The following is a 127,969-nucleotide window of genomic DNA, read 5'->3' as shown; positions in this document are numbered from 1 at the left end:
CCTGGTTTAGGGGAGCAGCCTTGGAATTCCTGGGAATCCGTGGATCCAGATCCTGGATTTTCATCCCCTGGGGTTCTTCAGCCTTAGGATGAGCCGCCCAGGCAGGACCCGCGGCGGCCGAGGCGGGACCTCCAGCTGTAAGAGGAGCCCCCCACTCCCGGGGAGCCCCCGCAGCCAAAGGCACCCCCAGACCCAAAAGACCCCTTCGCCCCATACCCACAGGCCCCACGGGAATTCTGCACCCCACAACCAAAGGAACCCCCAAAGGTCCCCCCAAAGGGACCTCCCATCCCTGAGGAGCCCCCGTAGCCGAAGGAGCCCCCGGATCCAAAGGAGCCCCCTGCCCTCGCCACGCCCCCGGGCCCAAAGGAGCCCCCCACCCCGAAGGACTCATCGAGGATGGGAGCACCGAGCACCACGGGCTGGGCCGCTCCCACCACGCTCTCCTGGGAGCAGGTGCTGAGGGTGGGGCCCGGGAAGGTGAGGACGACGGGAGGAGGGAACACCACGGCTCTGGAGTCGCCACAGGAGGCCACGCAGGGCTCCAGGCTCCGGCTGTAGGCGCAGGGCTGGGTGCAGGTCACCTCGCAGCCCTGCAGGCACTCGGGGCCGACGCTGGACATCATCCCTGGGGGTTTGGGATCGAGCTGGGGAGGGAAATGTGAGGTCAAGGAAGAGGCACAGGCAGGCCAAAGGTCTCCAGTGTGAGCCAGTTGGGTTTTGTCCTTGTCCAGCTGCTCCCAGTTCAAGCCTGCCTCAGAGATTCCCAGTTTTCCTGTTGTTTCCTTCCTCCCTGACCTGTTTGAGGCTTCTCTGTGCTTCTTTTCCTATCACCACAACCCTTTTTCTTTTGAATCTCTCAAAAAAAAAAAATCTTCCCCTTTTCTCCAGAGCAGAACCACCCGATCCTTAAACAATTCCTTGCCCGGAAAAATCCCCTTAATTCCCTTTTCAAGTAGATCCTAGAGGAAGATTTGCCTTCAGAAAATCCCCAAGGAAAATCTTCCTTGCTCTGTTCTTCCCTCTCCCCCAGCTTTCCTAAATCCACTCAGCTTTTCTAAAACTGTTGGAATTTTGCAAGATAAAAAAGGAGAAATTAATTTAAAGTATCGAGGAGTGCAATGAAGTCAGACTTACCTCGTCGTGTTGGAGGGAACAAATCAGTGGAGCTGCGAGAATGGAAATTATCTCAGGTGTCTCCCCTTTTTATCCCATTTTTAGACAATAAGGAGGATGTGATGTCACCCATCATTTCCCAATTCCTTATCACTTACAAAGAAAAAGATCCTCTTAAGCCTCGCCATTGTTTTCATTTCAGCTCGTAATTGCTGATGGTTTCCAGCCCTGCTTTGAGTGACACAAACCCAACACCCAAAATTCTCCTTTTGTCTCAAACTTCACGGAGGAAAATCCTCTCGGCATCGTTCTGACTCCAAAGGAAACAGGAGTTGATCTCTGGTGTTTGTTTTCCCCCTGTGACTGGCAGGAAGGTGGCTCCCCACCTGTCACTCACACAATTGGGGTGTAATCCTCCGGATTTGGGTCCAATCCCTCCCAAACGGAATCATCCGACCTCGGATGGGGGTCAGGGCTCTTTGTAATGCTCGGCTTGAGGGGATGAGGCAGCAAAACGCATTTCAGAGGGGTTGAAGTGACACGTGAGGTCCTCCAAACCCCGAAACCTCTGAGTAATTCTAATCAAAACTCATTTTGGGGCATGCTGAGCTCAGCGTTGTCACCGGGATGTCACCAGTGCCACCAGTGCCCAAGGCTCTGAGGTGGATCCCAAACTTGGAATTTTGGCTGGAAAAGCCCTCCAAGGTCACCAAGTCCAACGTTTGACCCATCCCCGCCTGGTCACCCAGACCAATGTCCAGTCCTTCCCCGGACACCTCTGGGGACAGCCACTCCAAACCCCCCTGGACAGCCCCTTCCAAGGAAATTCCTCCTGAAATTCTTCACAAATGGCTTTGACCTCCAAAAATTATCTCACCATCAACCCAAGCCGTCCTCCAGCACAGGCTTGCAGGGCTGATCTGTCCAGACCTCACTTAAATCATTAATAAATCATTAATAAATCATTAATAAAAAATAACAGGCAGGGGTCAGGCTCCATTGTAAATCCAGTCACCCCCGGGATATTGCACAGGAACGGGGCTGTAAAATTCCCACACAATGAAAAAGCCAAATTTACGATACCCGAGTCAGATTGTATATGTCGAGGGTTGATTTGCTAATTGGGAACAATGAAAATAATTGCAGGCGTTAGAGGAGTCACACAGAGGGGAAAAAAATGAGAATTTGGTAAGGTGAGAGGTTTTATGGGATGCTTCATACCCCAGGAGCTGCCTCCAAAGAGGTATAAAAGCAGGAACATCTCCGGAGTCTCCTCAAACCTTCTCCTGACTTCTCCTGCCACTTCAGGTGAGTTGGATCTGATCTTTGCTCTGTCTCGTTCTCTGTAGTGACAGTTTTAAACAAGGGATTGTTCTGTGATTTTGGGGGGATTTTAGAAGGAATTTTCACTTCAAAGTACCAGGAAGAAATCAATTTGATATTTAAAGACAGAATTTCGGGAGTTAATTGGATTTTTCTGGTGGCTTTTCAAAGATTGAGGGGCAAATAGCTTAAATTTACTGAAAAATGAAGTCCTGGGTGTTTTCTACAGGGGAGGGAGAAATGGTGGCCCAGGATGGGAGGGTTTGAGGAGGGGGTGAAGCCACACCTGGATCCTGTGTCCAGTTCTGGGCCCCCCAATTCAGGAAGGGCATTGGGGAGCAGCAGGAGAAGGGTCTGGAAAACTCCTGAGGGAGCTGGGGGGGCTCAGCCTGGAGAAAAGGAGGATCCAGGGGGAATTTTGGGTTCTTCCAGGGGGGATTTGGGATCTGATCCCAGGGAACGGGGCTGGGACAAGAGGGAACGGCCTTGAGCTGTGCCAGGAGAGGCTCAGGGTGGGAAATTTGGGAAAATCCCTCCTGGAAAAGGGAAAAAGCCTCAGGAGGGGCTTGGGGATGGTTGAATCCCCATCCCTGGAGGTGTCCAAGGAATTTTTGGAGATTCCTCTGGATGACCAAGTGGGAACAGCCTTGAGCTGTGCCAGGGGAGGCTCAGGGTGGGAAATTTGGGGAAATTCCTCCTGGAAAAGGCAGCCAGGCCTCAGAAGGGGCTCGGGGAGAGTTGGATCCCCATCCCTGGAGGTGTCCCAGGAATTCCTGGAGGTGTCTAAGGAACCCCTGTAATTCTGGGTGAGCAGGCGGGGATCAGGCACAGCTGGGACTCCTTTCTCTCAGAGCTCTTCCCCAACCTCAGAGACCCCATAAATCCAAGGAGAAGCCCCTCACTTCCCTCCTTTGCTGTCCCACACATGCGACGAGCGGGCTGTGACCTTCCCTGACCTCATCCTCTCTTCCTCCCAGCTCCTCCTCCTCCTCCACCAAGAACCATGAGCTGCATCAGTTCCCGGTGCCTGCCCGGCTGCGAGGTGGCTTGTCCTGAGCCCTGCGCCTACAGCAGAGGCCTGGGCCCCTGCGTGGCCTCCTGTGGCGACTCCACGGCCGTGGTCTACGCCCCACCAGTGGTGGTCACCTTCCCCGGCCCCATCCTGAGCTCCTGCCCCTCGCACAGCATCGTGTCCTCCTCCCTGCCCCAGCCCTCCGGAGGTTCCTCCTACGGCTCGGGGATGGGAAGCTCCTATGGGGGAGGCATGTCAAGATTTGGGGGGTCCTATGGGTCTGGGGGCTCCTATGGGGGCTCCTATGGGTCTGGGGGCTCCTATGGGTCTGGGGGCTCCTGCGGGGGTTCCTCGGGGATGGTGAGCTCCTCTGGATGTGGGGGTTCCTCCTCGGGGGGCTGCTACCTCCGCAAGTTCTACGCCGGCAGCAGCCGCGGGTCCCGCCTGGGAAACTGAGGCAGAGGAAGATCTGCGAGCCCGGGAGATAAAAAAAAACCCCACGGTTCTGGATCCTCAGCCTGGAGCAGCTCTTGGAGACGGCAAAAGCATCGAAGGAGCCACCCCGGCTGGGCCCGCACCTCTCCCGTGCATTCCCCGCTTTGTCCTTAATTAACAGCCTCTGTTAATCACCGTTCAGCGCCAGCTCCTTCTTTCCATTGTGCCAAGAGAAGAAGAAGAAGAAGAAAGAAAACAAAAACAAAAACTGAAACAGCTTGAAAGGAGTTTGTCAGTGCAGCCCTGACAGGAGAAGAACAATGGGTGGAAGGTGGATTTCTCTTGGACGGTGAAGCTGAAGGAAGGAGTGTCTGTTTGGTGTCATTTCCCATTAAAATCCTTCTGCATCATCACATTTTGTCGGGATTTCCTTTCTCTGTGGGACCCATCCTTCCCTCTGCCTCCTCGGGCTGGTTCCCTGAGCAGCAATTATGGGGTTTTACGTTAATTGGGAGGTTAATTGTTTAATTATTTAGGGTTGTCAAACGGAGTTCTGGATGGAGCACCCAGAATTTAGGCACGGAGGAGTCTGGCTGTTCTCCGGGGGGCTCTGGGAGCTGCAGGATGGGCACATGAGGGGTGGGATGGGCTCAGCCTGAGCTGGGTTTTTTGTTTTATACCCTGGCTCAGCTCAGCTCCTCCTTCCCGAGGGATTTTGTTCATTCCTGGAATCGTAAAAATCCAATCCTTGAGGCTGGAAAAGATCTCATCGAGCCCAAGCTTTGGTCAGTCTCCACTTCCCACCATGTCCAGTCCTTCCTCGGACACCTCCAGGACCACTCCAAACCTCCCTTCTGAGGCCTTTTCCCTTTTCCAGGAAGAATTTCCCCAAATTTCCCCCCCTCGAGGCCCTTCCCTCTCCTCCTGTCCCTGTTCCCTGGGAGCAGAGCCCGGCTCCGTCCACTCTGTCACCATTTTTAGAACCAATTTTTAGGAATTATCACAACCCCCTGAAGAATTCTGAGTTTTGGGAAAGCTGGGCACATTTTCAGGGGTAACAAAGCATTCAAAATGAGGTGGAAATTCAAGGATTGGGGCTGGGAACTGAAAGAAATCCACCACAGAACCTCTCCTTGATTTCTGAGCCGTCACTTTGAGCTTGCCAAAGATGTGGAGAAATTTCTCCTGGCTGTGGCATCATCAGAGGGATCTTTTATGTGACAGCAAAAATGTCAGAGGGCTGTGCAAGAGAGGATTTCCCAAGGGAGGAGTGACACAAGAGCACAAATCCTGCCTGGTGTGGTTGTTTTTCCATCTTTATTGCCGGGATGGGAACACAGAGAGAGAACCACGGGTGAGCTCCAGGCTTTACTCCCTTGGAAAACACAGGAGGAAGAGCAGAAAAAAAAAAAAAAAAAAAAAAAAAAGTTTAAAAAATGTTTTTAACTTTATTTTGAGCTATAGAATTGTTAATATTAGTTAACTCAAGGAGGGTGAACAAAAATATGGGAAATATCAGGAAAAAGAGGATTTCCCCGTGAAAAATTCCTGCTTGGAAAATTGAATTTTTCGCTCTCTGTTTAATCTGAAAATGGGTTTAAAATTTTTTAATTGGCAGCCCTAGATATAAATAGAAAATTAGATGACACTTGACTAAAGTAGCTTAAATTCCACGTGTGCCTAAAGAGGTTTAGGAGTTTTAATCTGCGATTAATTTAATGATGGCACACAATAAATTCATCAGCTCTGAGCAAAACCTTAATGGGGCTGAAGGAACAGGCTCAATTGGAAAATAATTGGATAATTTGTTTGCAATCGTGGCGAAGCTCTGGAGAGACGATCCCACAGAATTCCAGTGCAGCAAATCCAGGAATGCGTCACGGGGTGAAAGCAGAGCCCCAAATTCCTGTTAAAGTGGCCTGGAAGTCACTCCAGGATTTAAGGCAGGAGGATTTCAGCTGGCTCAGGGCAAAGTGGTCACAAACCGAAGGATTTGTGGGTGAAAAGGTGGAAAAGAAAATGTGAGGGAAATAAAAGATATAAAATGGGAAATATTGATGGTGGAAAATTTGTTCTCCTCCCCAGAAATCCAGCGCTGAGTGGAATAAAAGGACCTGGTTCTCATCCATGAGCCCCCAATCCTCCCAAATTCCTGGAGCCTCCAACCCTCCCAAATTCCCAGATCAGGCAAAAAGATGAGCTGGAAAAAGGAGTTACAAGGAAAGGGAAAAAAAAAAAATTCAACGATGGTAATTTGAATGCAACAGAACTTTAATGGCAGGGAAGGGCTCGGGGCAGGGTCACACGCAGGGAGCAGCGAGGACGATTCCCGGGGCTTTGGGAAGCGATTCAGGGCCACAAAGGCCGGGGAAGGCGATTCCTCGGCTGTCCCCGGCTCGCAGCTTCCCCAGGAGCCGAGCCCGGCCCGGGGCCGCTGGCCGGAGAGGCGGCGCCGCCTCAGAAATAAAAGGAGCCGCAGTTTCCTCCTCCGAACCTCCTGGAGATGGAGCTGCCCCCTCCATAGGAGCCCCCCGCGCAGGAGCCGCCCCCGAAGGAGCTGCCCCCGCCGCAGGAGCCCCCGAAGCCCCCGCTCGAGGAGCCGAAGTGTCTCCTGCTCCCAAAGGATCGGCCCCCTCCAAAGGAGCCCCCGGAGCCGAAGGATCTGCTCCCTCCGTAGGATCCACCCATGGAGCTGCCCCCATAGGATCCACCCATGGAGCCGCCCCCATAGGATCCACCCATGGAGCTGCCCCCATAGGATCCACCCATGGAGCCGCCCCCATAGGATCCACCCATGGAGCCGCCCCCATAGGATCCACCCATGGAGCTGCCCCCATAGGATCCACCCATGGAGCTGCCCCCATAGGATCCACCCATGGAACCACCTCCATAGGAACCCCCAATTCCCCCCATGGAACCCCCAATTCCCCCCATGGAACCCCCAATTCCCCCCATGGAGCTGCCGCCCCCGTAGGAGCCCCCACTGCCCCCCATGGAGCCCCCGCCGATGGCGCCCGCGGTTCCCGAGGATCCCATGGCCCCCGACGGGAAGGTGGTGCCCACGAAGCTCTCCTGGGGACAGGAGCTGAGGATGGGCCCCGGGAAGGTGATGACCACGGGCGGAGGGTAGACCACGGCCCGCGAGTCCGCGCACGAGGTGACGCAGGGCTGGCTCCAGGCGTCGGCGTAGGGCTGGGGACAGGAGACCTCGCACGGGGACGAGCAGCCGCTGCTCATCATCGCTCCTGACGACATCTCGGCAAACGGGATCCTGCTCTGGGGCCTTCCGCCAGCGGGGAAAAACGGGGGGAAGGAGAGTTTGGGGAGAGTCAGGTTTGTGCCTTGGCTGCGTTTTTCTGCGCTCGGCTCTGCTGCTGCCCAAAGGGTTTCCTGCTGCCCTGGGAATCCCCGGGATTTCTTTTTCTCTCGGGATTTTCCTTTCCTGCCGTTGGGAATCCTGAGCAGCAGAGCCAAATTCCAGCGGCCTTTGGGAGCAGCTCATGCCCAGGAGTTTGTTGGGCTGTAAGATCGAGCTGTGCTCACCAGGGACCTTGAATCGATCCCAGTGCCTGGGAAATCCCAGCCCTGTCACTGATCCCGTGCCCACAACCACAGGCGTGGATGGGACTTTGGATTTTAAAACCCGGGAAAGGCTTCAAATGGAATTGCTGGGCACCACGGGTTCTGCAGGAGAGCGAGTCCCCCGTGGAAAACTGTCCTGGAGAAACTTTTTTTGGATTTTCCCCACCTGAAGCAGGGGAAAAATCCTAACTACAATGCCCCAAAATTCCCGAGGAGAAAGAAATCCTGCTCTGGTGCCTTCCACGAGCAGGGAAAAGAGGAAGAGTTTGGAAAGATTCCTGGAAAAATCTTTCGGGAAAGGGAGAAAAGACAGAAAATATTTTCCCCTATTCTCGCCGAGGACAAGGAAAATCCAACTCACCGGTTCTGGAGAAGTGGAGACGAGGATCAGTCGTGGATGGCACTGCAGAACTCCAGGAGCTCTTTTATACTTTTCCCGACCCTCAGTGGGATGGGAGCCGCGCTTTGTGCAAGAGCTTCCCACGTGTTACCAAACCGTGTTTTGCTGGCTCGATTATTTCATTAATTGTCCTAATTGTTCCCCTAAGTGACGTGATAAATCCATTATTAATCCCAAGTCACGTTCCAAGCCCTGCACCCCTCGGGTTTGGTTCCATTTTCTCCACATTCCGACCCCCAGGAAGTCACCTCGGAGCTGCTGCTGTCCCTGGGATCAAAGCCGGAATGAGTTTAGACCCATTCGAGGGGTTCATTGATTAATAAATAAATTTTGTACACAATATTTCACTTTCCTCTCCAAAATCTGGAGTTTGGGGGAGTGGATGGAAGCGCTGCCCCTTCCCAGAGCAGAACCAGCAGCAGAACCCAGAATTTTCCATATAAATCGATATTTCCCCACCCAACTGGAGGAACCCCGAAAGTTTCACATTAATTGAGGAGTCAAGGAGGAATTGCTGACTGGCAGAGCTGTCAAACCCGGGGATGTCACCGGGGCCTGACAGGGCTTGTTCGGGTTCTGTTGCAAGATCTTAACCCCGATATCGGCTCCTCGTGCTCTGTTTTCCAATCGGGTCTGGAAACACCAGAAACGTGGGGGTAGGGGTTGTGTAAACACCAAGAGGAAACTTTATCGTGACAGAAACGTGAAACACGGGATGGTCACGGAATTTTGGGGTTGTTGAGGTTGGAAAAGAGGTCCAGGAGCATCGAGTCCGAGCTGTGCCCGATCCTCACCTGGTCACCAGAGCGATGTCCAGGTTTTCCTTGGACACCTCCAGGGAGCCCCTTCCAAGGCCTGACCACCCTCCCCAGGAAGAACAGGAAAAAATTCCAGCTCTAAACTGGAGTTGCCTCACTCCCTCAAATCTCGAATCTCAAATCAATATTGAATCTCAAATCTCAAATCTCGAATTTCAAATCTCAAATCTCAAATCTCAAATCTCGAATCTCGAATCTCAAATCTTGAATCTCAAATCTCGAATCTCAAATCTCAAATCTCAAATCTTGAACCTCAAATTTGAAATCTCAGATCTTGAATTTCAAATCTCAAATCTCAAATCTTAAATCTCAAATCTCTAACTTCAAATTTGAAATCTCAAATTTCAAACCTCAAATCTGAAATCTGAAATCTCAAATCTCAAATTTGAAATCTCAGATCTTGAATCTCAAACTCCAAATCTTGAATCTCGAATTTCAAATCTCAAATTTGGAATCTCATATCTCAAATTTCAGATCCTGAATCTTGAATCTCAAACCTGAAATCTCAAACCTCAGATCTGAAATCTCAAATCTCAAATTTCAAACCTCAAATTTCAGATCCCTTCAGTTGACTTTGATTTAGAACCAAACCCCTCCCAGTTTCAGGTTTGATGACACCAATGTTTATTGAGATATTTGTCTGTGACAACCACCCCGAAACATCCATCGCATCTGAAAATCTCCTGATGTTTCTGGTAAAAATTCCCAAATTGATAAAGGGAATTTGGCTTAGAGATCTCTCCTCCTATTTATGCATTCCTGCCTTTCACCAGGTTTAAACCTGGTTTTAACCTGTTTTTTTTTTAACCTGAGGTTTAAACCCAGGAATTCTGCTGTGTCTTCCCTGAAAAAAAAAATAATCCTGGCCAGGCTTGAGATGCTTTTGCTGTGTTTTAGATGAAATCAGCTTCATGAACTCAAAAATATTCAGTTTTTTTCCCCAGTGATGCCTCCTGGACACGTGTTCCTCTTGGAATATTGCAGCTGTCCCAACAGGGGACAAAAAGAATTAGGACAATTAAGGTGACAAAAGGAGAATTATGAAAATTAAGGTGACAAAAGGAGAATTATGATAATTAAGTGCTCTCACACAGACCTCCCTTGGATGACCATGAACACCCAAGGAATTAATTTAAGTCCTTTTTAATGAGTTTCTTGGGTTAAACAGGTATAAAAATTTACTCTTCCCATCTGAGGATTTATAAAGACAAAATCTTTGTTTTTTTCCAGTCCTGGATTTCCAGGGAATTTTCTGCAGGACAGAAAACATTTCCCCTGACAGACCCAAACTGATTTTTGCCTTTCCTGAGGGAATTCCTGATCCTTCACCCTTCCAATCCATTTCCCAAGTCAAACCAGGTCAGGAAGTGGCAACAGCCACAAAATAATCAAAAAATTATTTAAGGATTAAAGGAAGACAAAGGGCGTGTGCATGTATTGGCTGATGAGGAGTTGATTTACGAATCATTAGCACTTATCGAAGCAATTATTACAATTAAAAGGCGCTTAGACAGCAAAAAGTCTCGCTGGGGATGTCCCAAAGTTGTGTTGCACGTCCTGGGAGCTGTCGGGAAGGGTATAAAAACCGGGATATTCCTCCAGCCTCTCCAGCATCTTCTCCTCACTCCTGTTTTCCCTGTGAACCCGGTGAGTTCTCTGCTTTTAATTCCATTTTTATTAACTGGGACGCGGCTGTCGGTGCTGAATTGGGAAATGATTCCATGCCAGAGCTCTGAAACCATCGGGAATATGGACCTGGGGCTCTTTTCTAAGCCAAATTATTCCATTTTATCAATCCTGTCTCCTTGGCAGGGAAAATTTTTGTGGCTGGACCTGCTGAGAGGCGCAGATCTCAAAATGCGAGGTCGCAAAGGGAAAGTGCCAATTAAACCCTGATTATTTGATGGGGAGGTCACAACTTAATTACCCCGAGCTTGGCTTTTACTCAGGACGGAGGGAAATGAGAGGAGATTTTGTATTTACAGGGCAATAATTCCTTCAATCAGGAAATTACAGGTTTTATCATCCTGGCGATTGTGTAAGGGCACAGATCTTCCTGAACGTTTTAATTTTACTCCTTGTAGTGCTGCACTTCTCCCTCTGTCACAAAAGAGGTTTGCAGAAATCTTTCTAAAATCTTCTTTTTAATCTCTCCTCTTTTCCCTGCTCGTGGAAGGCACCAGAGCAGGATTTCTTTTTCCTCGGGAATTTTGGGGCATTGTAGTTAGGATTTTTTCCCGGCTTCAGGTGGGGAAAAATCCAAAAAAAGTTTCTCCAGGACAGTTTTCCACGGGGGGCTCACTCTCCTGCAGAACCCGTGGTGCCCAGCAATTCCATTTAAAGCCTTTCCTGGGTTTTAAAATCCAAAGTCCCATCCACGCCTGTGGTTGTGGGCACAGGATCAGTGACAGGGCTGGGATTTCCCAGGCACTGGGATCGATTCAAGGTTCCTGGTGAGCACAACTCGATCTTACAGCCCAACAAACTCCTGGGCATGATCTGCTCCCAAAGGCCACTGGAGTTTGGCTCTGCTCCCCAGGATTCCCAACAGCAGGAAAGGAAAATCCCGAGAGAAAAAGAAATGCCGGGGATTCCCAGGGCAGCAGGAAACCCTTTGGGCAGCAGCAGAGCCGAGCGCAGAAAAACGCAGCCAAGGCACAAACCTGACTCTCCCCAAACTCTCCTTCCCCCCGTTTTTCCCCGCTGGCGGAAGGCCCCAGAGCAGGATCCCATTTGCCGAGATGTCGTCAGGAGCGATGATGAGCAGCGGCTGCTCGTCCCCGTGCGAGGTGTCCTGTCCCCAGCCCTACGCCGACGCCTGGAGCCAGCCCTGCGTCACCTCGTGCGCGGACTCGCGGGCCGTGGTCTACCCTCCGCCCGTGGTCATCACCTTCCCGGGGCCCATCCTCAACTCCTGCCCCCAGGAGAGCTTCGTGGGCACCACCTTCCCGTCGGGGGCCATGGGATCCTCGGGAACCGCGGGCGCCATCGGCGGGGGCTCCATGGGGGGCAGTGGGGGCTCCTACGGGGGCGGCAGCTCCATGGGGGGAATTGGGGGTTCCATGGGGGGAATTGGGGGTTCCTATGGAGGTGGTTCCATGGGTGGATCCTATGGGGGCAGCTCCATGGGTGGATCCTATGGGGGCAGCTCCATGGGTGGATCCTATGGGGGCAGCTCCATGGGTGGATCCTATGGGGGCAGCTCCATGGGTGGATCCTACGGAGGGAGCAGATCCTTCGGCTCCGGGGGCTCCTTTGGAGGGGGCCGATCCTTTGGGAGCAGGAGACACTTCGGCTCCTCGAGCGGGGGCTTCGGGGGCTCCTGCGGCGGGGGCAGCTCCTTCGGGGGCGGCTCCTGCGCGGGGGGCTCCTATGGAGGGGGCAGCTCCATCTCCAGGAGGTTCGGAGGAGGAAACTGCGGCTCCTTTTATTTCTGAGGCGGCGCCGCCTCTCCGGCCAGCGGCCCCGGGCCGGGCTCGGCTCCTGGGGAAGCTGCGAGCCGGGGACAGCCGAGGAATCGCCTTCCCCGGCCTTTGTGGCTCTGAATCGCTTCCCAAAGCCCCGGGAATCGTCCTCGCTGCTCCCTGCGTGTGACCCTGCCCCGAGCCCTTCCCTGCCATTAAAGTTCTGTTGCATTCAAATTACCGTCGTTGAATTTATTTTTTTCCTTTCCTTGTAACTCCTTTTTCCAGCTCATCTTTTTGTCTAATGTGGGAATTTGGGAGGGTTGGAGGCTCCAGGAATTTTGGAGGGTTGGAGCCCCCCCACAGCTCCCTCTGGACCTCTCCAGACCCTTCCCCACCCCAAAGTTCTAGAATAATTAATATTTATTTCTATTTCCTGCTCACAACACCTTTTGTTACTTCACCAGTTTGAAGCTTGAAATCTTTTTTCCAGCTGGGATTATTCCACTGCCTCATCCCTGATTTTACCCAGGTAAATAAATAAAAACACGCAGGGGAAGGAGTTCGTTCCTGCCTGTGGAAGTCGTGCTGGTCCAAAAGCTCCCTCTGGAGCTGCTCTGGGGAAGGGAATCGGTGCCAGGAAGGGCAGAGCGGCTCCTCCCGGTGCCCTGCTCCTACCCAGGGAATTCCTTAGGGAATTCTGGAACCTGGCGAGGGACCAGGACCTGGGAATGCCCCCGAGAGAGCCAAAACCGGGAGGAAATCTGCAGGAGAGAGGAGGAGGAGGAGGAATCCTCCTGGCAGTGCTGGCACTGCTGAAAGGAGCTGGAAAGGAATTCCTGCATCTCCAAACTTTCCTGAAGCTGCCAGAGGTTGCTGGGTTGGGTTGCTCCAGTAAAATCAGCCCCTGATGGGTCCTACTGATCCTGGTCCTGGTCCTGATCCTGGTCCTGGTCCTGGTCCTGATCCTGATCCTGATCCTGATCCTGATCCTGATCCTGGTCCTGATCCTGATCCTGGTCCTGGTCCTGGTCCTGGTCCTGGTCCTGGTCCTGATCCTGATCCTGATCCTGATCCTGATCCTGATCCTGATCCTGGTCCTGGTCCTGATCCTGATCCTGGTCCTGGTCCTGGTCCTGGTCCTGATCCTGATCCTGGTCCTGGTCCTGATCCTGATCCTGGTCCTGGTCCTGATCCTGATCCTGATCCTGATCCTGATCCTGATCCTGATCCTGATCCTGATCCTGGTCCTGGTCCTGATCCTGGTCCTGGTCCTGATCCTGATCCTAACTAATCCTGATCCTGGATCCCAGCTCAGGGAGCGCCTGGAGCTGCTGCAGAGAGCCCAGAGGAGGCTCCAGGATCGTCCCAGGGATGGAGCAGCTCTGCTGGGAGGAAAGGCTGGGAGAGCTGGGATTGTTCAGCCTGGAGAAGCTCCGGGGTGAGCTCAGAGTGGCCTTGCAGGAGCTGAAGGGGCCACGAGGAACTCGGGGAGAGACAATTCCCAAGGGATGGAGGGACAGGACGAGGGGGAGCGGGTTCAGACTGACAGGGAGGGGGTTTAGGTGGGATTTTGGGGATAAATTCCTCCCTGGCAGGGGATATTCCATGGCTGCTCCATCCCTGGAAGTGTCCAAGGCCAGGCTGGAGCAGGCTGGGATGGTGGGAATATCCCTGCCCATGGCACAGTGTGGGATGAGGGGATTTTTAAGGTCCCACCGAAACCATTCCATGATTTCTGTGATTCCCTTAAAATCCCCTCTCAGGGGCCCATCCCAGCTCCCCAGCTCTGGAATTTTGTGTCAAACTCAGCTGAGGAGCCCTGGATCAGGGACCTGCCACCCCAAACCAGCAGCATTTCAGCACCCCCAACACTTCCTGGGCTCATTTCCCTCCTTTGTGCTCACACACAACACTTTTATTCATTTTGTTTTGTTTATTTTTGCTCCCTCCTGGAAGCAGAGTGATTCCAGAGGCTCCCCTGGGCAAAAAGCCCTGGTTGGGAATGCCGTGAGGAAACGCTCGGGGATGGTTTTGCAAACACCCACTCATGTTTTACCCATGCAAAGCGCCGGGGCTCTCTGAAGTTAATGACAGGCTGGGGATATGAAATATTAAACCAGGGTTGAATCATAGCGTCCCTTCCAGAGAGATGCGTCAGGGCCACCCACGTGATTTCCCTGACTCAGAAACACCTTGGGAATTCGGATCCCTCTGGTCCTTGGGGATCAAAAAGCCGGGCCGCTGTGTTTGTTATCCTAATGATACCATTTCAATCCACTCGGCCCAACACTCACCTCCCCGAATCAGGGCGTGTTTGGGGATTTAAATGGGGTTCTCTCACCTCGGGGGCTGAGCTCCTGGCGTGCCACAAATTTCTGCTTCACCCCAGCACAAACCTGGAGCTGGAACTCTTTGTCCTCTGCATCCAAACTTGTCCTGGGTGACCTTAAATAAATCCATTTTTCCTGGTTTTCCCTGTGATGATTTTCTTTGGTGACTTCTCCCCTCACCCCGAGCTTCCCACACTCCAAACGTTTTTCTGGTGACCAAAACCACCAGGAAAGGAACTGGGGACAGAGTGATTTATCCCATACCAGCATCCCTCTGACCATCCCACTTTTCCCAAAAGGGACTTTCCCCTTTCCGATTCCTTCCTGGGCACAGATTTTTGGGCAAAGGAGGGCACGGATTTTGGGGCAAAGGAGGAGTTTTGTGCTAAACCAGGGCTCCCCCGGCCACATCAACCCCTGGGGCTGTTTTATATCCCAGAATCCCGGGATTGTTGGGGTTGGAGGTGACCTCTGGGGGTGTCCCAGGGCAGGTGACACAGGGACACATCCCGGTGGGTTTGGGATGACTCCGAAGAGGGAAAATCCCAACTCTGCCCTGCCTGGGCAGCAATTCCGCGGGAAGAAGAAATCCTCCCTCGTTCCGAAGTGGAACTCCTGGAGGTTTGGGATTTGGGGTGAGTGGGATCCTGGACACCAAAGGAGGAAGGCAGGGACCCACGGGCTCGGCCGGGAGTGGCCACTCCAGTCCGGCCGTTCCCATAAACGCGTCCCGACAAGTCTGGAGGCAGCCGGGAGCGCTCACGGCTAATTCTGGGTTAGGCTCTGCTGCATTCTTGGAGTCCAGGAAAACAAATCCTGGCATTAAGGACGAGCCTTGCAAAGCTCGGGAGCTCCCACAAAGCCGAGCTCAGCCCGGTGGAGCTGCAGGAACAAACCTGAGCCTCAAAACTCTGAAACGAGAAGAATCCGGGGGCCAAACAACGGCGGTCACGTGCTGGTGAGAAAAGGGTAATGAACACAAACAGTGAGCAAAGCGAAGCAATTACTGTAATTAGCCCTCAAATTTGGTTTGGGGAGTAATGGGACCTAATGCTCAAATATGACGTTCTTTTCTTGCATCAGCCTGGTGGTCCAGCCGGGGATATAAAAACCATTCCTGACTCAGGGAGCTTCCAGCAGGTCCTGTTGGCTTCTCCTCGGTGAACTGAGTAAGTTGGATTCTGATATAACTTCTTCCTAAAACAAAAGGAGTCTAATTTTAAAAAATGTTTGCATCTAGCTCAGGGCTGAATTTTTGGATTCGTATTCTGCCGTTCTGGAAAACAATTTCTTTTATTTTCATGGAATAATCAGGATAATTTTGATTATTCATCCAGAAGCGCTGCTGGATCAAAGTTTAAAAACGTATTTGCAATCTAGATAATATTAAAAAAATTTAATTCCATTCCTTGATGGAAGTTTAATGAATACAACCTTTAGGTAACCTTAAAATACCTCAACCAGCAGCTTCCACCTGGAGGGGCTGTTCCGACCTTGTGGCTCCAAATTTTTATCTGATTTTGGGCAGAGCTGGTGCGGAAATTTAAACCCAAGTTTTAGAAATATTGAGATGGGCAGAGCCGCAGTCGTCTGTAAATGAGGACAAAACATCCCTGTGGATGTGGCCGGACAAAATTCCTGATTTTCCAGCGCAGGAGATACGGGAATGACCCAAAAAATGTCAGCTTGGGAAGCTGCTTTGGGTGGTTTTGTTCTATTTATGCAAAGCTTTGGTTTTATGCAAAGTGAGAATATTTGAATTTGCTCGGGTTGTTTTGTGCTCTGTGTTTAAATCTGGTTTTAAGCTGTTCCTTTGCTCTGGTTTGGTCTCTGGTCAGGGTCAAGTCAAGGGCAGGGAATTCAGTGATTTAAAGGGTGGGAATTAGGGTTAGGGTTTAAAGTTTGGGTGAATAATGCACATTTCGGAGTCATCCTGTTTAGAACGAGGAAAGAAAACAAAAATGGCCTGAGTCAAACTCAGCCCCACCCAGGCTTCCCCAATATGCAGCTAAAAAAACACAAATAATCACCCGGGCTGAACCCCAAATATTCAGTTTAATCTGCAACAACAGATTAAGCGGCTCCTTCACTTGGTGCTTTGAGGTGGAATTTGGGCAAGGTTGAAATGACAACTTGAATTGGACTTTGGTGCTGTTTTCCAAATCCCCACCCTTAAATTTATTCCAAAACCAGAAAGAAGGTGGAGAATTCAGCCTGGGTTTGCAAAGGGTTTTAATCCCTCTGAAATGTAAATTTGGGACAGCTGCTTTCAGGTTTTTTGTTGTGCTTCAGTTTTTCCTCATGACCTTGCAAAAGGTTTTTATTGAATTTTCCGAGTGTGTTTTGTGCTCAAATATCTGTGGCAAAGGCACCTGTTCTGAACTGACTGCACCAAATCCATAATTATTGGTATCTTTATGGATCAATTCCATCTTGGGGATGATATTCCTTGGATTTTTATCTTCTTAGCCCAGACTTTGTCCAAATTTAGTCCAGTGAAACCTCTCGTGTTGTCCTTTTCTACGGTGGTTTATGTGTTACCCTCATTTTACTGAGCTCCACCTCTGGAGCCCAAATTGCACAGGAGAAAACAGATCTGAATTAAACAACAGCCCCAAGGGGGCCATTTGGTGTCCCTAAAGGGGTCATTTGGTGTCCCCAGAAGAGGTGTCCTGATGTCCCCAAAGAGGTGGTTTGGTGTCCCCAAAGAGGTGGTTTGGTGTCCCCAAAAGGGGTGGTTTGGTGCCCTCAAAAAGGTTATTTGATGTCCTCAAAAGAGGTGGTTTGATGTCCCCAAAAGAGGTGGTTTGGTGTCCCCAGAAGAGGTGTCCTGATGTCCCCAAAGAGGTGGTTTGGTGTCCCCAAAAGGGGTGGTTCAGTGTCCCCAAACGGGTGATTTGATGTCCCCAAAAGAGGTGGTTCAGTGTCCCCAGAAGAGGTGTCCTGATCTCCTCAAAGGGGTGATTTGATGTCCCCAAATGAGGTCGTTTGGTGTCCCCAAAGGTCATTTGATGTCCCCAGGGAGGTGTTTTGGTGTTCCCAAAAGAGGTGGTTTGGTGTCCCCAAAAGAGGTGTCCTGATGTCCTCAAACGGGTGATTCGATGTCCCCAAAGGGGGGATTTGATGTCCCCAAATGAGGTAGTTTGGTGTCCCCAAAAGGTTATTTGATGTCCCCAAAAGAGGTGGTTTGGTGTCCCCAAAGGAGGTGGTTTGGTGTCCCCAAAAGAGGTCGTTTGGTGTCCCCAAAAGGTCATTTGAGGTCCCCAGGGAGGTGTTTTGGTGTCCCCAGGAAGGTGTTTCAGTGTCCCCAAAAGGTCATTTGATGTCCCCAGGGAAGTGTTTTGGTGTCTCCAGGGATTCATTTGGGTCCCCGGGGCTGCGGAACCTCACCGAGAAGATCCCAACAAAGCAGAGCAGCCCGGTTATCCACCCACCCCTCACCCCGTGCCTTTTCCATGGCTCGATCCCACCCCGCCACCTCCTTGGCACTGACATTTATCCATCTGTCCCCTCCCGGCAGGTCCAGCCCAGCCGCGAGATGTCCTGCGAGAAAACCGCGTGCGCCGAGCCCTGCCCGGACCCGCGCGCCGCCGCCTGCAACGAGCCCTGCGTGGTGGCCTGCCCCGACTCTCGGGTCATCATCTTCCCCCCGCCCGTGGTTGTCACCTTCCCGGGGCCCATCCTCACCACGTACCCGCAGGAGACCGTGGTGGGCTCCACCGAATCGGCCGAGCTGGCCGGGGCGCTGGAGGCGGGCGTGCCCATCGGGACGGGCCAGAATGGCCTGGAGTGCCTGGAGTTTGTCACCAAGTGTGACCCGCCATGTGTCACCCCGTGTGCCGCACCCTGCGTGGCTCCGTGCGCGGCCCCTTGCGTGGCCCCGTGTGCCACCCAATGTGCCCCACCCTGTCCCCCGCCCTGTGCCCCACCCTGTCCCCCATCTTGTCCCCCGCCTTGTCCCCCGCCCTGTCCTCAGCCGTGTGCCACCAAGTGCGCCCCGCCGTGCCCCGCGCCTTGTGCCACCCCTTGTGTCACCAAGTGCGCCCCGCCGTGCCCCGCGCCCTGTGCCACCCCTTGTGTCACCAAGTGCGCCCCGCCGTGCCCCGCGCCTTGTGCCACCCCTTGTGTCACCAAGTGCGCCCCACCATGCGCCGCGCCCTGTGCCACCCCTTGTGCCGCCCCTTGTGCCACCAAGTGCGTGACCAAGTGCGTCCCCACCTGCGCCACGCCCTGCGCCACGCCCTGTGCCACGCCCTGTGCCACGCCCTGCCCCACCAAGTGCGTCCCCGAGCGCTCCTACACCTTCTCCACCCGCTGGAAGCACCCGTGCCAGAGGGGCCTCTGCAAGAAGATCTGAGCGGATTTTTTGGGAGGGAACAACTGCGGAAAGGAACGATTGAAGAAGCGAAGGAATACGGAATGTGATCCGAAGGCCGTCCGGAGAGGGAAGCGCCGCTGGAAACCAGGACCTCTGCGTTTTAAGTCTAACATGGAGCTTTAGTTTAGTTCAGGCTTTTCTTTCTTCTTGGGGCTTTGCATCTTCTGTCTTTGCTTTGGGCTTCCTCTGCCCAGTTCCACACCCGGCGTGGATCGGAACCGAAGGATTTGGGGAATGGTAGGGATTGGAAGGTCTCGGCAAGTGTAAGGGGAGGGGGTGTCGGGCTGGAAGGGGTCAGGCTGGAGCGGGTGATGGCGATTTTGGGTGATTTTGGGTGATTTTGGGGCTTTTCTCGGAGTCGGCTCCTCTTTGTCTGCATTATGCTCTCTGCAAATGTTCGACTCCACTTTGCATTCCCATTAAAACGCTGCTGCATCAAACCCGTTCCGAATTCCCTTTTTCCTCTGCTCCTTGGGCTCTCTTGGGGACGCTCAGCCTTGGATAGAGGGACAGGAGAACTCCAGGCTCTTCCTGGACCGCTCCAAACTTGACTGAAGTTAAAATTTAGGGTTAAATTTCTGGGATAAGAGATTTTATCCCTAAAAAAACTCGGCTCTGCACTTTATGGGATAAAATATTTTATTCCTTAAAAAAACCCTGGCTCTGCATTTTCTGGGATAAAATATTTTATTCCTTAAAAAACCCTGGCTCTTCATTTTCTGGGATAAAATATTTTATTCCTAAAAAAAAATCTAGCTCTGCATTTTCCAGGATAAAATATTTTATTCCTTAAAAAAAAACTGGCTCTGCATTTTCCAGGATAAAACCTTCAGATTGTAGCAAAAAGGGAATTTTTGGTGTCTTGCTCACACCCAGCCCTGTTTGGGGATTATTTTTTCCCCCTCTAAACAAAGCCAAATCCAAGCTTTTCTCCATTTTTCCATTTTCTACCTCCAAACTTTCCTGAGCTGCTTTTCCCTCCTCCTCCTCTCTGCAGTGTCAGGGAGGGACCCGGAGCTCCCAGGCAAAGCCCCAAATTCCAGGAGCGGATCCCTGCGGGCGGTTTGGGATTCCAGGCGTGCCCTGCTCATCCCATCCCGAGCCATTCCAGGCGCTCTTTTTATCCTAAAGATCACGTTCGGTTCATTCTTCCCTAATGGCCACGTTGGGGCTGGAATTCCGGGTCATTCCCGCAATTAGCCCCGAAATATCCCAGAACAAAGGGAGGCACGAGGCGTCCCAAACACTCCTGGGCTGGATTACGCCTGGACCTGGAATGTTAATTTAATGTTAATTAGCTCTTATTTGGGTTAGATGCCCTAAGACTGGAATAATCAATCTGGGGAAAGAAAAAAAAAATCATAATTTTCATCATTTCATCATTTCATCATTCCACACCTTTTTATTTCTTTGTTTACTCCGATTTTTTTTTTCTTTAGTAAACCCATGATTTTCAGCCTGAAGTTGCTCTTCTTTTGTTTTACGGTGCCATTAATCAAGATTTGGGGGCGTTTCCCCCTCAAGTTTAAAGAGGGGCTCCCAAAATCCATCGGAGTCCCTCAGCCAGGTCGTTCCAGAATTTCACTCTCTTCATATTTTGAAACAAATTGGGGGATTTTTAACACTGGGTGGGAAAAAAAAAATTAAAAAGAGCTAAATAAAATTAAATACAATTTCATTCAGAACCAAACCCCAAGTTACCAGGCTGGAAAAAATTCAATTTCCAGGAATTTTACCCCCTTAATTCCCCACTAAATTCCTTGAGAAAAGGGGAATTAATTTGGATTTTGAGGCAGGGATGCTCAGAAGTCACAAAGTTTCAGAAGAGTTCATAAATACGAAATATTTGGAAAATCTGGGATTTTTTTTTTTTAACCGACTTGGGGCTCCACAAATTCCACGGGCTTATAAATATTAAATATTATATAATTATAAATATAAAAATTATAATTTCCAATAATAATTTGGAAACTGGGATTTTCTGATGGACTTGGGGCTCCACAGCTGGGTTTGTACAACAAATCCCTCTCCTGCTCTTTTCTCCTGATTTTTGCCCTAAAGGAGGAAAAGCCCTCAGGGAAGGCAATTCCCGCCGGGATCGTGCAGGATTTGTCCCTTTAGGGTGTCCCATGGAATATCCCAACAATTATCGGGATTTTTGCGAGATCAGGGCCCTTCCCATAACCCCAAAATTCCCCGGGTTTGTGGCGCCAGGGGTGGAGGAGGAGCCCCAGCAATTATCGGGCAATTTTTATTTGTTGGAACGGCATCACCGCCAGGGAGGGAGGGAGGGAGGGAATCCTCCCTCTCCAAACGGGATTCGCCCTTTGTTTGGTGTTACTCATCCCAGGAATTCACTTCCTTCTTCCACTTTCCTCCCACCTCCCACTTCAAAGCAGAAACCCCCCAAATTTCACATTTTTAACAACTCTTTCCTGTGAAAATTTGCCTGAATTCCTCTCGAATTCCCTCTGAATTCCCTCAAAATTCCCCTGCAATTCTCTCTGAATTGTCCCAAAATTTCTTCTGAATTCCTCTCAAATTCCCTCTGAATTCCCCTGAAATTCCCTCTGAATTCTCCTGAAATTCCTTCTGAATTCCTCTGGAATTCCCTTTGAACTCCCCTGTCATTCCCTCTTAATTCCCCTGGAATTCCTCTGGAATTCCCTCTGAATTCCCCGGCAATTCCCTCTGAATTCTCCTGGAATTCCCTCTGAACAGGATGGATCCCATCTGCCAGCCCCAATAAAATCCTTTCAGTTTGGAGTTTTCTGTTTGGGTGGGATTGAGCTCTTGGAGCAATTGCAGAGCGGAAATTTCATTTTTCATGGGAATTTTTTTCCAAGGACTGGGCAGCTCCGTCCCACCTGGAAGGTGAAACGGGAATTTTCCGACGGATGAATCCATAAAAACGTTTCCTGGAAGGGCCAAACCCTCTTCCCATGGGATAAGGGGATGGTTTAATTCCATAGGTTTTATTGAAACAAGAGCAGAAATCCAAGAGATTTGGATGCAAAAACAGGAGTTTATTGATATAAAAGCAGAAAAAACACAAGGTGCCTTTGATCGAAATTAATAATCCAAACAATTAATTAAAACAAATAATTTTCATCACATTTTTCCAGCTTGGGCCACGTTTCAAAGGGCCTGGGCAGATCCCAGGCGAGGCTGCTCCTGTTGGACACAGAGGTGTCCAAGGAAAATCCTGCAATGGGCAAAAATTCCCGATCCCAAAGAATTAAACCCATCCAAGGACAAATTCCCGGAATTCTGTGAGGAGTGGGTGGGGCGTAAGTGAAGAATTTGGGGTTTGAGGAGAGAAAAGGCAAATCTGGAGAAAACTGAGAGGAGGGGGAGAGGAACGGCAGCTCCCAGGGGTCCTGAGGAGATCCCAGGAATGCTGAGGAGATTCCATGGATGCTGGAGGGGTTCCCACAGACTCTGAACATTTTCCATGGATTCTGAGCATTTCCCATGGATTCTGAGCAGTTCTCAAGGATTCTGAACATTTTTGATGGATTCTGAGCAGTTCCCGTGGGTTCTGCTCATTTTCCACAGGAAAACGGAATTTGCATGAAAAGGAATTTGCACAAAAATGAATTTGCGTGAAAAGCGCGGGGCTGAGGATGCTCCAGGAATTGTTGGGATTTATGGAGGCGGGGCTGAGGATGCTCCAGGATCTCTGGAGGCTCCGTGGCGGCTCTTTGCTCCTTCCCGCTCATCTCTCGGATCTTTAACAGGGCCTGCAGCTCCCAGACCCAAATCCAGAGGATCCGTAGGACGAGTAGGACCTCCCATAACCGTAGGAGCCGTAGGAAGCGCCGGATGCCAGGAAGTTTCCGGATCCCAGGAAGCTTCCGGATCCCAGGAAATTTCCAGATCCCTGGAAGTTTCCGGATCCCAGGCAGGGCACCGAGGATCCCACCAGGCTCTCCTGCGGGCAGGAGCTGAGGATGGGCCCCGGGAAGGTGATGACCACGGGCGGGGGGTGGATGACAGCCCGCGAGTCCCCGCACGAGGTGACGCAGGGCTGGCTCCAGGCGTCCACGCAGGGCTGGGGACAGGAGACGCCGCAGGGCGCCAGGCAGCGCGAGCTGGAGCTCTGCCTGGAGGAAAACATCTTCTGCCAACGGGGATGGGGCTGCGACGAGGCCGGAGACCGACGGGATGGAGAATGGGCTGGGGAGGGAAAGGAGGGAAGGGAAAAGGTCACACAGAGGCTCCAAATTCGGCTTTTCCCACCTTCTCGTGTGCTCGTCTCCTGTTTCTCCCAGCTCTGAATTATGGAGTCAGTTTGACATGAAAATCCCCCCCAAATGAAGAATAAACCCCAAATTAGCAGGAACCCCCCAAATTAGCAGGAAACCCCCAAATAAGCAGTAAACCCCCAAATAAGCAGTAAATCCCTAAATGAACAGTAATCCCTAAAATTAACAGTAAACCCCAAAATGAACAGTAAACTGCAAAATTAACAGTAAATCCCGAAATGAACAGTAACCCCCAAATTAACAGTTAACCCCGAAATGAACAATAAAGTGCAAAATTAACAGTAAACCCCCAAATGAACAGTAACCCCCAAATTAACATTAAACCCCAAAATGAACAGTAACTCCTAAAATTAACAGTAAACCCCAAAATGAACTATAAAGCCCTAAAATTAACAGGGCTTGAGGCAGGACAGGGAGCAGAGGGAGCTGCGCTGGCTGGAGAAGGAGATCCAGGGAGGAGAGAGCTGGAACTGCCTGGGAATGGCAGGGAGGGGAGGGGAAGAGAGAGGGTTGGAAATCGGGTGATATTATTCAGATATTTGTTTGTTTTTCTGATTATTTGCTGATTTTTTTTCTCTTTCTCCCTTCTCCCTCTCTTCCCTCATTCCCTCATTCTCTCCTTCCTTCCCTCCCTCCAAAAACTCAAAAAAACCTCAGAAGATTTTTGCCTTTCTTCTTCCTGTCCCTCCTCCCCTCCCTTCCGGGCACCTTCTCTCCAAAAACTCCGATTTTTCCTTTTTTCCCCCTTCTCCTTGTCCCTCTCCTTTTCTCTGTCCCTCCTTCCTTCCCTCCCTTCCAGGTATCCCCTCTCCAATTTTCCCGATTTTCCCGATTTTTCCTCTTTCCCCTTCTCCCTGTCCCTCTCTCCTCCCTCCCTCCCAAGCACCTGCTGTGGAAAAACTCCGATTTTTCTCCCTCTTTCCCTTCTCCTCTCCTCCCTCCTTCCCAAACAGCTCCTGTACAGAAACTCCTCTTTTTCGCTCTTTTTTCCTTTCTCCCCCCCCCTCCACTCCTCCTTCCTCCCCTCCCCGGGCTCTCCCGGTCCCCCAAGCCCCCAAAGCATCCCCCAGACTCACTCAGACCCCGAGGAGGAGAATCCCGAGGAATTGAAACCTCAGGAATTCGGAGCTGGGATGGGAGGAATTGGGAGCCGGGAGCTTTTTATCCCATCCCGGGATCGCCCGAGGGAGGAGGGTTGAGACATCCCCGGCGTTTCCCAACCCTGCCCGGGCTTCGATTGTTTTATCCGCCGCGGGACAATTAATTATCAGTTTCTCTGGTTTCTTCCTTGAGTTTGTTTTGGAGGAAGTTTCGCTTCCTGCAGCTTTTTGATGATTTTGCCAAGTTGGTAAAAAAAAAATGTCCGGGAATGAATTTATTTGTGGGATTGCTCCACAGGCAGGGGCAGCGCCCGTGGACCAGGTGGACGCTTCCAGAGGTGGGGAATCCAAGGAATTCCCTGGGCCAGGCCCTCCCAGGGAACAATCCGGCCCCAAAAATCCCACCCAAATTCCCCCTCTGTCCCCCTGATCCCGTTCCCTGTGCCCTGTCCCTGCAGTTCCTGAAGAAAAATCCCAAAATTCCCTCTCCAGCTTCCCTGGAGCCCCTGCAGATCCTGGGGAGGGGGGTTTTGGGGTCTTCACAGCCTCAACATTCCCAAAATTCCCAGTCTGGATGCACAGGGGATGAGCTCCAGCCCCCTGAGCAACTTCGTGGCTCAGGGACACGGAATTCCCTGTGGGATCTCTCCAGAGCAGAGCAGAGGGGGAGAATCAAACACCAGGACCCAAAATGAAGAATTTTCCGGTTTATTTGGGTTGATCCCTCTGGGTTTCTCCTCTGAGGAGGATGGGAAGGTCGGGAAGGGGCGATTCCCGCCGAGTTCTGTGATTCACCTGCCAGGACCTGGCGCTTCTGGCACCGTTTGGTGAAACCAGGTGTGGCCGGGGCAGGAGCAGCTCCCGGGGGGTTGTGGCCCCACAAATTCTCCTTCCCCGTTTTGTTTCCTAATCCTGGTTTTGGTTTGAATCCCATTAAATTCCAAGGGTTGGGAAAACTCAAGGAAACCACAGGAAAGGCTCCCAAAGAGTTACCAATGGAAAAACCGTAATGAAAGGGACATTTTGGGACAGAATCCTCAGGACTGCTCAAAACCCCACCGTTCACTTTGTAATTCCATCAAGGGGAGGGATTTTGGAGCAGAAAAATTCCTCCTTTCTTGAGGAAATTTGGGAATAACGTTGGGTGTGGGAAATGTGGAACAACAGGAAGTTTAATGGCTGGAGAGGGAGGAATCTGGGCAAAAAATCTGCTGAAGTTGCAGCCAAACCTCTGCCTCGTCTGGAGCTGCACCTGGACATTCCCAGGTTTTCCAGGGGTGATGCACAGATCCCCTCCCTGACCTGCCTCACCCCTGACTCCTCCTCATTGAACAGGAGTTGAGTGAATCCCATGGATTCCCTAAAAAAGTGGACCTGGATTTCTGCTGGAAAACTCCCAGGCAGCTCCAGCCTCATGAAATCCTCTTTTTCCCACCTTCTCGTGTGCTCGTCTCCCGTTTCTCCCAGCTCTGAATTATGGAGTCAATTTGACATAAAAATGCCCCCCAAATGAACAATAAACCCCAAATTAGCGGTAAACCCCAAAATGAACAGTAAACTGCAAAATGAAAAGTAAACCCTGAAATGAAAATCAAACCCCAAAATGAAAAGTAAACCCCAAAACTAAGTCACCCCCAAATGAACAGTAAACCCCCAAATTTACAATAAACCCCAAAACTAACCCCAAAATGAACAGTAAACCCCAAAATGAACAGTAAACCTCAAAATTAGCAGTAAACCCCAAAATGAACAGGAACCCCTGGAACCAAACTCATGCAAAGGGTGGGGAAGGGAACGAGCTCTTCCCAATCCCCAAATTCCGTAGGAAGGCGCCCGTGGATGAACGTGCCCGGCACCAGAGAGGTCATCAATAGGAGAAATTGCACAATTCCCTTTTCCTCAGATAAAGCGGGGTGGGATCTGAGCTGTGTCAGCGCCTCGTGCTGACGGATCAAGCTCTGAGCCATCCCCGCTCCGTGAGGCAATCCCAGAAGTAGGAAAAAAGCAATAATGAGAATTACAAAAAGAAAAATAAATCATTAGAGCGCCTGAGTAACGCCGTGGATGTAACAACAACAGCAATAATTGCTGAGCGGAATAATGACTTTATCTGGGGCAGCGAGAGGTGGAGGGAATTTTTGTCGGATCATTCATCGGCCAAAGATGTTTCAGCTCCAGCTGATTGCAAAAGAAAAGGTATAAAAACCCTCTCGGCTCTGGGGCTGCTCCAGCCGATCCTCCCCACTCGCTCCGAGCTCCACAGGGGTAAGTCCGAGCCTGGAATTGTCCCTGGAACTGTGGGGATCTGAGCTGGGCTTGGGTCCAGAGCTGTGGGGCCAGCAGGGCCAGGGCAGGAATTGGGGGTTAGTTTTGGGGGTTATTGTTAGTTTTGGGGTTTTCTGTAAATTTTGGGGTTTACTGTTAGTTTTGGAGTTTACTGTTCATTTTGAGGTGGTTTAATTTTGGGGTTTACTGTTAATTTTGGGGTTTACTGTGCACTTTGGGGTTACTGTTCATTTTGGGGTTACTGTAAATTTTGGGGTTTACTGTGCACTTTGGGGTTACTGTTAATTTTGGGGTTTTCTGTTCCTTTTGGGGTTACTCTTCCTTTTGGGGTGACTGTAAATTTTGGGGTTTACTGTTCATTTTGGGAGTTTACTGTTAGTTTTTCTGATGGGTGAATCCATAAAAATGTTCCGCGGAAGAGCCAAATCCTCCTCCCAAGATGTCTGGGATAAGGGGATGGTTTGGTGCCGTGGGTTCACATGGGTTTGGTTCCATGGGTTACTGTTAATTTTGGGGGTTACTTTTCATTTTGGGGTTTACTGTTCATTTTGGGGTTTACTGCTAATTTGGGGGTTTACTGTTCGTTTGGGGGTTTACTACTAATTTTGGGGTTTATTGTTCATTGGGGGTTTACTTTTCATTTTGCAGTTTACTGTTCATTTTGGGGTTTACTGCTAATTTGGGAGTTTTCTGCTAATTTGGGGGGTTCCTGCTAATTTTGGGGTTTATTCTTCATTTGGGGGGGGGATTTTCATGTCAAACTGCCTCCATAATTCAGAGCTGGGAGAAACGGGAGACGAGCACACAAGAAGGTGAAAAAAGCTGAATTTGGAGCCTCTGTGTGACCTTTTCCCTTCCCTCCTTTCCCTCCCCAGCCCATTCTCCATCCCGTCGGTCTCCGGCCTCGTCGCAGCCCCGTCCCCGTTGGCAGAAGATGTTTTCCTCCAGGCAGAGCTCCAGCTGGCGCTGCCTGGCGCCCTGCGGCGTCTCCTGTCCCCAGCCCTGCGTGGACGCCTGGAGCCAGCCCTGCGTCACCTCGTGCGGGGACTCGCGGGCTGTCATCCACCCCCCGCCCGTGGTCATCACCTTCCCGGGGCCCATCCTCAGCTCCTGCCCGCAGGAGAGCCTGGTGGGATCCTCGGTGCCCTGCCTGGGATCCGGAAACTTCCAGGGATCCGGAAACTTCCTGGCATCCGGCGCTTCCTACGGCTCCTACGGTTATGGGAGGTCCTACTCGTCCTACGGATCCTCTGGATTTGGGTCTGGGAGCTGCAGGCCCTGTTAAAGATCCGAGGGATGAGCGGGAAGGAGCCGCCACGGAGCGTCCAGAGATCCTGGAGCATCCTCAGCCCCGCCTCCATAAATCCCAACAATTCCTGGAGCATCCTCAGCCCTGCGCTTTTCACACAAATTCCTTTTTCTGGCTCTTTTTTTTTTTTTCCCGCCCTTCCCTGCAGGTCCTGAAAAAATCGACCTTGGAATCGTCCTGGCCGTGGCTGGGAGCAGGATGAGGTCGCGTCACCTTCCCACGCCCACGGAATTCCAGGAGTCAACCCTGTGGAATTCCCAGCCCTGCAGCGATCCTTTCCCTCATTCCCCCTGCCCCTGTGGCATTTTCCATCCCCACCGGGATATTTTTGCTTCCTCCTTTCTCATTAAACCATCGTGCATCAAAATCCAGAGTTTTTCTGTGGTTTTTAATCCTAATTTTGGGGGGTTTTCTGCCATTCTGGGTGAGCTTTTTTTTTTTTTTTCCGGTGCCTTTCCACATCTGGAAGGTGGCACAAAGTCATTCCGTGAGGGATAAAGGTGTCTTGGAACCCTCCCAATTCCAAATTGGAATTCTTGGGATTTCTTGGAACCCTCCCAATTCCAAACTGGAATTCTTGGGACTTCTTGGAACCCTCCCCAATTCCAAATTGGAATTCTTGGGATTTCTTGGAACCCTCCCAATTCCAAATTGGAATTCTTGGGATTTCTTGGAACCCTCCCAATTCCAAATTGGAATTCTTGGGACTTCTTGGAACCCTCCCCAATTCCAAATTGGAATTCTTGGGACTTCTTGGAACCCTCCCCAATTCCAAATTGGAATTCTTGGGATTTCTTGGAACCCTCCCAATTCCAAATTGGAATTCTTGGGACTTCTTGGAACCCTCCCAGTTCCATTGGGATCCTCCCTCGGGGCAGGCGCGGCCGTTCCCTGCTCCCAAGGAAAGTCAAACTCGGATTATTTGTGTCTCAACGCCTGCCCCGGGCTGTGATTTAATTCCAATCCCCACATGCCAATTTTACCGTTTTTTTCATGGTTAAAATATAGCTTGAGGGGGAAAAAACCTTCCTTGGAAAAATTCCCTTAGAATTTCTCACCGGAGTTTTTAACCAAAAAGCAAATTTTTGGTGGAATTCTGTGAGTTCCTTGAACTTTCCTGTGACTAAATTAAATTAATTAAAAGAAGAATTGTTAAAAGTGTTCCCTGCAGAACAATCCACTCCCCCCTGGGAGGTTGGGGAGGCCCTGGCACAGCTTTTCCAGGGAATTTTTGGCTGCTCCATCCCTGGAATTGTCCAAGGCCAGATTGGAGAAACCTGGCAGAGGGGAAGGATTCCCTGCCCAAAAATCAAAGATCTTGAATGTCCCTTCTAATCCAGACCATTTTCTGGTTCTACAAAACCCCAAAGGACAATTCTTTAACCTTTAATTCTTTATTTCTCCCTGGGCTTGGAAGGAAAAGAAGGAAACATAGGAAAAGGGTCTGAAAATTTATATTTATATATAAAGGGTCAGAATTTAGGGGTTTTTCTCCTCCTTTTCCCGTCTCTGCTCTGGAGCAGCCTCTGTTCCTTCGACTCCTGATTATGGAGCCGATTTGATTAAAAAAAAATCATAATTTTTTTTTAATCAGCCAGGATGTGCCTGACTGTGACATTTCCCGAAGCTCTCGGGCAGAATTTGAAGAAGAACAGGACAGGAAAATTCCGGCGACAGCAACTCAAGAGTCCCGATCAATCCAAGCAGGGAATTCCCGGGAGCGGGATGAGAAAAACTCCTCCCGAACCGCAGAGGTCACTGCACCCTCGTTTTACCCCGTGCTCAGCCCTGGCACAAGGCAAGAGCTGTTAATTAAGATGCAATCAGCGGCTGACTCATTAAAGGCGTCCCAAACACAGCCCTGAGCCGAATCCCAGCTCGGGGCAGATCCCGATGCCAATTTAACCCCCGGTGTTCGATTTCCGTACTTTTTTTAATGGGTAAAATGTTTATTTGATGAGTTTTTAGGTTCTCCAGGCTGATAAAATCTTAATTTAATATTTTTGAGGTGCTCCAGACTGGCAAAATCTTTATTTAATGGGTTTTTAGGTGCTCCAGACTGGCAAAATCTTTATTTAATGGGTTTTTAGGTGCTCCAGACTAGCAAAATCTTTATTTAATGGGTTTTTAGGTGTTCCAGACTAGCAAAATCTTAATTTAATGGGGTCTTAGGTGCTCCAGGCTGGCAAATTCCCTGCAGGCACAAAGGCACAATTCTGCCTGATAAATTCCCCGTGTCCTGTGGCCTTTTCCAACCTTAATGACTCTGGGATTCCGTTATTTTAAATTTTTGTTTTGTTTTAACCTTGGATGGAAAGTTCCTCCTGAGGAGTTTTATTATAGGAATAAATATTTGGGAAACCAAATAAACTCAGGCTGTGCCCAGCCTCAGGATGCAGCTCAGACCTGTCTGTGGGCAGATCAGTGGGCGAAGGGAAAAAGGGGGAAAAAGGGGAGAAAAGGGGGAGAAAAGGGAAAAAAAAGGGGCAAAAAGGGGAGAAAAGGGAAACCAGGAGGCTGCTGTGTGATGCAACAAAGTTTTATTGAGTGAGAAACTCCCCTTTGCAAAGCCAGAGATCACAGAAGGCAGAAAATCCATTCCCGGAGAATTTTGGGGAAAATCCATTCCTGGAGAATTTTGGGGAAAATCCATTCCTGGAGAATTTTGGGGAAAATCCATTCCTGGAGATTTTGGGGAAAATCCATTCCTGGTGAATTTTGTGGAAAGTCCAACCAAATTCCTGCTCTGAGATGTCCTCAGCCGGCTTCTCCTGGTTGATGTCCGAGGATAATTGGTCATTGTGGATGAAATCCGTAGGGAATGGGTGGTCCCACGTAGGATCAATAAATCAGGAATTCTGGAATAGGGAATGGGTGGTCCCACGTAGGATCAATAAATCAGGAATTCTGGAATAGGGAATGGGCTGTCCCATGTTGGATCAATAAATTGGGAATGCCAGAATAAGGAATGGGATGTCCCACACCGATCCAATAAATCAGGAATGCCGGAATAGGGAATGAGCTGTCCCACGTTGGATCAATAAATCAGGAATGCTAGAATAGGGAATGGGCTGTCCCATGTTGGATCAATAAATCGGGAATGCCGGGACAGGGAATGGGCTGTCCCACGTTGGATCAATAAATCGGGAATGCCGGAATAAGGAATGGGCTGTCCCATGATGGATCAATAAATTGGGAATGCCGGAACAGGGAATGAGCTGTCCCATGATGGATCAATAAATCGGGAATTCCGGAACAGGGAATGAGCTGTCCCATGATGGATCAATAAATCGGGAATGCCGGCAGCGAGAGCAAACAACGAGGAGGTGCCGAACAAGAAGTAGGAGAGAAGATCAGGAATGCGAAGGGGACCATGGAAAAGTCCAACCCCTCATCCTGGATTTGGGCATTCCCGGGAATCCTGGAGGCTCCGGCTCCCTCAGCAGGGCCCGCAGGAGCCGCGCAGGAGGCGGCTGAAGCGGCGGGAGGACGAGGACGGGCCGCAGTAGCCGCCGGCCACCGCCGAGATCCCGTACCCGGAGCGGGCGCCGTATCCCGGGAAAACCCCGGAGCCGTAGAGACCCCCAAAACCCAGGGAGCCGCCAAAGGCCGGGGCTCCGGAGGATCCAACCACGGCCTGCTGCGGGAAGGAGCTGAGGATGGGCCCGGGCAGGGTGACCACCACGGGCGGTGGCTGGATGAGCGCGGTGGAGTCCGGGCACTGCCGCACGCAGGGCTCGTTGCAGCTGTTGGCCACGGGCTGCGGGCAGGCGATGCCGCTGGAGGTGGGGCAGAGGTCGTAGCAGGACATCGTGCAGGGGTGGAGGAGGGTCCTGGAAGGCAAAAAAGGAGAGGCTGAAATCCCGGGGGTCTGCGGGAGGGGCGGGTCGAGGTTGGGAAATGGGGGGGAAACGTTCCCGGGGGAAAATTGGGGTGGGATCGGAGCGGGTTTGGTGTTGGGAGAGGTGGGATGGGATGGGATGGAATGGGAATGGGAATGGGAATGGGAATGGGAATGGGAATGGGAATGGGAATGGGAATGGGAATGGGAATGGGAATGGGAATGGGAATGGGAATGGGATGGGATGGGATGGGATGGGAATGGGATGGGAATGGGAATGGGAATGGGAATGGGATGGGATGGGATGGGAATGGGAATGGGAATGGGAATGGGAATGGGATACTGAGAATGGGATAATGGGAATTGGTTCGGATGGAATGGGAATGGGAATGGGAATGGGAATGGGAATGGGAATGGGAATGGGAATGGGATGGGATGGGAATGGGAATGGGATGGGATGGGAATGGGAATGGGAATGGGATACTGAGAATGGGATAATGGGAATTGGTTGGGATGGAATGGGAATGGGAATGGGAATGGGAATGGGAATGGGAATGGGAATGGGAATGGGAATGGGAATGGGAATGGGATGGGATGGGAATGGGAATGGGAATGGGAATGGGAATGGGAATGGGAATGGGAATGGGAATGGGATACTGAGAATGGGATAATGGGAATTGGTTGGGATGGAATGGGAATGGGAATGGGAATGGGAATGGGAATGGGAATGGGAATGGGAATGGGAATGGGAATGGGAATGGGAATGGGAATGGGTTGGGATGGAGATGAGGTGGGATGGACAAAGGATGGAGCAGGATGAAACAGGATAGAGATGAGATAGGATGGAAGGAGCACAATTCCTTCATCAGATAAAAATACGGATTTAAAAGCCTTCCAGCTGGATATCTGGGCATAAAAGCCTTTGGTTTAATGCTTTTTTCCCAGTAAAAAAGTAGAAATATTATTTTATTCACCTGGCCAGAGGGACAAGTCTACTTTCCTTCTTTTTGGCTGTAATGAAAATAACTAAATAATTAAATATTTATTTATCTATATAAATGAGTAGAATTAAAATAAGCTGTTTCTTCAGCCGGATCATTTCAGAGCTCAGGACATGGGCAAATTTCCCTGATTCCCTAATGGCAAAAAATCAGTAACAAGGGTGAAAAATTAAAAAATAATTTAAAAAATATAAATAATAATAAAATATAATTTAATAATTTAATAAATAATAAATGCCTAAAATAAAAAAATGCTTCAAACCCTGGATTTGGCTCCTAAAGCCTTGCAGCAAAACACTTGCCAGAACACTACAAAAATGACAATTTAAAGAATAAAAAAGAAGAAGAAAGGCAAAGAAAGTCCTGAAAATTAATGTAATCATTGCGAACAGCAACTGGAATTAAAAAAATCAAAAAGAAAAAGCATTCTGGAGGTGGGACAGGAATGAAAAGGCCTCGGACTTACCTGATGGAGAGGAGAAAAGCAGGAGAATGATGGAAAAGCTCCGCGGAGCTGCTGCTTTTATACAAACCCTGGGATGCCCCGGGGCTGAACCCAAGCCCCAAATCACTCCCCAAAGTGATGAAATTCTCCTCTCTTGCAAAACCACCCAAAATCTGTGGCCAGCACATTCCATCTCCCGGCTCCCTTTCATCTCTGGAAGCTGACGGGGCAGCTCCATCCCACCCGGAGGGGAATTAAATTAAATTAAATCCCATTTGCTGAGCACTTCCTTCATTAGCTTCCCCCTAATGATTTTAATCGGAGTCAGAACCTGCTGCCGTGGACAGGTTTGGGGTTGAAGGGCGCCGGGTCTCGGATTTTGCAATAAAATATTTGGAGAGGTGGAAGGAGCCTCCCGATGGTTTTTGCACAAACCTTGGGTTGTTGTGGGAATTGTGGATTTGCTGGTTTGATCGGGAAATTCCCAGTTTTCCTCGATGCAGAAAATAAAATATTTTAGCACCTAAAACAGGGCTTAAAGGGTTTTTTTTCCTGGGGGGATATCAGCGTTTTTTTCACAGATAAAAACTGCCAGGTCCCACCTCAAACCCCCTCATTTGCTGTGGGTGAGTTATTAAATAAACACATTTCTACCAAAGCTACACAAAAATTTGGAGAAAATTGAATTGTTCTTCCCCCCAAACATCGGGATGTCCCCAGGGATTTACAGAAATTATTTCCCCCCAAAATTCCAAATATTTTTTTGGGTGTGTTTTTTTAAACGCTCCTTAATAGTTTATGTGTGAAATGGGGTGTGATTATTGCAATATAAATACATGGTTGTGTTCTAACAGCCCAGCATTTTGAAACGTAATTAAAATGAGTCTTAAATTAATGTTAAAAATAAAAATAAAATATTTAAAATTAAAAATCAAATGTAAAAAAGATAATTTTTCCAAGTGAACTCTTCCTGTTCCCTGCACCAGCTCATGGTTTCTCACCTAAGGATTTCAGTGCATTTTCTCATTTAATTTAACTTTTCATTTATTTGGGTGAGTCCCTCATTGCTGCTGTTTTAATTCACATTTTCTCTGTTTGTACATCTGGGAGACAAAACACGGATCTCTACGGTTTAAAAAAAATCTGTAATTTCCTCTGAAAAGCTCTGGATGGTTTTGTCCAAATTGAAATTTTAAACACACACAAGGAACACACCAAGGTTTTAATCAATTTTTTTATCTACCATGGGTGAATAAGAAAGGAAAAAAAAAATCTTGCACCTCCAAGCAGATAAAAATGATGATTAACCCCTGAGCCAGCATCATTATGTCAGCTAATGAGAGGTGAATAAACGAAGCAGCAGAATCCGCGCTGTCATCCCCGCATGAATTTCCATGGAACGTTACCAGGCGTGAACCTCGGCCAATTAAAAGTGCTGAGATGAAAGAAAATCTTGGGGGTTGTAATTTGCGTTCCGTGCGGCGTCAGAATTTGAATCAACCCCATAAAGAGAAATATTGAGCAAAAATTGTTTCGTCACTGCCGGGGCGACCCGGGCATGATAAACGCGGTAATGGGAGCTGCGGGTTCCGTGGGGATGGATCCAAAGTCCCTCCTCGAAACCGCCCCGAGTTTCGCAGGATCCCAGAATTATTCAAGCTGGAAAAGCGCTCTGAGGTCACCGAGTCCAAGCTGGGACCAATCCCCACCTGCTCGCCCAGAACGAAGTCCTGGAATTCCTCGGACGCCTCCAGGGATGGGGATCCGACCCTCCTCGAGCCCCTCCTGAGGCTTTTTCCCTTTTCCAGGGGGGATTTTCCCAAATTTCTCACCCTGAGCCTCCTCTGGAACAGCTTGAGGCCGTTCCCTCTTGTCCTGGCCCCCTTCCCTGGGATCAGATCCCAAATCCCCCCTGGAGGAGCTCAAAACCCCTCCTGGATCCTCCTTTTCTCCAGGCTGAGCCCCCCCAGCTCCCTCAGGAGTTTTCCAGACCCTTCTCCTGCTGCTCCTCAATGCCCTTCCTGAATTGGGGGACCCAGAACTGGACACAGGATCCAGGTGTGGCTTCACCCCCTCCTCAAACCCTCCTGTCCTGGGCCACCATTTCTCCCTCCCCTGTAGAAGACACCCAGGACTTGGTTTTTCGGCAAATTTAAGCTTCAAAGTTGCTCCTCAGTCTTTGAAAAGCCACCAGAAAAATTCAATTAACTCCCGAAATTCTGTCTTTAAATATCACATTGATTTCTTCCAAGTGTCCCCTTTCCTGGGATCAGATCCCCCCTGGAGGAGCTCAAACTCCCCCCCGGATCCCCCTTTTCTCTGGGATGAGCCCCCCCAGTTCTCTCAGGATTCTCCATTTCCTTCTCCAGCTGCTCCAGCCCCGTTTTCTTCCCTGGACATTCTCCAGCCCCTCGGTGTCCTCCTTGCCATGAGGGGCCTAGAGGTGGACACCCGATTTTCCCATTTCCATGAGATTTCCAAGCCAAATTTTCCCATTTCCGTGAGATTTCCAAGCTCGATTTTCCCAATTTTTTCTGACTGATTTTTCAGGTCGTGACAGGAGGTAGACAACTTTTTTTCTGACTGATTTTTCAGGTCCTGGCAGGAGGTAGACAGCTTTTCTCTGACTGATTTTTCAGGTCGTGACAGGAGGTAGACAACTTTTTTTCTGACTGATTTTTCAGGTCCTGGCAGGAGGTAGACAACTTTTTTTCTGACTGATTTTTCAGGTCCTGGCAGGAGGTAGACAGCTTTTCTCTGACTGATTTTTCAGGTCGTGACAGGAGGTAGACAACTTTTTTTCTGACTGATTTTTCAGGTCCTGGCAGGAGGTAGACAGCTTTTCTCTGACTGATTTTTCAGGTCCTGGCAGGAGGTAGACAGCTTTTCTCTGACTGATTTTTCAGGTCCTGGCAGGAGGTAGACAACTTTTTTTCTGACTGATTTTTCAGGTCCTGGCAGGACATAGAACCTCCCCTCCGCCTGTCATTTGGAGACCACTGGGGAAGCTCTGAGTTGGTGTTGGGAATCATTCAATTTTCCAGAGACAGTGAAATAAAACCCGGATTTCCCCTGCTTTTTTAGGCAATCAACACTGAGAAATTTGCTGTCCTATTACAGAGAGGAGAGCCGGGCACTTACAGCAACTTTAGCATTTTTTTAATTCATGTTTTTCCTTCTGTTTTTGGTCAGAAGTTCTCTACACATGGTGAAGTTCAACAAATCCTTTTTGCTGCAGGAAAATTCACACCCCGGGATCTTTTGGCAGCTGAACCAGATAAGGGAAACTCCTCGGGAGATAAGGATCTGCCTCAATCGGGAGTTGGTTTTGTGCTTTGCTGATGACATAAGAAGATAATGGCAAATACTGCACAGTGCTTTTGTTGGGTTTTAGGCTACTTATAAAACGTGGACACAAATTCTATTTCTGTTTAATACATAAATAAATTAAACAGAGCCAAAGGAGTCTGAAATGCCGGGGATACGAAACGAAAGGCTGAGGGAAGTGGGATTTTTCAGCCTGGAGAAGGTTCTGTGGCCTTCCAGGCCTAAAGGGAGCCACAGGAAAGATGAATTTTTTTTTTTTAGAAGGGTCTGGAGCGACGGGACAAGGGAGAACGGGTTAAAATCAGCAGAAAGGAGGTTTGGACAGGATACTGGGAGGGAATTCTTCCTGGTGAGACCCTGGCACAGGTGATTCCATGGATTCTCCATCCGTGGAACTGCCCAAGTCCCCTGGGGTAGTGGAAGGTGTCCCTGCCCATGGTCTTGACGATTTTCAAGGCTCTTCTGACCCGGTTCTGTGGTTCCGTGGCCACTCATGAGGTCCCTGTTGTGGATTGAAAGAAATTCCCTCTGCCCACAGAGCTCAGCATGCAGGAAAAACTCCCTGCTCACCTTTGGCCACCACGTTTTAATTCAGTAAATGTAAATTCACTGAAATTGTGAATTCATGGGTAAAAAAACCCCATGGAAGGCTCTCCACGGAGAATTCCCCCTCTCTGGGCAGGGTTTGCCCGATGTTTTTGCAGCCTCCTGCTGAGCAGGGAGCTTTACCCAGCCAGGCTGGCAAACCCAGGGTAGGTGAGGACACAAAAGCCCAACACGAGGATTTTTCAGTGATGCAACAGAGTTTTAATGAGAACGAAAAGAACACAAACAACATCAGGACTGTAAATGCAGGCAGAGCTTGAAAAACACTTCAGTCTGTCACTGCCTTCAGCCTCAGGGGTGATAAAGACAGAGATAATGAGGGATTGAACAGCGTGGAGGCATCAGGAAGGAATTTAAAGCGAAGAAAAATCTGCATTTTTGCTTTGCCCTTCTACATCATCCGGAGGGTTTAGCAGGAGCCCCAGAAGCCGCGGCCGTAGCGGCCGTACCAGGAGGAGTAGGGGCTGCAATAGCCAGAGCCAAAGCCTCTGCCAGAGCCGTACAGGCCCCGGGACCCCCAGCAGGACCCCAGACCCCCATAGCCCAGGGAGCCGTAGCCCCCGTATCCATAGAGACCCCCATAGCCCAGGGAGCCGAATCCGCCGTAGCCCAGGGAGCCGTAGCCCCCATAGCCCAGGGAGGCCCCCGAGGCCCCCAGGACGGGCACTCCAGCAGATCCCACCACGGAATCCTGCGGGAAGGAGCTGAGGATGGGCCCGGGGAAGGTGACCACCACGGCGGGAGGCTGGATCACGGTGGTGGAGTCGGGGCACTGCCGCACGCACGGCTCGTTCCCGCTGTCGGCCAGGGGCTGGGGCCGGAGAGCGCCGCAGGCAGAGGAGGGGTACAGGTCGTAGCAGGACATCTTGCAGGGGTTTGGAGGTTGGCAGATGCTGAGGAGAGAGCAAAAGACAGAAATTCGGGGGTTAAAAGGTTTGACAGTTGAGGATGTGGATGAAAATTATTGTTATGTCTCAAGTCTTGGCGGTCCTTCCTCCTCACCAGGGTTTTTATAAATCACTCGCACTCTGAGCTGAAAAAGGAGGCAAAAAATTCTAAAATTCAGCAATTTGCATTAAAATAATGAGCGGAGTGTTCTGAGCATTCCCTGCTTTGCAATCTCATTGCTCTGTTTTTCCAAAAAAGTGTGGGGTTTTGTGGGTTGTCTCTCCTGGGGTCTCATTCCTAATTTCCTGTACTTCATCCCCATCTAAAATCAGCTCTTCGTTCCACCCCGCTGCCAAACCACACAAAGATATTGTCCAACCTCCCTAAATTTCTTCCACCGTTGTTTGTGGCAGCTCCTGCAGCAGCAGAAATTCCTTCTGTGTGCGACCTGAACCTCCTGACAGGGAGAGGTGAGGAGCCCGAAATTCCCCCTGAGCCTCCTTTTCTCCAGGCTGAGACCCTCCAGCTCCTTCCTCTAAGGCCTGGCTGATCCTTAAGCTTCTACCACGTCTGCACAGACAAATCCCATGATATAAACCATAAAACAAACCTTCTGCAAGGTTTTGGAAGCTGCTTTGGTAATTTTTTCTGCGTTCTACCAGCAAGAAAGAACAGTTGTACCGTTTCAAACTCATGAATGTCCAGCACCAAATCAAAACAGAACCATCACAAAATAATCCAATTATTAGAATCCTTATGGATGATCCCACGACCTTGATTAAAACCAGCAGAAAAGAGAGACTGGAATTTTCTAAGGGAGAATTCTAAGGGGAGAGGATCCCTTAGAGTGGTGCTTACCTTTTTCACAAAGGTGAGTGAAGGAAGGAAGGCGAGGTGAAGAGCCCTGGGTTGGGAGAGCTTTTATACCATTCCCGAGATCCCGAGGATCACCTAAGGTGCAATTTGGGGATGTGCATAATTGGGGCAAACCCCAAACAAATGCGACACGCAGATCCTCAAAGTTCTGCTGACTCCGTGTTTGTTTACTGATCCGAGGTCTCGTGAAACGTGGTGGGGACGTTTCGTCACAGAACCCTCTTTCATCTGGAGTGGTGACAAGTCACCCTCATGGCTGTTATCATCCCATTCACAGCAGGAATTATCCCAAATCTCTTCCGGAGCTGCTCCGTCATTAATGGCAAAACCCGTCCGCTGGCTTGGGGTCACCCGGTGTGCGGAGCTTTTCTTCCATTAAGAAAAAAAATACATCTGGAGATGATAAAATAGTTTAGAGTGACTTTGGGGTGGTCGTTTTTATCAACTGCCCAACGTGAGGACAACGTGGAACCCAAAGGAAGGCATGGAAAGCATCTTAAATGGTTTTTTTTAAGAGAATCTTGGGATTATTTGGGTTGGAAAAGCCCTCCAAGACCGTCGAGTCTGAGATGTGACTGTAGCCCACCCAAGGGCATTCCCTGTTTTCCTGTCTCTTGTTCCCTGGGAGCAGAGCCCATCCCTGGAATAGGCTTAAATAAAATACAGCTCACGAAATTCCTGGTTTTATTCAGAATTTTTTATTTTGAATCCTTTTTCACTGGGAAAAAAATCCTGAAGGGGAAACAACCCCCCCCCCTCCAGTATTCGGCCTTGAACTGATGATACCAAGGACACAAATATCTTGACGAAGGTGTTTGAACGTGATGTCATTCCATAATTGTGAGGCACCTAAATCCAGCTCCGTGCCTTTAATCTGTGGGATTTGCATGGACTTGCTCCCTGGGAGCTTGAAAAGATTATTGCCCAAACCCCCCTGCCCCCCAAAGGCTGAGAACCCCACCTCACCATTTAGGGATCATCTACAGCGTGGAGTGTGCAATATTAAAATGGCCCCTCCGTAAACGAGGCGAGAAGGAGCCTTTGTGTCACACATTCCGAATTCCTGATCGTTCCCTCACCCCAGAAACTTCCAGCTCAGCCCTGTTTGGGATTTATGACTTGTGTATCACAGGAGCTCATGAATTCTTAACGACCCGAGGTGATAATTCAAAGCACTTCCGTCCCAGTTTGACTTTTGTGCCAGAGGATCCATTTTTCCAACAAAATCCCACATTTCCTCAAGTCTGTTCAATGTGCTCAGGTACCATCTTTGTCCGGACAACATCGGACCATCAACACCTGGAAAAATCCTCTTCAGTATTTCTAACCCCTCTGTGGCTTTAGTTAACTTCATGAATTCCTTCCTTGTTTATCTCCCAAACCCAACCAAACCTCAGGAAGACAAAGGTTCCTCTCTGTCCCCTCCATGGAAGTCTCCAGGCTCCGCCAAAATTAAGGATTTCACTGTTTTTCCTGCTTGGGATTAAATTCCGGTGTAATTTGTGATTCCGATAAACCCAGTTAATACCAAGAGGAGCTGGTTTGGCCATTCCTGATGCAATTCCAAGGAAGTGACAGGAATATTAATTTTCCCCCCCAAGTCGTCACAAGATGAAAGAATCCTCCATAATCTCAGGCGATGTTTAGGTCATTATTCCAAACAAATTTGAAAGGCCTCATAAACGCCAATAACAAACCCAACAGTTTCATCATCCTGGTGGTTGCACGAGTTTGAAATTGCTGAGAGATGCTGATCTGGTGCCTCCAGCTGATATAAAAGCTCCTCCGTCTCCTCTCTCCTCCAAACGCTTCCCTTGATTTCTTCGAGACTTGGGTAAGTCGGAATCTTCTCCTTCGCTCTGGGCGCGTTTTCTTTTTTCGGTTTCGACTCGAGCTGGTGTCCAACATCCTTTCTGTTGGGTGGCTTTGCATAGGTTTGGGAAAGATCAAGGACCTTTCTGTCTCTGGGGTGGGAGATAGAACTTTTCAATTTGTGGAGCCCTGAGGAGTTCTTGGTGTCAGGAACGCCAGACCTTGGAGCAATAGACGGTGACTGGATCCCCTCCCTGATGGAGCCAGGCTGGGAGAGCTGGGGATGCTCAGCCTGGAGGACAGGAGGTTGTGTGGACACCTCACAGCACCTTCCAGGACCTGCAGGGCCTCCAGGGAAGCTGGGGAGGGATTTTTCCTCAGGAACTGCAGGGGCAGGACACAGGGAGTGGGGTCAGGGTGACAGAGGGGGAATTTAGGTTGGATATTGGGAAGAAATCCTTCCCTGTGAAGGTGGGGAGGCCCTGGCACTGGATATTCCATGGATTCTCCATTCCTGGGTCATCCAAAGTCAGTTGGAATGCAGCTTAAAGCAACTTGGGACAGTGGGAGGTGTCCCTGCCCATGGGACAGGGATGATCTTTGGGGTCTCTTCCAACCCAGGCAATTCCAAGATTCTCTGGTTTAGTTCTAAATAACCAAGAGCAGGGAGTCGGAGTTGAGCCCTTTGAGTCACTTCCAGCTGGAGGAAGCCTGGGATTCCCTGCTCCTCATTTTGATACGTTTAACCCATCTCAATGTTTGCATAAAAGGTTCAAGGGTGTCACCCCGTCTTTATCCACACGTGATAAACTCGTTTGTGTCCTGCTGCCCAAAATCCTCAGGCTCTCTCTCCTTCACCTTCCTGCTTTCAAGTTCCTCCTCAAAACTCTGTTAAGGATTTACAGAACATCGTTAGAGATTTGTTCTTTATTGTCTTGTCAAACGCCTTTCTGGGAAAGCCGGACGCTCACAATCCTATAATCTGCTGTTCCCTTGACTCTCAGCAAAATTGGGATGAGTGGGAAGATGAAGCTACTGTAATTAAGTTCTCTATAAGCTCCATCTCATGCAAACCTGCTGAACCCAAATCTGAGTTTTCCTAATGACTCACCCAACGACCTTGGACAAAGTCACTTTGCTCTTGCTGCTTTTGCTTCCCAGTTTTCAGTTTAATGTGGAGAAATAAGTCACAGTTCTGTGGATGTTACAAGGGACAAGGATTTCAGAACATTTCCCACTTGCTCTTGTGTGTGGACACCTTAGGAGAATTTTTGAAAAAAATCCACATTTTTGGAAAAAGAGAGCACTGAGATTGCAAAGCAGGGAATGCTCAGAACACTCCACTCCTTATTTTAATGCAAATTGCTGGATTTTAGAATTTTTTACCTCCTTTTCCAGCTCAGAGTGCAAGTGATTTCCAAAAACCCTGGTGAGGAGGAAGGACCACCAAGACTTGAGACATAACAATAATTTTCATCCGCGTGCCCAACCATCAAACCTTCTAACCCCCGAATTTCTGTCTTTTGCTCTCTCCTCAGCATCTACCGACCTCCAAACCCCTGCAAGATGTCCTGCTACGACCTGTACCCCTCCTCTGCCTGCGGCGCTCTCCGGCCGCAGCCCCTGGCCGACAGCGGGAACGAGCCGTGCGTGCGGCAGTGCCCCGACTCCACCACCGTGATCCAGCCTCCCGCCGTGGTGGTCACCTTCCCCGGGCCCATCCTCAGCTCCTTCCCACAGGATTCCGTGGTGGGATCTGCTGGAGCGCCCGTCCTGGCGGCCTCGGGGGCCTCCCTGGGCTATGGGGGCTACGGCTCCCTGGGCTATGGGGGCTACGGCTCCCTGGGCTATGGGGGTCTCTATGGATACGGGGGCTACGGCTCCCTGGGCTATGGGGGTCTCTATGGATACGGGGGCTACGGCTCCCTGGGCTATGGGGGTCTGGGGTCCTGCTGGGGGTCCCGGGGCCTGTACGGCTCTGGCAGAGGCTTTGGCTCTGGCTATTGCAGCCCCTACTCCTCCTGGTACGGCCGCTACGGCCGCGGCTTCTGGGGCTCCTGCTAAACCCCACGGAAATATCCCGGATTAAGGAATAACCGGCAATGGACAGACACAATCCTGGCCCCAGAGGAGGTGTTGTGACCACGGCCACCCCACTCCGGTGGAGCTGGAAGGGCACAACTCCTCCTTGAATCATTCACCTTCTGCTTGTTGTCTTTTGGGCTTATTTTATTTATTTCCCATCTGTGTGTGCTTAATATGTGGGATAAAACAGTAATTTGTGTTCTTCCAAAATGCAACTTCATTGCCTGACTGGAAAAGAGTAACCAGTGATGGAGTTGCCTGTGATCTGATAATGTTCATATTCTTCTTTTCTGTGAATGCTTTTTTCCTTATTAAAGTGATTCTGTTCTGCAAAAAAAATCAAAGTTTTGGTTTTAATTTCTCTGGCTGTGGGTTTGCAACACTCTTCTCCATACAGGGAGGGGGAAAATTCATATCCTTGCAATGGGCTGAGGTTCAGACTTCAAAACCACCTGGAATGTCCCAGCTGGGAGTGAAGTCAGTCCCTGTTCCTTGATTCAGGATTTGGGAGCAGGAATCCTCCCTCCCCAGCTGTCCTGGGATTCAATAATAACGAAAAATCTTCTAAAAATCTTCTCCTTCCACCCCCCACCATGGGCAGGGACATCTCCCACTAGACCAGGTTGCTCCAGCAATTGGACACTTCCAGGGATGGGGCAACCAGGAATTCCCTTGGAAAACTGTGCCAGGGACCATCCACCCTCACGGGGAAAGATTTCTTCCCAATATCCAACCTTAATTTCCCCTCTGTCAGTTTGAATCCGTTCTCCCTTGTCCTGTCACTCCAGTTCCCAAGGAAAAGTCCCTCTCCAGCTTCCCTGTAGATCCTGGAAGGTGGAATCTCACCAGAGCACAGAAGAAGGGGGGATTTGCACGCAGGTTAATTTTAATTTTTCCAGGTACCATTTTCCCTGGTTCTCCCTGCTCCAGCTTTTCTTGCTGGTGTGAATGAATCCCTGAAGGAGCTGTTTTTCCATCAAAAGCCATCCAACACTTGACATTTCATGATTATACAGAAAGACTTCAAATTTCAGAGCTCCACTCTGCAGCCCAGAAAACTTCATTTAAAGATTTAATTGATTTAACTTCCTGCCGAGGTTATTCCTGAGGACAGAGTTTAAATATTTGACTGAGGAAACATTTGAGTCAGGACCTGAAGCTCAAAGAGATGAAAGCTTCACCTGGAAGAAATTCATACTGAAACTTGATATTCCCTGGTTTTTTGGGCAGCACGTTCATCTCCACAGTTTAGGGCCAGGTTGGATGAACCTGGGCCAGCGGGAGGTGTCCCTGCCCATGAGAGGAGCTTTAAGATCCCTCCCAACCCAAACCCTTCCATGATTCCAGAATATTTTAGGCTGTTACTGACACCTGCACAGGTGAGGATTCTCCAAAGGCAAACAACAATGGTGAAAACAGGAGGAAAGGACACCAGAACATGGCAAATTTGATGCAACAAATTTTTAATGACAGCAAGAAAAACAATACATTTGCAGAGTCTCCAAGAAGCAAGAAATTCTTCTCCAGCCAGAGGCATGTTCACATGTGATTGATTCGGGTTCTCTTCCAAATCCCAGCTGTTGATGTGAACAAGCAGGACCCGTTTTTGAGCCCTTTTGTCCTGGATTTACCCCAGGAAACACAGAAATGGGACTGGAGGAGCTTTAAGGCAGAGGCTGAAAGAGGAGAAATTCAAAAAGGGCCTGAACAGCTACAAATTCGTGGTCTTGGGGTAGAGCAGGGGTGGTTCCAAGGTGTTCAGCTGTGAAACCATCACATTTCATCTGTTGGTGGTGACCTGACGTGGGATTTTCCCCTCGGGTTTAGCAGGGGCCGCAGCTGCCGCGGCGGGAGCGGGAGGACCAAGCGCCGCAGGAGCCGAAGGATCTGCCAGAGCCGTACAGGCCCCGGGACCCCCCACAGGACCCCAGACCCCCATAGCCCAGGGACGAGCCCCCATAGCCACAGAGACCCCCATAGCCCAGGGAAGAGCCCCCATAGCCACAGAGACCCCCATAGCCCAGGGAAGAGCCCCCATAGCCATAGAGACCCCCATATCCACCAGAGCCAAATCCCCCATAGCCCAGGGAGCCGAATGCGCCGTAGCCCAGGGAGCCAAAGCCCCCAGAGCTCAGGGAGGCCCCCGAGGCCCCCAGGACGGGCGCTCCAGCAGATCCCACCACGGAATTCTGCGGGAAGGAGCTGAGGATGGGCCCGGGGAAGGTGACCACCACGGCGGGAGGCTGGATCACGGCGGTGGAGTCGGGGCACTGCCGCACGCACGGCTCGTTCCCGCTGCTGGCCAGGGGCTGCGGCCGGAGCACGCCGGAGCCGGAGGTGGAGCACAGGTCGTAGCAGGACATCTTGCAGGGGTTTGGAGGTCTGTCTGTACAAGGTGTTAAATTATATCATTTTTAAAGGAATAGGAAACTTTAGGCTATGCTGGAGCATTCCAGGGGTGTCAGTAATAAATCTGGGGAGTAAATGTGATTTCCTATTTCCTGTCACTGTCATCTCCAGGCTACTCCTGACTTCAGTCCAATCACATCTGTGTTCTTCAGCTGTACCTTTGAATTTCCAGATCAGATCATTTCTTCAGTATTAAACTACTCTTAGCTGACGATTTTTACTCATATTTTCTCTTTCCTGTAACAAACCCCACCAAAACATAGCCACATATACAGGTTATTCTTTGTCTCCCAAAAGACAGACAAGGATTGATTTCTACTGATGATTTTTACTCATATTTTCTCTTTCCTGTAACAAACCCCACCAAAATATAGCCACATATACAGGTTATTCTTTGTCTTCCGAAAGACAGACAAGGAACCCTTTGCAGTCCTAAAATAATGCAAGTTTTGGAGTCAGTGAACCCCTCTCCTACAAGACCTGGAGATGAACAAGAAATTAAACACAAAATATCCCACAGAGCAGCCTGACCTCAACCAGATTTCTTGAGAGGAAACTGAATTTAGAGAAGTTTGAGAGAAGAGTGACTTACCTGGCTCACAAAGGCAGGACGGGTGAGAGAAGAGGATGGAGGGACCTGGTGCAGGCACCTTTTAAAGAGCTCCCTGCTTGCCCAGAGGGCACCGTGCACTTGATGTGCCAGTCCATAATTAAATCCCAACCCCAAATTGCAGGACACATAATTCCCCAAAGTGCTGAAATTGTCTTTGCTGATTGGTGGCGCTCCTCAAACCCACACACGGCGTGAGCTGCACATTCCACCCCGGATCTCCATTGTCTCCGGGCTTTATTGTGGGGAATTATTTTTTTACGATCCCTTTGCTTTCCTTAGCGTTGGGGGAGGAAATAAAAATGGCTTGATTTATTTATGAGTCCTTCATGATTGGGATGGTTGGAGGACACTCATGGTTTCCTCCAGGTAAAGGTCTTTGTGTGTGACCAACAGAGGACGTGAGGCCAATGGGGTTTGTTTTAGGGACTCAAATGAGGGCTGGGGATAAAAAACAAAAGGAAAAACATCAGTTCTGCAGGCTCATCATTTCTTCTTCCACCTACTCAGGGCAGGGCAAAGATAATAATCAGGAGCATCTTTGAATGGACTTTGTAGCATAAAACGCTATCATGGGTTTTGGCTGAAAATTTGAATTTTTTTTGAATTTTTCATGAAATTTTTCATGCAAACATGAAAAAAAAAGGCTGAAAAAAGAAAAAAAGCCCAGTTATTTGGGCTGAAAAAGAACTTAAAGCTCACCCAGAGAAGAGAAAAAAAAGAGAAATAGATTTTATTGTTAAGGTCAAAGACAGGAAGGTCAATTGTTATGAGCCAAGAGCTGATTGTGGGAAAACCCCAAGTGGCCTCAATTTACCCATTTTAATGTGTTAATCTCTTGTAATTGTGGGGTGTTTACACCCAGGCACAGGTTTTATATAACTCTGACACAGTAGGAACAAGTCAGTAATGGGTGTTCAGCAGGTATTTGAAAATCCTTTGGAATTCTTGTAAAACTTTGACATGTTGTTTGTTGGGTTTTTTTTTTCCTCCGGGATAATTGCTCAGGAAATCCTCATCTGTATCTTCAGATTTGGAAAAGCTCATAATTTGTAACTAATACGTGGTGTGGAGATAACCACGTGGGTGATGATGATAACAGTAATGATAGAGTAGGAGAACCGTGGTGCAAGCAGAGAGAGAAACCTCAGCAAATCCAACATTTGCTTTTCCCAGCAGATTCCCACCTCGTAATTGCTCCGCTCTGAAAGATTCCATCAAGGATGGGATTAGCTGCAAGATCCTCTCTAGAAACAAAAGGTTTTTTATTTCTACTGCAGCTAAAATTGGGATTTCTCCTAAACAGAATCATGGAAGGGTTTAAAATTTGAGAGGGACCTCAAAGAGACACGCTCCACTATCCCAGGTTGATCCAAACTGGCCTTGAACCCTTCCAGAGATGGAGCCAGCCCAATAAAACATAAATTCAACTATTAATTCTATGTACACTCTGATTATTTTGAGCTTTCCATTCTAATCCTTAAAATCATAAATGTCTCTTCCTTCAGAATTAAACTCAGGTTTAAGCTGTGGCTTAAAGGTCAGAAAAAAATAAGATTTTTCTGGATATTTGTGTCCCCAAACCATTCTATGATTTTTATAATTTCTGTAGATGTCTGAGCATAATTGTCGTATAAGACAGGACAAGAAAATTTGTGTATCAACAGCCCAGTGCATGGTTTCACTCCAGAAAAACTGATACTAATTCATGAATCATGTTTTAGGACAAAAGATGCACTAATTTCACTCATCAGCGTCTCAGATCAAAGGACCTCGCGTGACGTAAGGCGATAATTGAAATCGAGGATAAACACAAACAGAAAGAGCAACAATTTCATCACTTTGAGGAGCAATCAATAAAAAAAAAAATGCTCTGTGTCAACTAATGAGCTCCTGTGAGCCCTCAGGCGAGGCTGAACTGTATAAAAGCCGTATCCACTTGGGCTTCTCCACATCATCTTCCCTTCACTCGCTCTTCCCAACGACTTGGTAAGTGTGGAGCTGCTCTTTGCTGCTTTTGGAATTGCTCCTTGCTACTTTTAGAACCTTTTTTTTTTTTTTTTTGCTGCTTTTCCCCATCTCTCTTTGCTGTACGATTCATCCGGGCTGCTCCCTTCTGTTGGGAAGTCGTGGGCAAAATTTTAGGTGAAGGGATAAACCTTGCAAAAAGCCTCATGGAAGGCTGCTCTCTGCTTTTGAGGTTGGTGTTTTATTCCAAACCAAACTGAGAGTTTCTCATCAGAAAATTCTGTTGGGTTGCCTTCACTAGTTGTATCCATGATGTGACAGGTTCACTGTTTATTCCTATTCTTTGCTTGGTTATAAATGGGTGACTGGAAATTATTTGGAAAGTTTAAATCTTCCTGGTTCACAGGGAAATGTTGACTTTAGAGGCAAACTTGCCATTAGATCCAGTTTGTTCTATTACAAATGGCCCAAAATACTTTTAATTCAAGATAAATGGGCACGAACTCCCCGAGCCACCAGGCACTGGAGCAGGACACGGAGAAGAACTGAGAACCGTTTAAAATGCTCTGTAAGAGATTTATTTAAGATTAAAAGAGATCCTGGAGGGAATTTATAGAGCTGAAATGTGAAGTGCTGGGTTTTTCCGAGTTAATGAGTTTGGTTTGGTGTGAGAATTTTTCAGAAGAGTAGCCCGAGAGACAAAGAGTTGTAATCCCTGTTCTGACAAGGATCAGCACAAAGGAGATCAGTGGCAATGAGGAGGCAGAGTCATGAAATAACAACACACTCAACTCTTGGAGCAGAGTCCCATCCTCGCTGATCCCCTGACTCACCAAAGCGCCCGAACAAATAATTTCAGCTGTTCTTACTCAATTTTCAACTTTAAGAGATGTGGGGAAATTCCGGTGCTTCAAAGCGATTCTCTCTGGGGAAAGGCGGCCAAACCCAGAGCCTTTTTCTGGTGATAAACAACTCAAATCAACCCAAATCGACTCTTGTAGATCGACCTCCAAACCCCTGCAAGATGTTCACTGAGTGCTATTGGACCCCAAACTTGCATTATTTTAGCACTGCAAGGGTTCCTTGTCTGTCTTTCGAGAGAATAACCTGTATATGTGGCTATGTTTTGGTGGAGTTTGTAACAGGGAGGATAAAATACGAGTAAAAATCGTCAGCTAAGAGTAGTTCAATACTGAAGAAATGATCTGATCTGGAAATTCAAAGGTACAGCTGAAGAACACAGATGTGATTGGACTGAAGTCAGGAGTAGCCTGGAGATGACAGTGACAGGAAAAACAGGAAATAGGAAATCACATTTACTCCCCAGATTTATTACTGACACCCCTGGGCTGCTCCAGCATAGCCTAAAGTTTCCTATTCCTTTAAAAATGATCTAATTTAACACCTTGTACAGACAGACCTCCAAACCCCTGCAAGATGTCCTGCTACGACCTGTGCTCCACCTCCGGCTCCGGCGTGCTCCGGCCGCAGCCCCTGGCCAGCAGCGGGAACGAGCCGTGCGTGCGGCAGTGCCCCGACTCCACCACCGTGATCCAGCCTCCCGCCGTGGTGGTCACCTTCCCCGGGCCCATCCTCAGCTCCTTCCCGCAGAATTCCGTGGTGGGATCTGCTGGAGCGCCCGTCCTGGCGGCCTCGGGGGCCTCCCTGAGCTCTGGGGGCTTTGGCTCCCTGGGCTACGGCGGATTTGGCTCCCTGGGCTATGGGGGATTTGGCTCTGGTGGATATGGGGGTCTCTGTGGCTATGGGGGCTCTTCCCTGGGCTATGGGGGTCTCTGTGGCTATGGGGGCTCGTCCCTGGGCTATGGGGGTCTGGGGTCCTGTGGGGGGTCCCGGGGCCTGTACGGCTCTGGCAGATCCTTCGGCTCCTGCGGCGCTTGGTCCTCCCGCTCCCGCCGCGGCAGCTGCGGCCCCTGCTAAACTCGAGGGGAAAATCCCTCCAAACGGCACCGTTGGATCCTCCCCTGAGCTCCTGAGGAAGGGGCACAGCACCAGATTTCACTTCAGACCGTGGACGCAGAACCCGTCTAGAAATTGTCCTTTTTTGCTTCCTCCTTCGTTTGTTCCGTCCCCTCTTCCCCGCCCCTCCCGGTGGCCGAATGTGCGACTCCACCATCCACTGGATTCTCCCCAAAACTGCTCCCTCCTGCCACCAGGCTGGGGGAGCTGCTCCTCTGAGGGACAACCTGCCCGTCTGTGCCTCACCTGTCCTCCTCCAGTGGGGCCTTCCCTGCGCTGGAAATAAAAAAATCCTGCATCCAACACCCGCCTCTGTTTTTCCTGTTAATCCCCAGAGTGGGATTGGGGGCTCCCTGTCCTCCCCATCAGAACCAGGCTGAGAGGCTTTGGGTCAGAGCTGCAGCTGAGAGTCCTCTCTGCCTTACTTGAATTATTCCAGTTGTGGGATTTCCAGGAGTTATTCCAACTATTTCCATCCAGTTTGGCGCTGGAACAGGGAACAGTCACATCCCTGAGGCTGCAGGGTTAAAGGACAATCCTCTCTGGCACAGGGTGGGATTCTTGGGGTGCCTGTGCAGGGCCAGGAGCTGGATTCAATCCCTGTGTGGCCCTTCCAACCCGGGATATTCCAAGGTTCCTTTTTTTTAAGTGGTTAATTACATGCTGGAATTCTTTTTAATTTTAAATCTTCCAGGCGATGTTTTAGGAACCACCCGACTGCCTTCAAAGACAAAGCTAAAAAATACTGCCCGAAGTTCTGCCAAAGCTCGTTCTGAAAAGGAATGATAGGTGGAGGGTGAACAAAGGGCAATTTCTGAGATAGGTATCTGATGAGCAAAGATGAGGCACTACCTTCTCTTTTTCCATTAATCACTGCCATGATAAAGTTGCCTCAGGGAAGGTTTGCTGAACCTGTCAGCAGGTGAGGTAAAAACAACATGAACTGGTGCATTAGAGAGGATTTACCTCTTCCTCCACCAGGACTCTTTCAAAGAAAATGTCTTGATCGGTGTCAAGGAACAGCAAATCTTATTTTTGACAGGTAATTTCAATATTCTTCCTCCTATGGGAGTGGATCTGTCAGATGGTCGTAAGTTATAAATTGAAATGGAAATTAGTCCATGGTACCCGTGAATGCTGCTTTTATTTCCAGAAAACAAGACTTCATTTTTATGGGTAATCAAACATTATTTGAGAATATTTTGACTAAAAAAAAAAATCACAGAATTGTTTAGGATGGAAAACATCTTTGGGATCATCCAGTGTGCCTCATCCCCACCTGGTCACCCAGCCCAACATCCAGGAATTCCTTGGACATCTCAAGGGATGGGAATTCCAAACCTTCCTGAGCCCCTTCCAAGGCCTGGCTGCCCTTTCCAGGAGGGAATTCCCATGTCCAACCTGAACACCCCCTGCTCCATCTCCAAAATCTCCCCTGCCAGATTCTCATCTCTCTGCCTCCTTCATCCTCCCTGTCCCCTCTTTCCTGTCATCCAGGGCAGCTCCTGGGACAACTTTATAGAACACAGATGCCTTTCCCTCCTTTTCTCTTCCGGTCTTTGCTTCCAAGAGGTGCTGGGTGTAAATCGCGAGCCCAGCCGAACACCTGAGCTGCCAAATTTCCCCTGATGCTCTCAGCGAGGCAGTGCCAGGCAGGTACCGGCTTAATTAGGTGTTGTGTCAGACAAGTGCTCACCCCGAGATAACAGCTCTGGAGAGAGCCATTAACACCTAGGGAACAACGATTACACAGCTTTAATTCGGGCTGGATGCCTGCTCAGGGTGAGCTCACGTCTGATTGCAAAATCCAACAAAGGGCTGACCTTTCTCTCAGTGTCTGCCCGGGGTGGAGGGAGTTTACTCCGTTCCTTACTCAAGGATCCGTCCCGAAAAACCTCTAATTATTCATCCGCGTTTCCTGGCGTTGACACATCTTTGGGGAGCCCTGATAACAAAAAGCTGAGTGGCACCGAGCAGGCAGGAATCGGAGTTTCAGACTGGAAAAACGAGGCTGAACTGCTGGGAGCAGCAGGAACGGAGTGACCATCGTGGGATGGGGCAGAGCCGGGCGCCTGCTGACTATGGGGAAAGGAGGTGGTGCAAGGGCAAGGAAAATTTCCTGTCCCACCTTCCAGGAGACGCCTCGGAATCCAAGGAACCAGGAAAACACCTCCAACATCGTCTAGCCCAACCCAGGACCAATCCTCAGAGCACTGAGGGTCACATCCAGCTGAACCATCTGAGCCAAAGGTGGCTGAGTCCCCACACCTCTCACAGTGATGTAAGGACTCCTCACTGCCCCAACCCCAGGTTTTTCAAGCCCTAGATCCTTTAAATAATTTAATCATGGTGCAAAACAGAATAACAGATGGGGATGGTGCCACCAAGGAGGGACAAACAAAGGGTAAAGTTGGGGACCTCAGCTCCTGCTGTGACCATGAGTGTCCTGGTTGGGCCAGAGGTCCCTGTGCCCTTTACATCCTCTGGAGTGAATAAACTGAAAACATAAAACACCAGACAGACACGGTAATATCAGCAGAAGCTGTAAAATCAAGGGAAGGTGCACACCCAAATTCCCTTTCACTGTAAACACGTCCCTGCTTGTCAAACACACCGGGTGAATCCAGGAAAAATTAAAGGAATTAATCCTGAGTAAACCAAAGTACAGAATATGAAGAGATACAAACATGGCAGAAATCCCCTGATGGCTCAAAGGGGCAAAAAATTCATAATATGCCCTGGTGAAAAATGGAGGGATTAGAATGTACCCGCCAGCTGTGGATGGAAGAGAAGTCTGCAAAAAATACACAGAAAGAGGAATTGAATGCAGGAAAACTTTATTGTCCCAAGAAGGGCAGTGAAGGCTGTGAGAGGGAGGGTGGGCAGGCCCCAGGCAGGCCGGGTGTCAGGGGCTGCAGGAGGCCAGGGCAGCTTGTGCAGAGCTCAGCTTGTCCCTGCTGGGCTGAGGCGGGCGCGGGTGTTTGGGCTGGGCTGTGGTGGCTCTAGCAGGGCCCGCAGGTGTCCCAGAACTTCTTGCTGTAGCGGGGCAGGGCGCAAGGGCTGCAGGCGGGAGCAGCGTAGGCTCTGCCAAAGGTGCAGAGGCCCCCCGAGGCCTGGGTGGTGCCGGTGCCGTAGAGGCCGCCCAGCCCCAGGGAGCCGCCAAAGGCCGGTGCTCCGGAGGAGCCCACCACGGCCTGCTGGGGGAAGGAGCTGAGGATGGGCCCGGGGAAGGTGACCACCACGGGCGGCGGCTGGATCAAGGCCGAGGAGTCGGGGCACTGGCGGGCGCACAGCTCGTTGCAGCTCTCAGCGATAGGCTGGGGCACGGCCACGCTGGTCCTGGGGGGGCACAGGTCAGCGCTGCTCCTGGGGGGGCACAGGTCGTAGCAGGACATCTTGGCGTGAGGGAGATGAGGCTGAAAGGGAATTCAGAGAAACAGCGGTTAGAAGAGACACGGGGATCTCCCGATTCAGCAGTGCCCTGTTCCCACACCTGACAAGGACTCTGAGTAACCAAAGCCACACTGCCTTGCTCCCACTGCCCAGCACTGACCCTGAGCCCTGCAGCCCCCTCAGAGCCCTGATCCCCACACCAGAGACCTCACAAGCCCTGCCCCACTCCCGGTGCCCAGCCTGGCTCCGTCTCTCCCGGCCCAGCGGCTCCTTCCATGCTGATGGCCGGGAGGCTCAGCCAGGGCTGGCCCTGCCAGGCTGGTGCCAGCACAGCCGCTGCCACGGCACCTCTGGTGGCCAGGGAGGGCCCTGGGCAGCCCCTGGGCCAGCAGGCAGAGCCCCGCAGGCACCCACCTGGCCTTGGGCTGAGCAGAGCCAGGCGGCGGCAGTGGATGCAGGCCTGGCCCAGGACAGCGCTTTTATGGGTGGCCGCAGAGGCGGGGCAGGAGCTGCCCGTGCTGGGGGCACGTGTGCGGGGCCAGGGCCCGGCCTCAGCCCTGCTGCCACGGGGCTCTTCTGCTGACTCCTGCCTTTCCTGCCCAGCCCCAAGCTGCACCATCAGCCCCTGCAATTATCCCGCTGGCACCCGGCCACTGCCACCTCCTGGGCCACAGCAGCCCCAGGCAGCGCCTGTCCTGTGTCACCGCCTGTCCCTCATGGGCACAGGGCACAGCTGAGCCAAGGCCCAAGGAAAGGCAGCTCCTGTGGGGCCCTGCCTGCTCAGCACCGTGCAGCACTGCACAGTCCAGCAGGGCAGGGCTCCATCTGTCCCTGGGCACTGCCAGGGAGCTCTGTGACACAGGGGACAAAGAGCCCTGGAGCCAGGCCTGACATTCATGGGACAAGGATCAGAAACCCCCCAAAAGCACAACACAGTTTGGGGTTTTTCCTGGCCACAACCCCACAGAGCACTCAGCCGTGCCCTTGGTGTCCATTTCCTGGGTGCTGTCCCTGCTATCAGGTATGTGACGTGGCAGGAAGGACAAGACAGCTTGGGCAGCAGGAGGTGCTGGGCTGGCACCTGGATGATGCTGACTCAGGGAGGGGCAGGGGCTGCACAGCCCTGGTGTCAGCAGCAGCAGCAGCAGCAGCAGCAGCAGCAGCAGGGAGTGTCCTGTGTTCAGATTGGCCCGGCTGGAGCTGAGCAATGCTGGGGCTGCTATAAAAGGCCAGCCCGGGCCAGACCCAGCCAAGCACTGCCCTGGCCACCTTCTCCTCCTCAGGGACAAGGGTAAGTGTGCCAGCGCTTGTGCTGGCGGCTCCTGCTGCAGCCACGGCCCCTGTGGCTGGGGCACTGCCCTGTGCTGCTGTGCTGCCACGGCTGCCCTCTCTTGCAGAGCACCCTCGCATCCCAGGCCAAGATGTCCTGCTACGACCTGTGCCCCCCCAGGAGCAGCGCTGACCTGTGCCCCCCCAGGACCAGCGTGGCCGTGCCCCAGCCTATCGCTGAGAGCTGCAACGAGCTGTGCGCCCGCCAGTGCCCCGACTCCTCGGCCTTGATCCAGCCGCCGCCCGTGGTGGTCACCTTCCCCGGGCCCATCCTCAGCTCCTTCCCCCAGCAGGCCGTGGTGGGCTCCTCCGGAGCACCGGCCTTTGGCGGCTCCCTGGGGCTGGGCGGCCTCTACGGCACCGGCGCCACCCAGGCCTCGGGGGGCCTCTGCACCTTTGGCAGAGCCTACGCTGCTCCCGCCTGCAGCCCTTGCGCCCTGCCCCGCTACAGCAAGAAGTTCTGGGACACCTGCGGGCCCTGCTAGACCCTCCACAATGAGCCCACCAATGACATGGCACCTTCAGAGGTCCAGCCAGTGCCTCGTGTGTCTGTGTCCAATCTGTTCTTTGCTGTGTTTAAAATAAACAATCCTGCATCCAACTCCTGCCTCTCTGCTGTTCTGTTCAGGGGATAGGGCAGAGTTTCTTTGGCCTGCCCATGGGCACTGGGAACCCGGTCGGGGCAGTTTCTCAGCCCCATCTTTGCCAGGCAGAGCTGCTTCTGAGCACATCCCCCTGCCTTTGCTGCTCTCAGCACACATGGGCATTCAGGGGAGCTCCAAGGAATCTTTCTGAAGACAGGCAGCTCCCATTTGCAGGAGTTGAAGCCCAACGAACTTTCCAGATCTCCAGCCAATCTGTGAAAGAGTGGCATTTTCCTGTGGTTCTGGGACCCATGCAGGCGCAAGGACTGCCAGGGCTCTGGATCTTTTGTGCTCCAGGGCTCTGGTGAAGGTCTGGCATCTGATATGAACCAGGAGGTCTTCCCCATCCTTATGCCCTGTACTTGAATTTTCCTTGTCATCACTTCCGTGTGTTTGTCTTGATCTTTATGTTTTTCTTTGCCTTTGCCATTGCCTTTGCCTTTGCCTTTGCCTTTGCCTTTGCCTTTGCCTTTGCCTTTGCCTTTGCCTTTGCCTTTGCCTTTGCCTTTGCCTTTGCCTTTGCCTTTGCCTTTGCCTTTGCCTTTGCCTTTGCCTTTGCCTTTGCCTTTGCTTTTTTCCTTGTCTTGGTCTTGGTAATTTTCTCTTTGTCTATGTCTTTCTGTGATTGTCTTTTTTTGTTCTTCATTGTTTTTGACTTTCACACTCCCTTTCTCTTTCATTTCACTTGCTGTTTCTCATCTTGCTCCTTCTATTTTCCCCTCTTCTTGTTTTCCACGTACTCTTCCTTCTCCTCTGCCTTCTCCTCCAATTACCCCTCCATCTTCAACACATCCCTCTGAGATGGCTACCCATTTCACTCTCCTTTAATTAAAACTTTCCCATTACTCTCCTTCTTCTTCTTCTATTTCATCTTTATTGCAGTTTTCTTCTCCACCTTAACATCCGCAGTCCCCTGTACCTCTTCTCTTTTACATTCCCCTTCCACTTACATTTTCCTACTCCCAATTTGGCACGCCAGAACCAATATTTCACCTCCCACTCTTGGAACTCCCCCATCCCTGGGGTATCCAGGACTTGGGAAAAGGAGGCAAAGAGACAGAAATTGGATGCAAGAAAACTTTATTGTGCCCCGAGGGGCAGCAGAGGTTGTGAGAGGAAGGGTGGGCAGGCCCCAGGCAGGCCGGGTGTCAGGGGCTGCAGGAGGCCAGGGCAGCTTGTGCAGAGCTCAGCTTGTCCCTGCTGGGCTGAGGCGGGCGCGGGTGTTTGGGCTGGGCTGTGGTGGCTCTAGCAGGGCCCGCAGGTGTCCCAGAGCTTCTTGCTGTAGCGGGGCAGGGCGCAAGGGCTGCAGGCGGGAGCAGCGTAGGCTCTGCCAAAGGTGCAGAGGCCCCCCGAGGCCTGGGTGGCGCCGGTGCCGTAGAGGCCGCCCAGCCCCAGGGAGCCGCCAAAGGCCGGTGCTCCGGAGGAGCCCACCACGGCCTGCTGGGGGAAGGAGGTGAGGATGGGCCCGGGGAAGGTGACCACCACGGGCGGCGGCTGGATCAAGGCCGAGGAGTCGGGGCACTGGCGGGCGCACAGCTCGTTGCAGCTCTCAGCGATGGGCTGGGGCACGGCCACGCTGGTCCTGGGGGGGCACAGGTCAGCGCTGCTCCTGGGGGGGCACAGGTCGTAGCAGGACATCTTGGCGTGAGGGAGATGAGGCTGAAAGGGAATTCAGAGAAACAGCGGTTAGAAGAGACACGGGGATCTCCCGATTCAGCAGCGCCCTGTTCCCAGACCTGACAAGGACTCTGAGTGACCAAAGCCACACTGCCTTGCCCACACTGCCCAGCACTGATCCTGTGCCCTGCAGCCCCCTCAGAGCCCTGATCCCCACACCAGAGACCTCACAAGCCCTGCCCCACTCCCTGTGCCCAGCCTGGCTCCGTCTCTCCCGGCCCAGCGGCTCCTTCCTTGCTGATGGCCAGGAGGTTTAGCCGGGGCTGGCACTGCCAGGCTGGTGCCAGCACAGCCGCTGCCCCGGCAGCTCTGGTGGCCAGGGAGGGCCCTGGGCAGCCCCTGGGCCAGCAGGCAGAGCCCCGCAGGCACCCACCTGGCCTTGGGCTGAGCAGAGCCAGGCGGCGGCAGTGGATGCAGGCCTGGCTCAGGACAGCGCTTTTATGGGTGGCCGCAGAGGCGGGGCAGGAGCTGCCCGTGCTGGGGGCACGTGTGCGGGGCCAGGGCCCGGCCTCAGCCCTGCTGCCACGGGGCTCTTCTGCTGACTCCTGCCTTTCCTGCCCAGCCCCAAGCTGCACCATCAGCCCCTGCAATTATCCCGCTGGCACCCGGCCACTGCCACCTCCTGGGCCACAGCAGCCCCAGGCAGCGCCTGCCCTGTGTCACCGCCTGTCCCTCATGGGCACAGGGCACAGCTGAGCCAAGGCCCAAGGAAAGACAGCTCCTGTGGGGCCCTGCCTGCTCAGCACCGTGCAGCACTGCACAGTCCAGCAGGGCAGGGTTCCATCTGCCCCCGGGCACTGCCAGGGAGCTCTGTGACACAGGGGACAAAGAGCCCTGGAGCCAGGCCTGACATTCATGGGACAAGGTTTAGAAACCCCCAAAAGGCACAACACAGTTCAGGGTTCCTCCAGCCCTGGCCAAAGACCCACACAACATTCAGCTGTGCCCTTGGAGCCAAATTCCTGTGTGGCATCCCTGCTATCAGGTATGTGACGTGGCAGGAAGGACAAGATGGCTTGGGCAGCAGGAGGTGCTGGCCTGTCACCTGGGGGATGCTGACTCAGGGAGGGGCAGGGGCTGCACAGCCCTGGTGTCAGCAGCAGCAGCAGCAGCAGCAGCAGCAGCAGGGAGTGTCCCGTGTGCAGATTGGCCCGGCTGGAGCTGAGCAATGCTGGGGCTGCTATAAAAGGCCAGCCCGGGCCAGACCCAGCCAAGCACTGCCCTGGCCACCTTCTCCTCCTCAGGGACAAGGGTAAGTGTGCCAGCGCTTGTGCTGGCGGCTCCTGCTGCAGCTGCGGCCCCTGTGGCTGGGGCTGTGCCCTGTGCTGCTGTGCTGCCACGGCTGCCCTCTCTTGCAGAGCACCCTCGCATCCCAGGCCAAGATGTCCTGCTACGACCTGTGCCCCCCCAGGAGCAGCGCTGACCTGTGCCCCCCCAGGACCAGCGTGGCCGTGCCCCAGCCCATCGCTGAGAGCTGCAACGAGCTGTGCGCCCGCCAGTGCCCCGACTCCTCGGCCTTGATCCAGCCGCCGCCTGTGGTGGTCACCTTCCCCGGGCCCATCCTCAGCTCCTTCCCCCAGCAGGCCGTGGTGGGCTCCTCCGGAGCACCGGCCTTTGGCGGCTCCCTGGGGCTGGGCGGCCTCTACGGCACCGGCGCCACCCAGGCCTCGGGGGGCCTCTGCACCTTTGGCAGAGCCTACGCTGCTCCCCCCTGCAGCCCTTGCGCCCTGCCCCGCTACAGCAAGAAGTTCTGGGACACCTGCGGGCCCTGCTAGACCCACCACCAACAGCCCCCCAGCCCCATGGTACCCTCCGCCTCATTTCTTCTCTCCCTTATCCTCCCCTTCCCATCTCCCAAAGCCGCCTCTCCCTCTCCTTGCTCCTGCTCACATTCCTGATTCCTCCATTGTCCCACCAGGCTCTCGCTGCTCTGATCACCAGCTCGCCCTTTGGACCAGCCTGAAGGAGCAGCTCTGGGGAAGCCTGCACAGAGATCCAGCCTGTGCCTCGTGTGTCTGTGTCCTGTCTGTTCTTTGCTGTGTTTAAAATAAAACAATCCTGCATCCAACTCCTGCCTCTCTGGTGTTCCTGTCAGGGTTCAGGGGAGAGGGCAGAGATTCCTTGGCCTGCCCATGGGCACACAGAGCCCAGCCGGGGCAGTGTCTCAGCCCCATCTTTGTCAGGCAGAGCTGGCTCTGGGCAGATCCCTCAGCCCTTGCTGCTCTCAGTGCACATGGGCATTCAGTGGAACTCCAAGAATGTTTCTGAATGTAGGCAGTTCCCCTTTGCAGGACTTGAAGCCCCAGGAACTTTCCAGATCTCCAGCCAATCTGTGAAAGAGTGGCATTTTCCTGCAGGACTGTGGCCATGCAGGGGCACAGACTGCCAGGGCTCCATCAACCTCGTTGTGCCTCCACGGCTCTGGTGAAGGACTGGAAACTGATATGAAATAAGGGGACTTCCCAATCCTTATGCCCTTATGCCCTTTCAATTTCCTTGTCATCACTTCCTTGACTTTGTCTTGATTTTTGTCTTCATCTTTGTCTTGACCTTTCTCTTTGCCTTTGCCTTTGTCTTCTTCCTTTTCTTGGTCTTGGTCATTTTGTGTTTGTCTGTGACTTTTTGTGATTGTCTTTCTGTGTTCTACATTGTGTGTGACTTTCACATTCCCTTTCTCTTTCATTTCACTTGCTGTTTCTCAGCTTGCTCCTCAGATTTTCCCCTCTTCTTGTTTTCCAGGTACTCCTCCTTCTGCTGCTCCTTCTCCTCCTCCTTGTCCTCTAGCTTCTCCTCCACCTTCAACATGTCCCTCTGAGATGGCTGCCCATTTTACCTTCTCCTTAAGTATGACTTTTCAACCATTCTCCTTCTTCTTCTTCTATTTCAGCTTTGTTCCAAGTTTCTTCTCCACCCTTCACACCCACAGACCTTGTAGCTCTTCTGTTTTACATTCCCCTTCCACTTCCATTTCCTACTCCCACTTAGGCAGCGCAAAACCAACATTTCCTCCCCCACATTTGGAAATTCAGAACCTGGGGTATCCATGACTTGGGAAAAGGAAGCACAGAGACAGAAATTGGATGCAAGAAAATTTTATTGTCCCAAGAAGGGCAGCAGAGGTTGTGAAGGGGAGGGTGGGCAGGCCCCAGGCAGGCCGGGTGTCAGGGGCTGCAGGAGGCCAGGGCAGCTTGTGCAGAGCTCAGCTTGTCCCTGCTGGGCTGAGGCAGGCGCGGGTGTTTGGGCTGGGCTGTGGTGGCTCTAGCAGGGCCCGCAGGTGTCCCAGAACTTCTTGCTGTAGCGGGGCAGGGCGCAAGGGCTGCAGGCGGGAGCAGCGTAAGCTCTGCCAAAGGTGCAGAGGCCCCCCGAGGCCTGGGTGGCGCCGGTGCCGTAGAGGCCGCCCAGCCCCAGGGAGCCGCCAAAGGCCGGTGCTCCGGAGGAGCCCACCACGGCCTGCTGGGGGAAGGAGGTGAGGATGGGCCCGGGGAAGGTGACCACCACGGGCGGCGGCTGGATCAAGGCCGAGGAGTCGGGGCACTGGCGGGCGCACAGCTCGTTGCAGCTCTCAGCGATGGGCTGGGGCACGGCCACGCTGGTCCTGGGGGGGCACAGGTCAGCGCTGCTCCTGGGGGGGCACAGGTCGTAGCAGGACATCTTGGCGTGAGGGAGAGGAGGCTGAAAGGCAATTCAGAGAAACAGCGGTTAGAAGAGACACGGGGATCTCCCGATTCAGCAATGCCCTGTTCCCACACCTGACACAGACCCTGACTGGCCAAAGCCACACTGCCTTGCCCACACTGCCCAGCACTGACCCTGTGCCCTGCAGCCCCCTCAGAGCCCTGATCCCCACACCAGAGACCTCACAAGCCCTGCCCCACTCCCTGTGCCCAGCCTGGCTCCGTCTCTCCCGGCCCAGCAGCTCCTTCCTTGCTGATGGCCGGGAGGCTCAGCCGGGGCTGGCCCTGCCAGGCTGGTGCCAGCACAGCCGCTGCCACGGCAGCTCTGGTGGCCAGGGAGGGCCCTGGGCAGCCCCTGGGCCAGCAGGCAGAGCCCCGCAGGCACCCACCTGGCCTTGGGCTGAGCAGAGCCAGGCGGCGGCAGTGGATGCAGGCCTGGCCCAGGACAGCGCTTTTATGGGTGGCCGCAGAGGCGGGGCAGGAGCTGCCCGTGCTGGGGGCACGTGTGCGGGGCCAGGGCCCGGCCTCAGCCCTGCTGCCACGGGGCTCTTCTGCTGACTCCTGCCTTTCCTGCCCAGCCCCAAGCTGCACCATCAGCCCCTGCAATTATCCCGCTGGCACCCGGCCACTGCCACCTCCTGGGCCACAGCAGCCCCAGGCAGCGCCTGCCCTGTGTCACCGCCTGTCCCTCATGGGCACAGGGCACAGCTGAGCCAAGGCCCAAGGAAAGGCAGCTCCTGTGGGGCCCTGCCTGCTCAGCACCGTGCAGCCCTGCACAGTCCAGCAGGGCAGGACTCCATCTGCCCCTGGGCACTGCCAGGGAGTTCTGTGACACAGGGGACAAAGAGCCCTGGTGCCAGGCCTGACATCCATGGGACCAGGGTCATAAACCCCCAAAAGGCACAACACAGTTCAGGTTTCTTCCAGCCCTGGCCAGAGTCCTTCCAAGCCCTCACATGTGACCCAAATTCCTGTGTGGCATCCCTGCTATCAGGTATGTGACGTGGCAGGAAGGACAAGATGGCTTGGGCAGCAGGAGGTGCTGGGCTGGCACCTGGGGGATGCTGACTCAGGGAGGGGCAGGGGCTGCACAGCCCTGGTGTCAGCAGCAGCAGCAGCAGCAGCAGCAGCAGCAGCAGCAGCAGGGAGTGTCCCGTGTGCAGATTGGCCCGGCTGGAGCTGAGCAATGCTGGGGCTGCTATAAAAGGCCAGCCCAGGCCAGACCCAGCCAAGCACTGCCCTGGCCACCTTCTCCTCCTCAGGGACAAGGGTAAGTGTGCCAGCGCTTGTGCTGGCGGCTCCGGCTGCAGCTGCAGCCCCTGTGGCTGGGGCACTGCCCTGTGCTGCTGTGCTGCCACGGCTGCCCTCTCTTGCAGAGCACCCTCGCATCCCAGGCCAAGATGTCCTGCTACGACCTGTGCCCCCCCAGGAGCAGCGCTGACCTGTGCCCCCCCAGGACCAGCGTGGCCGTGCCCCAGCCCATCGCTGAGAGCTGCAACGAGCTGTGCGCCCGCCAGTGCCCCGACTCCTCGGCCTTGATCCAGCCGCCGCCCGTGGTGGTCACCTTCCCCGGGCCCATCCTCACCTCCTTCCCCCAGCAGGCCGTGGTGGGCTCCTCCGGAGCACCGGCCTTTGGCGGCTCCCTGGGGCTGGGCGGCCTCTACGGCACCGGCGCCACCCAGGCCTCGGGGGGCCTCTGCACCTTTGGCAGAGCCTACGCTGCTCCCGCCTGCAGCCCTTGCGCCCTGCCCCGCTACAGCAAGAAGTTCTGGGACACCTGCGGGCCCTGCTAGAGCCACCACCAACAGCCCGCCAGCCCCATGGCAACCTAAGCCTCCTTCCTCCTCTCCCTTATCCTCTCCTGCCCATCTTCCAAGTCACCGCTCCCTCTCCTTGCTCCTTCCTGTGCTCACATTCCCGACTTCTCCAGGGTCCCAACAGCCCCTCACTGCTCTGATCACCAGCCCGCACCTGGGACCAGCCTGAAGGAGCAGCTCTGGGGAAGCCTGCACAGAGATCCAGTCCGTGCCTCGTGTGTCTGTGTCCTGTCTGTTCTTTGCTGTGTTTAAAATAAAACAATCCTGCATCCAACTCCTGCCTCTCTGGTGTTCCTGTCAGGGTTCAGGGTTGAGGGCAGAGCTTCCTTGGCCTGCCCATGGGCACACAGAGCCCAGCCAGGGCAGTGTCTCAGCCCCACCTTTGCCAGGCAGAGCTGGCTCTGGGCAGATCCCTCAGCCCTTGCTGCTCTCAGTGCACATGGGCATGCAGAGGAGCCCCAAGAATATTTCTGAAGGCAGGCATCTCTTGTTTGCAGAACTTGAAGCCCAAGGGAACTTTCCAGACCTCCAGCCAATCTGTGAAAGAGTGGCTTTTTTCTACGAGACTGTGGCCATGCAGGGGCACAGACTGCCAGGGCTCCATCAACCCCTTTGTGCCTCCACTGCTCTGGTGAAGACTGGAAACTGATATGAAATAATGGGACTTCCCAATCCTTATGCCCTTTATGACCTTTAAATTTCTTTGTCATCACTTCCTTGACTTTGTCTTCATCTTTGTCTTCATCTTTGTCTTCATCTTTGTCTTGATCTTTCTTTTTGCCTTTACCTTTGCCATTTTCCTTGTCTTGGTCTTGGCCATTTTGTGTTTGTCTGTGTCTTTTTGTGATTGTCTTTCTGTGTTCTACATTGTGTGTGACTTTCACATTCCCTTTCTCTTTCATTTCACTTGCTGTTTCTCAGCTTGCTCCTCAGATTTTCCCCTCTTCTTGTTTTCCAGGTACTCCTCCTTCTCCTGCTCCTTCTCCTCCTCCTTGTCCTCCAGCTTCTCCTCCACCTTCAACACGTCCCTCTGAGATGGCTGCCCATTTTACCTCCCCCTTAACTGAACCTTTCCCATCATTCTCCTTCTTCTTCTTCAATTTCAGCTTTGTTCCAATTTTCTTCTCCACCTTAACACCCATTGTTCCTGTACGTCTTCTATTTTACATTCCCCTTCCACTTCCATTTCCTACTCCCACTTAGGCAGCGCAAAACCAACATTTCCTCCCCCACATTTGAAAATTCCCCATCCTGGGGTATCCATGACTTGGGAAAAGGAGGCAAAGAGACAGAAATTGGATGCAAGAAAACTTTATTGTGCCCCGAGGGGCAGCAGAAGCTGTAAGAGGAAGGGTGGGCAGGCCCCAGGCAGGCCGGGTGTCAGGGGCTGCAGGAGGCCAGGGCAGCTTGTGCAGAGCTCAGCTTGTCCCTGCTGGGCTGAGGCGGGCGCGGGTGTTTGGGCTGGGCTGTGGTGGCTCTAGCAGGACCCGCAGGTGTCCCAGAACTTCTTGCTGTAGCGGGGCAGGGCGCAAGGGCTGCAGGCGGGAGCAGCGTAGGCTCTGCCAAAGGTGCAGAGGCCCCCCGAGGCCTGGGTGGCGCCGGTGCCGTAGAGGCCGCCCAGCCCCAGGGAGCCGCCAAAGGCCGGTGCTCCGGAGGAGCCCACCACGGCCTGCTGGGGGAAGGAGCTGAGGATGGGCCCGGGGAAGGTGACCACCACGGGCGGCGGCTGGATCAAGGCCGAGGAGTCGGGGCACTGGCGGGCGCACAGCTCGTTGCAGCTCTCAGCGATGGGCTGGGGCACGGCCACGCTGGTCCTGGGGGGGCACAGGTCAGCGCTGCTCCTGGGGGGGCACAGGTCGTAGCAGGACATCTTGGCGTGAGGGAGATGAGGCTGAAAGGGAATTCAGAGAAACAGCGGTTAGAAGAGGCACGGGGATCTCCCGATTCAGCAGTGCCCTGTTCCCACACCTGACAAGGACTCTGAGAGCCCAAAGCCACACTGCCTTGCCCACACTGCCCAGCACTGACCCTGAGCCCTGCAGCCCCCTCAGAGCCCTGATCCCCACACCAGAGACCTCACAAGCCCTGCCCCACTCCCTGTGCCCAGCCTGGCTCCGTCTCTCCCGGCCCAGCAGCTCCTTCCTTGCTGATGGCCGGGAGGCTCAGCCGGGGCTGGCCCTGCCAGGCTGGTGCCAGCACAGCCGCTGCCACGGCAGCTCTGGTGGCCAGGGAGGGCCCTGGGCAGCCCCTGGGCCAGCAGGCAGAGCCCCGCAGGCACCCACCTGGCCTTGGGCTGAGCAGAGCCAGGCGGCGGCAGTGGATGCAGGCCTGGGCCAGGACAGCGCTTTTATGGGTGGCCGCAGAGGCGGGGCAGGAGCTGCCCGTGCTGGGGGCACGTGTGCGGGGCCAGGGCCCGGCCTCAGCCCTGCTGCCACGGGGCTCTTCTGCTGACTCCTGCCTTTCCTGCCCAGCCCCAAGCTGCACCATCAGCCCCTGCAATTATCCCGCTGGCACCCGGCCACTGCCACCTCCTGGGCCACAGCAGCCCCAGGCAGCGCCTGCCCTGTGTCACCGCCTGTCCCTCATGGGCACAGGGCACAGCTGAGACAAGGCCCAAGGAAAGGCAGCTCCTGTGGGGCCCTGCCTGCTCAGCACCGTGCAGCACTGCACAGTCTAGCAGGGCAGGGCTCCATCTGCTCCCGGGCACTGCCAGGGAGTTCTGTGACACAAGGGACAAAGAGCTCTCGAGCCAGGCCTGACATCCATGGGACAAGGGTCAGAAACCCCCAAAAGGCACAACACAGTTCAGGGTTCCTCCAGCCCTGGCCAGAGTCCTTCCAAGCCCTCACATGTGACCCACATTCCTGGGTGCTGTCCCTGCTATCAGGTATGTGACGTGGCAGGAAGGACAAGATGGCTTGGGCAGCAGGAGGTGCTGGGCTGGCACCTGGGGGATGCTGACTCAGGGAGGGGCAGGGGCTGCACAGCCCTGGTGTCAGCAGCAGCAGCAGCAGCAGCAGCAGCAGCAGCAGGGAGTGTCCCGTGTGCAGATTGGCCCGGCTGGAGCTGAGCAATGCTGGGGCTGCTATAAAAGGCCAGCCCGGGCCAGACCCAGCCAAGCACTGTCCTGGCCACCTTCTCCTCCTCAGGGACAAGGGTAAGTGTGCCAGCGCTTGTGCTGGCGGCTCCTGCTGCAGCCGCGGCCGCTGTGGCTGGGGCTGTGCCCTGTGCTGCTGTGCTGCCACGGCTGCCCTCTCTTGCAGAGCACCCTCGCATCCCAGGCCAAGATGTCCTGCTACGACCTGTGCCCCCCCAGGAGCAGCGCTGACCTGTGCCCCCCCAGGACCAGCGTGGCCGTGCCCCAGCCCATCGCTGAGAGCTGCAACGAGCTGTGCGCCCGCCAGTGCCCCGACTCCTCGGCCTTGATCCAGCCGCCGCCCGTGGTGGTCACCTTCCCCGGGCCCATCCTCACCTCCTTCCCCCAGCAGGCCGTGGTGGGCTCCTCCGGAGCACCGGCCTTTGGCGGCTCCCTGGGGCTGGGCGGCCTCTACGGCACCGGCGCCACCCAGGCCTCGGGGGGCCTCTGCACCTTTGGCAGAGCCTACGCTGCTCCCGCCTGCAGCCCTTGCGCCCTGCCCCGCTACAGCAAGAAGTTCTGGGACACCTGCGGGCCCTGCTAGAGCCACCACCATCAGCCCTCCGGCCCCATGGCTCCCTAAGCCTCATTCCTCCTCTCCCTTATCCTCCCCTTCCCTTCTCCTAAAGTCACTTCTCCCCCTCTTTACTCCTGCCTGTGCCCACTTTCCCCACTCTTCCATGGTCCAACTGGGCAATCCCTGCTCTGGTCAAAAACCAGGGCCTGGGACAAACCTGAAGGAGCAGCTCTGGGGAAGCCTGCACAGAGATCCAGCCTGTGCCTCGTGTGTCTGTGTCCAGTCTATTCATTGCTGTGCTTAAAATAAAACAATCCTGCATCCAACTCCTGCCTCTCTGGTGTTCCGTTCAGGGTTCAGGGGAGAGGGCAGAGATTCCTTGGCCTGCCCATGGGCACACAGAGCCCAGCCAGGACAGTGTCTCAGCCCCATCTTTGCCAATCAGAGCTGGCTCTGGGCAGGTCCCTCTAGCGCAGGTTGCTCTCAGTGCACAGAGGCCCACAGGGGATTTCCAAGAATATTTCTTGGAGATCTTGAAGCCAAGGGAACTTTCCAGACCTCCAGCCAATCTGAAAAAATGGCATTTTCCTGTGGGTAGGGGACCCATGCAGGCGCAAGGACTGCCAGGGCTCTGGATCTTTTGTGCTCCAGGGCTCTGGTGAAGGTCTGGCATCTGATATGAAGCAGGAGGTCTTCCCCATCCTTATGCCCTGTACTTGAATTTTCCTTGTCATCACTTCCGTGTGTTTGTCTTGATCTTTATGTTTTTCTTTGCCTTTGCCATTGCCTATGCCTTTGCCTTTGCCTTTGCCTTTTTCCTTGTCTTGGTCTTGGTCATTTTCTCTTTGTCTATGTCCTTCTGTGATTGTCTTTTTTTGTTCTTCATTGTTTTTGACTTTCACACTCCCTTTCTCTTTCATTTCACTTGCTGTTTCTCATCTTGCTCCTTCTATTTTCCCTCTTCTTGTTTTCCACGTACTCTTCCTTCTCCTCTGCCTTCTCCTCCAATTACCCCTCCATCTTCAACACATCCCTCTGAGATGGCTACCCATTTCACCCTCCTTTAATTAAAACTTCCCCATTACTCTCCTTCTTCTTCTTCTATTTCAGCTTTATTGCAGTTTTCTTCTCCACCTTAACATCCGCAGTCCCCTGTACCTCTTCTCTTTTACATTCCCCTTCCACTTACATTTTCCTACTCCCAATTTGGCACGCCAGAACCAACATTTCATCTCCCACTCTTGGAACTCCCCCATCCCTGGGGTATTCATGGCTTGGGAAAACGAGGCAAAGAGACAGAAATTGGATGCAAGAAAACTTTATTGTGCCCCGAGGGGCAGCAGAGGTTGTGAGAGGAAGGGTGGGCAGGCCCCAGGCAGGCCGGGTGTCAGGGGCTGCAGGAGGCCAGGGCAGCTTGTGCAGAGCTCAGCTTGTCCCTGCTGGGCTGAGGCGGGCGTGGGTGTTTGGGCTGGGCTGGGTGGCTCTAGCAGGGCCCGCAGGTGTCCCAGAGCTTCTTGCTGTAGCGGGGCAGGGCGCAAGGGCTGCAGGCGGGAGCAGCGTAGGCTCTGCCAAAGGTGCAGAGGCCCCCCGAGGCCTGGGTGGCGCCGGTGCCGTAGAGGCCGCCCAGCCCCAGGGAGCCGCCAAAGGCCGGTGCTCCGGAGGAGCCCACCACGGCCTGCTGGGGGAAGGAGGTGAGGATGGGCCCGGGGAAGGTGACCACCACGGGCGGCGGCTGGATCAAGGCCGAGGAGTCGGGGCACTGGCGGGCGCACAGCTCGTTGCAGCTCTCAGCGATGGGCTGGGGCACGGCCACGCTGGTCCTGGGGGGGCACAGGTCAGCGCTGCTCCTGGGGGGGCACAGGTCGTAGCAGGACATCTTGGCGTGAGGGAGATGAGGCTGAAAGGGAATTCAGAGAAACAGCGGTTAGAAGAGACACGGGGATCTCCCAATTCAGCAATGCCCTGTTCCCACACCTGACAAGGACTCTGAGTTGCCAAAGCCACACTGCCTTGCCCACACTGCCCAGCACTGACCCTGTGCCCTGCAGCCCCCTCAGAGCCCTGATCCCCACACCAGAGACCTCACAAGCCCTGCCCCACTCCCTGTGCCCAGCCTGGCTCCGTCTCTCCCGGCCCAGCGGCTCCTTCCTTGCTGATGGCCGGGAGGCTCAGCCAGGGCTGGCCCTGCCAGGCTGGTGCCAGCACAGCCGCTGCCACGGCAGCTCTGGTGGCCAGGGAGGGCTCTGGGCAGCCCCTGGGCCAGCAGGCAGAGCCCCGCAGGCACCCACCTGGCCTTGGGCTGAGCAGAGCCAGGCAGCGGCAGTGGATGCAGGCCTGGCCCAGGACAGCGCTTTTATGGGTGGCCGCAGAGGCGGGGCAGGAGCTGCCCGTGCTGGGGGCACGTGTGCGGGGCCAGGGCCCGGCCTCAGCCCTGCTGCCACGGGGCTCTTCTGCTGACTCCTGCCTTTCCTGCCCAGCCCCAAGCTGCACCATCAGCCCCTGCAATTATCCCGCTGGCACCCGGCCACTGCCACCTCCTGCGCCACAGCAGCCCCGGGCAGCGCCTGCCCTGTGTCACCGCCTGCAGCACTGCACAGTCCAGAAGGGCAGGGCTCCATCTCCCCCCGGGCACTGCCAGGGATCTCTGTGACACAGGGGACAAAGAGCCCTGGTGCCAGGCCTGACATCCATGGGACAAGGATCAGAAACCCCCAAAAGGCAGAACACAGTTCAGGGTTCCACCAGCCCTGGCCAAAGACCCACACAACATCAGCTGTGCCCTTGGAGCCAAATTCCTGTGTGGCATCCCTGCTATCAGGTATGTGACGTGGCAGGAAGGACAAGACGGCTTGGGCAGCAGGAGGTGCTGGGCTGGCACCTGGGGGATGCTGACTCAGGGAGGGGCAGGGGCTGCACAGCCCTGGTGTCAGCAGCAGCAGCAGCAGCAGCAGCAGGGAGTGTCCCGTGTGCAGATTGGCCCGGCTGGAGCTGAGCAATGCTGGGGCTGCTATAAAAGGCCAGCCCGGGCCAGACCCAGCCAAGCACTGCCCTGGCCACCTTCTCCTCCTCAGGGACAAGGGTAAGTGTGCCAGCGCTTGTGCTGGCGGCTCCTGCTTCAGCCGCGGCCCCTGTGGCTGGGGCTCTGCCCTGTGCTGCTGTGCTGCCACGGCTGCCCTCTCTTGCAGAGCACCCTCGCATCCCAGGCCAAGATGTCCTGCTACGACCTGTGCCCCCCCAGGAGCAGCGCTGACCTGTGCCCCCCCAGGACCAGCGTGGCCGTGCCCCAGCCCATCGCTGAGAGCTGCAACGAGCTGTGCGCCCGCCAGTGCCCCGACTCCTCGGCCTTGATCCAGCCGCCGCCCGTGGTGGTCACCTTCCCCGGGCCCATCCTCACCTCCTTCCCCCAGCAGGCCGTGGTGGGCTCCTCCGGAGCACCGGCCTTTGGCGGCTCCCTGGGGCTGGGCGGCCTCTACGGCACCAGCGCCACCCAGGCCTCGGGGGGCCTCTGCACCTTTGGCAGAGCCTACGCTGCTCCCACCTGCAGCCCTTGCGCCCTGCCCCGCTACAGCAAGAAGTTCTGGGACACCTGCGGGCCCTGCTAGAGCCACCACAGCCCAGCCCAAACACCCGCGCCCGCCTCAGCCCAGCAGGGACAAGCTGAGCTCTGCACAAGCTGCCCTGGCCTCCTGCAGCCCCTGACACCCGGCCTGCCTGGGGCCTGCCCACCCTTCCTCTCACAACCTCTGCTTCCCCTCGGAGCACAATAAAGTTTTCTTGCATCCAATTTCTGTCTCTTTGCCTCGTTTTCCCAAGCCATGAATACCCCAGGGATGGGGGAGTTTCTAGAGTGGTAGGGGAAATGTTGGTTCTGGCGTGCCAAATTGGGAGTAGGAAAATGTAAATGGAAGGGGAATGTAAAAGAGAAGAGGTACAGGGGACTGCGGATGTGGAGAAGAAAACTGCAATAAAGCTGAAATAGAAGAAGAAGAAGGAGAGTAATGGGAAAGTTTTAATTAAAGGAGGGTGAAATGGGTAGCCATCTCAGAGGGATGTGTTGAAGATGGAGGGGTAATTGGAGGAGAAGGCAGAGGAGAAGGAAGAGTACGTGGAAAACAAGAAGAGGGGAAAATAGAAGGAGCAAGATGAGAAACAGCAAGAGAAATGAAAGAGAAAGGGAGTGGGAAAGTCAAAAACAATGAAGAAAAAAAAAAGACAATCACAGAAAGACATAGACAAAGAGAAAATTACCAAGACCAAGACAAGGAAAAAGGCAAAGTCAAAGGCAAAGGCAAAGGCAAAGGCAAAGGCAAAGGCAAAGGCAAAGGCAAAGGCAAAGGCAAAGGCAAAGGCAAAGGCAAAGGCAAAGGCAAAGGCAAAGAAAAACATAAAGATCAAGACAAACACACGGAAGTGATGACAAGGAAAATTCAAGTACAGGGCATAAGGATGGGGAAGACCTCCTGGTTCATATCAGATGCCAGACCTTCACCAGAGCCCTGGAGCACAAAAGATCCAGAGCCCTGGCAGTCCTTGCGCCTGCATGGGTCCCAGACCCACAGGAAAATGCCACTCTTTCACAGATTGGCTGGAGATCTGGAAAGTTTGTTGGGCTTCAACTCCTGCAAATGGGAGCTGCCTGTCTTCAGAAAGATTCCTTGGAGCTCCCCTGAATGCCCATGTGTGCTGAGAGCAGCAAAGGCAGGGGGATGTGCTCAGAGGCAGCTCTGCCTGGCAAAGATGGGGCTGACACAATGCCCCGACCGGGTTCCCAGTGCCCATGGGCAGGCCAAAGAAACTCTGCCCTATCCCCTGAAGAGAACACCAGAGAGGCAGGAGTTGGATGCAGGATTGTTTATTTTAAACACAGCAAAGAACAGATTGGACACAGACACACGAGGCACTGGCTGGACCTCTGAAGGTGCCATGTCATTGGTGGGCTCATTGTGGAGGGTCTAGCAGGGCCCGCAGGTGTCCCAGAGCTTCTTGCTGTAGCGGGGCAGGGTGCAAGGGCTGCAGGCGGGAGCAGCGTAGGCTCTGCCAAAGGTGCAGAGGCCCCCCGAGGCCTGGGTGGCGCCGGTGCCGTAGAGGCCGCCCAGCCCCAGGGAGCCGCCAAAGGCCGGTGCTCCGGAGGAGCCCACCACGGCCTGCTGGGGGAAGGAGCTGAGGATGGGCCCGGGGAAGGTGACCACCACGGGCGGCGGCTGGATCAAGGCTGAGGAGTCGGGGCACTGGCGGGCGCATAGCTCGTTGCAGCTCTCAGCGATGGGCTGGGGCACGGCCACGCTGGTCCTGGGGGGGCACAGGTCAGTGCTGCTCCTGGGGGGGCACAGGTCGTAGCAGGACATCTTGGCCTGGGATGCGAGGGTGCTCTGCAAGAGAGGGCAGCCGTGGCAGCACAGCAGCACAGGGCACAGCCCCAGCCACAGGGTCTGTGGCTGCAGCAGGAGCCGCCAGCACAAGCGCTGGCACACTTACCCTTGTCCCTGAGGAGGAGAAGGTGGCCAGGACAGTGCTTGGCTGGGTCTGGCCAGGGCTGGCCTTTTATAGCAGCCCCAGCATTGCTCAGCTCCAGCCGGGCCAATCTGCACACGGGACACTCCCTGCTGCTGCTGCTGCTGCTGCTGCTGACACCAGGGCTGTGCAGCCCCTGCCCCTCCCTGAGTCAGCATCCCCCAGGTGCCAGCCCAGCACCTCCTGCTGCCCAAGCCATCTTGTCCTTCCTGCCACGTCACATACCTGATAGCAGGGATGCCACCCAGGAATTTGGGTCACATGTGAGGGCTTGGAGGGACTCTGGCCAGGACTGGAAGAACCCAGAACTGTGTTGTGCCTTTTGGGGGTTTCTAACCCTTGTCCCATGAATGTCAGGCTGGCACACGGGCTCTTTGTCCCCTGTGTCACAGAGATCCCTGGCAGTGCCCAGGGGCAGATGGAGCCCTGCCCTGCTGGACTGTGCAGGGCTGCACGGTGCTGAGCAGGCAGAGCCCCACAGGAGCTGCCTTTCCTTGGGCCTTGTCTCAGCTGTGCCCTGTGCCCATGAGGGACAGGCGGTGACACAGGGCAGGCGCTGCCTGGGGCTGCTGTGGCCCAGGAGGTGGCAGTGGCCGGGTGCCAGCGGGATAATTGCAGGGGCTGATGGTGCAGCTTGGGGCTGGGCAGGAAAGGCAGGAGTCAGCAGAAGAGCCCCGTGGCAGCAGGGCTGAGGCCGGGCCCTGGCCCCGCACACGTGCCCCCAGCACGGGCAGCTCCTGCCCCGCCTCTGCGGCCACCCATAAAAGCGCTGTCCTGGGCCAGGCCTGCATCCACTGCCGCCGCCTGGCTCTGCTCAGCCCAAGGCCAGGTGGGTGCCTGCGGGGCTCTGCCTGCTGGCCCAGGGGCTGCCCAGGGCCCTCCCTGGCCACCAGAGCTGCCGTGGCAGCGGCTGTGCTGGCACCAGCCTGGCAGGGCCAGCCCCGGCCTGAGGCTCCGGGCCCTCAGCAAGGAAGGAGCCGCTGGGCCGGGAGAGACGGAGCCAGGCTGGGCACAGGGAGTGGGGCAGGGCTTGTGAGGTCTCTGGTGTGGGGATCATGGCTCTGAGGGGGCTGCAGAGCTCAGGGTCAGTGCTGGGCAGTGTGGGCAAGGCAGTGTGGCTTTGGCCACTCAGAGTCCTTGTCAGGTGTGGGAACAGGGCACTGCTGAATCGGGAGATCCCCGTGTCTCTTCTAACCGCTGTTTCTCTGAATTCCCTTTCAGCCTCATCTCCCTCACGCCAAGATGTCCTGCTACGACCTGTGCCCCCCCAGGAGCAGCGCTGACCTGTGCCCCCCCAGGACCAGCGTGGCCGTGCCCCAGCCCATCGCTGAGAGCTGCAACGAGCTGTGCGCCCGCCAGTGCCCCGACTCCTCGGCCTTGATCCAGCCGCCGCCCGTGGTGGTCACCTTCCCCGGGCCCATCCTCACCTCCTTCCCCCAGCAGGCCGTGGTGGGCTCCTCCGGAGCACCGGCCTTTGGCGGCTCCCTGGGGCTGGGCGGCCTCTACGGCACCGGCGCCACCCAGGCCTCGGGGGGCCTCTGCACCTTTGGCAGAGCCTACGCTGCTCCCGCCTGCAGCCCTTGCGCCCTGCCCCGCTACAGCAAGAAGCTCTGGGACACCTGCGGGCCCTGCTAGAGCCACCACAGCCCAGCCCAAACACCCGCGCCTGCCTCAGCCCAGCAGGGACAAGCTGAGCTCTGCACAAGCTGCCCTGGCCTCCTGCAGCCCCTGACACCCGGCCTGCCTGGGGCCTGCCCACCCTCCCTCTCACAGTTTCTGCTGCCCCTCGGGGCACAATAAAGTTTTCTTGCATCCAATTTCTGTCTTTTTGCCTCCTTTTCCCAAACCATGAATACCCCAGGGATGGGGGGAGTTCCAAGAGTGGGAGGGGAAATTTTGGTTCTGGGGAGCCCAATTGGGAGTAGAAAATGGAAGTGGAAGGGGATGGCAAAATAGAAGAGGGACGGATAAGTGGATGTTAAGGTAGAGAAGAAAATGGAAACAAAGCTGAAAGAGAATTAGAGGAAGAATGATGGGAAAGGTTCAGTTAAGGAGCAGTAAAATGGAAAGAAGATGCAGAAGGAGATTTAGAAGGAGGTGGAGAAGGAGAAGAGTAAGGAAAATTAGAAGAGGGGAAAATATAAGGAGCAAGATGAGAAACAGTAAGTGAAATTCAAGTCAAAGGCAAAGTCAAACACCATGATGAACACAAAATGACAATCACAAAAAGACCAAGACAAAGAGATAAAGATAAGACAAAGACACAGAAGAGATGACAAGGAAATTAAAAGCACGAGGCATTAGGACTGGGAAGCCCCTTGTTTGAGATCTATCCCAAGTCCTTCACCAGAGCCGTGGAGGCACAAAGGGGTTCTTGGAGCCCTGGCAGTCTGTGCCCCTGCATGGCCACTGTCCTGCAGGAAAATGCCACTCTTTGAGAGATTGACTGGAGGTCTGGAAAGTTCCCTTGGCTTCAAGTCCTGCAAATGGGAACTGCCTACATTCAGAAACATTCTTGGAGCTCCCCTGAATGCCCATGTGCAATGAGAGCAGCAAGGGCTGACGGATGTGCCCAGAGCCAGCTCTGCCTGGCAAAGGTGGGGCTGACACAATGCCCCGGCTGGGCTCTGTGTGCCCATGGGCAGGCCAAGGAATCTCTGCCCTCTCCCCTGAACCCTGACAGGAACACCAGAGAGGCAGGAGTTGGATGCAGGATTGTTTTATTTTAAACACAGCAAAGAACAGACTGGACACAGACACATGAGGCACAGGCTGGATCTCTGTGCAGGCTTCCCCAGAGCTGCTCCTTCAGGCTGGTCACAAGTGCGAGCTGGTGATCAGAGCAGCGAGAGCCTCGTGGAACCATGGAGGAATCAGAAATGTGGGCAGGAGCAAGGAGAGGGAGAGGCGGCTTTGGGAGATAGGAAGGGGAGGATAAGGGAGAGAAGAAATGAGGCGGAGGGTGCCATGGGGCTGGCGGGCTGTTGGTGGTGGCTCTAGCAGGGCCCGCAGGTGTCCCAGAACTTCTTGCTGTAGCGGGGCAGGGCGCAAGGGCTGCAGGCGGGAGCAGCGTAGGCTCTGCCAAAGGTGCAGAGGCCCCCCGAGGCCTGGGTGGCGCCGGCGCCGTAGAGGCCGCCCAGCCCCAGGGAGCCGCCAAAGGCCGGTGCTCCGGAGGAGCCCACCACGGCCTGCTGGGGGAAGGAGCTGAGGATGGGCCCGGGGAAGGTGACCACCACGGGCGGCGGCTGGATCAAGGCCGAGGAGTCGGGGCACTGGCGGGCGCACAGCTCGTTGCAGCTCTCAGCGATGGGCTGGGGCACGGCCACGCTGGTCCTGGGGGGGCACAGGTCAGCGCTGCTCCTGGGGGGGCACAGGTCGTAGCAGGACATCTTGGCCTGGGATGCGAGGGTGCTCTGCAAGAGAGGGCAGCCGTGGCAGCACAGCAGCACAGGTCAGTGCCCCAGCCACAGGGGCTGCAGCTGCAGCAGGAGCCGCCAGCACAAGCGCTGGCACACTTACCCTTGTCCCTGAGGAGGAGAAGGTGGCCAGGGCAGTGCTTGGCTGGGTCTGGCCCGGGCTGGCCTTTTATAGCAGCCCCAGCATTGCTCAGCTCCAGCCGGGCCAATCTGCACACGGGACACTCCCTGCTGCTGCTGCTGCTGCTGCTGCTGCTGCTGCTGACACCAGGGCTGTGCAGCCCCTGCCCCTCCCTGAGTCAGCATCCCCCAGGTGCCAGCCCAGCACCTCCTGCTGCCCAAGCCATCTTGTCCTTCCTGCCACGTCACATACCTGATTGCAGGGATGCCACACAGGAATTTGGGTCACTTGTTATGGTTTAGAGGGACTCTGGCCAGGACTGGAAGAACCCTGAACTGAGTTGTGCCTTTTGGGGGTTTCTGATCCTTGTCCCATGGATGTCAGGCCTGGCACACGGGCTCTTTGTCCCCTGTGTCACAGAGCTCCCTGGCAGTGCCCAGGGACAGATGGAGTCCTGTCCTGCTGGACTGTGCAGTGCTGCACGGTGCTGAGCAGGCAGGGCCCCACAGGAGCTGCCTTTCCCTGGGCCTTGGCTCAGCTGTGCCCTGTGCCCATGAGGGACAGGCGGTGACACAGGGCAGGCGCTGCCTGGGGCTGCTGTGGCCCAGGAGGTGGCAGTGGCCGGGTGCCAGCGGGATAATTGCAGAGGCTGATGGTGCAGCTTGGGGCTGGGCAGGAAAGGCAGGAGTCAGCAGAAGAGCCCCGTGGCAGCAGGGCTGAGGCCGGGCCCTGGCCCCGCACACGTGCCCCCAGCACGGGCAGCTCCTGCCCCGCCTCTGCGGCCACCCATAAAAGCGCTGTCCTGGGCCAGGCCTGCATCCACTGCCGCCGCCTGGCTCTGCTCAGCCCAAGGCCAGGTGGGTGCCTGCGGGGCTCTGCCTGCTGGCCCAGGGGCTGCCCAGGGCCCTCCCTGGCCACCAGAGCTGCCGTAGCAGCGGCTGTGCTGGCACCAGCCTGGCAGGGCCAGCCCCGGCTGAGCCTCCCGGCCATCAGCAAGGAAGGAGCCGCTGGGCCGGGAGAGACGGAGCCAGGCTGGGGACAGGGACTGGGGCAGGGCTTGTGAGGTCTCTGGTGTGGGGATCAGGGCTCTGAGGGGGCTGCAGGGCACAGGGTCAGTGCTGGGCAGTGTGGGCAAGGCAGTGTGGCTTTGGCCACTCAGGGTCTGTGTCCCGTCTGGGAACAGGGCACTGCTGAATCGGGAGATCCCCGTGTCTCTTCTAACCGCTGTTTCTCTGAATTCCCTTTCAGCCTCATCTCCCTCACGCCAAGATGTCCTGCTACGACCTGTGCCCCCCCAGGAGCAGCGCTGACCTGTGCCCCCCCAGGACCAGCGTGGCCGTGCCCCAGCCCATCGCTGAGAGCTGCAACGAGCTGTGCGCCCGCCAGTGCCCCGACTCCTCGGCCTTGATCCAGCCGCCGCCCGTGGTGGTCACCTTCCCCGGGCCCATCCTCACCTCCTTCCCCCAGCAGGCCGTGGTGGGCTCCTCCGGAGCACCGGCCTTTGGCGGCTCCCTGGGGCTGGGCGGCCTCTACGGCGCCGGCGCCACCCAGGCCTCGGGGGGCCTCTGCACCTTTGGCAGAGCCTACGCTGCTCCCGCCTGCAGCCCTTGCGCCCTGCCCCGCTACAGCAAGAAGCTCTGGAACACCTGCGGGCCCTGCTAGAGCCACCACAGCCCAGCCCAAACACCCGCGCCCGCCTCAGCCCAGCAGGGACAAGCTGAGCTCTGCACAAGCTGCCCTGGCCTCCTGCAGCCCCTGACACCCGGCCTGCCTGGGGCCTGCCCACCCTCCCTCTCACAGCCTCTGCTGCCCCTCGGGGCACAATAAAGTTTTCTTGCATCTAATTTCTGTCTTTTTGCCTCCTTTTCCCAAGTCCTGGATACCCCAGGGATGGGGGAGTTCCAAGAGTGGGAGGGGAAATGTTGGTTCTGGGCTGCCAAATTGGGAGTAGGAAAGGGAAGTGGAAGGGGAATGTAAAAGAGAAGAGGTACAGGGGACTGCGGATGTTAAGGTGGAGAAGAAAACTGCAATAAAGCTGAAATAGAAGAAGAAGAAGGAGAGTAATGGGAAAGTTTTAATTAAGGGAAAGCTGAAATGGGTAGCCATCTCAGAGGGATGTGTTGAAGGTGGAGGGGTAGTTGGAGGAGAAGGCAGAGGAGAAGGAAGAGTACGTGGAAAACAAGAAGAGGGGAAAATAGAAGGAGCAAGATGAGAAACAGCAAGTGAAATGAAAGAGAAAGGGAGTGTGAAAGTCAAAAACAATGAAAAACAAAAAAAGACAATCACAAAAAGACATAGACAAAGACAAAATGACCAAGACCAAGACAAGGAAAAATGCAAAGGCAAAGGCAAAGGCAAAGGCAAAGAAAAACATAAAGATCAAGACAAAGGCAAGGAAGTGATGACAAGGAAATTTAAATTACAGGGCATAAGGACTGAGAAGACCTCCTGCTTCATATCAGATGCCAGACCTTCAACAGAGCCCTGAAGCACAGAAGATCTGGAGCCCTGGCAGTCCTTGCGCCTGCATGGGTCCCAGACCCACAGGAAAATGTCACTCTTTCAGATTGGCTGGAGGTCTGGAAAGTTCCCTTGGCTTCAAGATCTCTAAGAAATATTTTTGGAAATCCCCTGTGGGCCTCTGTGCACTGAGAGCAACCTGGGCTAGAGGGACCTGCCCAGAGCCAGCTCTGCCTGGCAAAGATGGGGCTGAGACACTGCCCTGGCTGGGCTCTGCGTGCCCATGGGCAGGCCAAGGAAGCTCTGCCCTCAACCCTGAATCCTGACAGGAACACCAGAGAGGCAGGAGTTGGATGCAAGATTGTTTTATTTTAAGCACAGCAAAGAACAGATAGGACACAGACACACGAGGCACAGGCTGGATCTCTGTGCAGGCTTCCCCAGAGCTGCTCCTTCAGGCTGGTCCCAGGTGCGGGCTGGTGATCAGAGCAGTGAGGGGCTCGTGGGACCCTGGAGAAGTCGGGAAAGTGGGCATGGGCAAGGAGAGGGAGAGGCCACATTGGGAGATGGGCAGGGGAGGATAAGGGGCAGAAGGAGAGAGGATTAGGGTGCCATGAGGCTGGCGAGCTGTTGGTGGTGGGTCTAGCAGGGCCCGCAGGTGTCCCAGAGCTTCTTGCTGTAGCGGGGCAGGGCGCAAGGGCTGCAGGCGGGAGCAGCGTAGGCTCTGCCAAAGGTGCAGAGGCCCCCCGAGGCCTGGGTGGCGCCGGTGCCGTAGAGGCCGCCCAGCCCCAGGGAGCCGCCAAAGGCCGGTGCTCCGGAGGAGCCCACCACGGCCTGCTGGGGGAAGGAGGTGAGGATGGGCCCGGAGAAGGTGACCACCACGGGCGGTGGCTGGATCAAGGCCGAGGAGTCGGGGCACTGGCGGGCGCACAGCTCGTTGCAGCTCTCAGCGATGGGCTGGGGCACGGCCACGCTGGTCCTGGGGGGGCACAGGTCAGCGCTGCTCCTGGGGGGACACAGGTCGTAGCAGGACATCTTGGCCTGGGATGCGAGGGTGCTCTGCAAGAGAGGGCAGCCATGGCAGCACAGCAGCACAGGGCAGAGCCCCAGCCACAGGGGACGCGGCTGCAGCAGGAGCAGCCAGCACAAGCGCTGGCACACTTACCCTTGTCCCTGAGGAGGAGAAGGTGGCCAGGGCAGTGCTTGGCTGGGTCCGGCCCGGGCTGGCCTTTTATAGCAGCCCCAGCATTGCTCAGCTCCAGCCGGGCCAATCTGCACACGGGACACTCCCTGCTGCTGCTGCTGCTGCTGCTGCTGCTGACACCAGGGCTGTGCAGCCCCTGCCCCTCCCTGAGTCAGCATCCCCCAGGTGCCAGCCCAGCACCTCCTGCTGCCCAAGCCATCTTGTCCTTCCTGCCACGTCACATACCTGATAGCAGGGATGCCACCCCGGAATTTGGCTCCAAGGGCAGAGCTGAATGTTGTGTGGGTCTTTGGCCAGGGCTGAAGGAACCCTGAACTGTGTTGTGCCTTTTGGGGGTTTCTAAACCTTGTCCCATGAATGTCAGGCCTGGCTCCAGCGCTCTTTGTCCCCTGTGTCACAGAGCTCCCTGGAAGTGCCCAGGGGCAGATGGAGTCCTGCCCTGCTGGACTGTGCAGGGCTGCACGGTGCTGAGCAGGCAGGGCCCCACAGGAGCTGCCTTTCCTTGGGCCTTGGCTCAGCTGTGCCCTGTGCCCATGAGGGACAGGCAGTGACACAGGGCAGGCGCTGCCTGGGGCTGCTGTGGCCCAGGAGGTGGCAGTGGCCGGGTGCCAGCGGGATAATTGCAGGGGCTGATGGTGCAGCTTGGGGCTGGGCAGGAAAGGCAGGAGTCAGCAGAAGAGCCCCGTGGCAGCAGGGCTGAGGCCGGGCCCTGGCCCCGCACACGTGCCCCCAGCACGGGCAGCTCCTGCCCCGCCTCTGCGGCCACCCATAAAAGCGCTGTCCTGGGCCAGGCCTGCATCCACTGCCGCCGCCTGGCTCTGCTCAGCCCAAGGCCAGGTGGGTGCCTGCGGGGCTCTGCCTGCTGGCCCAGGGGCTGCCCAGGGCCCTCCCTGGCCACCAGAGCTGCCGTGGCAGCGGCTGTGCTGGCACCAGCCTGGCAGGGCCAGCCCCGGCTGAGCCTCCCGGCCATCAGCAAGGAAGGAGCCGCTGGGCCGGGAGAGACGGAGCCAGGCTGGGCACAGGGAGTGGGGCAGGGCTTGTGAGGTCTCTGGTGTGGGGATCAGGGCTCTGAGGGGGCTGCAGGGCACAGGGTCAGTGCTGGGCAGTGTGGGCAAGGCAGTGTGGCTTTGGCAACTCAGAGTCCTTGTCAGGTGTGGGAACAGGGCGCTGCTGAATCGGGAGATCCCCGTGTCTCTTCTAACCGCTGTTTCTCTGAATTCCCTTTCAGCCTCATCTCCCTCACGCCAAGATGTCCTGCTACGACCTGTGCCCCCCCAGGAGCAGCGCTGACCTGTGCCCCCCCAGGACCAGCGTGGCCGTGCCCCAGCCCATCGCTGAGAGCTGCAACGAGCTGTGCGCCCGCCAGTGCCCCGACTCCTCGGCCTTGATCCAGCCGCCGCCCGTGGTGGTCACCTTCCCCGGGCCCATCCTCACCTCCTTCCCCCAGCAGGCCGTGGTGGGCTCCTCCGGAGCACCGGCCTTTGGCGGCTCCCTGGGGCTGGGCGGCCTCTACGGCACCGGCGCCACCCAGGCCTCGGGGGGCCTCTGCACCTTTGGCAGAGCCTACGCTGCTCCCGCCTGCAGCCCTTGCGCCCTGCCCCGCTACAGCAAGAAGCTCTGGGACACCTGCGGGCCCTGCTAGAGCCACCACAGCCCAGTCCAAACACCCACGCCTGCCTCAGCCCAGCAGGGACAAGCTGAGCTCTGCACAAGCTGCCCTGGCCTCCTGCAGCCCCTGACACCCGGCCTGCCTGGGGCCTGCCCTCCCTCCCCTTCACAACCTCTGCTGCCCTTCTTGGGACAATAAAGTTTTCTTGCATCCAATTTCTGTCTCTTTGCCTCCTTTTCCCAAGTCATGGATACCCCAGGTTCTGAATTTCCAAATGTGGGGGAGGAAATGTTGGTTTTTTCGGTGCCGAAGTGGGAGTAGGAAATGGAAGTGGAAGGGGAATGCAAAACAGAAAAGGTACAGGAACAATGGGTGTTAAGGTGGAGAAGAAAATTGGAACAAAACTGAAATAGATGAAGAAGAAGGAGAGTGATGGGAAAGGTTCAGTTAAGGGGGAGGTAAAATGGGCAGCCATCTCAGAGGGACGTGTTGAAGGTGGAGGAGAAGTTGGAGGACAAGGAGGAGGAGAAGGAGCAGGAGAAGGAGGAGTACCTGGAAAACAAGAAGAGGGGAAAATCTGAGGAGCAAGATGAGAAACAGCAAGAGGAATCGAAGAGAAAGGGAATGTGAAAGTCACACACAATGTGGAACACAGAAAGACAATCACAAAAAGACACACCCAAACACAAAATGGCCAAGACCAAGACAAGGAAAAAGGCAGAGGTAAAGGCAAAGAGAGAGATCAAGACAAAGATGAAGACGAAGATGAAGACAAAGTCAAGGAAGTGATGACAAAGAAATTTAAAGGTCATAAAGGGCATAAGGATTGGAAAGTCCCATTATTTCATATCAGTTTCCAGTCTTCACCAGAGCCGTGGAGGCACAAAGGGGTTGATGGAGCCCTGGCAGTCTGTGCCCCTGCATGACCCCAGTCCCGTAGAAAAAAGCCATTCTTTCACAGATTGCCTGGAGGTCTGGAAAGTTCCCTTGGGCTTCAAGTTCTGCAAACAAGAGCTGCCTGCCTTCAGAAATATTCTTGGGGCTCCCTTGCATGCCCATGTGCACTGAGAGCAGCAAGGGCTGACGGATGTGCCCAGAGCCAGCTCAGCCTGGCAAAGGTGGGGCTGAGACACAGCCCTGGCTGGGCTCTGTGTGCCCATGGGCAGGCCTAGGAATCTCTGCCCTCAACCCTGAACGCTGACAGGAACACCAGAGAGGCAGGAGTTGGATGCAGGATTGTTTTATTTTAAACACAGCAAAGAACAGACAGGACACAGACACACGAGGCACAGGCTGGATCTCTGTGCAGGCTTCCCCAGAGCTGCTCCTTCAGGCTGGTCAGAAGTGCGAGCTGGTGATCAGAGCAGCGAGAGACTGGTGGGACAATGGAGGAATCAGGAATGTGGGCAGGAGCAAGGAGAGGGAGAGGCGGCTTTGGGAGATGGGAAGGGGAGGATAAGGGAAAGAAGCAGTGAGTCTGAGGGAGCCATGGGGCTGGCGGGCTGTTGGTGGTGAGTCTAGCATGGCCCGCAGGTGTCCCAGAACTTCTTGCTGTAGCGGGGCAGGGCGCAAGGGCTGCAGGCGGGAGCAGCGTAGGCTCTGCCAAAGGTGCAGAGGCCCCCCGAGGCCTGGGTGGAGCCGGTGCCGTAGAGGCCGCCCAGCCCCAGGGAGCCGCCAAAGGCCGGTGCTCCGGAGGAGCCCACCACGGCCTGCTGGGGGAAGGAGGTGAGGATGGGCCCGGGGAAGGTGACCACCACGGGCAGCGGCTGGATCAAGGCCGAGGAGTCGGGGCACTGGCGGGCGCACAGCTCGTTGCAGCTCTCAGCGATGGGCTGGGGCACGGCCACGCTGGTCCTGGGGGGGCACAGGTCAGCGCTGGTCCTGGGGGGGCACAGGTCGTAGCAGGACATCTTGGCCTGGGATGCGAGGGTGCTCTGCAAGAGAGGGCAGCCGTGGCAGCACAGCAGCACAGGGCACAGCCCCAGCCACAGGGGCCGTGGCTGCAGCAGGAGCCGCCAGCACAAGCGCTGGCACACTTACCCTTGTCCCTGAGGAGGAGAAGGTGGCCAGGGCAGTGCTTGGCTGGGTCTGGCCCGGGCTGGCCTTTTATAGCAGCCCCAGCATTGCTCAGCTCCAGCCGGGCCAATCTGCACACGGGACACTCCCTGCTGCTGCTGCTGCTGCTGCTGCTGCTGACACCAGGGCTGTGCAGCCCCTGCCCCTCCCTGAGTCAGCATCCCCCAGGTGCCAGCCCAGCACCTCCTGCTGCCCAAGCCATCTTGTCCTTCCTGCCACGTCACATACCTGATAGCAGGGACAGCACCCAGGAATTTGGGACACATGTGAGGGCTTGGAAGGACTCTGGCCAGGTCTGGACAAACCCTGAACTGTGTTGTGCCTTTTGGGGGTTTATGATCCTTGTCCCATGCATGTCAGGCCTGGCACCAGGGCTCTTTGTCCCCTGTGTCACAGAGATCCCTGGCAGTGCCCAGGGGCAGATGGAGCCCTGCCCTGCTGGACTGTGCAGGGCTGCACGATGCTGAGCAGGCAGGGCCCCACAGGAGCTGCCTTTCCTTGGGCCTTGGCTCAGCTGTGCCCTGTGTCCATGAGGGACAGGCGGTGACACAGGGCAGGCGCTGCCTGGGGCAGCTGTGGCCCCGGAGGTGGCAGTGGCCGGGTGCCAGCGGGATAATTGCAGGGGCTGATGGTGCAGCTTGGGGCTGGGCAGGAAAGGCAGGAGTCAGCAGAAGAGCCCCGTGGCAGCAGGGCTGAGGCCGGGCCCTGGCCCCGCACACGTGCCCCCAGCACGGGCAGCTCCTGCCCCGCCTCTGCGGCCACCCATAAAAGCGCTGTCCTGGGCCAGGCCTGCATCCACTGCCGCCGCCTGGCTCTGCTCAACCCAAGGCCAGGTGGGTGCCTGCGGGGCTCTGCCTGCTGGCCCAGGGGCTGCCCAGAGCCCTCCCTGGCCACCAGAGCTGCCGTGGCAGCGGCTGTGCTGGCACCAGCCTGGCAGGGCCAGCCCCGGCTGAGCCTCCCGGCCATCAGCAAGGAAGGAGCCACTGGGCCGGGAGAGACGGAGCCAGGCTGGGCACAGGGAGTGGGGCAGGGCTTGTGAGGTCTCTGGTGTAGGGATCAGGGCTCTGAGGGGGCTGCAGGGCTCAGGGTCAGTGCTGGGCAGTGTGGGCAAGGCAGTGTGGCTTTGGGCTCTCAGAGTTCTTGTCAGGTGTGGGAACAGGGCGCTGCTGAATCGGGAGATCCCCGTGTCTCTTCTAACCGCTGTTTCTCTGAATTCCCTTTCAGCCACATCTCCCTCACGCCAAGATGTCCTGCTACGACCTGTGCCCCCCCAGGAGCAGCGCTGACCTGTGCCCCCCCAGGACCAGCGTGGCCGTGCCCCAGCCCATCGCTGAGAGCTGCAACGAGCTGTGCGCCCGCCAGTGCCCCGACTCCTCAGCCTTGATCCAGCCGCCGCCCGTGGTGGTCACCTTCCCCGGGCCCATCCTCACCTCCTTCCCCCAGCAGGCCGTGGTGGGCTCCTCCGGAGCACCGGCCTTTGGCGGCTCCCTGGGGCTGGGCGGCCTCTACGGCACCGGCGCCACCCAGGCCTCGGGGGGCCTCTGCACCTTTGGCAGAGCCTACGCTGCTCCCGCCTGCAGCCCTTGCGCCCTGCCCCGCTACAGCAAGAAGTTCTGGGACACCTGCGGGCCCTGCTAGAGCCTCCACAGCCCAGCCCAAACACCCACGCCTGCCTCAGCCCAGCAGGGACAAGCTGAGCTCTGCACAAGCTGCCCTGGCCTCCTGCAGCCCCTGACACCTGGCCTGCCTGGGGCCTGCCCACCCTCCCTCTCACAGCCTCTGCTGCCCCTCGGGGCACAATAAAGTTTTCTTGCATCCAGTTTCTGTCTCTTTGCCTCCTTTTCCCAAGCCATGAATACCCCAGGGATGGGGGAGTTCCAAGAGTGGGAGGGGAAATGTTGGTTCTGGGGTGCCCAATTGGGATTAGAAAATCTAAGTGGAAGGGGATGGTAAAATAGAAGAGGGATGGCGAAGTGGATGTTGAGGTAGAGAATAAAATGGAAACAAAGCTGACAGAGAAGTAGAAGAAAGAGAATGATTGTGAAGGTTCAGTTTAGGAGGAGGTATAATGGGAAGAAGATGCAGAAGGAGATTTAGAAGGAGGTGGAGAAGGAGAAGAGTAAGGAAAATTAGAAGAGGGAAAATATAAGGAGCAAGATGAGAAACACTAAGTGAAATTCAAGGCAAAGACAAAGTCAAACACCATGATGAACACAGAATGACAATCACAAAAGACACAAACAGAAAAAGACCAAGACAAAGACAAAGAGAAAGAGATAAAGATAAGACAAGACATGGAAGAGATGACAAGGAAATTAAAAGCACGAGGAATTAGGACTGGGAAGCCCCTTGTTTGATATCTATACCAAGTCCTTCACCAGAGCCGTGGAGGCACAAAGGGGTTGATGGAGCCCTGGCAGTCTGTGCCCCGGCATGGCCCCAGTCCCTCAGGAAAATGCCACTCTTTGAGAGATTCACTGGAGGTCTGGAAAGTTCTTGTGGCTTCAAGTCCCGCAAATGTGAACTGACTACATTCAGAAACATTCCTGGAGCTCTCCTGAATGCCCATGTGTGCTGAGAGCAGCAAAGGCTGGGTGATGTGCCCAGAGCCAGCTGTGCCTGGCAAAGATGGGGCTGAGACACTGACCTGGCTGGGGTCTGTGTGCCCATGGGCAGACCAAGGTAATTAGCCCTATCCCCTGAACGGAACACCAGAGAGGCAGGAGTTGGATGCAGGATTATTTTATTTTAACACATCAAAGAACAGATTGGACACAGACACACAAGGAACAGGCTGGATCTCTGAGGGTTCCATGGCGTTGGTGGGCTCATTGTGGAGGCTCTAGCAGGGCCCGCAGGTGTCCCAGAGCTTCTTGCTGTAGCGGGGCAGGGCGCAAGGGCTGCAGGCGGGAGCAGCGTAGGCTCTGCCAAAGGTGCAGAGGCCCCCCGAGGCCTGGGTGGCGCCGGTGCCGTAGAGGCCGCCCAGCCCCAGGGAGCCGCCAAAGGCCGGTGCTCCGGAGGAGCCCACCACGGTCTGCTGGGGGAAGGAGGTGAGGATGGGCCCGGGGAAGGTGACCACCACGGGCGGCGGCTGGATCAAGGCCGAGGAGTCGGGGCACTGGCGGGCGCACAGCTCGTTGCAGCTCTCAGCGATGGGCTGGGGCACGGCCACGCTGGTCCTGGGGGGGCACAGGTCAGCGCTGCTCCTGGGGGGGCACAGGTCGTAGCAGGACATCTTGGCCTGGGATGCGAGGGTGCTCTGCAAGAGAGGGCAGCCGTGGCAGCACAGCAGCACAGGGCACAGCCCCAGCCACAGGGGCCGCAGCTGAAGCAGGAGCCCCCAGCACAAGCGCTGGCACACTTACCCTTGTCCCTGAGGAGGAGAAGCTGGCCAGGACAGTGCTTGGCTGGGTCTGGCCCGGGCTGGCCTTTTATAGCAGCCCCAGCATTGCTCAGCTCCAGCCGGGCCAATCTGCACACGGGACACTCCCTGCTGCTGCTGCTGCTGCTGCTGCTGCTGCTGCTGCTGACACCAGGGCTGTGCAGCCCCTGCCCCTCCCTGAGTCAGCATCCCCCAGGTGCCAGCCCAGCACCTCCTGCTGCCCAAGCCGTCTTGTCCTTCCTGCCACGTCACATACCTGATAGCAGGGATGCCACACAGGAATTTGGGACACATGTGAGGGCTTGGAGGGACTCTGGCCAGGACTGGAAGAACCCTGAACTGTGTTGTGCCTTTTGGGGGTTTCTAAACCTTGTCCCATGGATGTCAGGCCTGGCTCCAGGGCTCTTTGTCCCCTGTGTCTCAGAGCTCCCTGGCAGTGCCCAGGGACAGATGAAGTCCTGCCCTGCTGGACTGTGCAGTGCTGCACGGTGCTGAGCAGGCAGGGCCCCACAGGAGCTGCCTTTCCTTGGGCCTTGGCTCAGCTGTGCCCTGTGCCCGTGAGGGACAGGCGGTGACACAGGGCAGGCGCTGCCTGGGGCTGCTGTGGCCCCGGAGGTGGCAGTGGCCGGGTGCCAGCGGGATAATTGCAGGGGCTGATGGTGCAGCTTGGGGCTGGGCAGGAAAGGCAGGAGTCAGCAGAAGAGCCCCGTGGCAGCAGGGCTGAGGCCGGGCCCTGGCCCCGCACACGTGCCCCCAGCACGGGCAGCTCCTGCCCCGCCTCTGCGGCCACCCATAAAAGCGCTGTCCTGGGCCAGGCCTGCATCCACTGCCGCCGCCTGGCTCTGCTCAGCCCAAGGCCAGGTGGGTGCCTGCGGGGCTCTGCCTGCTGGCCCAGGGGCTGCCCAGGGCCCTCCCTGGCCACCAGAGCTGCCGTGGCAGCGGCTGTGCTGGCACCAGCCTGGCAGGGCCAGCCCCGGCTGAGCCTCCCGGCCATCAGCAAGGAAGGAGCCGCTGGGCCGGGAGAGACGGAGCCAGGCTGGGCACAGGGAGTGGGGCAGGGCTTGTGAGGTCTCTGGTGTGGGGATCAGGGCTCTGAGGGGGCTGCAGGGCACAGGGTCAGTGCTGGGCAGTGTGGGCAAGGCAGTGTGGCTTTGGCGACTCAGAGTCCTTGTCAGGTGTGGGAACAGGGCACTGCTGAATCGGGAGATCCCCGTGTCTCTTCTAACCGCTGTTTCTCTGAATTCCCTTTCAGCCTCATCTCCCTCACGCCAAGATGTCCTGCTACGACCTGTGCCCCCCCAGGAGCAGCGCTGACCTGTGCCCCCCCAGGACCAGCGTGGCCGTGCCCCAGCCCATCGCTGAGAGCTGCAACGAGCTGTGCGCCCGCCAGTGCCCCGACTCCTCGGCCTTGATCCAGCCGCCGCCCGTGGTGGTCACCTTCCCCGGGCCCATCCTCAGCTCCTTCCCCCAGCAGGCCGTGGTGGGCTCCTCCGGAGCACCGGCCTTTGGCGGCTCCCTGGGGCTGGGCGGCCTCTACGGCACCGGCGCCACCCAGGCCTCGGGGGGCCTCTGCACCTTTGGCAGAGCCTACGCTGCTCCCGCCTGCAGCCCTTGCGTCCTGCCCCGCTACAGCAAGAAGTTCTGGGACACCTGCGGGCCCTGCTAGAGCCACCACAGCCCAGCCCAAACACCCGCGCCTGCCTCAGCCCAGCAGGGACAAGCTGAGCTCTGCACAAGCTGCCCTGGCCTCCTGCAGCCCCTGACACCCGGCCTGCCTGGGGCCTACCCACCCTCCCTCTCACACCCTCTGCTGCCCCTCGGGGCACAATAAAGTTTTCTTGCATCCAATTTCTGTCTCTTTGCCTCTTTTTCCCAAGCCATGAATACCCCAGGGATGGGGGAGTTCCAAGAGTGGGAGGGGAAATGTTGGTTCTGGGGTGCCCAATTGGGAGTAGAAAATGGAAGTCGAATGGGGATGGAAAAATAGAAGACGGATGGCGAAGTGGATGTTGAGGTAGAGAAGAAAATGGAAATGAAGCTGAAAGAGAACTAGAAGAAGGAGAATGATTGTAAAGGTTCAGTTTAGGAGGAGGTATAATGGGAAGAAGATGCAGAAGGAGATTTAGAAGGAGGTGGAGAAGGAGAAGAGTAAGGAAAATTAGAAGAGGGTAAATATAAGGAGCAAGATGAGAAACACTAAGTGAAATTCAAGGCAAAGACAAAGTCAAACACCATGATAACCGCAAAATGACAATCACAAAAAGACACAAACACAAAAAGACCAAAACAAAGACAAAGAGAAAGAGATAAAGATAAGACAAGACATGGAAGAGATGACAAGGAAATTAAAAGCACGAGGCATTAGGACTGGGAAGCCCCTTGTTTGAGATCTATCCCGAGTCCTTCACCAGAGCCGTGGAGGCACAACGAGGTTGATGGAGCCCTGGCAGTCTGTGCCCCTGCATGGCCCCAGTCCCACAGGAAAATGCCACGCTTTCACAGATTCACTGGAGGTCTGGAAAGTTCCTGGGGCTTCAAGTCCCGCAAATGTGAACTGCCTACATTCAGAAACATTCCTGGAGCTCCCCTGAATGCCCATGTGTGCTGAGAGCAGCAAAGGCTGGGTGATGTGCCCTGATCCAGCTGTGCCTGGCAAAGATGGGGCTGACACAATGCCCCGGCTGGGCTCTGTGTGCCCATGGGCAGGCCAAGGAAGCTCTGCCCTCAACCCTGAACCCTGACAGGAACACCAGAGAGGCAGGAGTTGGATGCAGGATTGTTTTATTTTAAACACAGCAAAGAACAGACAGGACACAGACACACGAGGCACAGGCTGGATCTCTTTGCAGGCTTCCCCTGAGCTGCTCCTTCAGGCTGCTCCCAGGTGTGGGCTGGTGATCAGAGCAGTAAGGGGCTGGTGGGACCCTGGAGAAGTCAGGAAAGTGGGCATGGGCAAGGAGAGGGAGAGGTGGCCTTCGGAAACGGGAAGGGGAGGATAAGGGCGAGAAGAAATGAGGCTGAGGGACCCATGGGGCTGGCGGGCTGTTGGTGGTGGGTCTAGCATGGCCCGCAGGTGTCCCAGAGCTTCTTGCTGTAGCGGGGCAGGACGCAAGGGCTGCAGGCGGGAGCAGCGTAGGCTCTGCCAAAGGTGCAGAGGCCCCCCGAGGCCTGGGTGGCGCCGGTGCCGTAGAGGCCGCCCAGCCCCAGGGAGCCGCCAAAGGCCGGTGCTCCGGAGGAGCCCACCACGGCCTGCTGGGGGAAGGAGGTGAGGATGGGCCCGGGGAAGGTGACCACCACGGGCGGCGGCTGGATCAAGGCCGAGGAGTCGGGGCACTGGCGGGCGCACAGCTCGTTGCAGCTCTCAGCGATGGGCTGGGGCACGGCCACGCTGGTCCTGGGGGGGCACAGGTCAGCGCTGCTCCTGGGGGGGCACAGGTCGTAGCAGGACATCTTGGCCTGGGATGCGAGGGTGCTCTGCAAGAGAGGGCAGCCGTGGCAGCACAGCAGCACAGGGCAGTGCTCCAGCCACAGGGGCCGCGGCTGCAGCAGGAGCCGCCAGCACAAGCGCTGGCACACTTACCCTTGTCCCTGAGGAGGAGAAGGTGGCCAGGGCAGTGCTTGGCTGGGTCTGGCCCGGGCTGGCCTTTTATAGCAGCCCCAGCATTGCTCAGCTCCAGCCGGGCCAATCTGCACACGGGACACTCCCTGCTGCTGCTGCTGCTGCTGCTGCTGCTGCTGCTGCTGACACCAGGGCTGTGCAGCCCCTGCCCCTCCCTGAGTCAGCATCCCCCAGGTGCCAGCCCAGCACCTCCTGCTGCCCAGGCCATCTTGTCCTTCCTGCCACGTCACATACCTGATAGCAGGGATGCCACCCAGAAATTTGGGTCACATGTGAGGGTTTGGAGGGACTCTGGCCAGGACTGGAAGTACCCTGAACTGTGTTGTGCCTTTTGGGGGTTTATGATCCTTGTCCCATGCATGTCTGGAGTGGCTGAAGGGCTCTTTGTCCCCTGTGTCACAGAGATCCCTGGCAGTGCCCGGGGGCAGATGGAGTCCTGCCCTGCTGGACTGTGCAGGGCTGCACGGTGCTGAGCAGGCAGGGCCCCACAGGAGCTGCCTTTCCTTGGGCCTTGGCTCAGCTGTGCCCTGTGCCCATGAGGGACAGGCGGTGACACAGGGCAGGCGCTGCCTGGGGCTGCTGTGGCCCAGGAGGTGGCAGTGGCCGGGTGCCAGCGGGATAATTGCAGGGGCTGATGGTGCAGCTTGGGGCTGGGCAGGAAAGGCAGGAGTCAGCAGAAGAGCCCCGTGGCAGCAGGGCTGAGGCCGGGCCCTGGCCCCGCACACGTGCCCCCAGCACGGGCAGCTCCTGCCCCGCCTCTGCGGCCACCCATAAAAGCGCTGTCCTGGGCCAGGCCTGCATCCACTGCCGCCGCCTGGCTCTGCTCAGCCCAAGGCCAGGTGGGTGCCTGCGGGGCTCTGCCTGCTGGCCCAGGGGCTGCCCAGGGCCCTCCCTGGCCACCAGAGCTGCCGTGGCAGCGGCTGTGCTGGCACCAGCCTGGCAGGGCCAGCCCCGGCTGAGCCTCCTGGCCATCAGCAAGGAAGGAGCCGCTGGGCCGGGAGAGACGGAGCCAGGCTGGGCACAGGGAGTGGGGCAGGGCTTGTGAGGTCTCTGGTGTGGGGATCAGGGCTCTGAGGGGGCTGCAGGGCACAGGGTCAGTGCTGGGCAGTGTGGGCAAGGCAGTGTGGCTTTGGCGACTCAGAGTCCTTGTCAGGTGTGGGAACAGGGCACTGCTGAATCGGGAGATCCCCGTGTCTCTTCTAACCGCTGTTTCTCTGAATTCCCTTTCAGCCTCATCTCCCTCACGCCAAGATGTCCTGCTACGACCTGTGCCCCCCCAGGAGCAGCGCTGACCTGTGCCCCCCCAGGACCAGCGTGGCCGTGCCCCAGCCCATCGCTGAGAGCTGCAACGAGCTGTGCGCCCGCCAGTGCCCCGACTCCTCGGCCTTGATCCAGCCGCCGCCCGTGGTGGTCACCTTCCCCGGGCCCATCCTCACCTCCTTCCCCCAGCAGGCCGTGGTGGGCTCCTCCGGAGCACCGGCCTTTGGCGGCTCCCTGGGGCTGGGCGGCCTCTACGGCGCCGGCGCCACCCAGGCCTCGGGGGGCCTCTGCACCTTTGGCAGAGCCTACGCTGCTCCCGCCTGCAGCCCTTGCGCCCTGCCCCGCTACAGCAAGAAGCTCTGGGACACCTGCGGGCCCTGCTAGAGCCACCACAGCCCGGACCAAACACCCGCGCCCGCCTCAGCCCAGCAGGGACAAGCTGAACTCTGCACAAGCTGCCCTGGCCTCCTGCAGCCCCTGACACCCGGCCTGCCTGGGGCCTGCTCACCCTCCCTCTCACAGCCTCTGCTGCCCCTCGGGGCACAATAAAGTTTTCTTGCATCCAATTTCTGTCTCTTTGCTGCCTTTTCCCAAGCCATGAATACCCCAGGGATGGGGGAGTTCCAAGAGTGGGAGGGGAAATGTTGGTTCTGCGGTGCCCAAATGGGAGTAGAAAATGGAAGTGGAATAGGGAAGGTAAAAAAGAAGAGGGACGGGGAAGTGGATGTTAAGGGAGAGAATAAAATGGAAACAAAGCTGAAAGAGAACTAGAAGAAGGAGAATGATTGTAAAGGTTCAGTTAAGGAGGAGGTATAAAGGGAAGAAGATGCAGAAGGAGATTTAGAAGGAGGTGGAGAAGGAGAAGAGTAAGGAAAATATGAGGGGAAAATATAAGGAGCAAGATGAGAAACAGTAAGTGAAATTCAAGGCAAAGACAAAGTCAAACACCATGATGACCACAAAATGACCATCACATAAAGACACAAACAGAAAAAGACCAAGACAAAGAGATAAAGATAAGACAAAGACACAGAAGAGATGACAAGGAAATTAAAAGCACAAGGCATAAAGACTGGGAACCCCTTGTTTGAGATCTATCTCAAGTCCTTCACCAGAGCCGTGGAGGCACAGAGGCGTTGTTGGAGCCCTGGCAGTCTGTGCCCCTGCATGGCCACAGTCCTGCAGGAAAATGCCACTCTTTCAGAGATTGGCTGGAGGTCTGGAAAGTTCCCTTGGCTTCAAGTCCTGCAAATGGGAACTGCCTACATTCAGAAACATTCTTCGAGTTCCACTGAATGCCCATGTGTGCTGAGAGCAGCACGGGCTGGGGGATGTGCCCAGAGCCAGCTGTGCCTGGCAAAGATGGGGCTGACACAATGCCCCGGCTGGGCTCTGTGTGCCCATGGGCAGGCCAAGGAAGCTCTGCCCTCAACCCTGAACCCTGACAGGAACACCAGAGAGGCAGGAGTTGGATGCAGGATTGTTTTATTTTAAACACAGCAAAGAACAGACTGGATACAGACACAAGAGGCACAGGCTGGATCTCTGTGCAGGCTTCCCCTGAGCTGCTCCTTCAGGCTGCTCCCTGGTGTGGGCTGGTGATCAGAGCAGTGAGGGGCTGGTGGGACCCTGGAGAAGTCGGGAAAGTGGGCATGGGCAAGGAGAGGGAGAGGTGGCTTTGGGAGACGGGAAGGGGAGGATAAGGGAGAGAAGGAGCGAGGCTGAGGGTGCCATGGGGCTGACGGGCTGTTGGTGGTGGGTCTAGCATGGCCCGCAGGTGTCCCAGAACTTCTTGCTGTAGCGGGGCAGGGCGCAAGGGCTGCAGGCGGGAGCAGCGTAGGCTCTGCCAAAGGTGCAGAGGCCCCCCGAGGCCTGGGTGGCGCCGGTGCCGTAGAGGCCGCCCAGCCCCAGGGAGCCGCCAAAGGCCGGTGCTCCGGAGGAGCCCACCACGGCCTGCTGGGGGAAGGAGCTGAGGATGGGCCCGGGGAAGGTGACCACCACGGGCGGCGGCTGGATCAAGGCCGAGGAGTCGGGGCACTGGCGGGCGCACAGCTCGTTGCAGCTCTCAGCGATGGGCTGGGGCACGGCCACGCTGGTCCTGGGGGGGGCACAGGTTAGCGCTGCTCCTGGGGGGGCACAGGTCGTAGCAGGACATCTTGGCCTGGGATGCGAGGGTGCTCTGCAAGAGAGGGCAGCTGTGGCAGCACAGCAGCACAGGGCACAGCCCCAGCCACAGGGGCCGCAGCTGCAGCAGGAGCCGCCAGCACAAGCGCTGGCACACTTACCCTTGTCCCTGAGGAGGAGAAGGTGGCCAGGGCAGTGCTTGGCTGGGTCTGGCCCGGGCTGGCCTTTTATAGCAGCCCCAGCATTGCTCAGCTCCAACCGGGCCAATCTGCACACGGGACACTCCCTGCTGCTGCTGCTGCTGCTGCTGCTGCTGCTGACACCAGGGCTGTGCAGCCCCTGCCCCTCCCTGAGTCAGCATCCCCAGGTGCCAGCCCAGCACCTCCTGCTGCCCAAGCCATCTTGTCCTTCCTGCCACGTCACATACCTGATAGCAGGGACAGCACCCAGGAAATGGACACCAAGGGCACGGCTGAGTGCTCTGTGGGGTTGTGAGCAGGAAAAACCCCAAATTGTGTTCTGCCTTTTGAGGGTTTCTGATCCTGGTCCCATTGATGTCAGGCCGGGCACCAGGGCTCTTTGTCCCCTGTGTCACAGAACTCCCTGGCAGTGCCCAGGGACAGATGAAGTCCTGCCCTGCTGGACTGTGCAGGGCTGCACGGTGCTGAGCAGGCAGGGCCCCACAGGAGCTGCCTTTCCTTGGGCCTTGGCTCAGCTGTGCCCTGTGCCCATGAGGGACAGGCGGTGACACAGGGCAGGCACTGCCTGGGGCTGCTGTGGCCCAGGAGGTGGCAGTGGCCGGGTGCCAGCGGGATAATTGCAGGGGCTGATGGTGCAGCTTGGGGCTGGGCAGGAAAGGCAGGAGTCAGCAGAAGAGCCCCGTGGCAGCAGGGCTGAGGCCGGGCCCTGGCCCCGCACACGTGCCCCCAGCACGGGCAGCTCCTGCCCCGCCTCTGCGGCCACCCATAAAAGCGCTGTCCTGGGCCAGGCCTGCATCCACTGCCGCCGCCTGGCTCTGCTCAGCCCAAGGCCAGGTGGGTGCCTGCGGGGCTCTGCCTGCTGGCCCAGGGGCTGCCCAGGGCCCTCCCTGGCCACCAGAGCTGGCGTGGCAGCGGCTGTGCTGGCACCAGCCTGGCAGGGCCAGCCCCGGCTGAGGCTCCTGGCCATCAGCAAGGAAGGAGCCGCTGGGCTGAGAGAGACGGAGCCAGGCTGGGCACAGGGAGTGGGGCAGGGCTTGTGAGGTCTCTGGTGTGGGGATCAGGGCTCTGAGGGGGCTGCAGGGCACAGGGTCGGTGCTGGGCAGTGTGGGCAAGGCAGTGTGGCTTTGGCCACTCAGAGTCATTGTCAGGTGTGGGAACAGGGCATTGCTGAATGGGGAGATCCCCGTGTCTCTTCTAACCGCTGTTTCTCTGAATTCCCTTTCAGCCTCATCTCCCTCACGCCAAGATGTCCTGCTACGACCTGTGCCCCCCCAGGAGCAGCGCTGACCTGTGCCCCCCCAGGACCAGCGTGGCCGTGCCCCAGCCCATCGCTGAGAGCTGCAACGAGCTGTGCGCCCACCAGTGCCCCGACTCCTCGGCCTTGATCCAGCCGCCGCCCGTGGTGGTCACCTTCCCCGGGCCCATCCTCAGCTCCTTCCCCCAGCAGGCCGTGGTGGGCTCCTCCGGAGCACCGGCCTTTGGCGGCTCCCTGGGGCTGGGCGGCCTCTACGGCACCGGCGCCACCCAGGCCTCGGGGGGCCTCTGCACCTTTGGCAGAGCCTACGCTGCTCCCGCCTGCAGCCCTTGCGCCCTGCCCCGCTACAGCAAGAAGTTCTGGGACACCTGCGGGCCCTGCTAGGCTCAACACCAGAGCCCTTTCTATCTCTCAGCAGTGGAGAAATCTAGAAATTTTTAATCCTAAATGTTGCCGCCATTATTATTTTCTTTAAACCTTTCCTCTTCCTATACTAAGTTTTTCTTTGTCTCCAGTTTGGGATTTACACCTTAGTGTTCTCCTTTGTAAATTTTTTATGTATAGGAATTTCATTGTTCTTTCCCTATCTTTGAGTTTTATTGTTTATGTTGTTTATATCAACCTCATGTCATATGTACATTTATTAAGCTCTGCTTGTTGAGAACTGCATGAGTTAAAAATCTTAGCTTCACTTTTTTCAATTTTCTTTGTATCTCTCAATTTTCCATGCTTTCCTTTGTACTCTCTTTGATGTCTTGAAGCTGTTCCAGCAATAAATCTTTTATGCATCCAATTTTTGCATTGTTTTCATCTCTTTGTTTTAAACGGTGCTGAGCATTCACTTGAGGCTTTAGCTGCTCATAACAAAGCTGTTCAAACTTAAAATTTCTGATTGCTTAAATCTCTGGAGAGCCACTGCAAAGGGCCTGGGAGTGCCAGAGCCTCTCTGGAGAGGAGCAGCCTGCCCTGGATGACACAAAAGGGAAAGTAAGAGCAGGGCAGGGCCGGGTCTGGCCAAACCCAGCGGCTACGAAGGATCTGATCAGGGCTGAGGTGCCTGGCGGCTCCTCCCTGCTTGGCCGGCGCTGTTACTCAGCCCTGGGACATGCAAGGCCCATTAAAACAACAAAACAGGGAGCAGAAGTCTTTACTCAGCGTTTCCCAAGTGCTCTCTCAGCCCTTGTTTCTCAGAGGCTCCCAAAAATCTGGAAACAGTGGGAGGTTTTCCTCACAGGAATCCCTTCACACCCCACAATAAATTTTGTGCTTCAGGGAGTGCTGAAATCGCGGTGTTTTTAACTCAAAGCAAAGAGAGGAAATCAAAGAATCATGGAATGGTTTGGGTGGGAAGAGATCTTAAAATCATCTCATTCCACACCCTGCCATGGGCAGGGACATTCCCACCACCCCAGATTGCTCCAAGCACTGTCCAGCCTGGCCTTGGACACTGCCAGGGATGGGGCAGCCATGGAATATCCCCTGCCAGGGCCTCCCCAAGCTCACAGGGAAGAATTTATCCCCAAAATCCCACCTGAACCCCCTCCCTGTCAGTCTGAACCTGCTCCCCCTCATCCTGTCCCTCCATCCCTTGGGAATTGTCTCTCCCCGAGTTCCTCGTGGCCCCTTCAGCTCCTGCAAGGCCACTCTGAGCTCACCCCGGAGCTTCTCCAGGCTGAACAACCCCAGCTCTCCCAGCCTTTCCTCCCAGCAGAGCTGCTCCATCCCTGGGACGATCCTGGAGCCTCCTCCGGGCTCTCTGCAGGAGCTCCAGGCGCTCCCTGAGCTGGGAATTCCAGAGCTGGGCCCAGGTGGGGTCTCACAGGTAGAATCCCCCCTCCTCTGCTGCCCACGGCGCTTTTGATGCAGCCCAGGAGAAAGGGAGGGGTTGGATTTGAAGGGAGTTTGTGCCCTGATCCAGGGATGAGGCACAGCTTGCTCTGACTGTCAGATTTATGTAAAATATATATTCAATAATATATTCATATTATTATTACATTGAATATATTATATTTTTTCAATAATATATTCAAGGAAAGGAAAGCCCCCCTAGGCTGGGACATGTGGGAACCACTCAGTTCCTTTCTATGCTTGGAAAATCTTTTTTTTTTCCTTCCCCTGCAGCAAATACAGGGAAATTTGTTGGGCCAACAAGCAAAAACACAGACCTAAACCCAAATCCTTCATCACTCGCAGAAGAAATTAAAATATTGGGGTGAACCTGGACCACAACAACCAATCCTCAGCACAGGAAGTAAGAGCAGATATTTTATCCCTGGGGGGATTTCTCAGGAATGACAAGAAGGGTCTGTAAAATGCAGTGGATACAGGTGAAGACCTAAAAGTTGTGCTCTGAAAAATCACAGAAAAAGGGTAAATAATCACAAATTTTTAAATGGAAAATATAATTTGAAATAAGACAAATACAGCAAAGGTGGAACCTTAAACTCACAGAGGATTCAACCACAGCTATGGAAAGGATTTTTTTTTTTTTAAGGAAAGAAAAGAAGAGCTGCATTATTAACCCTTGACTTCCAATGGCACAAATAATGATTTAATTAAAGCAATGGCAGGCACCACCTTGTTTCCTGCACATGAAAGCAGCTGGGGTTGTGTAAGAGTGAAATGTCTAAATCACTCATGTCATACAACACCGAACATTAGCTGGGTTGAACAGCAGCTAATGACTGTTTGTGAAATCATTACAAAGTATTTTTCTCAAGAAGAGCCACGGCACTCTTGATAAAAGATCACACCCACGACATTAAAGAAAAACCTTGATCTGCCTCTTTGATTTTTTCCTCAGAATTGGAATCACAGGACTTGATATGGGAACATTCAGCATCACCGACCCGTTTAAAACAGAATTTCATTTACCACTAGAACTTTTTTAGTTAAAACAATGTGATTTTTATGTGGTATTGATTCCAAAACTTCCTCTCAATGGAAAACTATTGGGGAATTGCTGAGTGTCCTGGATGATCTCAGTAGATATTCATGACCCCTGTAATCCATCTCAGACCAACAAGGGCTCTTTAATTAGGGCTGGGAAAGGCATTTATTCCTGGGTAGCGCTGGAATAAGCTGGTTTCTGCTTCTAATTGATTTATCAGATAATTTTAAAGGGTTGTTAAGGAAAAATGTCCATGTCAGCCAAAGATGAGTCTTACAAAATCTCGGAGCAGACAAGCTCATGACAAGGTTGTAAAGGAAGAAGCAGCAAGTGGAGTCAGCTTAATGAACACGATAATTCCAGTGAGGTCACTCTAATGATGCCAGGAGTTGTCAGTGCCAATTAAGACCAAAGATTAAAGAAATCAGAATGGTGAAACTCCGACATCACACGATAGGAGGATGTCAATGAAATCAGAACCGCCACAAACTCCAAACTTTTGTGACTCAAAGCTGGTAAACAATTTCTTTTAGGCAGAACTCCCATCCCAAGCAAGATTCCAAGCCTTCAGGAATGTTGGGATCCTCTATATAAGCTCCAGAGCCCGGGTCCATCCAGACACTTCTCCCAGCTCGTTCGCCTTGAGGAGCTTAGTGAGTATCAATTTTTAATTTCTTTCTATTTATTTAATCAAAGCCAGTACCAGAGCAGTTGTAGAAGATTCCTCTAGGAATGCTGAGATTTAGAACAGCCTTACATTTTTTCTGAATTATCCTTATTGAAACCAGTGGGAAATGGAGGATTTGGGAGTCTGGGTATGAGCACAGAAACTCTGAGAAATTTGAGTGTTCCAAGCCAATTAGCAGCTTTAAAAAGGCACAGATTAAAACACTTACTTCACGTGATTATTCTGATATTATATAAAATTCAAGACAAGAATCGAGACCCTTTTCAGGTCCATTCAGTGGCATTCTGAGAGTCATAATAAACCCTCCAATTTCAAGGAAAGACACATCCATTTCAGGGCTCTGTCCCAAGTTTGGAAAATATTAAGGGAGATGGGACTGAGGGTTTTTTATATTGTCCTTCAGGGCAGGCATTTCCAAAAGATGAAAGACACAACCATGTGGGGCCAGAACAAAGATCAGCCAGTGGGGTCTGGTCATTCTGGGGATGGTTTTAGAGAGGCAGGAAGCTTTTGATCAAGGTGCTCAGTGGGTGTTGACCACATCAATCAGGGCTGAACATAAAACACAACAGTGTGCTGAAATTTTGAAAATTTCCCTCATTAACTTCCTGCTTTTTATAGATTTACGTCTCCACCTGTTGCCAACCCACCTCCAACCCTGCCAAGATGTCCTGCTATGATGTGTGCCCACCAAGGACCAGCGTGGCCGTGCCCCAGCCCATCGCTGAGAGCTGCAACGAGCTGTGCGCCCGCCAGTGCCCCGACTCCTCGGCCTTGATCCAGCCGCCGCCCGTGGTGGTCACCTTCCCCGGGCCCATCCTCAGCTCCTTCCCCCAGCAGGCCGTGGTGGGCTCCTCCGGAGCACCGGCCTTTGGCGGCTCCCTGGGGCTGGGCGGCCTCTACGGCACCGGCGCCACCCAGGCCTCGGGGGGCCTCTGCACCTTTGGCAGAGCCTACGCTGCTCCCGCCTGCAGCCCTTGCGCCCTGCCCCGCTACAGCAAGAAGATCTGGGACACCTGTGGGCCCTGCTAGAGCCACCACAGTCCAGCCCAAACACCCGCGCCCGCCTCAGCCCAGCAGGGACAAGCTGAGCTCTGCACAAGCTGCCCTGGCCTCCTGCAGCCCCTGACACCCGGCCTGCCTGGGGCCTGCCCACCCTCCCTCTCCCCTCCTGCCTTCTTGAGACAATAAAGTTTTCTTGCATCCAATTTCTGTCTTTTTGCCTCCTTTTCCCAAATCAGGAAGGCCCAAGGGGTTGGGACAAGCGAGGAGCTTCAGGCACCACCTTCCCGCACAAGACTGAATATTCCCCCCAGGGGAACAGAAAGGACAAATGAGAACCAGAGAGGCTTTTGTGCAGCACAAACAGGGTTTAATGTCAGACAGAAGAGAAACAGCCGAGTGCAGGGAATGCAGGAGGTGCCAGGGGCAGCAGGGGATGCAGGACTCGTGCTCTGGGAGCAGGGCCTGGCTCGGGACAAGGACTCAGCCAGGGGATGGAGGGCTCAGGGCACAGAGAGGGCATGGAGGGCTCAGGACATTCCCCAGGGCATGGAGGGCTCAGGGCATTCCCAGGGCATGGAGGGCTCAGGGCACACCCGGCCCTCCTGGGCACACTCAGCTGCCACTGCCCGTGGCTCCGGGCAGGGCTCCAGGGCTGCCATTGCCTCTGGGGGCTGCCACTGCCAGGGGGGCTTCAGAAAACACCGCAGCTGCCACGGCGGGACCTGCCCCATCCCCAGGAGCCGGGCAGGGAATAGCCCAGGCCCCGCGAGGAGAAGCCGGAGCTGTAGGACCTCCCACAGTTGCCAAAGGAGCCCCCATAGCCCCCCAGGGAGCCCCCATAGCCCCCCAGTGAGCCCCCATAGCCCCCAAAGGAGCCCCCATAGCCACTGTCACCTCCGTACCCCAGGGAACGGCCGTAGCCAAGGGAGCCCCCATAGCCCTGGGAGCCCCCATAGCACTGGGAACCTCCATAAGGTCCCCACCCAAGGGAGCCCCCATAACCCCGGGAACCCCCATAACCCCCAGACCCAAAGGAGCCCCCATAGCTTTGGGAGCCCCCATAGCCTGAAAAACCCCCAGAGCCCTGGGAGCCCCCATAACCTCCAGACCCAAAGAAGCCCTCATAGCCAGAGGAGCCCCCCAAATAGCCCCGCGAGCCCCCAAAACCTCCAGACCCAAAGGAGCCCCCGTAACCAGAGGAACCCCCCAAATAACCCAGGGAGCCCCCAGAACCTCCCAGCCCAAAGGAGCCCCCCTGGGAGCTGCGGGAACTGAAGGAAGGCCCCAGCCAGGCTGGGCCCGTCGATGCCACAACGCTGTCCTGAGGGAAGGTGCTGAGCACGGGGCCCGGCAGGGTCACCACCACCGGCGGGGGCACGATCAGCGCGCGGGACTCGGGGCACTGCTGCACGCACGGCTCGTTGGAGCTCTCGGCGATGGGCTGCGGGCACCTCACGCCGCACGGCTCGCTGCTGTAGGACATCCTTCTGTGCTGGGAGGCTGCAACGCACGGCAGGAAGGGCTCCGAGGCTGAACTGCCTGAGGAGAAGGAAAATTAAACTCTGTACCTGAACTAGCAGAGAAATTCAAAGGTGATATCAAAGAAATCTCATTATTGTGTCAAGTCCGCCTTTAACCTTCCTCTCACCATGATCACCCTTGCAAGAGAAATTCTGTGCTGGGTAAACTAAACAAAGGTTTCACATCCAGAAATTTCCACCTGACTCGGCCTGTACTTTCCCATGGAAATCGTGAGAGCCCAGGGTTCTTTACCTTCCTCATCTGACCACAAAAATCACATTCTAGACTCTGCCTTCTGTCAAGACTCCTGAGATGTCACACACAGATGAAATATCTGGTGTAACCTCTGGTTAATTGCCCACCTTTACACTGTGACAAATCTGGTTTTATCTCTATAAATTTATTAAGAGCAATTGGAATCTAGCAATATATCTATACAAAGTTAAGAAGTGTCATACTCAAAGCATCAATTTTTGTAGTTTCATATCCTTTCCCAAGGCGCCCTCAGCTTCCAAACCAGAAAATTTACCCTTATGGAACAAATATTCCCACAAGGTTGGAATGATCACTCAGATATTTTTAAATTTTACAGTCACGCATTGGACCTAAAATGCCTGGGAAATGGTTATTCCAAGCAACATGGTGAAAATTCTACATTTTATTCTACAACAGCCTTCTGAGAGCCACGATCTGCCAACGAAAAATCAGAATTGGATGGGAAAAAAGAAGGATAGGGAAGGACAGAGGAGTTCAAATGGGACTTACCCTGTGCTCACCGAGGTGGATAACTCAGGAGATGTGGATGGAGAGGCTCGCAGCGGTGGCAGCTTTTATACATTTCCCAAAGTGCTTACAAGGCCAAAAACACCCGCGGTGCCTCCGGTCCCACAGAACAACCCTCGCACGGAGGGATTTAATTCTGCTGGCTTTGCACTGCCACTCCCCACGCGCAGAAACGGGCGTGAGGCGATGTCAGGACAGACTTGAGGGCATCGAGCTGGTGAATGATGAGGTGATAATCCCCATCACCAGCACTGCCTTTAGGTTCGATGAGTTCACGTTCAATAACTTTTAAAATTGGCGGGTTTTGAGTGAAAATCTGTGGGAGCTGCACAGAAAGAGGGAGATGGGCACAAAAAATGAAGAGAATGTCAATTATCTCCAAACGCTTCAGAAGCTTGAGGGGGTTTAGGATCTGTTTTTGCAGCTCCATTAATTGCCCAAGAATTCCAAGGTCCATTCCCCGCTGGCTTTGGGATGTCACCGCGGCAGCGACGCTTTGGGAATGTTCCAGATCTTTCCAGAACCATGCGAGGCTTTGTGAACGCCCACTGGAAATTCATAAAATTCATATTTGGAGCGTTAGACACAAAGACAGAAATGTCAGCACCCAAAGCCGGGGCAGGAGCGTCAGGGCTCTGTGTCATGAGGAACAATTTCATGGACAAAATATTTACAGCTGAGAGTCCAAAAGCAGAGATTTTAGAACAACAGTTTGAGACCATTTTTTGCAGAACTTTGAGGGTTAAGCGTGAAAATTCAGATATTTTGCAACCAGGCTTTCATTTCTCCCCTAAAATTAAAGATTTTTCAGCAAAATTCTGCCTCATTAAGAAGAAGCTGCACTCCATATGCCAATGTACTTGTCATAATCATCCCAAACACTTTAATAGTTAATAAAATAAAGAATCTGATATCAAGAATGAAAATCAAATCTTTGCCAGTGCTGAAATTACTAATCAGAGGCTGATTAAGGAATCAAGAGGAGTGACACTGATTGATATTTTTAAATGATGCTGTTTCATAACAAGGGAGCTCCTAATTCAGAATAAATCCTCATGACTCCTGGCCTTAATTTAATAGGATAATAAGAGAAATTGCAACCAACTGACTATTAATGAGTATTTGTGAGGCAGCTTAGAGTCATTATCCTCCAGGTACCTCTCATTATTATCAGCAAATCCTGATGACACTTCACAAGCAGAGCTATTTTACAATTTAGAGGTAACTTATTGCCTCTTTTGCAATATCGTCAAATTAGAAAACAATTGCAAGAGGAAAGAAAAGAAATAACTGCAGGATGTCCCAGACTCATCGTAATAAAATATATCTTTATTTTATTGCTACTTTATTGAATTCTCTATTTTTGGGGGGTTTTTTTGTTGTGGTGGTGGTGATTTTTTGTGAGTTTTTTTGGTGTTTTTTTTTTTCTGTAGTGGTCAGTACTTTGAGGGTGAGGGTAAAAAAAATTAAGATTTTTAATGTATTTCTAACTGAACTTCTGGAAGTGGAGATTTCAAATGAAATCATGAAATGTTTGGAATCAGCTTTAGGCCGAAGCCTCTCGTGGCTGTACCAATTTCTGCCTCTTTGGGGACGACTTTTATAGATCCCAACTCAGCCACGGGGAGAATTTGTGTCCTCTCAGAGCCACAATTTTAGGTCCAGTGGGGTGACCTCTGCTTGGTGAAGGGGCACCACAAATGGAAGAACCACTTTGGCCATTAAAACATCCCAAAAAAAGGGGACAACATTAAAATTGGACTAAATCAGGACCGGATGGCTCCATGACCTGCCCCAAGCTCCCCATGTCCCCTCAGAGGGAGCTGATTGCCATCAGCGGTTGTGTCACAGCCACGCGAGTTTGGGAGGGACAGTGCTGAGGTGACAGAATGGAAGCGCCCACTGCCGCGTCGGTTTTGTAACAAACGAGGATGGGAGGCACGCAGGGAGGCTTGGAGGAGGATATAAAAGCTCAGGTCACCCTCAGCCCTCCATCCACCGCTCCTGTTCCCGTCCAGGCAGCGAACAAGGTAAGTGATAAAATAGAATTTTAAAATTTTATTTATAAAATCTGGAATCTGAAATACTACATAAAGTAAATATAGACTTTTGTTCCTCTTCTGCTGCTTTGAGTCTGATTCTTAACTTTGTATAGATACGTTGCTAGATTCCAGCTGCTCTTAATAAATTTATAGACATAAACCAGATTTGTCACAGTGTAAAGGTGGGCGATTCGCCAGATATTTCATCTGTGTGTGACATCTCAGGAGTCTTGACAGAAGGCAGAGTCTAGAATGTGATTTTTGTGGTCAGATGAGGAAGGCAAAGAACCCAGGGCTCTCACATTTTCCATGGGAAAGCACAGGCCGAGTCAGGTGGAAATTTCTGGATGTGAAACCTTTGTTTAATTTACCCAGCACAGAATTTCTCTTGCAAGGGTGATCATGGTGAGAGGAAGGTTAAAGGCGGACTTGACAGAATAATGAGATTTCTTTGATATCACCTTTGAATTTCTCTGCTGTTTCAGGTACAGAGTTTAATTTTGCTTCTTCTCAGGCAGTTCAGCCTCGGAGCCCTTCCTGCCGTGCGTTGCAGCCTCCCAGCACAGAAGGATGTCCTACAGCAGCGAGCCGTGCGGCGTGAGGTGCCCGCAGCCCATCGCCGAGAGCTCCAACGAGCCGTGCGTGCAGCAGTGCCCCGAGTCCCGCGCGCTGATCGTGCCCCCGCCGGTGGTGGTGACCCTGCCGGGCCCCGTGCTCAGCACCTTCCCTCAGGACAGCGTTGTGGCATCGACGGGCCCAGCCTGGCTGGGGCCTTCCTTCAGTTCCCGCAGCTCCCAGGGGGGCTCCTTTGGGCTGGGAGGTTCTGGGGGCTCCCTGGGTTATTTGGGGGGTTCCTCTGGCTATGAGGGCTCCTTTGGGTCTGGAGGTTATGGGGGCTCCCAGGGCTCTGGGGGTTTCTCAGGCTATGGGGGCTCCCAAAGCTATGGGGGCTCCTTTGGGTCTGGGGGTTATGGGGGCTCCCGGGGTTATTTGGGCTCCCTTGGGTGGGGACCTTATGGAGGTTCCCAGGGCTATGTGGGCGCCCAGGGCTATGGGGGCTCCTTTGGGTTAGGGAGCTCCCGTGGTTATAGGGGCTCCTTTGGGCTGGGAGGTTTTGGGGGCTATGGGGGCTGTGGGGGTTATGGGGGCTCCCAGGGCTCCCAGGGGTATGGGGGTTTCTCAGGCTATGGGGGCTCCCGGAGCTATGGGGGCTCCTTTGGACTGGGAGGTTTTGGGGGCTATGGGGGTTATGGGGTCTCCCGGGGCTATGGGGGCTCCTTTGGACTGGGAGGTTTTGGGGGCTATGGGGGCTCCCGGGGCTATGGGGGCTCCTTTGGGTCTGGGGGCTCCCTTGGCTACGGCCGTTCCCTGGGGTACGGAGGTGACAGTGGCTATGGGGGCTCCTTTGGGGGCTATGGGGGCTACCTGGGGGGCTATGGGGGCTCCTTTGGCAATTGCGGGAGGTCCTACAGCTCCGGCTTCTCCTCACGGGGCCTGGGCTATTCCCTGCCCGGCTCCTGGGGATGGGGCAGGTCCCGCCGTGGCAGCTGCGGTGTTTTCTGAAGCCCCCCTGGCAGTGGCAGCCCCCAGAGGCAGTGGCAGCCCTGGAGCCCTGCCCGGAGCCACGGGCAGTGGCAGCTGAGTGTGCCCAGGAGTGCCGGGTGTGCCCTGAGCCCTCCATGCCCTGGGAATGTCCTGAGCCCTCCATGCCCTGGGAATGCCCTGAGCCCTCCATGCCCTCTCTGTGCCCTGAGCCCTCCATGCCCTGGGAATGTCCTGAGCCCTCCATGCCCTGAGCCCTCCATGCCCTGGGAATTCCCTGAGCCCTCCATGCCCTGGGAATGTCCTGAACCCTCCACCCCTGGGAATGCCCTGAGCCCTCCATGCCCTGGGAATGTCCTGAACCCTCCACCCCTGGGCAATGCCCTGAGCCCTCCATGCCCTGGGAATGCCCTGAGCCCTCCATGCCCTGGGAATGCCCTGGAGCCCTCCATGCCCTGGGGAATGTCCTGAGCCCTCCACCCCTGGGAATGCCCTGGAGCCCTCCATGCCATGGGGAATGCCCTGAGCCCTCCATCCCCTGGCTGTGTCCTTGTCCCGAGCCAGGCCCTGCTCCCAGAGCACGAGTCCTGCATCCCCTGCTGCCCCTGGCAGCGCCTGCATTCCCTGCACTCGGCTGTTGCTGTTCTGTCTGACATTAAACCCTGTTTGTGCTGCACAAAAGCATCTCTGGTTCTCATTTGTCCTTAATTTTTTTGGTTTTTTTCTCCGGGAGCAGAACTCCCCAGCGTGCTGAGGGTTCCTTTTCACAGGATCTGCCCTGCTCCTTGCCTTTAAAACGTGCAATGGGAGTTTAATTGGGTATTTAGCACCGTGTCCAGGAATGTTTGTTTAGTAATTTGTCCGTCATTATCTTCCCCGAGGTTCTGAGTAATTGTTCTTGTTCTGAGGATTCCTGGTGACAGCCGAAAGGCCCCTCAATCATCGCCGCGTTTAGCAAGTAATTAAGACGTAATTGCAGCGTTTCTAAGCTAGCAGGACAACAAAGGCAGAACGAGAGCTAAGTTTTCGTTTTGTTTGTTGGGTTTTAAATGTTCTGCCTGCGTTTGGTTTAGTCTGAGGTCGGGGTGACCTGATTTCACCTTCCAGTGTGTGAAGGAGCAGACAAAAATACGGGAAGAAATTATTTCCAAAGTCCTGGATGGACAGGGCGAGGGGGAATGGGTTCGAATTTATGGGGAAGAGGTTTAGGTGGGATATTTGGAATAAATTAAATAAAGTTTTGTCTGTAAAGCAGCTTCAGCTTTCCCACCTCTTTCCCCCCCATTTGCTGTCAGCCAGGAGGGATTATTTCAAATTGTTCTTCCAGAAATGAGACAAAGGGAAAATATTCCCTACCAAAAAAACAAACAAACAAACAAACAAAAAAAAAAAAAAAAAAAAAAAAAAAAAAAAAAAAAAGGATATTACTCATTGTTTCTATTTATCTATGATTACCTCCTCACTAATTAGCGTGGTATAACTTAAATGCAGATCTGCCGGGAATTCACAATTCATGTGCAGGCAAATTTTTTCCCAGAGAAGGCTCCAGAGGGGAAGAGAGGGAGGAGGAACATTGCAAACCACAAATTGGGATGCGCCATCTATTTAATGAGCAAGAAGTGGAATTAAAAAAACAAAAAAATATGGGAATACACAAGACAGAGTCAAACAGACTTAATTAGTTTGATAACCAAGATGCCATAGCAGGAACAAACAGAACTGTGAAAATTACAGAGGATGGGATTAAACCCGTTTAGGGGAAGAGAGAAGATTCAATCAATTTCTGCAAGCAAAGAATTGTTGTAAAATGCATTTTACAGAGTTTTCTGTGTGATTTTTAACCTGATTATTGTAGTAGAAGTTATTAACCTGTCTGAAAGAGTATATAAACTTTTGGAAAACCTGAGTAAAATCGAATTCTGGTCACCGAATCAGCCTTCCCGTCTCTCAATCATCGCCAATTAAAAAATACACAGCATAAGAAAGCAGAACACGGATTAAAATTAACCACCCGTCTCAAGGTAGAGCTCTACAGCCCGACACCCGGCGACAATCGGGTGGCGTTTTCCACCTCCCTGAGAGAACAAAAAGGCATCAAATGGGAAAGAGAGGAATCAGCAAGGGGAGGGCACGGGCTCGGGGTCGCGTTTTCCATCTCCTGCTCGTTCCTCCCCATCCCGAGCCTTCCTCAGGGTCAGCAGCGGTTGGAGCGCCGGGTGGAGCGGCCGTAAATCCCCCCCAAACCGGAGGATCCCGAACCGGAGTATCCCAAACCGGAGTACCCCGAACCGGAGTACCCCAAAGTGGAGTACCCAAAACCGGAGTACCCCGAACCGGAGTATCCCAAACCGGAGTACCCCAAACCCGAGAGCCCCGAGGAGCTGCCGGAGCTGATGGGGACCCCCCCGGCGCTCAGAGCATCCCCGAGGGCGGCGGAGGCGGAGGAGCCCACGGTGGTGTTCTGCGGGAAGGAGCTGAGGATGGGCCCGGGCAGGGTGACCACCACGGGCGAGGGCTGGATGACCACGGTGGAGTCCTGGCACTGCCGGACACAGGGCTCGCTGCAGCTGTTGGCCAGCGGGGTGGGGCCGCAGGACACGGGGGGACACAGCTCGGAGGAGGACATGGCTGTGGGGCCGGAGGGAATCCTGGAATACACGAGAGTTACAAATTATAAAGTTGGCTTTTCGCGAATATTCGAACCAACGCTGGGCGTGTAATGTGAGAATGGGTTTGCTTTTATTTCTGCTGTTCAGTAGAAATTTAAACATAGTAGTAGTAGCAGTTATGAGTGATATAATTATATCTCTCTATATTTAGTTATATCTCTCTTTATATATAGTTATATCTCTCTTTATATATAGTTATATCTCTCTTTATATATAGTTATATATATAGTTATATATATTTATTTTTATATATATTTATATATCTATATTTATATATAGGAGTCCCTACAACCACTAATATAATTATGAGTGATATAATTGTATCTCTCTATATAATTATATATACATCGTTTATGTATATATTGTTTTCTATATAGTTATATATATATGTAGTTTATATATATATATATTTCTATATAGGAGCCCCTATAACCACTAATATAGTTATGAGATATATAATTATATATCTCTCTATGTATAGTTATATATACATCGTTTATGTATATATTGTTTTTTATATAGTTATATATATGTAGTTATATATATATGTAGCGTTATATATATATATTTATATATAGGAGCCCCTATAACCACTAATACAATTATGAGTGATATAATTATATCTCTCTCTATATATAGTTATATATATAGTTTTATGTATACATAGTTTTATATAGAGAATTATATATTGTGTAGTTGTGTATATATATAGTTATATATATACGAGCCCCTATAACCACTAATACAGTTATGAGTGATATAGTTATGTCTCTCTCTGTATATAGTTTTGTATATATATAGCTATATATATAGTTTTATACATATATATATAGTTATATATATAAAACATTTTTTATGTATAGCCAGAGAGTTCAGGGAATTTCCCTCTGGAGATTTCAGACCCTCCTGCAAAGGAGTCTCCCTCTCCGGAGTCCTTCCAAACCCTCTTGGAGGCTTTTCCTGCTCCAGGAGATCTCCAGAGGACCCTTCCAACCCCGAATATTTTGTGATTCCATCCCGAGAACTCTGCACAGATTCCCCACATCCACTCCCAGCTGCTGAGCCACGCTCGGGCAGAGCTCGCAGCTCCTTGGAAATGAAAGATTTGGGTGGCAGAAATCAAAAAAAACCCGGGATGAGCACAGGAAAAACCTCCACCTTTCACAGGATGCCTCTCCCTGGAGGAAAAACCACCTCGAGGTCAATTTTGGAGAGCACAAACCTCGGGCTGCTGCAGACAAACAGCAGAAAAATAAACCACGAAGGCAGCAGGAACCCAGGAAAGCGGGAAGCAGATCAAGACTCACCCTTTTCTCCAAGGAGAATAAAGCAGGAGTGGTTTCAGCTCCTCTGACCGGGCTGGTTTTATACCCTGGCCCAGAGAGCCCCAGGACCTGGGGCACAAATTGTGCTTGCAGCTCATTAGCAGCCAATTGCTAATTGGCATCCCTCATATGCAAAATTCCCCTGGCTGGGGATTTCCTTTTCCTCCCCGTTTGTGTTTCTTGCCTGGATTTCGTTTCCTCGCTGTAATGCGCGCATTCCTCCAGAGAGGAATTTCTTTTTATCCTAAATTTTACGAGCCCGGTTAATTCCTGGTCAGAGGCTGGTTCGTCTGGGTTACTCAGGAAATTATTTATATATTATTATAAAATAAGAATTATTTTAATTATTTATAATAATATATAAATAATTCTAAAATAGAATTATTTATATATTATTCTAAAATAATAATAAATATTATCCTAAGGAACCATGACACAAATTAATGAAACCATGGGGAAAAGGTGCAGTGAACTCCCCTGCGAAATCCCTCTCCCTCTGCGTAGAGGCCACGAGTTTTTGGCACCCCTCGCTCTGAAAAAGGCAGAAATTCCGATTTCTGCCTTAGAATTTCACCAAATTCCTCTCAAGTGTGAGGAGAGATGCAAAACCAAAGGAAATAAAATTGTTAGAAAGCATTGAGAGCTGATTAAACCCCACCACTCTCAAAGGTACTGGGAAATGGATTATTTGAGGGAACAGATTTTATTTTCTTGACTCAGCAGAGAGCATGAAAGAGGATCAGCATCTGATCTATTCCTTTGTTATTAAACCACCACCCTCCCCTGATGGAATCTGAGACAAAATTTGGGAGCTGAGTGTCCAAGTCCTTCATCTCAGGAGTCTCCAGGCTGGGCTTTCCCCCTGCATCAAACTCCAGGACGGCGACTGAGGTCAGCTGGAGGATGCCTGGGAATTCGGGGGTGCTCAAAGCCTTGCCCAAGCTCATCTTTGGGGTCATCAAAGACGCCAAACCCTTTTACATCTGCCACCAAATTATTACTTTCCCTTGCTGGGCCTCGCACCATTATGCAAAATTGTTCTCCAAATTAACAGCACTTATTTCGAGTCGCTTGTAATGTTCCTGTTCCTTTTTATTTTTTTTCCTCTTTGAAAGCCGATTCTGCCTTCCACTTGGCACGTCTCAAAGAGCGTGCAGCAATTCCAGTTCCTTTTCAAAGGCAATTTCCAGATTAAAAAGTAATTGCTGGCAATGCAGGAAGGCTGAGCCTTCCGACCTCTCCTCGCGTTTCATCTCCGAGGCAGAGACAGGCAAATCAGCCCCGGCCTGCGAGTATCTCCCTCAGCATCTCCTGGGAATTAAACGCTGGTTGGAGACTTCTGAAGGGCAGGAGCCTTCAAAGTTCCCCAAACATTTCCCCGGACCACTCAGACATGCAAATAGGGGCCGGGAAGGACCCTTTGAACATGACCAGGGGTTCAAAGGGGGGCGGCCAAGATTCCTGATGGATTCCTCAAACTTCTCCAGCAGCTCCCCGATCCTTCCACCTCGTCCTTGAGGTACAAATCAGAATTTGCAGGATTCCAGCCATGGTGTGCCCAGTTTGGGATGACCCCCAGCAGTGACACGAGGGATGGGAACTCTCCTGCCCCTCAAGACTGAACCAGACTTGCCCAAAGTTCTCACTGCACGCACAGAAATGTTGAAAAGTTGGTGGTCCAGAGAAGCTGTGGCTGCCCCTGGATCCTTGGAAGTGTCCAAGGCCGGGTTGGAGCAGCCTGGGACAGTTGGAGGTGTCCCTGCCCATGGTTTAGATGATTTTTGAGGTCTCTTTCCCACCCAAAACCATTCCATGATTCCCTGACCCTCCTTTATAATAATAAATACCTATCGGCTCTGAGAGCAGCTTGTGGTTTGAAAGCAAACTCATCAAAAGCTACAGAGACCCAAAAAGGGCCCAAATTCCACTTCTAAAGGCGATCCTGAGCCCAGCTGATCTGGCTGCCTCCTTTCTCCTCCCAGGAGCTTTGGGATGAGCAGCGATCTGAAATCTCCTGGGTGCTTATCGAGGCTGGGATTGCTCACACTCCGATTAAAACTCTCCCAGGTGTGTGCCCCAAAACGCCAGAAGCCCTAAATAAATCAGATTTTGACTCATCCCCACTCGGGAAGGTGGAGTCGGGAATATTTAATGGATGCAAACCGAGGAGATGAAAGCGGCCTCGTGGTTTCATCCGCGGCCAGGATAAACCCATAATAAACATAAATAGTAAATAAACCAATTTCCCTGCTGGGAACGGGGCCAAACGCAAAGCAAACCCACAATTCCTGCAGGGATTGGGTAACAAAAGGTGCAGGAATGTCTTGGATCCTCCAGGCAGCCCCAGAGAGCCGTAAAAGCTCTGCAGAGCCTTCCTGCCTCTTCCCTTCTCCCCGTGAACCCAGGAGATGCTGCAGCTCCGGCTTCAGCTTTGCAGAATTTGGGTTTTCTCTGACAAAGATTTCTGCAAAAACACCCGGTGGTGTTTTTTTATTTGTGCTGGAGCAAGTTGTTGCAGGTCTTCAGAAGAAATCCTTCCCCGTGACAAACATTGTGCCTAACACGATATTCCGTTTTCTGCAGCCGTGAATAAATCCATTTCTACCTGACTGCAAACCCACCCAGATTTCCATTTTTTCCTCAGAATTGTTCTTTATTTGTTGCCACACCGAGTTTTAACCCAAAAAAGCCGTTTGGGACAGGGATGAAAGGGGGGAAAGTGATGCTTGAGGCTCGTCTTTTATTTTATTTTGAAAAGTTTGACCCTTCTGATGCGAATTCTGAATGCTCGGAGGAAACAACTTTGAGGGGAGTTTTTGTGCAATGTGGGAAGGGGTTTGGTTCAGTTAATGAGGAGGGAGTTGCAAGAATAAGGAAATTAATTTTATCCCCAGGGATATTCACCTGAACCTGTCCAAGGCACTTTCTCAGCAGTGCCTCAGCCACAACCCTTTGGACTTTTTGGAATTCATCACCTTTGATCAGGGACTGGCTTCAGTTGAAATGGCAAAAAAACATTAAATTAAACATTTAATCCAGACCTAGCTCCTCCTGTAATAGAACATCAAACTGCCACCTTTCCACTGTCTTCTGGTGTTTATTAAGAAAACCTCCTCCTTGGAATTATTAATTCTTTCATTTACCTCCTTTAATTTCAGTTCACTAATGACTGCAGTCGGTCTGACCTCATCAGCATCTTTAATTACAGCTCAGCCTCATTCTGGCCAGGCAGACAAAGACTCCAAGCGGGATTTTTCAGAGATCTCAGGACTTTTAGGGCTGACAGGAGGTTGGGTCATCCGGAGCCTTCAGGGGAAGCTTTCCAAACCTCCTTCCTTCAGGGAGAAAAGCTCCAGAGTCTAAACAGCACCTCCCAATCCAGGGGGAACAAAGCAGAGTCTAACAAAGCTCAGCTCTGCCAGACACAACAGCTTCAGACAGCCTAAGAAAGGGTCAGAACTAAAAATCCTTTAAATTTTAGCCCTTTAATCTCTTTGTCCCAGACTTGCTTCTCAGCCCAGTAAATTCTAGAGGGGGGAACACTTCCCATCCTTCTGTGCCTCCCCTCCCGGGCTCAGCAGGGCTGGGCTGAGCTCAGCTGCACCCAAACAGCTCCAGGCTGCACCCAAAGCCTGCCCCGGTGCTGCTGCTCTCCCTCCACATTCCCCTGAGGAATCTCAGCTGAGCTCCCTTCTTTTGAAAGGCTTTAAAAATTCCCTGTCCGTGTCCCAGAAGGAGGCACCTATTGCAGGGTCCCTTCCTGCCTTTGATGAGGGGTCTGGGTTTAAAAGTTTGGTTTTAAAAGTTTTCCACGACTGGAATCTGACTCGTTGTCTCTGAAATCGTTTGTGCCGTGTTTTCTGGGAGTGGGGACTTCCAAAGGGGCTGGGAGAGCAAAGAAGGCCAGGCAGACTCGGAGGGTGATGCAGCACGAATTTAATGGGTTGAGGAAGGGAAGGAAGCAGTGTAAAAGTCAGGAATACATTTCCATGGTCCGGTAAGGACAGAACCCACTCATCCCCCTGGCAGCGACACATTCGGCAAGTGAAGATCTTCCCTCTTCATTGGTGAACGAGCTGTGCTAATCCAGCCACGCAGAACGACTGCTAACAATTAACATTTTGCCTGTTATCAAATACAAATACAAAAAAAAACCCCAAACAAACGAAAAGGCAGGACAAGATGTTTGATGAGAAATACAGAGTAAAGCACAACACAGGACGAGCAAAAGCCTGGTTTGGGGAGATGCCAAACTCCCACAGCTCCGTTAACTCCGTGCTGGGGGTGTCTCCCGTGGAATCCGAGAATCGTGAGCTCAGTCCTGCTGCAGGGACGGGTCAGGGCTCATCCTCCCTCCTCTGCTTTCCCCTCGGCCTTAGCAGGGCCCGTAGAAGCCTCCACGGGAGGGGTTGTAGCGCCGGTAGGGCCGGCTGTAGCCACTGCCCAGCCCTGGGTAGCCCAAACCCCCCAAACCCAAGGAGCTGCCCGAGCTGATGGGGACCCCCCCGGCGCTCAGAACGCTCCCGACAGCGGCAGAGGCCGAGGATCCCACGGTGGTGTTCTGGGGGAAGGAGCTGAGGATGGGCCCGGGCAGGGTGACCACCACGGGCGAGGGCTGGATGACCACGGTGGAGTCCTGGCACTGCCGGACACAGGGCTCGTTGCAGCTGTTGGCCAGCGGGGTGGGGCCGCAGGACGTGGGGGCGCAGAGGTCGTAGCAGGACATGGCTGTGGGGCCGGAGAAAATTCTGGAATACAGGAGGAGCTGTGTTACAGCCACGTTTTTCAGCTTTCCAGGGGTGCGTTCAGGATGGAGAATTGAGGGGGAAATCGGGATTTTAGGGTTCTTGGGGTTGTGGCCTTAGGTGAACTCTCCGCGTGGGCTGTGGTGGGACGCGATCACGCGGCTCTGAACGGGCCCAAGAGTTCACTGCTGATACTTCAGTGCAGCTACACAACCTTAAAACTTCCTTGAATCCCAAAATTAATAATAATAATATAATAATAATAATCCCTAAATAACCCATTCAATAATTAACCCATTTAATAAATAACCCATTTGATAAATAACCCATTTTATAAATAACCCATAGCCGTTTAGCTAACGTAGGTAATCAATGATTTTTTTAGCTCGCCACCAAGACAAAACTCCCTCTTTGGCGTAAAACCCGTGAGGGGAAAAAGTGCAAGATCAAGGCAAAAATTTGTTGTATAAAGAGAATAAATAGGTTCAAACTCACCTGATTCACGACGGCAAAGGAGGGAAGAGAAATGGCTGGGAGAGCCTGGACTTGCTCAGGTTTTTATACCGAGTTTTGAGTTGCCCAACGACTCGGGCCACTCTTTGTGCAGGATGTGATTTATGGGCCACGACTGATTACAGGCTTTTTTACCTGGGTATTTTTGTTTTTTACTGCTTCACTTCCTTATCTTGTGGTTTGCCTATCTGACCGCGAGGTGCTTTCATCTTAAAATATTCGGGGCCGGGTTCGTTCCTGGGATTAATTCAGCAGGATTTATTCAGCCTTCAAACCCCTTTGGGATCTGCTGGGTGTCATTAAAGGAGACGAGGCCTCATTTGCATAATGCAGCGCCCTCCTCTGCAAGGGAAATCCTGGAGGGAATTCGGGAGAACTGCACATTTTGGAAATCAAGCCCTGAGTGAGTGTTTTGAGCTGCTTTTCATGGGATCTTTGAGGTTGGAAAAGACCTCCAGGATCATCGAGTCCAAGGTTGGACTCGCAATCCCAGCGTTGTCGCCAGCCCAATGTTCTCTCATTCCTTGGACTCCTCCAGGCACCGAGAGGCTCTGTAGGAGAGGAAAAAGGAATTTTTCCATGGAAGGAGCTGCCCAGGGAAGTTTGGAGCCCCCAAAGTTGGGGTCAGGTTGGGGTTGATGATCCCGGAGCTCTTTTCCAACTCCAAATCTAAGAGCATTTTTGGGTATGGGGATTAACCCCGAGGTTCTTGCTCTCCTGGCACATCCACTCCCGAGACATGAAAATCACATTTAAATTAAACCCCATTTAAATTAGGGCTGTCTCCGTGGGGATCCCCCTGGGAACAGAGACTCGCTTGGCTTGGGCAGGGCTTCCTGAGGACTTCAAAGGTTATCAGCAGCTTTATTGGAGTGCCACCATGCAAATGTCCCATCCTGGGCACATTTCAGATCCCTGACCTAGATCTGAATTCTGGTATTTTATTTAATAACACCTTACGAAGATTTGGGGGTTCAGGGCGGTAATTGGGCTGTGCAATTGATGTCATTGTTTGTATCTGCAGGAATTACAGCTGCTTTATTTTCAATCGAGAAGAAAAGTTCAAGGTTTGGTTTAAACTCTCTCATATTTCAGGAGGATTCTCAAAAAAAATTCCTTGGCTGATTTTAGTTGTGCTTTCCTCACTATTTCTCCACTTTTTAAGGAATTAGCAGCTATTTTAAAAAATATTTCCTCTCTAGGACCTAGCTGAGGAATTAATTTGCATTACACCATTCACAGTTTATTTTCATCTTTTTCTAAATTTTCCTCATTCTTTTTATTCCTCCTTCATCCAAGCTTTGCTTGGAAAACAAAAAAACTCCACATTTAAAATCCAACTGTAATTTAAAAACAGAGCTGGCAACATTTTCAGAGCTTTTTGGAGCCTTCCTCGTAAATAATTACAATAAATATTGTTCTAACTCCAGCCTTTATTTTATTGTACACTCTGAATGACTTAATGGCCTGATTTTGAGATGAATTAAAGTGCAAATTAGAAGTTCACAGATTTTTGTCATCAAAGCCAGACCTAAATATTCCGATTGTAATTCAGACTTCTTGCATAATGTGAGAACATCCTGCTGAGACACCTGTGAGTGACTGAATGTCTGAAAAAAGAGATTTTTAATCAAAATGGAGCTGGGACGTTACTCAGTCATCCCTGGGTAAAGTCTCCAGGCACAGAAGTGACCCCAAAATCCATGGAGAAGCAGAGGGAATTTCCCTGGCCAGAGTGGCACCTGCAATTTGTTTTGAATTGTAATTAATTAGCTCGTTATGAAGAATGAGTTCCTCAAAGGCTCGGAGCCTCTGTAGAATTCTCGAAGCTCCTGAGTTCTCTGCTGAGTTTTGCTTTTCTCTCAGTAATTCTGGACTGAGCTCGTGTGGATTTTATGGAGCCATTTGAGGTTCCCACCATGATCCAGGAGAGTTCCAGAATGGGACACAGTTCCAGAATGGGATAAGATTCCAGAGCTGGACATAATTCCAGAGAAGGACACAATTCCAGAGGAAACAATTCCAAAGCTGGACACAATTCCAGAACGGGACATGATTCCAGAGCTGCACACAATTCCAGAGAAGGACACAATTCTAGAACTGGACACGATTCTGGAATTCAACACAATTCTGGAATGGGACACAATTCCAGAGCTGGACACAATTCCAGAATGGGACACAATTCCAGAGAAGGACACAATTCTAGAACTGGACATGATTCTGGAATTGGACACAATTCCGGAGCTGTTCACAATTCCAAAGCTGGACACGATTCCAGAGAAGAACACGATTCTGGAATTTGACACAATTCCAGAACTGGACACAATTCCAAAGCTGGACATGATTCCAGAGCTGGACGTGATTCCAGAACTCGACACAATTCTGGGTGGAATCTCCCCAGAGCAGAGCCAGGGGGTGAATCCCTCCCTGGATTCCCGGGATGGCCCCGACCTGGGTTTGGGACTTTGCCCTTGGGGTTGGCCCAGTCCCACCTCTCCAGCCTGTCCAGATCCCCCTGGATTGGGAATTGTTTGAACCTGAAGGTGTTCCTGTGGTTTGAGGTGTTTAATTCAGCCCCTCTGGCCGTGTCTGCCTGGAATTTGGGGTTTTTTTACAGCCACTCCTCATTCCTGGCTGGAATTTGCTGCCCAGCCCAGGCAGACAAAGCTGTGGACGTGAGATCTGAGATGGTTTTTGGGGTAGGCAGAGCCTGGGACTTCATCTCCTTAAAATCCTTTATGTCCTCTTATTTTGTCCACAGGAAAATTCTCTTCTTTTTTAGTGTTTTTCCTACAAAAAGGTTTTTCTACAAAAGCTTTTTCTATAAAAGGAAAGTCTTTCTCCTCCCTCTCCTCAAAATCTCTACAACCCAACAACCTTTTATAGATGCATTACAAAATTCATTCCCTCTAGTAGGAATCCTCCAGAAAAATTTGCTTCCCTTTCATCTGTAAAACTGAGATAACCCAGGAATGCTTCCTCCTCTTCCTCCTCTTCCTCCTCCTCCTCATCCTCCCCTCCAGGCACAGAAACTGCTGCTCTTGGAGGGGAGATCCCATTTGGGGAACAGCCTCATTAACAGCCTGGCAGGGTTTCCTGTTCTCTAATTAACACCGGGAGTTCTTCCAAGAGGTTGGGAGCCCTCGGATGGGGAACCAGAACACAACAAGTCCCATTCGTGGGGTTTCACACTCTTCACTCTCAGTTAACACCTTTGGAGCTCCCGGGACAGGTGAGGCACCAAAGAGTTGACAAATTACGGCGTGAATTGAAATTTGTAGCGTTGGAGCCCTGGGTGTGATGGAACAAAGGGTTGAAAGGAACCCCAGGTCCCCGGAGATGAAAGAAGCTTTGAGGGAGGTTTTTCATCTCACTCCAGGTTGGTGCATAAACCATGAGCAATTTAATTCCTGGGGACAACCCGACCTGCTGCAGACGTTATTTGTATAACTGAGTTATTGGAATGCCTCAAACCTTCCCAACAAGAGAATTTCTTCCATTTTTTTCCTCCCAAAATTGACTGGTTTGGTGCTCTCGGTGACTGTTGGAAATCTAAATCAGATGCTGGAGGTGCTCTGAGTTCTCCAGACTCCAGGCTGAACATTCCCAACTTTCCCAGCTCCCACAGACCATTGGTGATCTCCTCAGAGATCAACTTCACCAAGAAAAAGTTTCAAATAAGGACAGAGAGGGGATGGAAAAAAAACCAGCAGGAGACTCAGGAGATCACAATAAAAGCGTTATTTTATTAACCCCAACGAGGGGATTAAAACCCTGCAAAGCACCAGGGGTTGGTGTGGGGGGAAAGGCTCAGCTCAGGGGGACGTGTTCCACAGGCAGAGCTCTTCTCCCACCCTGAGAACCACGTCCCACCTTCTAAATCAGAAATTTTACACTGGCAAGTACCAAATACACCGAGCAGCAGAGCAACAAAACCGCGTCAGAAACGCACGGGCGTGAAACAGGAGTGGAGGCCTCGCTCCAGGGGCCAGCTGACCCTGTCCAGATGGAGCTGTGGGGGGATCTGACGTGGTTCTGGACACGGTGGGCTCAGTCCTGCTGCAGGGAAGGGTCGGGGCTCAGCCTCCCTCCTCTGCTTTCCCCTCGGCCTTAGCAGGGCCCGTAGAAGCCTCCACGGGAGGGGTTGTAGCGCCGGTAGGGCCGGCTGTAGCCACTGCCCAGCCCGGGGTAGCCCAAACCCCCCAAACCCAAGGAGCTGCCAGAGCTGATGGGGACCCCCCCGGCGCTCAGAACGCTCCCGACAGCGGCAGAGGCCGAGGATCCCACGGTGGTGTTCTGGGGGAAGGAGCTGAGGATGGGCCCGGGCAGGGTGACCACCACGGGCGAGGGCTGGATGACCACGGTGGAGTCCTGGCACTGCCGGACACAGGGCTCGTTGCAGCTGTTGGCCAGCGGGGTGGGGCCGCAGGACACGGGGGGACATCGCTCGTAGCAGGACATGGCTCGGGGTGAGGTCTGGAATAGAGGAGCACACCTGAGGGCAAGGTAAGAGTGTCACACCCACTCTGTTATCAGCGACTTCCCGAGGAGCTGAGGAGGAAACCAAGCTCTGAAATAAAGAGAGACAGAGGCTGAAACGTCCTCTGGGCTGTCGGTGATCCAGGGAAGGACTGGCAGCAGAACAAAAGGAACAAACCCCAATTAAATTAAATTAATTTAATTGTAGGATTTTGATGGCGCGTCTGGAGAGACACAGCTCCGCTCCGCAGGAGCAGCAATTAGGGAGAGGAACCCGACCACAAATGTACCTGTGGAGAGAGTTCCACGGGCAGCTGGAAAAATGAAAGGGGGGGTTCATTTCCATTTGCCTACGAAGAGGTACAAATTTCAATGTCATTAAACAGCCTGGAGGTCTTTGAAATCCTTCCCACACAACTCGTCCGTGGATGTGAGGAGAGGCAGGAATTCCCTGCATGCTCCCCACCAAGGCAGTAAATCCCAAATTCTCTGATTTTTAGGGAGTGCTCAGCTCTGCTCAGGTTTTCCCCTTCTTTCCCGTTATCCTCACAATCCCTGATCCCGCTTCCCAACATCCCAGGAGATGTCACTGCACTCTGGAATCAAAATTTCCACAGCCAGCTGACATTCCAGGATGGAAAAGACCCTCCAAGATATAAAATGCTGCTGAAATATAACTGAAATATAACTCCTGGATTTTCTGTTTTAATAAAGAGTCGGAGTTCAAAAGGACCTTTAAAGGTCCCAGAGTTCCAACCCCTTGCACAGTTATCCCACCCACTCACTTCGTTAGTCTTTATTAGTTCCAATATTTTCTATGTCATTTAACATGTCTGAAATATAATAAATTTCTATCACCAGTTCAAGGATCTCTATAGCCAAGTCAGGAGTCAAAAAATTCCACAATTCCAACAGCAAACCCCAAATTTTCAAACTGAAAAATTCCCCCCCCAACAAAGAATCCAGCAACCAGCAGAACACTGTGGGGGAAAAAAATTGATTATTAAAAGGCAAGAACTCAGCAAGCAGAGAAAGAGAAGTGGATTTGAACTAACCTTGCTCACAAAAGAGGAAAGAGGGAAGAGAAGCGGCAGGAAGGAGTTGGGTTGAGTTGGTTTTTATACCTCAGCCCTGATGGCCTGGGGAGCACAGACAGCCTTTGTACCTGGAATTAATTCCCAACGAGTATGTCCTGAATGTCAAACGTTCCACCTGATTAAATGTCTTCTCCCCACTGCTTATTTACTTTGTTTTTATTTCCTTATCTTCTGACAGACAGATTCTGTCCTGCAGGTTTCTCTCATCTCGGGGAATCAGGGACCAAATTTATTCCAGGGCCACCTTTCAGTCACAACAAAACCCAGACTCTGGCGTACGTTTGACTTTAGTCATAAAGAAAAATACTAAGAATGTCCGTAATACATAATTCATCATTCCAAGGCGTTCTTTTATTAAGGGTATGAGTGTAAATCCTTAATAAATTCCTGTCTCCAGCGATGCTCACCCGGCTCTGCCTCCAGCCGAGCGTCGGGACAGTCTCAGCTCTGGGTTTGGGGATGTGCCTGACCCTGGGATCCCACAGAACCCAGAATTGTGGAGACAAATTCCCACTTTATCACATCCCACTCCGATGGTTTTGTGGTATTAAATGTGGGTAACGCAGTTTGGGAGGCAGCTGCACGAACAAGGGGATGTTTGACCCTGATTTATCAGTTCTTTTACAAAAGGAACCCCTAAACTCCTTCTGTGCCATCTCAGCTGACAGATTCCGGTTGGAATCGTGGAATTGTGGAATGGTTTGGGTGGGAAGGAAGCTTAAAGCTCATCCTGCTCAAATCCTGGGTCACTTCCAGGGGTGGGGAATCCATGGAATCACCAGTGCCAGGGGCTCACCACCCCCACGGGGAAGAATTCCTTCCCAAATCCAACCTAAACTTCCCCTCGTTCAGTGTTCCCCCTTTTCCCCTTGTCCTGTCCCTTGGAAATTCTCTCCCTGTGTTTCTTCAGGTCCTGGAAGGCCAAAATTGGGTCACCCCAAGCTTGGAAAGGTCCTCCAAGATTTTTTTTTTCTTTTGGAGATGTGAACATTTTAATTGACAGTTGTTTGTAACTGGGTCAGACTGGGAATGGCACACAAAGAGTTTTGGCTCCTCTTGGATTTGATCTTGGATCCCAAGGCAGCCACAAGTGAGCAAATTGCTGAGGAGCTGGGAAAAAAAATTGTCTTTATTAGACTGTGCTTGAAGTAATTTCACGTTGACATTATTAGAGTCAGTCTAAAAGTACCAGAAATTAAAAGTACCAGAAATTAAAAGAACTCATGAACTGGGAAGATGAAAGAATTTTTAATGGGTGGATGATGCTTCTCATGCAATGCTAGTCTAAACCTAGACTGGAAAACAAAAGCAGGACAATTCCTTTATCAAGAAAAGGTTCCACTTGCAAAAATACATGTGGGAACTCATTAATGCAAAAAAAAAAAGAAGAAAAAAAGAAAAAAAAGATGCTTCAATAACCCCATAAAGTCAAGAATATCTCCAGAGTTATCACGCGAATTTTTCCACCTAAACATCCAAATCTTCAGAAATTGCCTCTCCAACGTTTTCAGGCATTCCAGGTGATGGATCAAACCCTTAAAGGTACAAAATTCTGCTTGAAATGGAACTGAGCACCTCCATTTAATAAAAATTTCATCATCCTGCACAACCCCCCTGCCATGCTGGGCTGGGAATGTTCCAGAACATGGCTTTTTTCCCTTTTTATTCTTTAGATCAGCAAGGGTGAATTTCAGGGTTTATTTCCCCTCACTCAGACCCTTCAGTCTCCCAAATTCCCCTCCCTCACCCCTCGTGCTCTGTGTCCATTTGCATGGCGGGATTAATAAATAAAATGGATAAAATAGATAAAATGGATAAAATGGACGAAATTGATAAAATGGATTAAATAGATTAAATAGATTAAATAGATTAAATGCTCTGCTGGTGTTAGGTACAGAACACATCTTCAAATCCCATAGATATGTTTTAATAAAAAGAGAATTTAAACTGACTTTTAAGCACCCATATTTTTAATTGGTGTTGCATGAATTCAACACCGTGATAAAATTGTTACAGCACTGAAATCTCAGGTTCAACATTTTTATCAGCCAGTGCCATATCTGGGGTGTCACTTAAGCTGATCATGAGCATTTGTTTTTATTTATTAAAAAGCTATTATTAAAAGTGGCTCCACACCTGAATGCCAGGAGCCTTCCCTCGAGCTCCTCAAATATTCATATCTCAGCTCTAGGATGCTTTAATTTTCAAATAGATTTTATTTCATGGCTTTCTTATTCTTGGATCTCTTTTTGGGTTGCCACAATGGTGAGTGTTGATTCTGTCATATTAATATTAATTAGGATTTTCAAGGGTTTCAAAGATGCCAAACAGGGGACAAGATCTGAAATCTCTAAAGCTTAAACACCACAATTGTACTTTTAAATACTGAGGTGCGATAAAAAAATTGGGGAAAAAATACCAGGAAGTGAAATATATTTGTGAATCTGCTCAGTGCTTCTCAAGAGTGTAAAAACCAACGAAATTATTTTTATCACAAGTGTTGTGGTGACTTTTGGATGCACATTTTCCTCTGTGAAATCCTTCCGTAGATTTTCACATAACTCTGCCCTAAGGGGAGGTAAAAGAGGAGAGAAAAACCACAAAGAAACTCCAAATCGGATGCAACATCAGTTTAATGATAAAAAGTCAAGTAGCATTCAGCAAAAATGAAGGGAAAATATAAATTTATGAAGGGAATAGAAGCTACTGAAACCATTCCAGCTGAGAGACAGCAAGCAAGACTCCACTTTTATATAATTTCTGATTTATAATTTATAATTTTATATAATTTCCCAGTGAGTGTTGGGAGTTAAACCACGGGGCAGCTCCTGGTCACCCTGAGCACAATCACACAAAGCCACACTCCCTCCAATCCCACCCAAAGCCCACCCAGGACATCACATCCCCCATGGAGCAGCTTCTGCTGGGGACCCCAAAACGGGAGGAACTCCAGGAGACTCCAGTTCCAATGCAGAGTGAACTTTATTGAGTGTGAAGAACAGACACAAAGCAGGGGCTGGGCAGGGCCCCGGGCCCGGCTGGGCCAGCAGCAGGGCCTGGGCAGGCGCAGGAGAGAGCAGGACAAGCAGAAGGCTGAGCTGGCCACGTTTCCCTCCCTCTCTCCCTCTTGGCCAGGAGGGCTGGAGGGGGCCCGAGGGCTCTGGAAACGCCGGCCAGCAGCTCCAGCCTCAGGCCGGCCCCTGGCTCGGGCCGTCCTGGCGGAGGCAGCGGCCGCACGTCCGGCCCGGCTCTAGCAGGGCAGGCACCTGCGGCCGCAGTAGCGGCCACCAAGGCCGGGGATCCCCGAGAGCCCAAAGCCCCCCGAGTTGATGGGCACTCCCTCCTCGCTCAGGATGCTGCCCACGGCGGCCGAGGTGGAGGAGCCCACGGCGGTGTTCTGCGGGAAGGAGCTGAGGATGGGCCCGGGCAGGGTGACCACCACGGGCGAGGGCTGGATGACCACGCGGGAGTCCTGGCACTGCCGCACGCAGGGCTCGTTGCAGCTGTTGGCCAGCGGGGTGGGGCCGCAGGGCCGGCACAGGTCGTAGCAGGACATGGCTGTGGCTGCAGGAACACCTGGGGAAAGGGCAGGGAAGGTGAGGCACCGATGGAGACGCTGAGGAAACACAGCCCGGGGAGAAGGGACAGACCCGACACGGAGAGAGGGGGGAATTCAACAGCCTCCACCCCAAGGGGTTCCCTGCCAAGAAATCCCAACATCTCCCACCCATCCCCAGTAAAAAACAGCCACAAAAACCTGGTGAGAGCAGGATGGAGGAGAAGGACTCTGAGAGAAGCCAAGATTCCACTGAGGTGCGTGGAAAAAGAGAAGAGAAAGAGAAGAGAAGAAGGAGGCAAAGGTCCTTGCAGCTCACCTGTGTCACCTGTGAGGAGGAGAAGGCAGGAGAGCTGGATGAGGGCTCCTGCTCCTGCTCTGCCTTTTATACCGTCCCTCACAGCCCCGGGCCCGTGGGCACCCTGGGCACACACAGAACGTGTTTCCCAAGCTCATCTTGCATGCAAAACATCCCCATTAGAGAAATGGGGACACTGCAACGCTGCTTTTTTCCATTTCCCTGTGCGGGATGTGCCCAGTCAGCCTCCCAGGCTCCTTTCAAGTGCCAGAATTAGAGGCCAAAATGTGCCCTGGGGGTGGTGCCACGTCAGCAGGGCCGGGTGATGCAGCCGGGGCTGGGGAGTGTCCGACATCCCAAAAAATTCAATAATTCCAGCCCTGGCCCTCCAGGGCAGGACTTTAAAGTGTTTCCTGATGATGGGGCTGGGCTCCTCAGGGCTCTGAGGCTCCAGGGTGGCCGTTCATTCCCCTGCAGGGTCAGCGCTGTCCCTCAGCCTGAATGAGGCATCGCCTCTCGGGGCTGAGGGGGCAGAAACCATTCCAGGGATGGAGAACAGGGAATGGAGGGGTCACAAACCATTCCAGGGATGGAAGGAAGGAAATGGAGGGGTCACAAACCATTCCAGGGATGGAGAACAGGGAATGGAGGGGTCACAAACCATTCCAGGGATGGAGGGCAGGGAATGGAGGGGTCACAAACCATTCCAGGGATGGAGAACAGGGAATGGAGGGGTCACAAACCATTCCAGGGATGGAGAACAGGGAATGGAGGGGTCACAAACCATTCCAGGGATGGGAGGAAGGAAATGGACGGGTCAGAGACCATTCCAGGGATGGAAGACAGGGAATGGAGGGGTCAGAAACCATTCCAAGAGGGATGGAAGGGAATGGACGGGTCAGAGACCATTCCAGGGATGGAGGGCAGGGAATGGAGGGGTCAGAGACCATTCTGGGATGGGAGGAAGGGAATGGAGGGGTCAGAGACCATTCCAGGGATGGAGGGCAGGGAATGGAGGGGTCAGAGACCATTCCAGGGATGGAGGGCAGGGAATGGAGGGATCAGAGACCATTTCAGGGATGGAGGGCAGGGAATGGAGGGGTCAGAGACCATTCCAGGGATGGAGGGCAGGAAATGGAGGGGTCAGAAACCATTCCAGGGATGGGAGGAAGGAAATGGAGGGGTCACAAACCATTCCAGGGATGGAGGGCAGGGAATGGAGGGGTCACAAACCATTCCAGGGATGGAGGGCAGGGAATGGAGGGATCAGAGACCATTCCAGGGATGGGAGGAAGGAAATGGAGGGATCAGAGACCATTCTGGGATGGGCACAGCTGCTCTGGCCATCGCAGGGGCTGCCCAGGGGGGTTTGGAGTCTCCATCCCTGGAGGTGTCCAGGGGGAATCTGGACATGGCACTCAGAGCTCTGGGCCGTGTGACAAAGTAGAGTTGGACTCGATGTTCTGGGAGAGCTGTTCCAGCCTCAGGGATCCCTTGGGATGAGGGACAAGCCCCAGACCAGTCCTGTGGTGCCAAAGTCCAGCAGGAGACACGGCTCTGCCTCTGCCCTGGAAAGCCCTGCCCTGGAGGGACAGGGACCGGCACCAGATGGGCACTGGGACACTCCTCAGGCCTGGCTGCGTCACCCGGCCCTGCTGACGAATCATTTTCCCTGGAAATGTTTTGGCCTCTAATCCGGACACTTGAAAGGAGCCTGGGAGGGTGACTGGGCATGCCCTGCACCCGGGAAATGAAAAGGCAGCGTTGCAGGGCAAAAATAAAAACACTAATTTTTGTAATTGGGATGTTTTGCATGTGAGATGAGCTTGGTAAACACGTTCCCTGTGCAGAGACTGGGCCCAGGGCTGTGTGGGACAGTATAAAAGGCAGAGTAAGAGCTGGAGCCCTCATCCACTTCTCCTGCCTTCTCCTCCTCGGTGAAACAGGTGAGTGCCTTCCTCTGTTCCTGTCTCTTCTCCTCTGTCTCTTCTGGCTTCCACTGGGGCTTTGCCTCTCTAATGTTTTTTCTGGGACAACTGGTGAGCATCTCCATTCTCTGGGCCACACTGGAGGGAGGTGGGAGAAGATCCTGTCTGTGTTTTTGGGGCCCTCTTGGGGACTGCAGCAGTTCCTTGTCTTTTCTATCTCCCTCTCCGAGCTACCCCTTCTCTCCAGGCTCTGCTCTTTCTCCCGAGAGCGGCGTCTCCATCGGTGCCTCACCTTCCCTGCCCTTTCCCCAGGTGTTCCTGCAGCCACAGCCATGTCCTGCTACGACCTGTGCCGGCCCTGCGGCCCCACCCCGCTGGCCAACAGCTGCAACGAGCCCTGCGTGCGGCAGTGCCAGGACTCCCGCGTGGTCATCCAGCCCTCGCCCGTGGTGGTCACCCTGCCCGGGCCCATCCTCAGCTCCTTCCCGCAGAACACCGCCGTGGGCTCCTCCACCTCGGCCGCCGTGGGCAGCATCCTGAGCGAGTCCGGGGTCCCCATCAACTCGGGGGGCTTTGGGCTCTCGGGGATCCCCGGCCTTGGTGGCCGCTACTGCGGCCGCAGGTGCCTGCCCTGCTAGAGCCGGGCCGGACGTGCGGCCGCTGCCTCCGCCAGGACGGCCCGAGCCAGGGGCCGGCCTGAGGCTGGAGCTGCTGGCCGGCGTTTCCAGAGCCCTCGGGCCCCCTCCAGCCCTCCTGGCCAAGAGGGAGAGAGGGAGGGAAACGTGGCCAGCTCAGCCTTCTGCTTGTCCTGCTCTCTCCTGCGCCTGCCCAGGCCCTGCTGCTGGCCCAGCCGGGCCCGGGGCCCTGCCCAGCCCCTGCTTTGTGTCTGTTCTTCACACTCAATAAAGTTCACTCTGCATTGGAACTGGAGTCTCCTGGAGTTCCTGCCCCGTTGGCGTGGGCAGCCCGGCTGCTCCGTGGGGCTCTGATGTCCTGGGTGGGCTTTGGGTGGGTAAAGGGCAGGGATGGACCTTTCCCACACCTGGGCAAGGTGAGAACCTCCAAGGGCCACAGTCCCGGGAAGTGCCACGGGGCAGGGCAGGGAGTGTGGCCTTGTGTGAGTGTGCACAGGGTGAGGAGGAGGTGGCCCGGGGGACATCTGAGCCAGGACAGAGGTTGGACAGGACAGGGGCTGGACAGGACAGGGGCTGGACAGGACAGAGGCTGGACAGGACAGAGGTTGGACAGGACAGAGGCTGGACAGGACAGAGGTTGGACAGGACAGGGGCTGGACAGGACAGAGGCTGGACAGGACAGAGTTTGGACAGGACAGGGGCTGGACAGGACAGAGGCTGGACAGGACAGAGGCTGGACAGGACAGAGGTTGGACAGGACAGAGGCTGGACAGGACAGAGGTTGGACAGGACAGAGGCTGAACAAGACAGAGGCTGGACAGGACAGGGGCTGGACAGGACAGAGGCTGGACAGGACAGGGGCTGGACAGGACAGAGGTTGGACAGGACAGAGGTTGGACAGGACAGAGTTGGACAGGACAGAGGCTGGACAGGACAGAGTTTGGACAGGACAGACGTTGGCCAACTTCCACCTGATGAATCAAGGCTCTGACCCGATGGTTTCTGTGCCAGTTTCACCCACCTGCCCAAGGCCACGGTTGTGTTTTCTCACCTCCAACTGCACCTTTCCCTCCCTTGCTCCAAGCCCTTCTCCCAAGCCCTGGATGCAGAGGGAGTCCCAGGGGAGCTGACGGGACCTGTGCCCAACAGTGCCACTGCCAAGGCCAACGTGATGTCCAATTTTCTCCTCCTGCTTTCTGTGGAGGGTTTCTCCCCGGGGAAGGGGCAGTGCCTGGCCCTGCAGCCATCCCGTGGCAGTCAAAGGCTGCTCCTCTGACCTATTTTGGGCTTCAATATCTGAAATAAAACCATCCTGCCGAGTTCCTCTGTGTCTTTATCCGCTGTGGAAATGCCTTCCCATCCCTGTGTGAGCCAGGGGGGGACACTGGAGGCAATGAGGTCAAAATGGAGCCAGGGAAGGGAGGCAACAACCCCAGGACACCCCTGGGAGGACGAGGACAGCCGAGGCTTTATGGAGACCCTCCATGGGGAGGGCTGGGTCAGGGAGAAGGGGAAAGGGCTGGAAATGTTTTTTGTTGTATTCACTGTTCTGCCTGTGGAAGGGATTTAAGTGGAAATGCCACAGATGGAAATGAGGTGTGGGTTTTGAAGGAAATCTCTCAGTCAGATCTGCCCTGTCACACCTGAACGTGTTTGTTTGGAGAAACTTCTCCTGTCAGCCTGAGAGCTCCCTTCATCCTCCTGGATGAGGAATCTGGCTCGGACCTCTGGGATTTAGGGTTTTTCTGTCTCTGGTGGAGCCCCAGCCTCGCTGGGACAGGAGTTTTGCCTCCTTTTTTCCACAAGGGGTTGTCAGGGTTGTGCAGGAAACATTCCTGAGTGTTTGGGGACCCTAGGGAGGGTCTGGTCAGAGGCAGGGGGGATAAAGAAATGGAGGGATGACCTGTGAGGAATGGAAGAGCGAAGAGTTTTGAAGGCAGATGTTTTCATTGGGGAGTGTTTTCTGCAAGATAATGACCCTGACCGATATTTGTTGTTGGGGAAGCAGCGTCCTTCACCAGGAACAGTCCTGCTCTGCAGATTGAAGAACTCCAGGCGATGCTGCAAGAGGTGAAAGGCAGAAAAAACGAGATAATTCCTTCTAAAGGCAATGTGAGATCCCGAAGAAAGTTCAAAACCAACCCATGTAGTCTCTCTGATGAATAAAGAAGGCTCGAAAGGCCTTGGAGTCACAGACAGCAACGTCTACGGTCAGTCTCC

General features: G+C 53.6%; 43 protein-coding genes across 43 annotated transcripts; 20 read left to right on the top strand and 23 right to left on the bottom strand.

The window, feature by feature from the left end:
* Positions 1–83: 83 nt before the first annotated feature.
* On the bottom strand, positions 84–623 carry LOC134563239 (scale keratin-like). Its single transcript, XM_063421088.1, has one exon. The coding sequence runs from the start codon at positions 621–623 to the stop codon at positions 84–86; it is 540 nt and encodes a 179-aa protein (XP_063277158.1).
* Positions 624–3,182: 2,559 nt separating this feature from the next.
* Positions 3,183–3,907, top strand: LOC134563238 (claw keratin-like). The gene has a single exon (XM_063421087.1). The coding sequence runs from the start codon at positions 3,443–3,445 to the stop codon at positions 3,905–3,907; it is 465 nt and encodes a 154-aa protein (XP_063277157.1). The 5' UTR covers positions 3,183–3,442.
* Positions 3,908–6,264: 2,357 nt separating this feature from the next.
* LOC134563268 (keratin, type I cytoskeletal 9-like) lies at positions 6,265–7,701 on the bottom strand. The gene has a single exon (XM_063421130.1). The coding sequence runs from the start codon at positions 7,139–7,141 to the stop codon at positions 6,344–6,346; it is 798 nt and encodes a 265-aa protein (XP_063277200.1). The 5' UTR covers positions 7,142–7,701; the 3' UTR covers positions 6,265–6,343.
* A 2,418-nt stretch (positions 7,702–10,119) lies between these two features.
* On the top strand, positions 10,120–12,316 carry LOC134563270 (keratin, type I cytoskeletal 9-like). Its single transcript, XM_063421133.1, has 2 exons — positions 10,120–10,333; positions 11,400–12,316. The coding sequence occupies exon 2, from the start codon at positions 11,428–11,430 to the stop codon at positions 12,121–12,123; it is 696 nt and encodes a 231-aa protein (XP_063277203.1). The 5' UTR covers positions 10,120–10,333; positions 11,400–11,427; the 3' UTR covers positions 12,124–12,316.
* Positions 12,317–21,821: 9,505 nt separating this feature from the next.
* Positions 21,822–24,503, bottom strand: LOC134563303 (scale keratin-like). The gene is made up of 2 exons (XM_063421174.1): positions 24,146–24,503; positions 21,822–22,980 (listed from the first exon to the last, which is right to left on the bottom strand). The coding sequence occupies exon 2, from the start codon at positions 22,919–22,921 to the stop codon at positions 22,535–22,537; it is 387 nt and encodes a 128-aa protein (XP_063277244.1). The 5' UTR covers positions 22,922–22,980; positions 24,146–24,503; the 3' UTR covers positions 21,822–22,534.
* A 1,628-nt stretch (positions 24,504–26,131) lies between these two features.
* Positions 26,132–28,713, top strand: LOC134563315 (scale keratin-like). The gene is made up of 2 exons (XM_063421184.1): positions 26,132–26,434; positions 27,331–28,713. Exon 2 carries the CDS (start codon positions 27,390–27,392, stop codon positions 27,738–27,740), a length of 351 nt encoding a protein of 116 aa, XP_063277254.1. The 5' UTR covers positions 26,132–26,434; positions 27,331–27,389; the 3' UTR covers positions 27,741–28,713.
* A 2,289-nt stretch (positions 28,714–31,002) lies between these two features.
* On the bottom strand, positions 31,003–31,575 carry LOC134563305 (scale keratin-like). The gene has a single exon (XM_063421176.1). It carries the CDS (start codon positions 31,573–31,575, stop codon positions 31,204–31,206), a length of 372 nt encoding a protein of 123 aa, XP_063277246.1. The 3' UTR covers positions 31,003–31,203.
* Positions 31,576–37,373: 5,798 nt separating this feature from the next.
* Positions 37,374–37,849, bottom strand: LOC134563285 (scale keratin-like). The gene has a single exon (XM_063421156.1). It carries the CDS (start codon positions 37,847–37,849, stop codon positions 37,394–37,396), a length of 456 nt encoding a protein of 151 aa, XP_063277226.1. The 3' UTR covers positions 37,374–37,393.
* Positions 37,850–42,126: 4,277 nt separating this feature from the next.
* Positions 42,127–42,624, top strand: LOC134563279 (scale keratin-like). The gene has a single exon (XM_063421144.1). The coding sequence runs from the start codon at positions 42,127–42,129 to the stop codon at positions 42,622–42,624; it is 498 nt and encodes a 165-aa protein (XP_063277214.1).
* Positions 42,625–44,468: 1,844 nt separating this feature from the next.
* On the bottom strand, positions 44,469–45,008 carry LOC134563277 (scale keratin-like). Its single transcript, XM_063421142.1, has one exon. The coding sequence runs from the start codon at positions 45,006–45,008 to the stop codon at positions 44,469–44,471; it is 540 nt and encodes a 179-aa protein (XP_063277212.1).
* Positions 45,009–49,069: 4,061 nt separating this feature from the next.
* LOC134563278 (scale keratin-like) lies at positions 49,070–49,570 on the top strand. Its single transcript, XM_063421143.1, has one exon. The coding sequence runs from the start codon at positions 49,070–49,072 to the stop codon at positions 49,568–49,570; it is 501 nt and encodes a 166-aa protein (XP_063277213.1).
* A 3,041-nt stretch (positions 49,571–52,611) lies between these two features.
* LOC134563289 (scale keratin-like) lies at positions 52,612–53,567 on the bottom strand. The gene is made up of 2 exons (XM_063421159.1): positions 53,417–53,567; positions 52,612–53,025 (listed from the first exon to the last, which is right to left on the bottom strand). Exon 2 carries the CDS (start codon positions 53,002–53,004, stop codon positions 52,612–52,614), a length of 393 nt encoding a protein of 130 aa, XP_063277229.1. The 5' UTR covers positions 53,005–53,025; positions 53,417–53,567.
* An 856-nt stretch (positions 53,568–54,423) lies between these two features.
* LOC134563237 (scale keratin-like) lies at positions 54,424–54,835 on the top strand. Its single transcript, XM_063421086.1, has one exon. It carries the CDS (start codon positions 54,424–54,426, stop codon positions 54,814–54,816), a length of 393 nt encoding a protein of 130 aa, XP_063277156.1. The 3' UTR covers positions 54,817–54,835.
* Positions 54,836–56,220: 1,385 nt separating this feature from the next.
* On the bottom strand, positions 56,221–56,614 carry LOC134563288 (scale keratin-like). The gene has a single exon (XM_063421158.1). The coding sequence runs from the start codon at positions 56,611–56,613 to the stop codon at positions 56,221–56,223; it is 393 nt and encodes a 130-aa protein (XP_063277228.1). The 5' UTR covers position 56,614.
* Positions 56,615–57,791: 1,177 nt separating this feature from the next.
* Positions 57,792–58,427, top strand: LOC134563291 (scale keratin-like). The gene is made up of 2 exons (XM_063421162.1): positions 57,792–57,904; positions 58,011–58,427. Exon 2 carries the CDS (start codon positions 58,035–58,037, stop codon positions 58,425–58,427), a length of 393 nt encoding a protein of 130 aa, XP_063277232.1. The 5' UTR covers positions 57,792–57,904; positions 58,011–58,034.
* Positions 58,428–59,910: 1,483 nt separating this feature from the next.
* On the bottom strand, positions 59,911–60,303 carry LOC134563235 (scale keratin-like). The gene has a single exon (XM_063421085.1). The coding sequence runs from the start codon at positions 60,301–60,303 to the stop codon at positions 59,911–59,913; it is 393 nt and encodes a 130-aa protein (XP_063277155.1).
* A 1,414-nt stretch (positions 60,304–61,717) lies between these two features.
* LOC134563293 (scale keratin-like) lies at positions 61,718–62,119 on the top strand. The gene has a single exon (XM_063421164.1). The coding sequence runs from the start codon at positions 61,727–61,729 to the stop codon at positions 62,117–62,119; it is 393 nt and encodes a 130-aa protein (XP_063277234.1). The 5' UTR covers positions 61,718–61,726.
* A 1,501-nt stretch (positions 62,120–63,620) lies between these two features.
* LOC134563234 (scale keratin-like) lies at positions 63,621–64,013 on the bottom strand. Its single transcript, XM_063421084.1, has one exon. It carries the CDS (start codon positions 64,011–64,013, stop codon positions 63,621–63,623), a length of 393 nt encoding a protein of 130 aa, XP_063277154.1.
* A 1,174-nt stretch (positions 64,014–65,187) lies between these two features.
* On the top strand, positions 65,188–65,823 carry LOC134563297 (scale keratin-like). Its single transcript, XM_063421168.1, has 2 exons — positions 65,188–65,300; positions 65,407–65,823. Exon 2 carries the CDS (start codon positions 65,431–65,433, stop codon positions 65,821–65,823), a length of 393 nt encoding a protein of 130 aa, XP_063277238.1. The 5' UTR covers positions 65,188–65,300; positions 65,407–65,430.
* A 1,456-nt stretch (positions 65,824–67,279) lies between these two features.
* Positions 67,280–67,679, bottom strand: LOC134563300 (scale keratin-like). Its single transcript, XM_063421170.1, has one exon. The coding sequence runs from the start codon at positions 67,670–67,672 to the stop codon at positions 67,280–67,282; it is 393 nt and encodes a 130-aa protein (XP_063277240.1). The 5' UTR covers positions 67,673–67,679.
* Positions 67,680–68,836: 1,157 nt separating this feature from the next.
* Positions 68,837–69,398, top strand: LOC134563299 (scale keratin-like). Its single transcript, XM_063421169.1, has 2 exons — positions 68,837–68,875; positions 68,982–69,398. The coding sequence occupies exon 2, from the start codon at positions 69,006–69,008 to the stop codon at positions 69,396–69,398; it is 393 nt and encodes a 130-aa protein (XP_063277239.1). The 5' UTR covers positions 68,837–68,875; positions 68,982–69,005.
* A 1,350-nt stretch (positions 69,399–70,748) lies between these two features.
* LOC134563233 (scale keratin-like) lies at positions 70,749–71,141 on the bottom strand. Its single transcript, XM_063421083.1, has one exon. The coding sequence runs from the start codon at positions 71,139–71,141 to the stop codon at positions 70,749–70,751; it is 393 nt and encodes a 130-aa protein (XP_063277153.1).
* An 834-nt stretch (positions 71,142–71,975) lies between these two features.
* Positions 71,976–72,942, top strand: LOC134563286 (scale keratin-like). The gene is made up of 2 exons (XM_063421157.1): positions 71,976–72,136; positions 72,529–72,942. Exon 2 carries the CDS (start codon positions 72,550–72,552, stop codon positions 72,940–72,942), a length of 393 nt encoding a protein of 130 aa, XP_063277227.1. The 5' UTR covers positions 71,976–72,136; positions 72,529–72,549.
* Positions 72,943–74,303: 1,361 nt separating this feature from the next.
* LOC134563301 (scale keratin-like) lies at positions 74,304–74,705 on the bottom strand. The gene has a single exon (XM_063421171.1). It carries the CDS (start codon positions 74,694–74,696, stop codon positions 74,304–74,306), a length of 393 nt encoding a protein of 130 aa, XP_063277241.1. The 5' UTR covers positions 74,697–74,705.
* An 835-nt stretch (positions 74,706–75,540) lies between these two features.
* On the top strand, positions 75,541–76,506 carry LOC134563296 (scale keratin-like). The gene is made up of 2 exons (XM_063421167.1): positions 75,541–75,701; positions 76,093–76,506. The coding sequence occupies exon 2, from the start codon at positions 76,114–76,116 to the stop codon at positions 76,504–76,506; it is 393 nt and encodes a 130-aa protein (XP_063277237.1). The 5' UTR covers positions 75,541–75,701; positions 76,093–76,113.
* Positions 76,507–77,946: 1,440 nt separating this feature from the next.
* Positions 77,947–78,339, bottom strand: LOC134563232 (scale keratin-like). The gene has a single exon (XM_063421082.1). The coding sequence runs from the start codon at positions 78,337–78,339 to the stop codon at positions 77,947–77,949; it is 393 nt and encodes a 130-aa protein (XP_063277152.1).
* An 845-nt stretch (positions 78,340–79,184) lies between these two features.
* Positions 79,185–80,150, top strand: LOC134563290 (scale keratin-like). The gene is made up of 2 exons (XM_063421160.1): positions 79,185–79,345; positions 79,737–80,150. The coding sequence occupies exon 2, from the start codon at positions 79,758–79,760 to the stop codon at positions 80,148–80,150; it is 393 nt and encodes a 130-aa protein (XP_063277230.1). The 5' UTR covers positions 79,185–79,345; positions 79,737–79,757.
* Positions 80,151–81,634: 1,484 nt separating this feature from the next.
* Positions 81,635–82,027, bottom strand: LOC134563231 (scale keratin-like). Its single transcript, XM_063421081.1, has one exon. The coding sequence runs from the start codon at positions 82,025–82,027 to the stop codon at positions 81,635–81,637; it is 393 nt and encodes a 130-aa protein (XP_063277151.1).
* Positions 82,028–83,438: 1,411 nt separating this feature from the next.
* On the top strand, positions 83,439–83,831 carry LOC134563230 (scale keratin-like). The gene has a single exon (XM_063421080.1). The coding sequence runs from the start codon at positions 83,439–83,441 to the stop codon at positions 83,829–83,831; it is 393 nt and encodes a 130-aa protein (XP_063277150.1).
* Positions 83,832–85,035: 1,204 nt separating this feature from the next.
* LOC134563228 (scale keratin-like) lies at positions 85,036–85,428 on the bottom strand. The gene has a single exon (XM_063421079.1). It carries the CDS (start codon positions 85,426–85,428, stop codon positions 85,036–85,038), a length of 393 nt encoding a protein of 130 aa, XP_063277149.1.
* Positions 85,429–86,261: 833 nt separating this feature from the next.
* On the top strand, positions 86,262–87,241 carry LOC134563295 (scale keratin-like). Its single transcript, XM_063421166.1, has 2 exons — positions 86,262–86,436; positions 86,828–87,241. The coding sequence occupies exon 2, from the start codon at positions 86,849–86,851 to the stop codon at positions 87,239–87,241; it is 393 nt and encodes a 130-aa protein (XP_063277236.1). The 5' UTR covers positions 86,262–86,436; positions 86,828–86,848.
* A 1,391-nt stretch (positions 87,242–88,632) lies between these two features.
* On the bottom strand, positions 88,633–89,034 carry LOC134563302 (scale keratin-like). Its single transcript, XM_063421173.1, has one exon. It carries the CDS (start codon positions 89,023–89,025, stop codon positions 88,633–88,635), a length of 393 nt encoding a protein of 130 aa, XP_063277243.1. The 5' UTR covers positions 89,026–89,034.
* Positions 89,035–89,872: 838 nt separating this feature from the next.
* Positions 89,873–90,838, top strand: LOC134563292 (scale keratin-like). Its single transcript, XM_063421163.1, has 2 exons — positions 89,873–90,033; positions 90,425–90,838. The coding sequence occupies exon 2, from the start codon at positions 90,446–90,448 to the stop codon at positions 90,836–90,838; it is 393 nt and encodes a 130-aa protein (XP_063277233.1). The 5' UTR covers positions 89,873–90,033; positions 90,425–90,445.
* A 1,377-nt stretch (positions 90,839–92,215) lies between these two features.
* On the bottom strand, positions 92,216–92,979 carry LOC134563227 (scale keratin-like). Its single transcript, XM_063421078.1, has 2 exons — positions 92,961–92,979; positions 92,216–92,580 (listed from the first exon to the last, which is right to left on the bottom strand). The coding sequence occupies exons 1-2, from the start codon at positions 92,977–92,979 to the stop codon at positions 92,216–92,218; spliced, it is 384 nt and encodes a 127-aa protein (XP_063277148.1).
* Positions 92,980–93,461: 482 nt separating this feature from the next.
* On the top strand, positions 93,462–94,481 carry LOC134563294 (scale keratin-like). Its single transcript, XM_063421165.1, has 2 exons — positions 93,462–93,612; positions 94,004–94,481. Exon 2 carries the CDS (start codon positions 94,025–94,027, stop codon positions 94,415–94,417), a length of 393 nt encoding a protein of 130 aa, XP_063277235.1. The 5' UTR covers positions 93,462–93,612; positions 94,004–94,024; the 3' UTR covers positions 94,418–94,481.
* A 3,787-nt stretch (positions 94,482–98,268) lies between these two features.
* Positions 98,269–98,643, top strand: LOC134563333 (scale keratin-like). Its single transcript, XM_063421202.1, has one exon. The coding sequence runs from the start codon at positions 98,278–98,280 to the stop codon at positions 98,641–98,643; it is 366 nt and encodes a 121-aa protein (XP_063277272.1). The 5' UTR covers positions 98,269–98,277.
* A 480-nt stretch (positions 98,644–99,123) lies between these two features.
* LOC134563226 (scale keratin-like) lies at positions 99,124–100,099 on the bottom strand. Its single transcript, XM_063421077.1, has 2 exons — positions 99,784–100,099; positions 99,124–99,681 (listed from the first exon to the last, which is right to left on the bottom strand). Exons 1-2 carry the CDS (start codon positions 100,097–100,099, stop codon positions 99,308–99,310), a joined length of 690 nt encoding a protein of 229 aa, XP_063277147.1. The 3' UTR covers positions 99,124–99,307.
* Positions 100,100–103,532: 3,433 nt separating this feature from the next.
* LOC134563225 (scale keratin-like) lies at positions 103,533–104,751 on the top strand. The gene is made up of 3 exons (XM_063421076.1): positions 103,533–103,743; positions 103,984–104,128; positions 104,165–104,751. The coding sequence occupies exons 1-3, from the start codon at positions 103,533–103,535 to the stop codon at positions 104,523–104,525; spliced, it is 717 nt and encodes a 238-aa protein (XP_063277146.1). The 3' UTR covers positions 104,526–104,751.
* Positions 104,752–105,927: 1,176 nt separating this feature from the next.
* LOC134563273 (beta-keratin-related protein-like) lies at positions 105,928–108,644 on the bottom strand. The gene is made up of 2 exons (XM_063421136.1): positions 108,481–108,644; positions 105,928–107,152 (listed from the first exon to the last, which is right to left on the bottom strand). Exons 1-2 carry the CDS (start codon positions 108,618–108,620, stop codon positions 106,699–106,701), a joined length of 594 nt encoding a protein of 197 aa, XP_063277206.1. The 5' UTR covers positions 108,621–108,644; the 3' UTR covers positions 105,928–106,698.
* A 3,775-nt stretch (positions 108,645–112,419) lies between these two features.
* On the bottom strand, positions 112,420–113,894 carry LOC134563314 (feather keratin 4-like). The gene is made up of 2 exons (XM_063421183.1): positions 113,739–113,894; positions 112,420–113,246 (listed from the first exon to the last, which is right to left on the bottom strand). Exon 2 carries the CDS (start codon positions 113,222–113,224, stop codon positions 112,874–112,876), a length of 351 nt encoding a protein of 116 aa, XP_063277253.1. The 5' UTR covers positions 113,225–113,246; positions 113,739–113,894; the 3' UTR covers positions 112,420–112,873.
* Positions 113,895–117,564: 3,670 nt separating this feature from the next.
* LOC134563335 (feather keratin 1-like) lies at positions 117,565–118,220 on the bottom strand. Its single transcript, XM_063421203.1, has one exon. It carries the CDS (start codon positions 118,215–118,217, stop codon positions 117,867–117,869), a length of 351 nt encoding a protein of 116 aa, XP_063277273.1. The 5' UTR covers positions 118,218–118,220; the 3' UTR covers positions 117,565–117,866.
* Positions 118,221–122,430: 4,210 nt separating this feature from the next.
* LOC134563326 (feather keratin 1) lies at positions 122,431–122,934 on the bottom strand. The gene has a single exon (XM_063421195.1). It carries the CDS (start codon positions 122,886–122,888, stop codon positions 122,583–122,585), a length of 306 nt encoding a protein of 101 aa, XP_063277265.1. The 5' UTR covers positions 122,889–122,934; the 3' UTR covers positions 122,431–122,582.
* A 2,112-nt stretch (positions 122,935–125,046) lies between these two features.
* LOC134563325 (feather keratin 1-like) lies at positions 125,047–125,884 on the top strand. Its single transcript, XM_063421194.1, has 2 exons — positions 125,047–125,132; positions 125,427–125,884. The coding sequence occupies exon 2, from the start codon at positions 125,447–125,449 to the stop codon at positions 125,750–125,752; it is 306 nt and encodes a 101-aa protein (XP_063277264.1). The 5' UTR covers positions 125,047–125,132; positions 125,427–125,446; the 3' UTR covers positions 125,753–125,884.
* The last annotated feature ends 2,085 nt before the right edge of the window (positions 125,885–127,969 follow it).

The sequence above is a fragment of the Prinia subflava genome, chromosome 35, assembly GCF_021018805.1.
Source record: "Prinia subflava isolate CZ2003 ecotype Zambia chromosome 35, Cam_Psub_1.2, whole genome shotgun sequence".
In the NCBI taxonomy this organism is placed as follows: Eukaryota; Metazoa; Chordata; class Aves; order Passeriformes; family Cisticolidae; genus Prinia; species Prinia subflava.
The sequence above is the reverse complement of the archived record's forward strand: the minus strand, read 5'-3'. Positions and strand labels throughout refer to the sequence as shown.

Bases quoted from the DNA above. Each gene is read 5' to 3' on its own strand.
- LOC134563300 (XM_063421170.1), bottom strand. From the start codon at position 67,672: ATGTCCTGCTACGACCTGTGCCCCCCCAGGAGCAGCGCTGACCTGTGC.
- LOC134563297 (XM_063421168.1), top strand. From the start codon at position 65,431: ATGTCCTGCTACGACCTGTGCCCCCCCAGGAGCAGCGCTGACCTGTGC.
- LOC134563225 (XM_063421076.1), top strand. From the start codon at position 103,533: ATGTCCTACAGCAGCGAGCCGTGCGGCGTGAGGTGCCCGCAGCCCATC. The intron at 103,744-103,983 runs GTTCCCGCAGCT...GACCTTATGGAG, and splicing joins CTGGCTGGGGCCTTCCTTCA to GTTCCCAGGGCTATGTGGGC. The intron at 104,129-104,164 runs GTATGGGGGTTT...GGGCTCCCGGAG, and splicing joins GGCTCCCAGGGCTCCCAGGG to CTATGGGGGCTCCTTTGGAC.
- LOC134563295 (XM_063421166.1), top strand. From the start codon at position 86,849: ATGTCCTGCTACGACCTGTGCCCCCCCAGGAGCAGCGCTGACCTGTGC.
- LOC134563335 (XM_063421203.1), bottom strand. From the start codon at position 118,217: ATGTCCTGCTACGAGCGATGTCCCCCCGTGTCCTGCGGCCCCACCCCG.
- LOC134563226 (XM_063421077.1), bottom strand. From the start codon at position 100,099: ATGTCCTACAGCAGCGAGCCGTGCGGCGTGAGGTGCCCGCAGCCCATC. The intron at 99,682-99,783 runs GTTTTGGGGGCT...GGGGTTTTTCAG, and splicing joins GGGCTCCTTTGGGTCTGGAG to GCTATGGGGGCTCCCAAAGC.
- LOC134563326 (XM_063421195.1), bottom strand. From the start codon at position 122,888: ATGTCCTGCTACGACCTGTGCCGGCCCTGCGGCCCCACCCCGCTGGCC.
- LOC134563296 (XM_063421167.1), top strand. From the start codon at position 76,114: ATGTCCTGCTACGACCTGTGCCCCCCCAGGAGCAGCGCTGACCTGTGC.
- LOC134563239 (XM_063421088.1), bottom strand. From the start codon at position 623: ATGTCCAGCGTCGGCCCCGAGTGCCTGCAGGGCTGCGAGGTGACCTGC.
- LOC134563277 (XM_063421142.1), bottom strand. From the start codon at position 45,008: ATGTCCTGCTACGACCTGTGCTCCACCTCCGGCTCCGGCGTGCTCCGG.
- LOC134563235 (XM_063421085.1), bottom strand. From the start codon at position 60,303: ATGTCCTGCTACGACCTGTGCCCCCCCAGGAGCAGCGCTGACCTGTGC.
- LOC134563299 (XM_063421169.1), top strand. From the start codon at position 69,006: ATGTCCTGCTACGACCTGTGCCCCCCCAGGAGCAGCGCTGACCTGTGC.
- LOC134563232 (XM_063421082.1), bottom strand. From the start codon at position 78,339: ATGTCCTGCTACGACCTGTGTCCCCCCAGGAGCAGCGCTGACCTGTGC.
- LOC134563314 (XM_063421183.1), bottom strand. From the start codon at position 113,224: ATGTCCTGCTACGACCTCTGCGCCCCCACGTCCTGCGGCCCCACCCCG.
- LOC134563289 (XM_063421159.1), bottom strand. From the start codon at position 53,004: ATGTCCTGCTACGACCTGTGCCCCCCCAGGAGCAGCGCTGACCTGTGC.
- LOC134563333 (XM_063421202.1), top strand. From the start codon at position 98,278: ATGTCCTGCTATGATGTGTGCCCACCAAGGACCAGCGTGGCCGTGCCC.
- LOC134563234 (XM_063421084.1), bottom strand. From the start codon at position 64,013: ATGTCCTGCTACGACCTGTGCCCCCCCAGGAGCAGCGCTGACCTGTGC.
- LOC134563279 (XM_063421144.1), top strand. From the start codon at position 42,127: ATGTCCTGCTACGACCTGTACCCCTCCTCTGCCTGCGGCGCTCTCCGG.
- LOC134563278 (XM_063421143.1), top strand. From the start codon at position 49,070: ATGTCCTGCTACGACCTGTGCTCCACCTCCGGCTCCGGCGTGCTCCGG.
- LOC134563292 (XM_063421163.1), top strand. From the start codon at position 90,446: ATGTCCTGCTACGACCTGTGCCCCCCCAGGAGCAGCGCTGACCTGTGC.
- LOC134563233 (XM_063421083.1), bottom strand. From the start codon at position 71,141: ATGTCCTGCTACGACCTGTGCCCCCCCAGGAGCAGCACTGACCTGTGC.
- LOC134563325 (XM_063421194.1), top strand. From the start codon at position 125,447: ATGTCCTGCTACGACCTGTGCCGGCCCTGCGGCCCCACCCCGCTGGCC.
- LOC134563303 (XM_063421174.1), bottom strand. From the start codon at position 22,921: ATGTTTTCCTCCAGGCAGAGCTCCAGCTCGCGCTGCCTGGCGCCCTGC.
- LOC134563291 (XM_063421162.1), top strand. From the start codon at position 58,035: ATGTCCTGCTACGACCTGTGCCCCCCCAGGAGCAGCGCTGACCTGTGC.
- LOC134563228 (XM_063421079.1), bottom strand. From the start codon at position 85,428: ATGTCCTGCTACGACCTGTGCCCCCCCAGGAGCAGCGCTGACCTGTGC.
- LOC134563288 (XM_063421158.1), bottom strand. From the start codon at position 56,613: ATGTCCTGCTACGACCTGTGCCCCCCCAGGAGCAGCGCTGACCTGTGC.
- LOC134563237 (XM_063421086.1), top strand. From the start codon at position 54,424: ATGTCCTGCTACGACCTGTGCCCCCCCAGGAGCAGCGCTGACCTGTGC.
- LOC134563293 (XM_063421164.1), top strand. From the start codon at position 61,727: ATGTCCTGCTACGACCTGTGCCCCCCCAGGAGCAGCGCTGACCTGTGC.
- LOC134563286 (XM_063421157.1), top strand. From the start codon at position 72,550: ATGTCCTGCTACGACCTGTGCCCCCCCAGGAGCAGCGCTGACCTGTGC.
- LOC134563238 (XM_063421087.1), top strand. From the start codon at position 3,443: ATGAGCTGCATCAGTTCCCGGTGCCTGCCCGGCTGCGAGGTGGCTTGT.
- LOC134563230 (XM_063421080.1), top strand. From the start codon at position 83,439: ATGTCCTGCTACGACCTGTGCCCCCCCAGGAGCAGCGCTGACCTGTGC.
- LOC134563294 (XM_063421165.1), top strand. From the start codon at position 94,025: ATGTCCTGCTACGACCTGTGCCCCCCCAGGAGCAGCGCTGACCTGTGC.
- LOC134563305 (XM_063421176.1), bottom strand. From the start codon at position 31,575: ATGTCCTGCTACGACCTCTGCCCCACCTCCAGCGGCATCGCCTGCCCG.
- LOC134563268 (XM_063421130.1), bottom strand. From the start codon at position 7,141: ATGTCGTCAGGAGCGATGATGAGCAGCGGCTGCTCGTCCCCGTGCGAG.
- LOC134563301 (XM_063421171.1), bottom strand. From the start codon at position 74,696: ATGTCCTGCTACGACCTGTGCCCCCCCAGGAGCAGCGCTGACCTGTGC.
- LOC134563231 (XM_063421081.1), bottom strand. From the start codon at position 82,027: ATGTCCTGCTACGACCTGTGCCCCCCCAGGACCAGCGCTGACCTGTGC.
- LOC134563315 (XM_063421184.1), top strand. From the start codon at position 27,390: ATGTTTTCCTCCAGGCAGAGCTCCAGCTGGCGCTGCCTGGCGCCCTGC.
- LOC134563273 (XM_063421136.1), bottom strand. From the start codon at position 108,620: ATGCCAATTAGCAATTGGCTGCTAATGAGCTGCAAGCACAATTTGTGC. The intron at 107,153-108,480 runs GTGAGTCTTGAT...CGTGTATTCCAG, and splicing joins TATTCTCCTTGGAGAAAAGG to GATTCCCTCCGGCCCCACAG.
- LOC134563285 (XM_063421156.1), bottom strand. From the start codon at position 37,849: ATGTCCTGCTACGACCTGTACCCCTCCTCTGCCTGCGGCGCTCTCCGG.
- LOC134563290 (XM_063421160.1), top strand. From the start codon at position 79,758: ATGTCCTGCTACGACCTGTGCCCCCCCAGGAGCAGCGCTGACCTGTGC.
- LOC134563302 (XM_063421173.1), bottom strand. From the start codon at position 89,025: ATGTCCTGCTACGACCTGTGCCCCCCCAGGAGCAGCGCTGACCTGTGC.
- LOC134563270 (XM_063421133.1), top strand. From the start codon at position 11,428: ATGTCGTCAGGAGCGATGATGAGCAGCGGCTGCTCGTCCCCGTGCGAG.